At 35.5% G+C, this 144,179-nt stretch overlaps 2 protein-coding genes across 6 annotated transcripts; one reads left to right on the top strand and one right to left on the bottom strand.

The window, feature by feature from the left end:
* Positions 1 to 32,614: 32,614 nt before the first annotated feature.
* PPIP5K2 (diphosphoinositol pentakisphosphate kinase 2) lies at positions 32,615 to 114,134 on the bottom strand. Of its 3 annotated transcripts, XM_060093217.1 has the most exons (31): positions 113,916 to 114,134; positions 105,365 to 105,750; positions 102,406 to 102,601; positions 99,839 to 99,929; positions 98,069 to 98,154; positions 96,888 to 97,042; positions 95,323 to 95,424; positions 94,042 to 94,203; positions 92,268 to 92,389; positions 90,911 to 91,012; positions 82,270 to 82,356; positions 81,555 to 81,630; positions 81,362 to 81,471; positions 80,545 to 80,630; positions 78,077 to 78,202; positions 77,716 to 77,837; positions 77,262 to 77,444; positions 72,061 to 72,202; positions 71,234 to 71,457; positions 60,618 to 60,745; positions 59,923 to 60,037; positions 56,125 to 56,232; positions 55,919 to 56,035; positions 52,484 to 52,651; positions 49,733 to 49,906; positions 48,361 to 48,433; positions 46,604 to 46,723; positions 45,641 to 45,703; positions 41,883 to 42,023; positions 38,620 to 38,745; positions 32,615 to 34,334 (listed from the first exon to the last, which is right to left on the bottom strand). In XM_060093217.1, the coding sequence occupies exons 2-31, from the start codon at positions 105,476 to 105,478 to the stop codon at positions 34,222 to 34,224; spliced, it is 3,732 nt and encodes a 1,243-aa protein (XP_059949200.1). In that variant the 5' UTR covers positions 105,479 to 105,750; positions 113,916 to 114,134; the 3' UTR covers positions 32,615 to 34,221. The 3 variants fall into 3 exon arrangements, with proteins under 3 accessions (XP_059949200.1, XP_059949201.1, XP_059949202.1); XM_060093218.1 differs by lacking the exons at positions 45,641 to 45,703; positions 113,916 to 114,134 and having other exon boundaries at positions 105,365 to 105,499; XM_060093219.1 differs by lacking the exons at positions 45,641 to 45,703; positions 46,604 to 46,723; positions 49,733 to 49,906; positions 113,916 to 114,134 and having other exon boundaries at positions 105,365 to 105,499.
* Positions 114,135 to 114,273: 139 nt separating this feature from the next.
* GIN1 (gypsy retrotransposon integrase 1) lies at positions 114,274 to 143,417 on the top strand. 3 transcript variants are annotated; one of them, XM_060091830.1, is made up of 8 exons: positions 114,274 to 114,345; positions 123,793 to 123,938; positions 125,576 to 125,769; positions 127,377 to 127,682; positions 134,183 to 134,374; positions 134,467 to 134,643; positions 135,114 to 135,399; positions 142,497 to 143,417. In XM_060091830.1, the coding sequence occupies exons 2-8, from the start codon at positions 123,797 to 123,799 to the stop codon at positions 142,769 to 142,771; spliced, it is 1,572 nt and encodes a 523-aa protein (XP_059947813.1). In that variant the 5' UTR covers positions 114,274 to 114,345; positions 123,793 to 123,796; the 3' UTR covers positions 142,772 to 143,417. The 3 variants fall into 3 exon arrangements, with proteins under 3 accessions (XP_059947813.1, XP_059947814.1, XP_059947815.1); XM_060091831.1 differs by lacking the exon at positions 127,377 to 127,682; XM_060091832.1 differs by lacking the exons at positions 114,274 to 114,345; positions 123,793 to 123,938 and having other exon boundaries at positions 125,679 to 125,765.
* Positions 143,418 to 144,179: the final 762 nt, after the last annotated feature.

Here is a 144,179-nt window from a genome sequence, read left to right as displayed (position 1 = left end):
TGGCGATAGAGTTTTACTAAAAGGAGAGGGGTGCACATTGAAGGTAAAGAAAAAGAAGGCAGGAGAGCAAGACAGACATGGTAAATGGATGTTGCCCAGGGTGTTGGTGGTGTATATGCCTAGTTACCTAGCAAAATAGTTCCCTCTGTAGGCAAATACTTTGTGATTATATGATGCTAAACATGGATAATAATTGTATCACAGTTTTCTTGGGGATCATTCAAGAATGCACAGCACACAGACTCATCCCTCAACTTCACTCCTCGATCCCTATTCTAATATACATCACCAGAATGATGACATTCAGGGCCATAATTCATCAGCACATGTCTTTCTCCTGATGTATTGTGTTTCATACCATCTCTTTTTTTTTTTTGCGGTATGCGGGCCTCTCACTGTTGTGGCCTCCCCCGTTGCGGAGCACAGGCTCCGGACGCGCAGGCTCCGGACGCGCAGGCTCAGCGGCCATGGCTCACGGGCCCAGCCGCTCTGCGGCATATGGGATCCTCCCAGACCGGGGCACGAACCCGTATCCCCTGCATCGGCAGGCGGACTCTCAACCACTTGCGCCACCAGGGAGGCCCCATACCATCTCTTTGAAAGCGACACAGAATTCCTAGTGAGCAAAAACCCATAAATAATATCACAATTAAAAATAAAAGATTACTTACAAGGTAAAAAAAAAAAAAGACAGACATGGTGTGTGCCCGTAAATGGCCCTTTGTGAGGGGCTGAATTTGTCTTTTTTTATTCTCTTGGACTAGGGAAACAGACATATTTGGGATATAATATTAAAAGGTTTTTAAAATATTATTTCTTTTGTAATTAATTTTCTTTAATTACTCCCAATTCTTCAGGGAAAACTGTTTCACCCATACAGCCTTGACTGCTGGTGCTCTGGGGGAATTAGACTATACAGTAATAAAACAAGGTGTGGGATTTTCACATCACAGCAACATGTAGTGCAGCCCAGAACCCTAGCATGGAGCAGGGAGCTCTAGACAGCAGTAGCCAAAAGTGAAACTGGGAGCGGTGAAGAGGATGTAGTGTGGAGGAGTGGTTGCCAAATTGAGGCCCCAGGGGTGGATGTAAATTGAACCTTCTCCTTTGCAAATCTCATAAAGAGAAAGCAGAGTCTATAAAATGGGAGATTTCCACATAGATCACACTGGGTAGACACAAAATACCCCTACTCACAGCATGAAAATCACCATTGTGACTTCCCTGGTGGTCCAGTGGTTAAGACTTGGCCCTTCCACTGCAGGGGGCTCAGGTTCAGTCCCTGGTCCGAGGAAGTAAGAGCCTGCATGTGGCATGGCACAGCCAAAAAAAAAAATCACCCTTAATAAAAGCAACCTGACTTACTTCACTCTGTATGACAGACTCTAGGTCCATCCACCTCATTACAAATAGCTCGCTGCTTTGTGACCACCTAGAGGGGTGGGATAGGGAGGGTGGGAGGGAGGGAGACGCAAGAGGGAAGAGATATGGGAACATATGTGTATGTATAACTGATTGACTTTGTTATAAAGCAGAAACTAACACACCATTGTAAAGCAAGTATACTCCAATAAAGATGTAAAAAAATAAAAAATAAATAAAAGCAACCTGATTCCCACATTTGCATCCCCCCTTCTTATCTTAGGTGCTTTCTTTCATTACAAGTAAACTTCCAATGCCAGAGAATTGTCAGATGTGTAGCCACCTAACCAAATAAGGCAACAAATCAATCTGAGCCCATTTTAACAGGTTAATTCCTATTAAATTGGTAGAGCAACACTGGTAATATGTTGATCTACATGAGCATCCATGTAATTGAGGATGGCACCGACAGAGCAGTTCCATAAGACATTAAGCTGGTGTACATCAAATCAAACTTATGAATACATAAGTGATATTTCCTTGATATTTCTGGATTTTCATATTGCTTCAATAGGCACATGTGTTATATGTGTTTCTGAAATGCTGAAGGTAAAGAATACATTTTTAAGATGCACCTTTTACCATAAGTTTGCAGTTGCCATTTAGAAGTTTCTACAATAACACGTAACTCTTAACATTCACTACCCAAAGTATTCCGCCCTGGTTGATAACCGGCACGTGTTAAGTTCTTATGTCAAACTATAATTTAGTCAAAAGGACAGTCAAATCACAGAACTTTCCTATACCCATTTCAATAATAGTACAAACATTAATGTTGTTAACGTGTGCCACACAGGTGATTCCCATTTCTTAGACTTCTTTTAACTCTAAGAGATTTTTATATTGAAGTAATCATTCTACCTCACTATTCAGCAGAATTCATGAATAGAAAATTCCCAGAGACAGAATCGTATAGATCTCAATGTTCACTAATCTCAGTGTCACTCTATTACTTATGAAAGAGATTGTCTTATTCCAAGACTGGACTCTCCTCTGTTGTACATGACAAAGGCTTTGAAATGTTGTTGCGAGGTATGTAGTTTTGAAGGATAAACGGGTGCTCTAAAAGTATTGTACAGTTTCTTTTCTCTCAGACTATGCTACTGTTCGTGATTTTCCAACTATCAAGATCAACTCATCCACTTCTTGGAAAAATTCACTACCCAAAGTCATACAAGATGAATTTGGAGTAGAAAGTCCACTTAATCACTTCTGAAGGGAAATATTTCTTCCTGGTAGAGAAAACCAATTTGACATTAGAAGCCTACTTATTTAGGACTTGGGTGAGAACTGCACATACCATAATAGCTTTGGGCAGATTATCAAGGTCCCCTTGTTGGCCCATTTGAACCTCTGTCCTGGGGAACCCTGAAGACAGGAGCCTTAAATTGTTCCCAAGCCTAGATTCCATTTCTTCAAGCTACATTTTCTGTTCTTTGAACATCTAACTACTTACTTGAAAAATACCCCTGGCTGTCTTCCAGAGAGATCCTCTCTGTATTAACCACTTTTACATCTGACAGTTTCTGGTCTTTTTAGGAAGTGGTACATATACCCCCATCAATTTAGTGAGTTTAATCAATGTATTATCATGTTAAGTACCATTAGCAAATGGTTGGATGACTGTGACTCCCTTAGAAGGTGCTGTGATTTTTGTACTATCACTTTATTGATTATTTTTGAAACTGAAACCCATTCCTAGTGACTCATCAGCTAGAAACCATAAATCTGCACTTTGGTTCCTATGTTCCTGAGTAACACAGCCATCTGAGACACTACATTTTTAACCAGATCATAGTTACCAGGCAAATGAAGGCCTTTGTTTCTCAGTGCTAAATCATTAGAGTCAGATAGAAGGAGTTGGTTCTTAAAATCACAGTATATGTGCTTAAGGTTAGTCCTTGAGTCAAACCTCGGGTGTGTTTGTGTATGTGTGTGATATCTGTGAGAGAATGAGAGAGAGAGAGTATATTCCTACATTGCTGGAGGAGTTGCTGATCATCTTTTCTTCCCTAAAACCTAGCTTACTTTTATCATATCTCTGTAGTCACATTTTCCCCCTTGTTTTTCTATTGCTGCATATCCTGGACTAGCAACATTCTTTGTTCCCACATCCAGGGAACATACCAGTGACATATAATCAGTATCTTTGTGGCCCGGAATTTCTGCTTCCTCAAATCCCCTAGCTCCCAGGACATTCAGCATAGGACAGCTGAGCATGGAACAGTTGCTCACCAATCCTTGAGGTCTTGTAAAAGTCAGGGGCCATAGGTTTTTTCTTCTCTTTTATCACCAACATCATTCAATGCTGGTACATAGTGAGTTCTCAGTAAATGTTGAGGAAAGGAAAGAAGGAAGAAAGGAAGGACGGAACATTTTGAAAATGATTTGGCAAAAAACAAACAAACAAAAAACTGGGCACTTATGCTTTAAGGCACGGGATAAGGAGGTTGGTGGCAAGGAAATCCCAATACTTACACAATCAGAAGCAAGCCTTTGCCATTTTATACGTTTGTGGATAAGGAGAGGGCTGGGAATACTAACACCTGTGAGGGTGGTGATGATAAATATGGTGGTGAAGATGATGATGACAATGATGATAATTCTTACTTAAAACACTGATTTTTAGCTGGGGGACCAAAAAATGAGAAGAGAACAAAAATTTCGATTGGCTATAAAATGTTGCTTACAATCATTTACAGGAACTGCTACCTATCTAAGCCAGGTTACTTTGCAGTATGATAATGATGATAAACACTATTAAATGGATATGATTACTTTTATTATAATTTTCTCCCATTAGAATATTATTCTATATATACTTCTTCATAGTTATCACACAGCATAACGATATGTTCATTCAGAATGTTATATGCTTATGACTTTAAAATAATCAAAAAATATGGCATCTATCCAAGGAAAAATATATTTTCCCTGGTCTTGTTGAATAAGTTGTTTCACTCTCATATTAATTATTCATATCCTCAAACCAGGTTGGACTATCTTTATAATCAGCCTTGGTAAACAAGGCTATTTTGTTTCAATTAACAGGCAAATTGATAGCTTAGAAAAATAATGTCTTATGAACAATATATCACCTTCATATTGCTTAACTTTTCTATTTTCTATATCATTATCTTTTCCTATTTCCTTCTGGGAGAGTGCCTCAATCAAATTTTCCAATCTATTCATCAATTCCTCAGCTGTATCAATTCTACATTTTACCTCATCTATTGTGTTCTGTATTTCAACTACTGCATTTTTTACACATATTTCCACTTTTAAAAAAAATTTCCTTATGTTTCATATTGCTCATGTCTTTCCTTATCACTAACCATTTGAGAAATGTAAATCAAAACTACAATCAGGTATCATCTCACACCGGTCAGAATGGCCATCATCAAAAAAACTACAAACAATAAATGCTGGAGAGGGTGTGGAGAAAAGGGAACCCTCTTGCACTATTGGTGGGAATATAAATTGATACAGCCACTATGGAGAACAGTATGGAGGTTTCTTAAAAAACTACAAATAGAACTATCATACGACCCAGCAATCCCACTATTGGGCATACACCCTGAGAAAACCATAATTCAAAAAGAGCCATGCACCACAATGTTATAAAACTTATTTTTTTTGATGGACTCTGCCATCTACTTTGCTGTTTTCTTTTGAAAGAGCTGTGCTCCCCAGCTATCCTCTTATTTTGTCAGTTAATATTCCTCTTGGGATATTCATTGCTCTGTCTATATATGGGGGAAAGCTAAAAGTCAAACTTCAATCTGTCTCAGACCTAATGTTTGTGGGGTAGAATGGAGGTGTGAGCCTGAAGGTGGAGCAGCTTGGGTACCAGAAAACCATCCTAGTGTGTATCACCCATCCTGGAGGTTTGGGTGAGGGGGCGGGGAAGAGACATGACTATCCAAGGCTTACCAATCATCAAAAGTTTTTGATGCTCCTAATCAGAATTTGTGCTGCCAAGATTTTATGCCTGAGGGCAGTTGCATTTACGTTGATTCTGGCACCATTGATAGCCCCAAGGCAAAGTAGAGAAAAATGATATCAAGAGCAAAATGCCCTAGGCTAGGACCATCATCCCCTCACACAACAGCCCTCCATTTTCCCAGGAATTCCTGAGAGTTTCATGTCTCTCTTGATTGTTTCTGTTTTGGCTGGAGTTGATCTTGGGGGAGTGACTTTGTGGTACTTAATAATACAATGTCTAGACTGGAAGAGGTGATTAAAGCCTACCTTACTCAAACTCTGTAGAAAAACATTTTTTTAGTGCTCCAGGTACTTCATGAAAATTGTTAACATTTTGTATAGCCCACAGGGGTAAGATGCCTACTGCAACTTGCTGATAATTGCAATGTGAAACTTTTAGGTATGTAAATTGTGTTCCATGATTAAATATATTAAGGATGTGAGATTAGACATGGTAAATCAACACATACCACCAAAAAATGTTGCTATGTGTTTGTTTTATCTCTTCTATCTGAGCCACGTGATTATGTTGTTTTTCCAATTTACATGGAGAAAACACTTTAAGATAGCATCATAGGGCTTCCCTGGTGGCGCAGTGGTTGAGAGTCCGTCTGCCGATGCAGGGGACACGGGTTCATGCCCCGGTCCAGGAGGATCCCACATGCCGCGGAGTGGCTGGGCCCGTGAGCCATGGCCGCTGAGCCTGCGCGTCTGGAGCCTGTGCTCCACAATGGGAGAGGCCACAACAGTGAGAGGCCCGCATAACGCAAAAAAAAAAAAAAATAGCATCATACCTGTTTGTAAGCCATCACCACCAATGGGGTGGACATTTCACCACCCCAACACTTGGCAGGGAAAGAGAGCGAAAGGACATCTTCTATCTGTTCTTCCTGTGCCTTGGCATGGACACCAGCCACTGCTGCTCAAAGCTCATGGTTACATGTAATCGAATTTCCATGTCTGCCTACAAGGGGGCTGGAAAATGTTTTCTACATTCCTGGAAGGAGAGCAGAACGGGATAAAAGTGACCACCAGTAAAGTCTCTCACATGTCCTAAATGCCATGTCAATTATATTAATAATATAAGCTCGATTTCCAAGATGACATGCTGCTCAGATTCTCCTCTTATCTTTCTTAATCTCTCTTTTTCCACTGGATTTACTTCTTCCATATACCTTATAAATGTGTTTACCAGGGTTTGGCTACCTTTCTTATATGTGCTATCTTTCTTGTAGATTTAAGAATCATGCATCATGGTGTCTCTCATAGTTCTTAACTGTAGAATTTTAATAAATTTTGAATTATCAATGAACTAAATGAAACATCAGCTCAAGGCTAAACAGTGATTTTACAAATTACATGTTTGGCATGCATGTTTAGTAATCTTTCACACCAAATAGTAGAAATCTTCAGCCTTCCACCTCCTCTTTCTCATATTTCTTCCCTCTCCAACTTTTTTCACCTTAACACCTTAACTTTAGTAGTTTTTAAAAAAGTATTAACTCTACAATGAGCTCTGTCCTTTGATAAACCAGAGTTTGTAAGTAATAACAGCATGAGGATATTCAAATTATGAAAAACTAGATAAGAAAAGATAGTATTACTTTTTTTTTAATGTCTTTATTGGAGTATAATTGCTCTACAATGGTGTGTTCGTTTCTGCTTTATAACAAAGTGAATCAGCCATACATATACATATATCCCCATATCTCCTCCCTCTTGTGTCTCCCTCCCACCCTCCCTATCCCACCCCTCTAGGTGGTCACAAAGCACCGAGCTGATCTCCCTGTGCTATGTGGCTGTTTCCCACTAGCTATCAATTTTACATTTGGTAGTGTATATATGTCCATGACACTCTCTTACTTTGTCACAGCTTACCCTTCCCCCTCCCGGAGTCCTCAGGTCCATTCTCTACGTCTGCATCTTTATTCCTGTCCTGCCCCTAGGTTCTTCAGAACGATTTTCTTTTTTTGATTCCATACATATGTGTTAGAGTACGGTATTTGATTTTCTCTTTCTGACTTAACTTCACTCTGTATGACAGACTCTAGGTCCATCCATCTCACTACAAATAACTCAATTTCATTTCTTCTTATGGCTGAGTAATATTCCATTGTATATATGTGCCACATCTTCTTTATCCATTCATATGTCGATGGACACTTAGGTTGCTTCCATGTCCTGGCTATTGTAAATAGAGCTGCAATGAACATTGTGGTACATGACTCTTTTTGAATTACAGTTTTCTCAGGGTGTATGCCCAGTAGTGGGATTGCTGGGTCATATGGTAGTTCTATTTGTAGTTTTTTAAGGAACCTCCATACTGTCCTCCATAGTGGCTGTATCAATTTATATTCCCACCAATAGTGCAAGAGGGTTCCCTTTTCTCCACACCCTCTCCAGCATTTATTGTTTGTAGTTTTTTTGATGATGGCCATTCTGACCGGCGTGAGATGATACCTCACTGTAGTTTTGATTTGCATTTCTCAAATGATTAGTGATGTTGAGCATCCTTTCATGTGTTTGTTGGTTATCTGTATATCTTCTTTGGAGAAATGTCTATTTAGGTCTTCTGCCCATTGTTGGATTGGGTTGTTTGTTTTTTTGATATTGAGCTGCATGAGCTGCTTGCAAATTTTGGAGATTAATCCTTTGTCAGTTGCTTCATTTGCAAATATTTTCTCCCATTCTGAGTGTTGTCTTTTCATCTTGTTTATGGTTTCCTTTGCTGTGCAAAAGCTTTTAAGTTTCATTAGGTCCCATTTGTTTATTTTTGCTTTTATTTCAATTTCTCTAGGAGGTGGGTCAAAAAGGATCTTGCTGTGATTTATATCACAGAGCGTTCTGCCTATGTTTTCCTCTAAGAGTTTTATAGTGTCTGGCCTTACATTTAGGTCTTTAATCCATTTTGAGTTTATTTTTGTGTATGGTGTTAGGGAGTATTCTAATTTCATTCTTTTACATGTAGCTGTCCAGTTTTCCCAGCACCACTTATTGAAGAGGCTGTCTTTTCTCCATTGTATATCCTTGCCTCCTTTATCAAAAATAAGGTGACTATATGTGCATGAGTTTATCTCTGGGCTTTCTATATAGTATTACTTTTTATTTCCTGATATTAAACCACTGAATGACTATTTTCATTTTTAGTTGTTTCCAATTAGTGTTGCACAAATAATGCTAACTTCAATGCCAAACAATTTTGGAAACAGCATTTATTTTATTGAGCATCTTGAACTAGGAGCTATTTAAGACTGGTGTTTTTCATAAATAGTAGCAACTCTTAGGGCTATAGGACCAAAACAAAGTTACTTTTTAAATATTGGAAGACATTTTCACTAAAAGTCTTCTACATGAATATGAAAGTAATTTGAGAAACAAGATTGCTCATTGATTCATTTGTTTTCATTGATTCATTTTTAAAAAATCTTTATTGAACACCAACTGTGTTTTAGACATCTTATTAATAAATTGACTTTGTGATCTCTGACATCCAGATACCAATGAATAGTTTCCAAAGAATCTATTTAATCCCTAGATGGATTTAAATTTTTATATCTCTGTATGTTATACATCTGTGTGAATATATACATACATGTATGTATACATATGTGCATATGTGTCTATATATATTTTTAGAGACTAAGGCAGATGACTGTGGCTCTCTTCTTGCTGTTTTGTCATTGGGTTTCACCAGCCAGAAAATTTTTATTCTTGCTCTTATGTTTGTTTTTTGTTTAGTCTAAATATGTATCAAAGGGAAACTGTTTCTATATGAAATTAGAGATAACATTTTTACTCTATGCCAAACATTTTCATAGAAAAAATTTACATAAATCAGATTCATTTTCAAGTAACATATATTGAGTGCCTACTATAGTGCTAAATGCTTTTATATCTTTTATGTTTTATAAAGAGCCAGAAAACAGTACCTGATATACAACAAATACTTTATGTCTGCTATTATATATTTTTACAGATTTACTTAAGTATAATTAAAATACAAACTGCACTTATTTAAAAAGTACAATTTGATAAGTATTAATACATGTACACACTTGTGAAGGCATCCCAAGAATCAGGATAATGAAGATATCCATCAGCTCCAAAAGTTGCCTTGTGCCTCTGTCCTTTTCTCCCACACCTCTCTGCACTACCGCCCGACCCCCCATCCAGGCAACCAGTGATCTGCTTTCTGTCATTAGATTTGTTTTTATATCCTATAATGCTATGCACATGAAATGAAAGTATGCTTTTTGGGGGGGCTTGCTTTCTTACCCTCATAATTAACATAATCATGTGGAGATTCGTTCATACAGCTGCATGTATCTACAGTTGGTTGTACTTTAATGCTGAATTGTATTCCATGGTATGTATATATCATAATTTATCTATTCACCTATTTATAGACTTTACAAATAAAGCTGCTATGAACATTCATGTTCAAGTATTTGTTGCATATGCTTTCATTTACCTTGAGTGGATATCGAGGAGTGAAATGACCAGGTCATATGATAGACATATGTTTAATTTTTAAGGAAGTTGTCAAACTCTTTTCCCAAAGTGGTCATACCATTTTACATTTCCACCAGCAGTGTATGAGGGTTCCAGTTGTTTTGCTTCCTTGACAACACTTAGTATAATCAGTACTTTTAATTTTACTCATTCTAACAAAGGTGTCGTGGTATCTCATTGTGGGTTTAGTTTACAATTCCCTAGTGATTAATGATGTTATATATTTTTCACATGCTTATTTAATATCTATATATCTCTGGTGAAGTATATATTAAATATATTGAAATATTTTGCAAATCGTGGTGGAGATTAAAGGAGTGTTCTTTATACTACTTTTTGTTTTGCAATATTTTAAAAGTCTGAAATTATGTCTGAATAAAAAGGTAAAAAAGAAAAAAATTACAAATATGGTCACAATAATTATTACAAATGTTAACAAATCATTTATATATGTATATATTTAAAATATTAAGTAATATTTTAAACCCCAAAATGATGTATGAAGAAATAGAAACACAGAAAACTTCTCATCCATATAAGTGGGCTGAGTCAAAAAAGTGCAATTTCAATCTTGACTTGCATAATTAGAGTCCTATTTGTTCAATGCAAGTACAAACAAGAAGTGAAAACCATACAAATCACTGTAGAAGACAAAAGCCAAAGAACCATATTCCTTATATTAAAAGACAAAGAACACAGAACATGGCACCAAAACAAAAATAAACAACTTAAAACAAGATAACAGACAGAACAACACTACAGTAATACAAAGATTTTCTTGAGACATGGGAAAATATCCACAACATAATGTTAAGTAAAATGTGTAAGATGTAAAATGTATTCAGACTTTGTGTTAAACACACACATATATATTCAATAGAGAAAAAAAAAAGGAATAGAAGTAAACACATCAAAGTAATTGTTTTTGGGTGGTAGAATTATGCATAATTTTCATTTTCTTAATTATAATTTATGTTTTTCCAAAATTGTCTGTAGTGAGCATGAATTACTTTTATACCAAAATATGTTTTTTTTTTTTTTTTTGCGGTATGCGGGCCTCTCACTGTTGTGGCCTCCCCCGTCGCGGAGCACAGGCTCCGGACGCGCAGGCTCCGGACGCGCAGGCTCAGCGGCCATGGCTCACGGGCCCAGCCGCTCCGCGGCATATGGGATCCTCCCAGACCGGGGCACGAACCCGTATCCCCTGCATCGGCAGGCGGACTCTCAACCACTTGCGCCACCAGGGAGGCCCTGTGTTGTATTTTTAAAAAAGAAAAATATAGCTTTGCAAATCCCCCTGTCTCCTGAGCTAAATCTGATTAAATGGTGCATGAAATGACATCAAGACCTTCTGCCTAACATTTTTCATGAAAAATGTTAAGTCCGCCCCTCGGGCAACATTGCTGAGGTAACAAGTTTTATCACTTAAGTTGTTTTACCTGGAACGCTATCCCTCACATCAATTTTAGTTTCATCTTGGGTATACAAAAAGTCATATCAAGACGTTATAGGAATAAACATTAATGTCAGTCAGTTTTGATTAAAGTGGAGAACTTTCTCCCATTCCAGAGAACCTAGAAGAGGGGGAGTTTTTCCTTAGTATTTGCAATTGTTGTTTGTACTATTAAATGGCTTGGGATCACCTCCAGCAGCATCCCGTTCTATTTCATGTATTCACAAAGGCCACACAAGCACAGATTAAGAGCATGGACCATGGAGACATGATCTGGACTTGAGTACTGGCCCTTGAACAAGTTAAATATCTTTGTGTCCTAGTTCCCTCATCTTTGAAATGGGGGTGAAAGTAATAGTACCTACCTTACAGTTTTGTTGAGAATTTAATGAAGTAATATTTGTAATCTGCTCTGAATAGTGCCTGGTACACAGTGAGTGCTATAGAAGTCTTAATTAAATAGATAACATTTACTGTAACTAAATTATAGGCTGTGGCACTTTGATCTTCTTCCAGTCTTTGTTCCCTACAGCAACATGAAATAGTATTTCTGAACCTTGTCACATACAGAATTGTGAAATACACTGCATTTCACCATTGGGCTGCTGCTCCCTTTGACCTCTTAATCTTCCAGATACAGTAATCTCCAATCCTTTCTTGATCCTGCATCATCTCATCAAAAACTACCTCTCCCGATGGATCCTGCTTCCTGGCAGCCTTGCTCTCTACTTTCCAGAATCTAGGCTGGGGAGAATCTCTACGCTAACTTATTTACACGTTGTTCCTTTGTGCAGGGCCTTTCTGGAGATGATGCCTTAGTCCTATGTAACCAGAATGGTGTGACACAGAACACCTGTCAGAGGGATGTTAGCAAGTGTGCTGAGAGATAAGATGTTCTGAGCTCCTATAAGGTCAGTAAACACACTGAGTTTAGCAAAATTAACCTATGCAATTTTGAAGACTCTATAATATGCTAATATGTATGTCCTAGTAGTGAGGACAATGTGTGCAGAATTTCCCAAACATTTGTCCTGATAGAAACTTTTACTTTCTCTCTGTATCCCTGGCAGAGTTGGCAGAACACCATGGAAGAATGCTGCCTTTGCTGAAAGGAGGGATGCTCTGTGTGAAAACACCCGTCTTGTGGGAGAGAAATGTTTCTGAAGGCAACACTCAAATGACACCATTTTACTTTGGTGGCCAGAATTGCTTCATCCCCAAAATCCCAGAAGTAATTCAATCCCCCTCATCCTGCCCCAGGCCGTCATGCAAGTACTCAATCTACAAATGCTTGGGGAGGGCCCACTCACACCAGGAGCTGTTCTGGATGAGCACTCCTGCCTTTGTTTCCTTGCCCGTGACTACACATCTTACCCAACAGCTCACAAGGACTCTGTGCTGAAGATTGGAAAATATGAATCAGACTTTCAGGAGAGAGACTTGCCCCCTCCTTTGGGACCCTAAAGAGCAGAGTCAGCCTCTGGGTGTGGATGATGTTGAGGGAACTAAGGAGTAATGTGAGTTCTGCTTGGTCCACTCTTCACTGTGTGCTATTTTGGCATCCTTGGCAACCTTCTTTTAATCTTTAGTATAAGAGCTGTACAACTGGGAGTCCAATAAGCTACAAGGGCTGATCATAAGAACAATGATGAAAATAGAAAATATTTACCATATTAAGCCCTTCATATATGTTAAATCTATTTTTACTCTACCTGGAGGGCTAAGTATTTTCTTGTCCCTGGTTGAAATCTCAGGCAGGTGCCATAATAATTTTTAGAATTTTAATAATAACATGAATCCTCTAATCCCTTCTAGGCACAAGAATGTTCTCATTTTAATAATTAAAATGTTCAGTGCAATTATTAATGTTCTCAACTTTCTTCTGAGGTAGTGTTCCTTCCCTGTCCTAGTGGGGGCAACTCCTCATGCCCTCACTTCATAGTTGGAATGAGGATGGGAGAAGTAAGGGATGGAAAAGCTCTACTTGGCTGGCACAGACATAACCTCTGGGGCTCTTCTGTGTTTGTGGATCCCCAGTGCTGATTCTTTCCCTAGTGGAGCTCCTCAAAGGCACTGCTACTGGGGCCTTCACACTGTGATGCTGACAATGTCTGGCCCCAGCTGGTCAGTACAACTCCTTTGTGGTGTTAAAGTAATTAAATAAGGATGCCATTACACCAGGTGGCTCTAATGCCTTGGTAGTCTACAAACCGAAACCTAAGCCAGAGTCAATTCTGTAAATGCACTTGTGTGTAGAAAACAAAATTTAAGAATAACCAATCACAAACAACCAACTAGGTTCTCCCAAATAAGGCAACCACTTAAGCTATAGCCAATAAAATAATTTCCTTGCTTTACTTCCTTCCATGTCTGCTCTATAAAAGCCTTCCCCCTGGCTCCTGTCAGAAGAGGCTCCTCACCACTTTGTTGACCTGAAACAAATTTACTGCCAAGTATTTCTCCAGCAAAGATGAGTTCATTGGGGATCAGCAGAGAACTGCAATTGGGGTCTACAACCATGACACGCCACATGCAAGTCCCCACTTGGCAAGGGAAGGAGAACTCTTCTATAGAGAGGAAAGGGAAGACGGGAGGGCTATAGTAAACACGAGTCCATGGCTTTTCATTGGCTGTGTCCTTGACAGGAGAGAAGAGGAGCTTTCTTTTTCCTGTTGGGCTCTGTTACTATCACAGGGCATGAGAGCTCCCCTTTCTGGTCTCCCAGCTCTATTTAATTGAGGTTTCTGTTTATTAACTTTTTACAACTTCCAGTTTGGCACTGCCTGATTCCAACTGTTTGCTCATCTAAAGCCTTGAAAATTTTAATGTGCCTCACTTTATAACAGAGGATATCACATTGTCCTTCCAGATAGGGATTCCTCAGAGTGCACATCTGGTCCATGAGACACGCCTGTGCTTTTATGCCAGTCGGCTACAGCAGTGTACCTTGCTTCCAGTGCAGCTCTCTTCTCTCAGCTCTGTCACCTCAGGCTTGAGCAGCCACAGCCTCTCACCCAGTTTTTATGTGCCTCAACTCCAGGGGACTCATGTCAGCCCTGCCAGTGATTCTCTTGAAGATCCCTTTCTCATTTAGGTGAGAAAGAATGTTTCCCACTCTTCACTATGGTGATGTGATGGATATGTGCAGTCCTCCAACAACTTTCTCCAAATAACTTATCTTTAAAAACAATTCTTTCTTTCAACCTATCCAAGCTTTCTTATATGCTTGAGGTAGGTGCTAAGCTGAGCTTTGCAGTTGCTGACATCACCTTTCCAGGTTCTTCATCAATGGTCTATTGAATACCTTGCCATAAAATGTCGAGCTACTTTAAACCCATTGTTTTGTTCTGCACTTTTGGGAATTCAGTGAACACTGAGGTAGAATGTCACTTTAACATCCTGGTACACAATCAGTCTGATTTTAAATGTTAACAGTTCTTTGGTTATTCACTAGAGTCTAGTGACTAGAGTATAGACCTCATGAAGGCAAGGTATCTGTTCTTTTTTTTAAAATGTTATATCCCCAGAGTCTGGAACAATGCCTGACATTAGAAGCTCAACAACATTTTGTTAAATGCATATGTTATTTTACAGATAAGAAAACTGAGTCTTAGAAAAGGTAAGTAACTTGTCCAAGCTTATTCAACTAGAAAACCATGGAGCTATGATTTGAATAACTAGTGATGGAAGCAACTAATGACAATCAGGTGCATTTTACTTAAGCTTCTCCTTTAAAAAAAAAGCTTTTGTGTATATTTCTGTGACCTTAGATAGGATTATTTGCACAGAAGTTTTAAATTTGTCTTAGTTTCATAGAAATCTTCTGGAACTGTTACCTTGTGTTTCAGATACGCGTGTTGGCTCATCAACCTGATTACATGGCAACCTAACCTTGGATGGCCACACTGCCATCTGGTGTTGGATATATGAATTGCAAGTTCAATGTCTGTATTGTACATCTTTACATCCATTAACTCATTTAATTTTCACAACGACCCTACAAAATAGGTACTATTTTATGGATGACTTATACAGTGGCAGGACCAGGACTTGATCCCAGGCTAGCTCCAAACATTACTTGATCCCAGGTTAGCTCCAAACATTACTCCTTATTATAGTCTACTGTTTCTCTAATACAGGAATATTCAAGACTTTCAGATTTAGGAACCCACCACTGAGTAAGCCACATAAACTTTTATTAGATAACAATGGCATGTAAGAGGGCAGATTTGATTAAAACATGAATCACGTACAAGCCTACAGAAAGAGTTATCAATATCTATTTTCTTTTGTCCTTCCAAGATTACGGTATTGGCAGGTTTGGCTTCCTCTAACTCCTCTGTCCTTGGCTTATAGATGGCCATCTTCTCACTGTGTCCACAGAGGGTTTCCCCTAGGTTTATGTCTTAATCTCCTCTTCCTATAAGGACCTCTGTCATATTGGATTAGGGCCCACCCATAAGACCTCATTCTACCTTACCTCTTTGAAGACCCTGTCTCCAAATATACTCACATTCTTAGGCACTGAGGGTTAGGACTTCAACATATGAATTTGAGGGGGACACAATTCAGCCCATAACAACTATATTCCATTTTAAGGGAATACTATCAACCAACTCACTCTATTTCAGTAATGCTAAATGTCTTAGGACCTCTGCTTCCTTGCTTTTCTACAACCTGCTTATTGTCATTTTATGAAGTTATCAATATCTCCACCGGCCTTCCAGGTGATAAACACTAGGAGGATGAAACTCCAAATCATTTTATTATTTACTCACATAAATTTTCTTCCTCATTTCTAAGTATTTTGATGCTAATCCAAGTGAGAAAAATTTTAGTCTGGTATTTCACCAACTATATGAAGCCTACTCTTTAACATTTATTATCTCTAGTTCAATAAGCACTATACAAGAATTCACATGTGATAGTGTGATAGAATAATGAACCACATGGAAACCTTTGCCTCATTACTTTATGGTTATTTCCCCTAAAGTTAATACTTTACTATCTGAATGGCTTGGAAGAGAACAACTCTCCTTTGCTGAATCAGGGAATCTGATGATTACATATTATTAATCTAATGTCAAAGCACATTCTTAAAAAATGAGGTCAATAATTCTTAGTGAGATCAACTTTTAATGCTGTAACCATAATTTTCATAATGCTTATATCTTTAAAATGCCTTGAAATTTACAGAACATTTTTGCACAGTTTTTTTTTAATCCTCATAATTATGATTTGAAGTATTCTCATTTTCATTTACAGATGAGGAAACTGAGGTTCAGAAAAGTTTTTGTGACACGTCTAGGGACATAGTTAATAAATAGCTGAGCTCAGACTATAACTCTGATTCTAGTCCAGAGTTAGCCTGTTTTAAAGGCTTTCCTAATATTTATACTAATGTCAATTTCTAAATGATCTCTCTTTCCCAAAAGATGCCTTCATGAGAAAAGGATTTCATGGCCAAATACATTTGGGGAACACTGTCTATTAAATTCCCCATTGGAAGAACCACAGACTTGTTATTTTTAAAGGCTCCGAGGACTCCTGTAATAATGAAGTCCATTTAAATTTGTTTAATCTAAGCTTATTCCCAGATTTAATTAATCGTTGAACTTTTTTCCCCAAGTAATTGCTACTAACATCCAGAGGACCTGCATTAATAACTGTTCTAAATGAAATGCTTTTCATCAACCACTCAAAAAGGCCTGGGTGCTACCAATACTATTACATGTGAACAGGCGGTATTTTGGATGAGAGTTTAGTAAAATTAGAGGAAGAAAGTGGCCAGAAAGAACAAAAGGAAGTGTTTGCTTTTGTTTTTTGGTTCTTAATCCAAAGAATTTGCTACACTATAAATGCCATGAAACGAAGAACCATTTCTAAACTTTTTTTGTGAGACATATAGTGCAATCCACTATCAAAAACATGTGTTTAAAGGAGGAAAATTGCATTAATTTCTCAATTCAGTTTTACTAACAATAAACAATTGTTAATCAGAAAATAGAACAAATTTAGCTTATTTTTCTACTTATTCAAGTGGCATAGCACTGAGGTATTCTGATGGAGAAAGATCATTTGAAAAACTGCTATATGTTTAAGGGGCTTTAAGGGTCTTGTCATCATCACCACTCAATGATGTGGTCAATGCCTCATACAAAATTTTCTTAAAGGGCCACATTGTTGCCAATGATATACTAGAGGTTCTTAAAATACATTAGAAAATAAATTATCTTGCAATTGGAGAGAGGAACAATTATTTTCTATGGTACTTTTTTGACTTAAAAAATCAATCTCTTTCCTTTTTTACCCCCTTTTCTATTCACTCTCGTTCACCTAACTTAATCGATCCAAATTCCTTATTTCAGAACTCTACATTAAAGAATTTAAAAAGTCAGGCAGAGTGGGTAGAAATTGATAGGGTTATATATATCCTCTTCAGTACATCAAAAGTGCTGGGACCTTTGAACAATCACAAATACAATCCACCGCACAGATACATATTAATTGGCAGATCCTGCTCACCTCTCCCTCTACCAGAGTGGAACCGAAAGCCTAAATCTAAAACTTCTCAGTCAGTTCTCTCAGATGAGTATTCCATGCTGGGCACTAGACTCTATTCTTAGCTCCATTAATCTTCCATGAATGATAACTCTGCTTGTGATAAAAGGTCAAAAACAATTTTGAACAATTCAGTTTTTCTCTAAACATTTAGTTCTTGCCTGCATGAGTGCCTAAATGTACACACACACACACACACACACACACACAGAGAGAGAGAGAGAGAGAGACACAGAATTTATTAAATTATTTCTTTCAAAAAATGGTGTTCTCATTGGTAAGAGAATTTGAAAACCCAGCAGCCAGAGAGAAAAATCTGAAAACAACTGGTAGACTACCAAATTATAGTGAACTTGGACTTAATCCTTGAGCTTGCTCCCTATTACTCTCATATATAAAGACTAGGAATTTCACCTTGCTCTGATGTTAAGCACCCTTAAATTGCTGTCATAGTGGAGATTTTTACTAAAGGTCAACTTGTATCATTCAAGCAAATGAATCCTAACAACAGTTCAGGCTGAAATTTCTTAAATGGCCTTTTACTTTCTTCCTTATATTAGCCTAAGGGGTATCTCTTCACCTGTTCTGTGGTACTGAGGAAATAATACTATCTTACCTAGATGGTGTGCTTTACAATTTACCAAGCAAGTATCATCTTATTGTTGCTCATCACAAAAAGCCTAGTAAAGCAGGAAAAGTAGACGTTATTCTCAGTTTTACCTATGATGCCACCAAGGCTAGAGGAGGGTAACCAATTTGCCCAGAGTCACGTACCAGCAGAGGACAGGGCTAAGACAGACGTGCTGCCCAGATCGTCATCCAGTTCTCTTCCCATAACCACACTACAAAGAGTTGAAATGGAGGCTAAATAAAAGACAAAACTGAGTTATGTTTCTTGAACGAGGACTTCTAGAACCAAGTCTAGCTACCAGAATTTCTGTGCACTAAAATACTTCTTTTAATTTAGAAAATTCATTTTTAATAGTTGCATCATGAATTACAAAAACCAAATGATATTCCCCAAGAACTATGGCCACTGAGCAAGGTTAGAAAGTTAAAGTAATAAGCACTGAGAGAGATAATTACTGAGAGCTGATTCTGTGAGACAAAAATGCACAGGAGTTGTGGCACTGCAATTCATTTTCTGACTCACTGTTTCCTCTGGCGAACTCTCTGGACGTCAGCTTCCTTATCTGTCAAGTAAGAATACATGCTCTGCTAACCTCCTAGGGCTCTTTGAAGAACTCAGCAAACTAATATATGATGAAGTTGAAAAGAGAGTCTCTCTACAAATGAAAGTCCTGTGGTTGAATTGCCCGACTAGAACTTCAGCTCTTTAAGCCATGGGAATAATACATAGGCTTAGCATTTTTAATTGCGTATTTTATTTATGGTAAAATGCACGGTCAGAAAAATGTAATTAATTTTATGTTTCTTTCTGATGTTCTAATGACTACTCCCATTTACTCTGTTTTTGCTTGTACTTTTCTTTTTTAAAAAAGTGCCATTGAAGGTGAGATGTATACTCAAGGAAATATTTAATGGTTCATCTGTGGTTTGAGGAGAGTGAAGCAAGAATAAAAAATTGGGCAGGTTTCGATTCAAACAGATTTTGTAGTAAACTAGTCTCTTTAAAATGAAAGCAGAAACAGAAAAGCTGGGAATCTGTTCTGTGCAGTTTTGGCAATCAACTTTTTGGTAATATAAGTAGGACGATGAGGCAAGAAAACCATTTTCCCATTCATACTAGTTTAATGTCATTACCTAAAAGCTGGCAAGACTCTGGAAAGGTACAATAACTTTGCATGCGTACTACAAAAGACAGTGAGAGAACTTGTTTTTATTATAATACCACTTGCTAAGCTTTAATTAGGTACAAAAATCACTGTTCAACCTTCAGATGCCTACCCTAGAAAGCCTTGAGGGCGTGGACACATCAATAAAACTTAGAATTGATTCGATACATTGAAAGTTTCAAAATGAGAGACATTTTAAGGATGGAAAATGGTAAATAATGGAATTAAACTTATTAAGGAGGTTATGGAACAGGATATTAACACCAAGGGGTCTACTTTTTATTTTTTTAAGCCACATTTATACTTAAAATTTTACTTATTTACTTTTATTTTACTTTATTTACTTTGCAGAGTATTTTGATTTTTGGAATAAATATTATTCCTTAATCTGAATTTGGGTACTGGGACTCAGGTAGATTAAAAAATAAATTGCTTATCACACTGATGGCAATAAATAGAATTAACAGTTGAACTGTACCAAAGCCCACACCCTTTCTACTACCCCACATTTTATCCTTTTATAACTTTTGTCCCCATAATTCCACCTCTTGTAATCTACTGCAAGGAAATAATTCACCAGAAAACAAGCAGAGAGGAAAGAAAAAGAAGAAATTTAAGTGCTCTACAATAGGGACTTTAAACAAATTATGGTAGCTCAGCTAGTAGACTGTTAATACATACTGTAAAAATGATGGGAGTTCCCAATAATGAAAGTTGAACTCACGCAGTTTAACTACAACTCCTTCCCAAACCACTCTAAAATGACAAGAAAGGAAGAATAAATAAACCATAAATCACAAAGAGAGTATGAATGAAAAGAACATCAGATGAGAGGTGTCAACAGATTTTTGGAAAGTAGAAAGCACACAATTCACGTTACTGGATTTAGAGAACAGAGGCAACTGCAACCGAAGGCACCGCAGATGGAAACACCAAAGAAAAGCAAACCAGCTGCTCCAAGAAACTAATAAACCCTGAGGGCTTGGGGCATACGGTATATGGGAGGCAAGGATGGGATGGGGCTTGGGGGAAAGGCAGCAGACACCAATGGTTTTCTACTCAACATCTATTTCTCATCCAGCCCCTGACATGCTTACCCTTCCTCCTTCCTGGAAGAATGCTGAGTCCTTCTCTTAGTGTGACGGTGTGGCCATGGGACTCAGAGGAAGACATGGGCACAGAATCTGAAAAACATGGAGCTAACACAGGAAAGTAGTGGAAGCAGGCTTAGAGAGTAATCAGTCCAGACTGGAACAGAAGGACAGCAGACTTTGTTAATGTGAGAGTTCTATAATGCCCTCAAGGGCAGCCTGGGGGCACAAAAAATTATTCAGAGAGCACTTCGATTTTTAAAATGTTCCATTTAGTAAAGTTACAAATTCAAAATTCCTAAGCACTTAAGTTGACTTTAACATATTATTCTATTTGTAAATCTAGCCAATTTTAATTACTTCTGTAAGGATCCTTTTATTAATATTCAGTCCCATTTACTAGCTTGGTCCATAACACCTGTTTAAGTATTTTAAATATTTAAATGTCTGACAAATGTTCCAAGGTGCTCACAGAATTCTTATAAATCTAATAAATTAAGTTTGATTTCAGCTTAAAATCAAATTAAATCAATTACACATCTTAAAATTGGAATTGCAAGCTGATCTAACTCCAATTGACCAAGTTTTCTTAAATATTATACTTACATAAAATACAAAAATGCAGAGATTCTCTTAACAAAAAAAAAATTGTTACTTTAAGTTTGAGTCCCTTAAATATTCCTCTACTTAATTTTAAATCTTCCCAAAGTTAAAAGATAAATGACTCTTTGTCACTACGAAAAAAACTGTTACCCACCACCAAAATCTTAAAGTTACCATCCCATGTCATTTTTGTGGCCACCCTTTCAGCTTGTTCATAGTTTATGTTAAAACAAAACAAAACAACCCCAAAGTTTCTTTAGGTTCAGAGAAGACTTTGGCCTGGGCCAGGACTGGATTCTTCCCTTCAACACTGATGGGATTTACTGAGTATCATTTTATAGTTGCTGTGTTAAGCACTCTGTGCCTAAAGAAGCAGGTTTTTAAGTAGTCTGCCATCTCTTAGACTGGAAATGTACATGCCTTTCTGTCTACTCATAGACGTCTTTAAGTCTGTCACCTCCATCTAACTGACCATATGACTTGACTGGATTTTGTATTTCTCTGGCTCTTCTTAAAAGTATAAATATCTCCCTGCCTAGCTTTAAAACCTGAATTTTATTAATCATTCATTCATTTCAAGTTTTTCCTGACTGGTAGGACCACACAACTCTTAGGAATAGTATGATAACATTGGATTAATTTCTGCATATCTGCCATTGCTTTTTCTAACTTGGTGGGCCCAACTTCTAAAGTTATTCTACTGACAAGATACAGGAAAGATATATTCAGGGGAAGAAAATGGAACTAACTGGTTTTCTATTATGTTGAAAATAACATTAAAATCTGCTCTACATATCCACTGGAGAAACTGAAGAACTAGCAATATAGTAGCTGAATGAAAACCAATGAAGCAATTAATTCCAAGAAGAAACCAAAATTGTACAAGACAGGAAACAATCATAGTATACTACTTGGCTCAGCAATAAGCAATATTTACATAGCCACGAACACTGTAAACACTGATTAATGATTTTAAAATATTATAATTTTCGAGGGTAGGAAGGAAAAGTAGAGTTTAGAAAGTTAAATTCTTACCGTAACAAGAAGTCAATAGATAATATCTAAAATTGGTAAATCAAAACACAGATGTATACGATTATTACATAGAAATACGGAGGCAAATATATGAAGAAAAAGCTAGAAAACTTGTAGGGAGAAAGTGAGACTTTAAGAAATGAGAGCAGGGATTAGGGTGGATAAAGGTCAAGGAAAAGAAGAGGCAGGGAACTGAAGCTCTTTTGTTACATTTTAGTAACATTTGACCTAACATGCTATATTATTTAATAAATATATTTTTTAAAATTTTAAATAAAATACCAGAGTTTATTTCCTAGGAATAAAGAACCTGGGAAAAACAAAATTGTATGTTTATGGCACAATGATTAAAACTATGTAAAGATGCAACAACTGGAAGAGACAAAGGAAAAATGAAAAGTTTTATTAGGGTAATGGGATAATAAATGACTTTAAAGTATTTTAACTTCATGTTATATTAGCTTAACATCACTTTACTTTGAAAAGCTTTTACAACTTGCAGAATAACATTTTAGAGTATACACTTTATTTGGGATCCTATTAGGATGACAACCATCCCTGTGTCTCCAGTAGTTTATACTCCAGTGTTTTGAAATTCTTGAAGCCTCCTAAATTAAAGCCTCCCGACCAAGACCAGCCCAGGAATATTTATGAAGTCATCATTGTCTGCCTCTCCTAGCTTCCCCTCTAAATGCCTCTTCCTACTCCAACCTTATTTTGTTCCTTATATGCCACAATCACACACCACCAGCTAGTTCCTCAGATAAGAAGTCTCCTCTCCTAGGTTGCCAACTGTCTCTTGCAGTTTGCTCAGGGGATTTTTGAGTTGTTGTTTAACTGCGGGATTCCCTTGAGTGTGATTTTCTATTGTGGGAGTGCCCTGTGTGTGCTCTGGATTGTGAAAGTGTCCCCACTGTATGTTTTGGTATTTGCTTCTTTTTATGGTCCCACAGGGCTTATCAAGATAATGAGCAGGCATGAGATTCTAACAGTTCTGATTACCAACAGTGAAGAGTGTTTCCTGCTCTCTCCTTTATGAATGGAGCTCAGCTCCAATAACTTGCCATGCATATAGTTTGCAACCACAATCCCTACTATATCTTCTCAAGAGTACCCTTAGCTATAGCTCATGTTGACTAAATAAATTATTCCTGAAAAATCAGAGATAGAGGTACCCTTTGAATCCGTTGGATAAAAAGACTTCAAGCTTGATTTAGCTGTTGATTGTTTTTATATTTTGGATACCCTCTGATTTTAATTTGTTTTTGAACTGTTGCATTTATTTTCAAAATATTTTATCCAGAAGTTTTAAGTGTTTGGAATGGAAGAGCTAATTACTCAGTCATTTTGCCATGGATTCTGATTACTTTAGACCACTTGGTCCTCAGTGGACAGTAAATTCCTTAAAGAATGAAAACAGAACTTTTCACCTTTGTTATCACCAGGGCTTAGCACAGTAATTGGTTTATAATAGGCATTCAACACACACTTGGTGAAGAAATGACTATTCTCAGATGACTGAGAAAACCATTTGATTAATTATGGGGTTAATGGCTAGCTTAATGAGGTAAACCTTCCAAGGGTATTTGCATTTTAAAAGGGGCTATCTATGTGTTCACAGGGGAGTTCACTGAGCTTTCTTAATGATTTTTTCCCTCAAACGATCTCCAGTGTTTACACTTCAGACACTAAATCTAGCAAGTAGGTGAGATATTTTGAGCAGATAAATTCCTTCCAAATTCTCACACCTTACTCAGCAACCAAATTTTCTGCTTATGTAGTAGCCTCTTGGCCCAACCCAGTAATACGAGGTCACCTGATTCCTATGGAGTCACTCTAGTTTTTTAGGGATAATGTGTGTGTGTGTGAAAATGAGTTATAGCCATTTATAACCAAGTGTTATGATGAAATGATACCATGTACTTATTTGTGATTGCAGGATTGGTCAGAATATAGAAGACAGAAGATAACAAGGGAAAGAACTTCCTTAGAATCACTGCATCATAGACTGTGAGAGGTCGGAACCCACATGATCATTTTACAGATTAATTTTACAGATGTTGGTTTAAACAACCAGTTGGACAAGGGTAATAATGCATGTGTAGTAGGAATATGGAACATATTCTATACACTCAAAGACTTCCCCTTACAGTCATTTGCTTTTACACAGCCCATAGAACTACATCACCCATAAGGATACTGTGTATAAATATTTTTTTTCTTGCTACAAAAACATTTCCATAACTGTATTTCATTTTATTAAGGCTAATATGAAGAAGAGTTTGCATTTACAATACCAACCAATATCCAGAACTAAATGCATTCTGGGTAATAAAGGGAAGCTATTAAGTAAATATTCTCATGTTGATAATTCTCAAAGTTATTATTATTAATATTGTAGCATTAACTCTATTAACAGTAAATTCCTCAAAAGAACATCTGAGGAACAAGAGGGAGTAGTAATGTGAATTAGTACCACTAACTGTTTTTTGAGTTATGCTATCTACCTAAATAAGTGTTCAAAAAAACACTTGTTGACTATGATAGAAGAAGAGGGAGCTAGTGATATTAGAGAGAATGGTTAAGGTTCTAGAATTCTGTGGAAGGGAAGATAAAGCAAGTTCATATAAGGTTTTAGAAAAAGGGCCTCAGGCAAACCCTCTGGATGCAGAGATAAGGGATCTGGGAACCAAAGAAGTATGGAGCATCACAGTCTCCCAGACAGCCAGTAGCAGACCCGGGAGGCAAAACCAGGTCTCCTTTCTCCTAGTCCCGTATTCTACCTTTCATAGCAATGACTTTGCTCTTTCTTCCTGAAGAGGCTTTGAAAAAGTGTGGAAAAAAGCATTATAGCCAGGCAGTTCAACATGCATTTTTTTTTTCTTTCTTTTTGCGGTACACGGGCCTCTCACTGTTGTGGCCTCTCCCGTTGCGGAGCACAGGCTCCGGACGTGCAGGCTCAGAGGCCATGGCTCATGGGCCCAGCCGCTCCGCGGCACGTGGGATCTTCCCGGACCGGGGCACAAACCCGTGTCCCCTGCATCAGCAGGCGGACTCTCTACCACTGCGCCTCCAGGGAAGCCCAACATGCATGTTTTTACATACACAAACTTCATTGCTAAAAATAGAATTAAAGCATCTATCTATTCAGTGCTCTATCCTCTTGCCCAGCCTGTGGAATGATCACATGAGGGCATTTCAGTCACATAATTCCAATCTGGACATTTAATATTTCATACAGGATTTCTGAAATGACTCCGTGCTTTCTTTGAGCTATTGATTCTTTCAATTTTCACATTTTTAAAGTGATTGCATTTCTCACAGTTGGAGCAGACACAGTTCTTTTTCAATATGGGTACTATTGTGTGGCTTATTCTCTCTTTGTGGCTTTTCCATCTATTTCACTGGGATGTAGGTATGGTATATGGGACTTTCAAAAAGGTTTCTACCTGACTAATGAAGAATCAGTAATAAAAAATTGTGATGAGTTATAACATTTGAGACTCGCGCGTCTCATTTTATTGTCATGAATCTTGTGCCAGACATTATAGGACAAATTAGCATTTCTATGTGTAATGAAAGAGAGTCTTTAATTATTTGGTTTCTAATTTCTTCACATCAGCAATGATGCTTTTTGATAACAGTAGAGCCTGGGTTCTTTTATTCTCTGCCTCACCTCTCCCTTTCTCTCTTTTCTCCTCATTTTTCCATCCATCCATCTACCTTTATCACTGAGCTTTCTATTCAGCAATGACTAGTTTGAGAAAAATCTATGGGTTTTAAAAGCAGCAAAACCCTTTCAGAAGGCACATTGGGTTTCTTTTTTCTTTTAAAAATCATCCTTCCATGTGTCAAGCACTCCTGAAGCACCTTACATAGAATGATAAAGAAGTAGCTCACTTTCCTCAACAAGATACATGCTTGTAAGTGCTTGAAAATAGGTATCTAAACTGTACAACCATTATCCCACCAGGGTCATACAACTGTTGTCATTCACACCACACACAATATGAGATGGATGGGTGGGAGGGCAGGCCTGATTAAATACTGTGTTGCTTTTTTTTTTAACCCACTTTAAGAAGGACTGTATTGCCTTATTTTAAATATTTTATTTTTAAAAAGGGAAAGGTGTTAGAATAACCTTGATTTGGGGGTGGGGGGTAGGTTTTGTTAGATTGTTACTAGGCAGGCTGTTCCCATGGTAACAAGAGCAACCATAAAGGAGTATTAGGAGCTGTCCAGAACATCCTTGACTGAAAAATGCTGAAACACCATTGAAAACAGGCCTGGTCGACATTTGGACTATATACAACTCTATTACAACAAAAGAATGCAAACAATGCTTCGATTTTGTTCTTCCCTTTATGGTTTACCAAATTAACATTTCATTTGATCCTGCCAACATTGTACTGCAGGTAGGACTGGCATTATTAACTTCATTAATAAAATATAACTGTGATGAGAAGACATGGGCTTCTCCTTTTCTCCTTCCTACTCCTCCTCCTCTTCCTTCTTGTTAAAGGACAGTAACAAAAAAAGAAGTGATTCCCAGTTTGAAAATAAAGGAGGAATTATTTCTCAATAAAAAAATTATCCCCAAATATAAAACAGAAATATAAACTGTCTTCAACACAACTAGAAGACACCTGTAACCTCAAACACAATATATGAGAAAGGGATGACATATGTAGTCAAGGTCAAACAGGATGATGCCTGGAAAGGATGCTCACACTGTAGATCTCAAAGTCACTAGACCAAAAGACTCCAAAATAGATGGCATAATCGGTGGGGCAAAGCCAATTCCTTGTCTGAAAACATGGAAATGGGCTGAGTGCCAGCAGGAGGGAATTTTCTGAATACTACCCGGTACCACAGAGTAGCAGGAGAGGCAAAGCCAAAGAAGGAAATATAGACATGCCACATACAAGAAGCAATCTGTGGATGAGTCAGAAGGGATGAAAGAGATTCCAAAGGTGAGTAGCTCTGCAGTTGCCAACCCTTGTTAGCAGGAGAGAAAAGGCTCAAAAAGCTCTCTCAGACCCACAGTCCTGCCATAAGTAGCTTCACTGTAACCCAGGAAGAACTATTAATCCAAAATGGTGCCCTAGGGACTTCCCTGGTGGCGCAGTGGTTGGGAATCACCTACCAATGTAGGAGACACGGGTTTGAGCCCTGGTCTGGGAAGATCTCACATGCTGCAGAGCAACGAAGCCCGTGTGCCACAGCTACTGAAGCCCACACGCCTAGAGCCCGTGCTCCGCAGCAGGAGAGGCCACCGCAATGAGAAGCCCGTGCACCGCAACGAAGAGTAGCCCCCGCTCACCACAACTAGAGAGGGCCCGCATGCAGCAGCGAAGACCAACGCAGCCAAATAAATAAATAAATAAAACAAAATGGTGCCCTATCCACCATATGATTTTATATCAAATAGGTGAGCCAGAAAGAAACTTACCTCATTTAAAGAAGAGCAATAAATGAGAATGACCTCACACAGTGCTAACATAAACATGCTCCAAGAAAAGGAGGAAAGGAACAGGACAAACAGCAGATAAAACCATTCAACAGAGAAAATGAATTCGCTGAGCATACAAAATATGTGACCAAACATACCATCAAAATTCAAAAAATTTAAGGAAGTGAAAAGTTCATCCAGATATACACGTGATCAGAAACCACCTGGCAAAACAACCAAAGGCAATGCAATATGAGCTAACAAAGTTCAGGAAAGAAAGAGAAAAAATAAAGACATCCCAGAAATAAGGTCACACCAGAAAGAATACAGAGGAAATAAGTGAAACTAAGAGAAGGCAAAGAAGAGATAAGGTGAAATGATTTCTTCATCTTGATTAACCAGGCGTTCAAAATACAACATTTAAATTGATAAGCATGTAATAGGCATAAAAATATTTATAAAAGTTAAACACAGGAAGAACTAAGGAAATCAACCAAAATTGTGAAGTAGAGAAAAGGTAGAAGGAAGTATACTAATCGGACATTGCTCATAGCAGGGAGTGAGTAGCACCTAAAAAATTAAATGTATAATTCAAAATTATAGTTAAAAAGAAAACTATTAGGGCTTCCCTGGTGGCGCAGTGGTTGGGAGTCCGCCTGCCGATGCAGGGGACGCGGGTTCATGCCCCGGTCCGGGAGGATCCCACATGCCGCGGAGCGGCTGGGCCTGTGGGCCATGGCCGCTGGGCCTGCGCGTCCGGAGCCTGTGCTCCGCAACGGGAGAGGCCGCAGCGGTGAGAGGCCCGCGTACCGCAAAAAAAAAAAAAAAAGAAAAAAAAAAGAAAACTATTAGTGGAACCAAAGAAACTATAGCAAACATGGATAATATAATTGATAGTGTACAGTTTATATTGATTACTTATTCGTTATCCATCCCCCTACCTCTCCCTCCTATCAGAACCCTAATTTGTGTCATATATCCATCCTTTCTTCATACTGTCATGGGCTCTAGGGCACTGTTTCTTAACTGAAGGTGATTCTGCCCCTCCAGGGGACATCTGATCGTGTCTGGATATGTTGACTCTAACAATTTCGGGGAGGATGCTACTGACATTTAGGGTGGAGGCCAGGATGACGTGACTGGCTCCAGGCCAAAATCCTGTATGTGACATTTCAGACCTTATCATACGCAATTACAGAGGCTTTGCCTGACAGGATTCATGGGGAAAAGCTGCCCTTCCCACATATAGTCTTCCAAGGGAGTTATAATCAATAACCTCTGTGCCTGCATGCTCATGTGCATATCTGCATTCCTAGCCCAGGCACCTCCATTCACAGGCCTCCTTATCAGGAGACCTTGGCTGAGACACATTTTAGATCTCTCCACTGAGACCTCCTTATGGGGCGGGCCTTGACCAAGACACTTTTCTCCACTATGACTCAGTTTTTTCACTCATAGCCTTTCCTCTAGTCCCCTTGGTTCATAAAATGGCAGGAACCTTTTATTCCAGGCTCCTCAGCAGTAAGACAATTTCCTCCACCTGTACTACCTGTCATTTGATTGACCCTTGCTCAGTGCCATTCTATGGGGAGTGGGGGTTTGGAACAGTGAGGAGTGGGCACTGTTTTCCTACTTTCCTTTTTGCCTCTTGCTTATCACAGTAAGTAAATAAAGACTTGATTGTTACTTTCATTTTGGCTCACTGTCTTAAAACCCTTCCAGCTCGGTGCAGGGATACTGCTAAACATCCTACAACGCACATAACAGCCTCCCACAATGAATTAACTGGTCCAAAATACAAACACTGCTGAGGCTTTTGGGGAAATCTGACCCCATCACCAGCTCTAGGGCCAATAAGTTCATAGAATTCTCTGGGTGAATGTTATTCATCCAGAAAGTGGATAAATAACCAAATAAGTTAGCCCAATCACACTGAAGAAGATGACTTACTATTCCATGGTTGAAGGAGAATTTCCCTCAATTTCTGTTGTGTTGGACATGAACAAGGCAACATGAAGCCACTGGCAACCATCTTGTGAACATGACGGAAAACAACTTTGGGATAAAGTTTATTCTATGCTAGAGAAAACAGGAAGAGAACCTGGGCCCTTGATGACATGACTGATAGAACTGTGGCTGAAGCTCACCATCTTTGGACCTTCAGAAATGTTTAACAGTGAATTTCCTTATGATTTTAAGTTAATTTCAACTGGAGTTTTTCCTACTTGCAATGAAAGGTATTCTTTTACAAAAAGATAAACTAAATATGCAATAAAAACAAAACATAAGTAAAAGCAAAGATATATTACATATAAATAAATATGATTAGACTATACTAATAAATGAAATAAGATACTAAAATAAAATCACAAAGCAAAACCCACTATATAGTAAATTAAAATAAAATACCTAAATAAATTGACACTATAAAAAATAAAAGGATGAATAAGGGTATATCAGGCAAATGCAAGCCAAAGTAAACAGGTCATAATCTTAATATCTGACATTTCAAAAGCATCCAATGAGGAAAAAAATATTGTTATAATGGTAAAGGTAAAACCCACAATGGAAATTTAACAGTTGTGAATTCATTTGCAACAGAAAACAGCCACGTACTGTACAGAAAAAAGTAAAGTAAAAACCACAGATAATAAGAGGAGAACTTAACAGTAATCTGTAAGTGGAGAGTTTAACTTACCTCTCTCTCAAGTCATGACTAAGCATGTGGACCAAAGGAAAAGGCTATAGAAAATCTAAATAGGGCCTCCCTGGTGGCGCAGTGGTTAAGAGTCCACCTGCCGATGCAGGGGATACGGGTTCGTGCCCCGGTCTGGGAGGATCCCATATGCCGCGGAGCGGCTGGGCCCGTGAGCCATGGCCGCTGGGCCTGCGCATCCGGAGCCTGTGCTCCGCAACGGGAGAGGCCACAACAGTGAGAGGCCCACATACCGCAAAAAAAAAAAAAAAGAAAATCTAAATAATATCTTTAATCAGGATATAGTATATATATAGTATAAAACAATAAAGAGGTTTTGTATAGTCCTCCCTTCTCTGAAAATAGAGACTAGATCTTCCACAAAAATTGACCCATGTAAAGAAAACTTCACATGCCAATAGTTTGGTACCCAGGATTCCATACAAAGGGACAGCTGTTTCTACTTGGACTCCTTATCACAAGGGACTCCTTCAGAAGGAATGTAAAAATTGTTCCCACGGGCAAGAATGCTGCTATTTGTGGTAGCACCACAAATACAGAGAAAGAGAATTAGAGAGAGGCTAGAGAGGGAACTGCTGGGCCATCACAGAAGTGATCCCAACCTGATCAAGAATAGTATGGCTGCCTACACTGTCCAGATAATAAGGCAAGGGTAGGGCTTCCCTGGTGGCGCAGTGGTTGAGAGTCCGCCTGCTGATGCAGGGGACACGGGTTCGTGCCCCGGTCTGGGAGGATCCCACATGCCGCGGAGCGGCTGGGCCCGTGAGCCATGGCCGCTGGGCCTGTGCGTCCGGAGCTTGTGCTCCGCAATGGGAGGGGCCACAACAGTGAGAGGCCCACATACCGCAAAAAAAATAAAATAAAATAAGGCAAGAGTAAACTGACAGAAAACTAATGAATGCTCTACGTAAGGCAAACTTTGATAAGCACACAAGTAAAGATTGAGAACTTTTTACCAAAGTATGAACACAAGACAAAAAGTAAAATCTTAGTTCAAACTGGCATGGAAATAAATAATAGTGGAAGTGCAGGGTAGATCAGAGTCAACAGAACCTGGAGAAAAATCTAGGTGACCTTGATCAAAAAACCCTTCCTTTGTCTAAAGAGTTTTAACAAGAGAGTTCTTGAAGAAGAACTATCATTTAACTTTTCTCTCATAATTGCCATCTATCACCCTCTTGCTCTAGGTATGTATATATTAAGCATACTGCCACATGTTCTCTGTTCATTTACTGTCTAATTTCTGCATCCATTTCCTACTCAAAGGAAACATGATATAAAGTGTTCAGCATACTTTTCTCCATAACCCAAGACTGTACAACACCCCCAAAACATTTTCTAGTAGTTAAGAATGGACTACAAAAACTCATTAGAACCAGAGCAGCAGAGCCTGCTGGCACTGGACTTCAAGGGCAAAAATTAGGTTTGAGTTCATATGCAGGGTTTTTAAGGGGAAAAGATTGAATAATGCACTATGAAGACTAACATGCCAGGATAACTGAACAGTACCTCAAGCTGGGCTTTCTCATCTCTTTGCTGGATGGAGGATTAGCTATGAGAAGAAATATCTTCTAGTATTTAAAACAAACAAAAAACACACTTTACGGGGATAGAATCAAGTGAGAAACAGATGCTTCAGTCAAACTTCCGTTGAATGGTGATAACTATAATTTCTTTTTGTTTGTTTTGGAAAATGAATCTAAGGTTCTTGCAAATAAAACTGTCCTGTCTACACAGCAGTTATTACCAAGTTTGGCAACTACAGTGAAATCATAGTTCTTGTATATCAATGTAAAAATGTGACTTGTACTGAACTTTCTAGTTAGTTTCTATTGTGATAGCTATGGCCAATACTAAGAAATTTTATCTAATATCTAAGATGAGCATTGTTTAATATTAAAATGCATTTCCTCATTCTACTTTGAAAGTTAAAAGTAAAGGGTCAAAGAAAAGAATAAAAAATAACTTGCCATTTAAGCCATCCTCTGATTCTAGAAATAAAATCTTTTAATTCAGTTCCACTTAAAAAATAAAAGTAGTTTCTTTACTCTGACAATGAGCACATTAACCACATTTTCACATACAGAAAGCTTAGGTACATTCAACTGTTTACAAGACATGTCTCCATGTAATACATTTACATTCATGTGAAATATATGAACTTATAGAATTGTATATATTTGTGACTTTTGCATCTGGTACCTTTTAAAATGAACACGTACTATGCTTATTTTCTAAAGTCAATTCATATATGATAATTGAAGGTTAGGAGAGTCTCTACTGAAGGATTTTGATAGCTGCATTCATACGAGAATTCAATAATTTTTCTAAACATAAGCCTCAAACTAAAGCTTTAGCAATTTAAGTTACCTAACTGGCAATGAATGCAATTCTTATCAGGATGTACTGTTTGGTTTACAGTTTAAGTCATTTCAAGTGGTTTATACAATAATTATTTGTGCATCAGGGGAAAGTAAGCACCAAGGATAATAAATATTTTTTCACATCATAGATGAAATCACAATGCAATAATCTCAATTTCCCTTCAAAATCTAATCATTTGAAATGACCATGTATTTCAAATGCTCAATCTTTAAGTTATCTTAGTGAGATCAACTGATATTCTAGAGATAAGAATGGAAATGGTAAAAATAGGTGCTATACATAATATCTACTAACAATGGAATTCAGATACTCTTCTTACATTGATTACCTCCATTCTGGAACTCAGTTTTTTAGATCTAAAAAGAACTCTGAAAATAACTAACATTTATAAATTTGTCAACTATATCTTAAAAAGAAACTCTAAAGATGTCTTTCTTGCCAATATACAAAGAAAAATTGTCCTGACGAACAAAAGCACCTTATGGTAAGGAAATATATAAAGAAAATATTTTCTACAAATTAATATACAAATTTATGTGCAAAAAGGTATAGTTATCCCAGCTGCATATGTAATATTTTAAATAATACACAATAAAAATTCAAAGCATAGATTGAAAAAATAACCCATATGCCAATACTCCAGTTATTAAATATTGCAGCATATATGTAATCATAACAATTGGGGAAAAAAAGGTTTCTAATCTATATGGTCAATGAAATCTCTTTGGAAATATGCTTTTTAAAAGTCCCCAGTATGGCCATCAAATTTCAAGCTATAGGTTTTTGCAGCCCAGATGTGACCCTGTGAAAGTGAAAACGTGTACAGAGGCCACCTCATAGGTTCTTCAGCGAACAGCATTACTGTGTGACATTGGCACAGGCCGTCTGGGCTTTCCCATTCCTCTTCTTTACCATAGGCACATGGTAAACATCACATTCAGAACAAAAGACCTTTATCACCATAAGTTTTGCTACACATAAAATGCTATAAACATTGTTTTAAACATTTCCAGATCATGGCAAAGGCCTTACCTGAATATATACAAAGAATTCTCTAGATGTCATATATCTTTAAATTAATATAGAGATGTATAAGGAGACACAAATTACTTGCTTTGATACTTTTCAGTCAAGGTTTATTCTGTGTCTCTTTCTACTGAACACGTGATTTTTTATAAGTATAATGAGTTCCAGCTTCTGCTAAGAAGATTTCATTTTTTTTTCGCAGTGTTTTTTTTGTGTTCATGCATTTCTGTTTTGCTACTCACACCCTTTTTCCGAGATGAGGTATTGGGAACAACCATACTAGAAGGTCCGCTGGGAGCTATACATAAAAAGAAAAACTACTGTTTAGATTTTCACAAGCAATCCAAGTTCAGGTAATACAAAACAATCAACAGAAGTTCAAATAACATAAAACAAACTTCTCTTTTTCCCTGCATTCTTCCTGGAAAACTAATTTATTGCATCATTTTAAATTAACATCTAATGTCCTAACGACCTTCAAATTTATACTTCTGGCCCAGGCCTTTTCCCTTACCTCAAGATCTGTATATCCTGTACATCCTACTACAAACCTCTATATAGATAGTTGACAGGAAATATAAACTTACCATGTTTAAAACTGAACTCATCATTTTCCCTATAAACATCTATTTTCTTCAGTATCTCCTATATTACCACTATCTAAAAAGCTGAAAGATTAGAGAACTAGAAACATTCTTGACTTGGGAATCATCCTTTTATATCCAAACCAACATCAAGCCCCAATGAGTTATCAAAAAGTTAGATCTAAGCCAGGTTACACTTTTGTATGGATGGGTAAGTTCCTGCCAGACCAATCCTCCTCCTGCAGGTAACAAGTATAAGCGCAGGATAAAATATGAAAAAAACAACTACCTGAAGACATTGAAGAGTGAACAAAAGCAGGCATATACTAGAAAAGAATCAATATTTGGAAGAAGGGAACAACATGGAGTTAGTCCCCCGTGCCCTTTTTAAAAAAGCTTTAGGCTTAAGGACAGGATCCAGTCTGCCCCATGTGGAATGGCTAAAACTACAACATAAAACTCAGTCCTACTAGCATGAAGAACCAGAAGAAAAGTATTGGGGCAAAAATCGCTGCTTGGAAGTCCAGTGGGGAATCCCAAATCTTTGTGTAAACCCTGATCAAGTGTGTGACTTGAGCAGAGTAAGCTCCTAAGAAGTCTGGCTCAGGCTAAAAGAAGTGAAGTGAAATTTGACCTGTCAGTCACATCAGAATACATAGGTTTGCAATCTGAGTTCAGCCAAGGTTAACTCTTTGCTTTAAAAACAACCCAATACTCTTTGGAGGAACGTAAGAGAAACAACAGAGTCCAGCATTTGTCTAGGATACAATCCAAAATTACTTAGTATATGAAAAACAGGAAATAAACCTTCCTTCTTGGGAATGAGAAAATTTATGAGACCAATCCTGAGATCAGCCAGATTAATAGATAAGAATTTTAAAGCAACTATTTTAACTATGCTCAAGAACAAAGGAAAATATGCTTATAATGAATAAAAATATAGGAAATCTCTGAAGGAAAAAATACTACAAAGAATCATCAAAACAAGTGTCTAAAACTAAAGAAGAAATATATGAAATAAAATTTCACTGGATGGGTTTAACAGCAGAATAGAGATGACAGGTTAAAGTGACTATCAACCAGGATTTTATTACCAAAAAAAAAAAAAAAGTCCTAAGCATGCCGTAGTCAGACTTCTGAGAACCAAAGATAAAGGGAAAACACTGAAAGCAGGCAGAGAAAAATAATCCATTAACCCATTGCATACATAGGAACAACCAATTCAAATTAACAAAGACTTCTCATCAGAAACAAGGGGAATGACAAGATAGTGGAACAACATCCTTAAAATGCTGAAAGAAAAAACTTTCTTCCCAAATTCTCTGTCTAGCAAAACTACCTTTCAAGAATGAAGGTAAAATAAAGATTTTTTTTCAGATATAGTAACAGATCTGAAGTATAAGAAATGGTAAATAGATTCAGGTTGAAGGGAAATGAAACCAGATGGAAACAAACACTTAAAAGAAGAAATAAAGAACATTAAAAGTAGCAAATATGTGGATAATTAAAGACTTCTTTCTCTTTTAAATTTCTTTAAAATACATATGACTCTTTAAATCAAATAACATAACAGTGTACTGTAGCCTTTATAATACATGTGGAAGTAACACATATGGGAAACTGTGTATAAAAGATGGGAAGAAGGGAGGGTAAACACACCTATACAGTTGGAAGGTTTCTACATTTTATGTTAAGTGGCACAAAATTGACTCGAAGTAGACCATGAAAAGCCAGAAATGTGTATTTACTGCTACCAATAAGAGAATAATGCAAAAAGATATAGCTAAAAAAGCCAACAGATAAGTTAAAATGAAATTCTAAAAAATATTGAATTAATAAAAAAACAGGAAGGAAAGAATAAGGGAATAATAATCAGAAGGAATAAACAGAAAATGTAATAAAAGAGTAGACCTAACTCAACCATATCAATAATTACATTAAATGTTAATGGACTATAAACACTAACTATAAGGCACATACTGTTAGAATGGCCTTTTTAAAAAGCCAAATATATGCTGTCTAAAAAAGATCCCCTCAAATATGAAGACAGTTTGGTTAAAAAAAATATACACATTCATGAAGACCTAAATAGTCATTTCTTCAAAGAAGACATACAGATGACCAATAGGCAAATGAAAAGATGCTCATCATTGCTCATTATTAGAGAAATGCAAATCAAAACTACAATGAAGTACCACCTCACACCGGTCAGAATGGCCATCATTAAAAAGTCTACAAATAACAAGTGCTAGCGAGGGTGTGGAGGAAAGGGAACCCTCCTACACTGTTGGTGGGAATGTAACTGGCGCAGCCACTATGGAAAACAGTTTGGAGGTTCCTCAAAAAACTAAAAATAGAGTTATCGTATAATCCAGCAATCCTGTTCCTGGGCATATATCTGGAAAAAACTATAATTCAAAAAGATACATGCACCCCTATGTTCACAGCAGCACTATTTACAATAGCCAAGACATAGAAACAACCTAAATGTCCATCGACAGATGAATGGATAAAGAAGATATGGTATATATATACAATGGAATACTACTCAGCCACAAAAAGAATGAAATAATGCCATTTGCAGCAACATGGATGGACCTAGAGATTATCACACTAAGTGAAGTAAGTCAGAAAGACAAATACCATATGATATCACTTATATGTGGAATCTAAAATATGACATAAGTGAACTTATCTATGAAACAGAAACAGACTCACAGATATAGAGAACAGACCTGTGATTGCCAAGGGGGAGGGTGGGTGGGGGAGGGATGGATTGGGAGTTTGGGATTAGCAGATGTAAACTATTATATATAGAATGGATAAACAACAAGGTCCTACTTTAAATTAAAGCACAGGGAACTATATTCAATATCCTGTAATAAACCATAATGGAAAAGAATATGAAAAAATATATATATATATAAAACTGAATCACTTTGCTGTACAGCAGATATTAACACAACATTGTAAATCAACTATACTTCAATAAAATAAATTAAATATATATATATACTATGCATACAGTAGTCATAAGAAAGCTGAAGTAGCTAAATTCACAATAGATAAAATAAACGTTAAGACAAAGCATTACTAGAAATAAAAGAGGGAAATTTCATGATGATATTGGGGCAATACATCAGGAAGTCATAACAATCAAATGTATATGCACCTAATAACAGGGTTTCAAAATTCACAAAGTAAAAACTGACCAAATTAAAGAGGGAAGCAGACAATTTCACAATTGTGAGTAGAAACTGCTCTCTAAGCAACTGCTAGAACAATCAGAACCTCCTCTCCCTTGTACGTGTTGCCATCCCCCAAAATGGTAAATACGCAGAAGATCTGAGTAACATTATCAACAATCTTGACCTAATGGATACTTATAGAACACTGCCTCAATAAACTATGGAATAATTCCTTTTTAGTGTACTTGGTACATTTATTATGCATCTAAAACATGGAGAACAATGTACCATGATTCAAAGAGTATTCAAGTCTTAAGTCTACTGACTACTAGCTACATGAACAGGGACAAGTCACAACCTCTCTGCAACTTTCTTCATCTGTAATGGGCAACAACACAATCAAATATGCCAAGTAAAAACAGAAAAAAGCTGATAAAAGATAGTTGAATTTGGTAGTTACAGCACCAGACTGAGAATGGAGAGATTAAAATACTCTAGGGGAAGAGAAAAAAAAATGTTTCAAACAAAATGACTAAAGTGATGCCTTGGCTCAAGAGAAAAGCAGAAGACAAGACAGTCCATAAATCCGTTTAGAAAAGTATGAGTATGAAATATATTTTATTAATATATGTGAGGGAAAGGGGGGATGATTAACAGAGAAAAAAACCCCAAATATGTCAATAGGCTACAATAACAGAGTTCCTAGAGTCTAATGATCCTAGTTAAAAACAGATCTTTACATCTACAAAGCAAGCTATTATTACTCCTCTAATTGCTATATTGAATCCACAAATTCACACACACTCCTAACCTGGTTTGCTGCTTGCTTTAGTACTCTTTATGGTAGCTGCTGGCATTGGGAGGATCTTTGCAGGTGTATATGTATTTAAAGATACTTTTCTTCTTATTATTGGACTGGAACGTGAAGCTGAAGAGGCTGGAAAAAACAAACAAACAAACCCAACATGGTAATTCAATAATTTTCTGACAATTCTATCAAATCTAAACTAACTAGATTACAAATAATTAAATCAGATTGTCTTCCTATATCACCCAGATGAGATTTATCTTCAAGCAAAAGAAATTTAAAGATTTTTTTTTCTTTCTAATTAAGGTGGGGAGATTGAGAGGTGTGAAAAGGACAAGTAGGTACAATTCTTAAGTATGAAGTCCTCTGGGAAAGGATAGGCTGGAGTGGGGGAGCTATTGTTATGACCTTTTGGGTTCCTAAACAAAGGGAGTTAAGGAGATAACAAAAGACCAATTTGCCTATTATTGCAATTTTGGAAGAGGACCTGATAGTAATAAACACTGTGTCTCTGAAAAATCAATATGTGGGCCAATTATGGCAAATGTGCCTTTGGTGGTTGATACCTACAGTGAATGAACATAAATTTCACTGGCAGAAGATCAAAGTAGCCACTAATAAAATAATACACAAGTGATTAAAAAGTGCCTAAAACATCCTATAAAGCACCACATCATTACTTAGCTCTTTTCTGCTTGCATTTTTTATCTTATTATAACTTCCACCTCTAACTTATCCAATTAGTATTCTCACACCTTTTCCACCAACCTGATACTGTCAGTGCCTCATTGTAAGCTATCTACTAGTTACCACAAAATTAATTTTGTCCTAGGTGAGAAAAAAATCTGTGAATGACAGATATTAACAGTGTCTTCTCCCTTGTTACGAATGCCACAAATTCAGTATAGTTCTATATTATGATGTTACTTCCTTGACAATCCAGGGAATTAAGTATAAATTACATAAATATATTGTGATTACTAAATATTTATTCTGCAGTTACACTATAAAATACAGGATTCAGATACTTCCATCATAATTGGAACCCTATTTTCTTTAATCAAAAAGAATGGAAAAAACATACACTTTAGGAGACCTGGGTTTTAGTCTTGCTTGAGCACTAACTGGTTAATTTCCTCAGTGGTGTCTCTAAGTTTTTCTCTTAAAACAGTAAGCTTTTCTCAAATGAAATCTTAAATAAAACAGATCAAAGCAGAGACTCTGATTGAAGCAACCACAGAAGACACAGGCCTAATCACTCAGCATCCTTCTCTTCCTCACGGAACTTCCTAAAGCTCTTGGGAATATAGTTTGAAGACCAATGAATTAGATTAACTCTAAGGTTTATCCAACTCTATGAACGGCATTAACTATGTTTACTTTCTCATCTAGTTCCCTTAGTAAGTAATGGAATGAAATTTTAAGAGAACTAGAGGGGTTGTGGTACAACTTGTGTCCATAATATAGAGAAGAGTTAATGAGAACTAGAAAAGGAATATAATATCCTTCATTTCATTAATATGCCTCAATAATATACTCTGAGGAACTGAATTCACTAACCACAGAAATGAAGCCATCATAAGATAGCAATGCCACAGCATAAACATTCAAATATTATCTTTTTGTACACATTCCACCAAAATTCTCTTTCCAAAACAGATGTCATTACTGCTACTTTTCCTTTAAGTCATTTACTGAAGATCTTCTAAATTCAAAGCAGCATTAATGCCTACCCTAAATTCTTATTTACTAATTACAGTCTTTCTTTAATCTCTATTTTAAGATTATAAATCCCTGACCCAGGGAAGCACTGAAATGTCAAGTATAAAGAAGGGTAAAAGAGAAAATGAGAATTTATTTATTCAGGTTCTCTACTGCGTTCTGAGGAGCAGCACTGTCCATTCTATCAGCTAATAGAGAATATAAAAGGAAGAACATCCTTCAGTTTCCTGACTTTGACTTTATAGCTTGCAGGTTATTTCATCTGGAGTATTATCAATTCTCAGAATCAGACACATTCATATGTACATTTAAAACTGAAACCTACTTCCCCAAACCATTCCTAAAGTGAAATATTTTAGAACATTCACACCAAGATACCTCTCCATTACCCTTAATGGTTAAAAGCTGACCTCTACCACCAGATGTGAGAGAGAAAGGCAAAAATGCAGGGGGCGCTGTTTGGACAGAATACACTGAATAGAACTCTGTAGAATAATACATTGTGGTTCCCCAGGAAGGGGAAGAGAGTACAGCAACACACGAAAGTGGCTTTCATCCCAAGACCTCCAATTTCATTCTTGGGAAAAACATATTTACAGCATTCTCCTTACAAAAAGGAGCTGGTATACATAGAAAGTTTGTACCTTTGCTAAGATATGACTAGGACTAGCAAGACTCTTAACTCTAAGCAGAGCATTCTCTTCCAGAATGAATGCTTCCTAAACTGGAAATTCCAATGTGTCAAAGGATCCTACAGAGCTGAAAATGACAACAGCCAGCTGACTTCTCACATCTAAAAAGGTAGCCCTGAACATTTCCCAAACTGAAATCCCTCAGAATAGTTCTACATGATGTTTAAATACATTACCAAAAAAAAGTGTTTTCTCAGCAAGTAAGTTCTGGAAAATGTGGGTATATAGTTTTCTTTATAGAAAGAAGAACCTTAGCTGTTTATATGCTGATGAAACTACACCTCTTTAAAGGGAGGTGGGATATAATAAAGTTTCCAAAACTTAGCCACAAACCCCTCCCCCCCCCTTTTTTTTTTACACAGAGGAATTAACCTCTTCAGAATATTATCTGCAGAACACAATTTAAAAAATTGTTGTCCTAATTTGCTCTCTTTACTTAAGGGCTCTGAGTCTATATGACTGCTTATCAAAAGTGGTGAAGGGATGGGCATGTGGCATGTGTAGGTTAATATAGACTGATGTTTTGTCATTTTTAAAAAGCTTATTATAAAATGACATACAATAGGAATGTGAAAATAAGACCATGACTCTATATTACATGTTGCTGATTTTATTGCTGGGTCTTAGATTTTTCCCCCCTTTCTGGAAAAAAAAAAAAAAAGTCTTTGAGGAAGAGTCAAGACAACAGCCTGGTACACTACATATTATACCAAAGAATTCTAGATAATGTTCTTCTCTTTCTCTCCTAAAATTCTATTTACTATCACTATTGAATTTATGTTTTTATAATTATTTTTATATTCAGATAATCTTTATTGCCTAAAAATCAAATAATAATAATAATTTTCCTACAAATTTCAGGGGTCTTCTGTGGAACTTCACTTGATGGAGAAGCAATGGAAGCAAGAAATTCATCCACCTGCTTTAAAGACAGGGCATTGTGAAGAGTTTCTAGAGGACAAATAGATGGCACCATCGAATACAATTCAAAGCCTGAGGGGAAAAAAAACAAAAGCAAAAACAAGAGTTGGATATCTTAAAAATCATTAATTAAAAAGGAAGAAGACCATTGCTTAGAACTAGACAGTTTAGGTCTTTTCAATCTATCACATGCAAACACATGAGATCTCTGAAGTCATGACACCAGATGCTATGCAGTATGGGGTTGGATCAAGATGTGACAAAGATTTCATTTTAAATGTAACCACATAGTACAGCATGCACACAATTTCATTCTGTATTTTGGTAAAATCTAAGAATAATACTTAAAGAAAAAAACCTGGGGGAATAATAAATAGAAAAAAATATAGATTTTTCAGTTTTTACTTTTTAGAATCAGGTCTATTTGATAGGTGAATAAGCTGATGCCATAATGTCTCCCTGATGCCAGAATGCTAAAGGTAACTTCTTGTTGAAAAACGATTAAGCGATTACTTGTGAAGAGTGATTTTAAATACTTTTCTAGTCATAACAAGGCCAATAATACTTTCTAGTGTGACCCCAAAATAACATCCATTCATTTACGCTGAAATTAAAATTCCAAAACATATTTCACCTACCTTTATTGAATTAACACAATAATTCTATTGTTGGAAATTGCTAGCTGAGTGAAGTCAGGCCAAGTAAAAAGCAATACAAAATACAAATATGTTTGCATTCAACAATGGCACAGGAATACAAAAATTTCATGAAACAAACCATGCAGATACGTATTAATACCATCACTGAAACAAAAGCACTTAAATATACAGTTTTTTTAAACAAATAGGACGTAGGTTATTCAGTTTTTATAAATATTGCCTATTTATTTAAACTTTATTCAACTGAATGGCTTTTAAAATTGCTTTTATATACAACTAAAATAACAAGTCTTTCTGCATGTACTTTCTCAAAAATTTAAACTAGTTTTCCTCCAAAAGAAATACTTTTAATGTTTAGTTTCTACATAAAGTCTAATATTCTTAACTTAAAAGTAAAAACTAAACTCAAATAGACTGGAAAACTCTCTGCTTCAATAGGCATGTGCTCATTTTAACACTGACTGATATTTATTTAATTTTGGGAGAAAATACTGACCCAAGAACTGTCTAATTCTTAGTTGCAATAGGGAAACTCTGGTTAAAAGAGAATCTATCTTTCAATGAAAACAACAAATCCTTTGATTAACAAAACTGGTATGTTTGATTTTCAGGTGCAAACCAAAGCATGACAGAACATTACATATACTTAAAACAAAACAAAACTATAACACCATAATAGCAGCTAAAGCACCTAAGTTAAGCACTAAAGAAATTAGGCTTCCACAAGTACTACATTTCTTTAAAAGTACAAGATTCATGCAAATAAGCGCAAACCCTTTCCATGCATTACGCTAAACTTAATACTGTGGCTTTTTTATCCTTTCGTCAGAATGTTTATAAGTCTTTTGTAACAACTATTTTCTTGCACTTGCCTGTTAGATTTCATAACAGGCAAATGACAATATAATCAAGTCCCTTTGGACTATATCTTTTTCCATCTATCCTTAGTAAACTTTTTCTTTAATGCACAGTGAAAGGGTTAGCGCAGCAGTTTAAAAAGCCACCCTGCTGTCATGTTTAGAAGCTATAAAAACATACCACTGGAGCCTAGAAATTCCACAGAGGAAACGGACCAGCACCTATAGAGGTGTAGGTGTTCTGCACAGAGGCCCAGAAAATAAGGTAAAGCACTGTCAGAAGATACTTGTTTCACCATGTTCTTTGAACTAAAGATGAAGGGGAGGGGTAAGTCCATAATATGTGTTAAGATGGAAAAAACATGGAAGTTAAGGAAAATAAAAATAAAAAGAAAGAGTCAAATGACAACTCATAGGACAGATAAGACAACACAGCATAAAAAAGTAAGTTTGAAACCCAAAAGAAATATTTATAGAATTGAAAGGAATGCATTTTATATGCATCAAGTCACACAATGTGTGGAAAATCCACATTTTTTAAAAAGTCTAAACCAAAAGAATATAAAATTACTCTATTTTCTGTTAAACTTAACAAAAGCTTTTTTTTTTTAAGCTACAGTAAACAAAGATTTCTCCTATATAAAACTTGCAATACTGGCTATAAACACATAAGCATTTTGTACAAAAACTATAGTCAGTCTTAAATCTTCAATGTCTCTTCTTCAGAATTTTGGGACTTCGGTTTTCCTTGTGACTTCGGTTTTTCTTGTGACTTTGGTTTTTCTTCTAAGAAGTTCTTATGCATGTGGGTTCTTTAGAAGCTGCAGCTGTATCAAATAAGGATCTTTTTCTTCAAAAAGTAGCATTTAAACAGCTACAATGGAGGGAAAGCTTATTTAGCTTTAAGGCTAAATTTTCACTTGTTGAGGATTAGATCTTCTTACTCCACCTTCAAGAAGTATTAGTGTACTGTTAACTTAGGTGTGCTGTTAAAGGATCCAGAAGGAGAAGAATGACTATAAACTTGTGTTCAATCCCTGAGCTTCATAATAGTTTCTGAAAGACCTGACTTGAGTTTTTGAAAAACTTACTTACAATTAAAAAGAAAAAGAAAAAAAAATTGCATGGATAAAAACAACTTCATTCCGAATAAAAGCAAAAACGTGTATGTTTTCTTTTAAATTCTTTGATTCTGAGTTATTTAAAAATGATTAGTGAATATTCCCTCTTGTCCCACATGAAAAAAGCTCTATGTAAGAAAGCTGTAATAGTGCAAAATTCAGCTTATAAATAATGGCCACAAAACCTTCCTGTTCAGCCTCAAAAACTGAATTTAATTGAACTGGTTGTCTAGATTTTTAGCCTAGTCTTCTTCCTATCAGGAGCCCTCCAAATTCTAACAAAAAGCAATAGTACCCCCCCAAAATTGGTTGCTCGACAGCAGCAAACCATATTGCCACATGAGGACAAAGTGAATGCTGAATGAAGTTTTCAGAGTGCTCCAGACCAAGTTGGGTTTTGCTTTAGACAGCCAGGGATAAATAATGTTACACAGTGAAACCTGCATCCCCTGGTTCCCAAGAAGTTTTCAAAGACACATCTCATTTGGCTATTTGACAAGTGTGGTTCTGTATTTTTGTTAAATAGCTCAATGAAACAACCATGTGATCATGGTTGGGAGAATTGGAAGATTGGGATTGACCTATATATACTAATATGTATAAAATAGATAACTAATAAGAACCTGCTATATAAAAAATAAAATAAAATTCAAAAATTCAAAAAAAAGAAAATAAACTAGAAAGAAAAACACATTAAAATTATTAAGAATTAAAAAGAAAATAAATAATACTAATTGTATTTTTTAAATTACGTAGATTGATCACTTGAGAAATCAGAAGGAATTTTTAGGTGCTAATTAAGTATTAAAACTCATCATCATTGTGGTCATTTAAGTTTGAGGAGTAGTGCTAAATTATTGTGTAAATTACAGATGAAACAGGGAGCTAGACAGTATCAATATTTGGGGTGAATAATAAGTTAGAATTGTATGCCAATTGAAATTAAGGACTGAGAAATGAATGATACTGTATACCCCACATATTTTGAAACAGAAGAAAAATAAAAAAGGATGAAGCAGGGGATTATCTTTTAAAATAAAAGCAAAACGTACCATTGGTTGGGTGTCGAGCAAATGAGATAGAAAACCTTTTAACAGCAGAACCGCGTGTGGCGTCTGAGAAAGAGAAAAACAGGTACCTGAAATTCATAACAGCTACCAAAAGAAGGACACTTAAAAAAAGAGGAGGAAAAACAAATATATAAGGAGGTTAGAATTAGGTGACATGCAGAAGGGACAATGAGAGAGGGAAATAAGCCAAAAACTGGTTAAAAGAAGTAAATGGCTTGATGATAGAGGCAAAGTGTTTAACAGAATATACAAAAGAAAGAAAAGCAGGATGAGCTGGCAATTCTGGGAAAGCCATGTTTTACTGAGTAAAATAAATTTGTGGATACATGAGAAAAAGTTTCAAATAAAGCTAATTCAGAAAGGGCTAATAAACACTCCTATTAACAAAAGGGGCAAGCTTCTGTGAGCCTCAAGAGGTGTTCTGAATACTATAATTTAAGGTGTATTAACAGTAATGAGAGGATTTCCTTCTACTAGGGGTCCTAAAATATTCTCATCTTATGTTTATTCTTATAAAAATATTGCCAATATGATATTTTCTTCTACTTATAAACATTCCATTCACTTTATTTATTTAGATCAATACTAGTAAATAAAATAAGGTTTAATAATGAACAAACGTTTAAAAGATCAAAGAAAGATTTACTCTTTATAATATGGCTTATCAACTATTTAAAAGAAGAATACACATGATGTAGTCCTAAATTTCATATTTCAGTGAAACACTCACTGAACAAGTACTGTAAGTCTAACTACAATTAACTGTTTGAGGAAACATGGACCCAAGTAGTGAATAACAGAGCACTGACAGTCACTTAGGCAAAGGGTGCTAGGATTCCACTTGCATCAGTCAGTGGCCTTAGGCTTGCCTTTGAGAAATATCGTATGCTCATGGGTGTGTGCATGGGTGTAGGTATGAATCTGTGTGTGCATGTGTGCACATACCATCTATGCAGCCAGAAGAGGTCAGCTTTTTACGATGAGTACGAGCATAATCCTGTAGGTTAGGTGCGCTTGAAGAACCCCCGAGCACCGAGGTGCTAAACAGGCCCGCACAGTGAGACCCTGATGGGAGTTAGAGAAAATACATACAACAACGGGTGTTCTTCTATTCACATTGGGAATTCATGCAGCATGCAATAACATGGCTCTTACCACACATATCTGGCAGTGCCCTGAACAGGCTCACAATTCACTTTTAATGTCAACTTAATACAATCACCACCACCATTTATCATATGTACAAATGGAGGCATTTTACACTGGAGAAAATGTTCTTTTTTTATTTTTATTTATTTTTATTTTTTTGGAGAAAATGTTCTTTGAGGAAAATAATATGCCCACACAATAATTAGACATATACATATTAAAAAAAACACTATCATAAAAATTAATTTAGGATGATAAGGAATTCTGTCAATCAATTTGCATGAGCAGGCCATATAAAAAAACTTCTCCTAGCATAAATTAAATCATACTAAATCAATATTTTTGAAGGTATATCTGTAAATGAAGAAGCTTTCCTGATGCCCTTGAATTTGAGTTATCAATATCTATTATGAAATTTGTGAGAAGACCAGGTGAAATAATTCCTTTTAAGTGGTCATTCAGGCCTAAATCACTCTAAATTCCTAATACTTAAATGATTTAAGATCTTAATTAATAAGACCCCAATCCGATGCTTAACTTGTAGTAAAAGTCTTTATACCCAAGTAAAACTTTTACCACTGGGTAAGGATTAAGTAAATTTTTATCAGATACATTATGATACATAAAGAAATGAGTAATGTATATATATATATATATATATACACATATACACACACACACATATATATATATACACACACACACACGTGTGTGTGTGTGTATCTGGCAAGACACTGTGGGAATATCAAAAGGTATCAAATTAACATGTATGTAATTAAAGAGAGATTTTTCAAGTATGTAGGCATCAATGGACAGTTCATAAACTTAGTATAGAGATCATAGTACATACATAGTTGAAACATAATGAAATTTATTTATGCTGTTATTAAACTGATTTAGACAACTATTTACAGAAAATAATATGTCATTATCTCATGTAGTTTATCTATCATGAGCTTAAAACTAAAATAAGTTTAGAAAGGTTTTTTTCAATGTTGCTTTGCTTGAGTGTTAGCAAAGAAACAATTATGTTCTATAGGTCAATAAAGAATTAACATTGTCACTGTAAATTAGTTTTGCTTTGGCTTTCCTTAAGAGATGAACAAAACCAAAAGGATAATTAATATACCCAGATAGGGTTTGAAACACTCCCCACTTAAAAAATTTTTTAATCAGAATAGTAGATTCTTTTTGTATGTGATAGCGTATTTTCATCTTTATCAGCTGGGAAAAATGAAGTTTCCTTCCTAAATTAAAACATGTTGGGATTTTAACTTATAGAATACAAGATTAAAAATGAGCTCTGGCAATTAGACTAAGTAGTTTACATTATGGGCATTCAAAAGGGTTATGAAACAAAATTAATGTTATTTCATATTTATTTCATCAAAACTTTATATTTTGAGCTTTATGACTCAACATTTCTGAATTAGTGTATGTTAAATAAAAACTGAAGCATAGCATTTGGTCATGCTTTCACCTCTGAAGAGTTTTACATGTGTGCAAAATAGTGAGTTTAAGGTTTGGAATACAACTTCCTTTAGACCACATACCTACAGTAGGGTTCTGCTTCTGTTCTACAAGAGTTCTTGGTGTTCGCAAGTAATTAGCATTTTCAGATACAACCTGCACAAGGAAAGCAAAATAAATGAACTAAAACAGTAAAATAAATTAAAAAGTCCATACTTCATTTGCAGCCTGTTCCAGACAGACAAAGGTTAATAAGCTTATGATAAATATTAGTAGAAATACACAAATTATGAAAGATCATGCAAGATCCCCTTCTGAAGGGAGTCCATTTCATATGAGGTCCTTGCAATGAAGTGGTGCGAAGCAGGCATTCAGAATTAAATATCATGTATGAAACAAGACAGATGAAAAGAAACAATTAATAGACAATTAATAATTTCACTCTCTCTTAAAAGAAGCCAAATGCCCACTCTTAAACGGCTCCTGTATTTGAAGGGGGAAAAAACAATCACAAACAAAAGAAAGGACAGACAGACTGTTGAGATCATCATACAATTACTGATCCATGCACAGGCTTTATCAGAGTAACCTTTAAATATTCACAGCCTTAATGGATACCATAATCCCTTTTCCTATAATCAATGCATTATATTTCCAAAAGGAAATTGCTGAAATTCTCGGAAAAGTCATCTGTATGAGCAGACCTTCCATTGTGAAAAAACCAAAAACAAAAAAACCCATAGTATTTTAAGTTTCCAAATGTCATCACAAAAAGTCCTTCTGAAGTAATTTTATTTTGACCCCTTTTGTTGGGGCATATTGTTGATGGGCACATATACATTGTCCCCTTTTATCTTAAAGAGAGCATTAAGATATTATACAACTAAAAAAAACCCATACTGTATGAAATTATTAAATACTTCCAGATAATAGAAAGTGAGGGAGAGAACCATCAGTATTAGATGTATCCTGCTAATTAACACAGGGCCACATAAATTTTGATATTTAAAAAAATGTTCACATTCTCAGCAAATTCCAAATGGAATCTATTTTTCAATTATGGGGGAAAAGGTTATTAAATTTTCTTATCATCAAATTATGTAATTTCATTTCTGAATGTTTTAAAGAACATATAAGTCAAAAAAAGATTTCTTTACATTTAAAAAATTTTAATTAACAAGCTAAAGTTCCAGGAGTATAAAATTTATTGACTAATTTTAAAATCCTGGATATTTACCCCCCCCCCAAGTAAAAATGCTAAACACATGCAATGTAAGTGGTTTCTTTCCCTCAAATATTGTGAGACATTACAAGCATTTTTAAGTGAATTCAAAATTTAAAAACAGAAGGATTTACTCTGATGTAAAATATAAGGGATTAGATGTCCTCAAAGACAGCTGTTTGTTGCTCTGAATGCGGGGAGGAAAAATGTTTAATGAAGTAAAGTTTAAAAACCTGTTGCCATGAGCCAAAAATACTGGATGTGAAAGCCAATGATTTGGGGGAGACAGGGGAAGAAGTGATTTGTTCCCCTGATCTGCGTCTTCGACGCCCAGTACCCACACCACTGGTGTAATGCAGCCAGGTACCAGTACCCTCTGGGCTAGACACACTCAGGGGGCTCTCTTCCTGGAAGTGAGAAAGGGGCAAAAAAAAAAAAAAAAAAAAAAAAGCAGAGCATGCAAAGTTAGATACAACAGAGCCAAATGATCAGAAAGAAAAAAAAATACAGTTTGTTTGCATTTGTTTATCAATTTTTAAAAAACTATTAAACAGTAATTTGGGAGCCAAATATTTTAATATTTGAGAAATTGATAGGAGTGAGTTATAAATCTAATTGTAAGTAATAATGATTATGAGAATTATATTACTATCTTAAATATACAAAATATTTATACTGCTTAATAGTTGTCACTTCCCTCTTAGAACTGGAAAGATTTTAACAATTTTTTTATCTTAGCAATGTTAAAAATATGATATTCAAGAGGTTTTATGCTATATTGGGCAAACTTTTCAACCCAAAGCACTAAAGAATCCTGCAAAGGGTTAAAGAGACTTCATTGTATATATGTATGAAAGGAAATCTGTCTGCCAGACAAAAAAAATTAGAGATCATAAGATGGAGGATTCAAACTGCACTTGTTTACACTTTCAAGCTATCTATCTATTTACCCCCTCCAAAGATCATTTATAGAGTTCAGTAGGCAAAACATGCAGCAAACATTTTCATTTTACATGTTTGCATGTTCAGGTTTCAGACAGTGAGGACAGAGTAAAATCTACTTGCACAAAATGAAGAGAATAGTCTTTTTCTCTGTATGTCTTTTGGAAGTACAAACTTCTGATATCCATGGAGATGATGGACGCTGGAAAAAGTCTTCAAGGTTTTACTTGAATAATTTACCTTATGGAAGTAAAAGTTTAGCATGGCATAGAAATAATCTCTTGAAAGCAACTATTTAAGTATTTATGAGAAAAAGGTTTATAAATGTGTTCTGAGTTTTAAGAGTTAACAAAGAGCAGTGATTTTGTTGAAGATTTCACAAATACAGATGAGGTGTAAAATGAAGACTCAGAATACGTTTGACTGTATCAGTGTTACAGACTTCTTCTGGAGTTCAGAAAAAAGGTTTAATGGTGAAATTCTGAACAGTCTGATGAATTGCAGATTGCTTTGTTCAACAACACCAAAATCACTGCCCTCACACAAATGGTATTTTAGGTTACATTAATAAATGTCATTTCCCAATTTTCTGAAATTAAAGATAACTGAACATAACCCCAGGTTTCTCATTCTTAAATTAAGCTATAATAGAACAAATAATCCCAAATTCTACAATTGTTAATCATCCTCTTTTATATTGGGTTGGCCGAAAGAACGCAGGAAAACCCCGAACGAACTTTTTGGCCAACCCATAATTAACTGAAAATATCCCATTCACGGGAACCCTAACTAGTATACATTTTCCACTGTAAAATTACAACAATCTATTTTATTGAGATGTTTTTCCTATACATAATTGTCAAAATGGGACACATACATTTGAAATTTGAGAATCAAAAAGCACATATGTTTGTATAATATGGGGCAATAGAAATGAGCATAATTCTCATTTGTTGTTGTTTATGTTCTTACTCACCAACTGCTAGATGTTATACCTAACTCTCAAGATTTGGCATATTTAATCATCAACAAAAAATTTTTTTCTAACTTAAAAGTTGATGGTTCTTCCTATCTTATACTTTTACTTGAGCATTTAGAAAAATTTATAAGCACTGATCTCAAATCAGTGCTGGGGGAATCATCCTATAGAGAATATAAATAACCCAAAAAGAAGGTATCCAGAGTATAAAAATGTATACAGATGTTAAAGATTTACTTAAACTTTATTCCAACTGCTCAACTTTCCTTTTTTTTTTTTTTTGCGGTATACGGGTCTCTCCCTGCTACGGCCTCTCCCGCTGCGGAACACAGGCTCTGGACGCGCAGGCCCAGCGGCCATGGCTCACGGGCCCAGCCCCTCCGCGGCACGTGGGATCCTCCCAGACCGGGGCACGAACCCGCGTCCCCTGCATCGGCAGGCGGACTCGCAACCACTGCGCCACCAGGGAAGCCCTCAACTTTCCTTTTAAATGTTATTTTAGTAGTTATTTAAATGTTATTTTGTTAGTGAGCATAAGAATTAGCCTAAGTTATTTAATTACAGACCTTAATACAAAGGTAAATTTTTCAACCATAGCATCAAATTTTCAAATTCCTATACTGACTTCTGCAATCAGGTTAACAATTCAGAATTTCACATCTTAATCTACAGTGTCATTGGAATCAGTCGTTGCTGAAGCATCTCTGGCAATTCCTCACTACTTTTAACCAAAAATTATTCCTGAGCCATTAAATCGGACTTTTAAAAAAGTTCTTTATTAGAATAACCTAAAGTGACAAGAAAATAATGGATCAAGTCTTTGAAAGGCCTTATTTTACTACTTCTATTCAACTTTGCTATGAAAACTATAAAGCTCCAAATTCTAAAATTAATCTTTGTATTTTCTGTCTCTATATTTTAAAAAATTTATTTGAAAAATAAAGTTGACAATTAAAAATCTGTTAGGTTCCCAAGCTTGATAATTAAAGCTGTATTTTCTTTTCTGTTTTATTAAAATATAGTTAGTTTACTTCATAAAAAACATGCTCTGATATATACTTACTTCATTTGCAGCCATCTTCCTAGATCTTGGAAGTGGAGACTTCCTGTGTATATGAATTGGCTCTGATACCATAGGTTTAAACAATATCACAGCTCGATCAACCTCATCTTTTTTAGAAGTATGTGGCTCATCATCACTATCAATGTTAAAAGATCTCCTGCCTTCATTCTGTGCAGAAAGAATATAACATAATAAAATTCAGATAAAACAAATCAATCTCTTCAGATGAACAAATTCAACCACCAACTGGTGTAGCCACTTGCAGTACATATACAAGTTTGTTTATTCAAGTGAATTAATAATTGAATTCTTATGAAAGCCTAGTATTATTCTGGATATTGTAAGACAGATGACAGAGTTCCTGACTTCAAGAAATACATACTCTTTGGATAAATTAAACCATAACACAACAATAGAGAGCCATATAAAACAAAGTACTTAATTAAATTTCATCCAATGCCCAAATAAATAAGCAAAAATAATAAATGACAGTAAGAGAAAAGAGATCAGTTTTGTTACCAGTAATGCCATCAACTCAACCACAGACTGAAACAGTAGCTGAAGTTATAAATTTTAGAAAATTCAAACTCTATGCCAAATATTTCCAACAAATGTGATGACTGCATAGTTAAATAACAACCATTTGATGACTCACTGAATATTTTGTGAGTATGTACCATGTGCCAAGACATAGATGAATAAGATACTGTCCCAAATTATAAGAATCTCACAGTATAGTACAAAAAACAGATACGTTTAAAAAAGTTACACTAAATATCCATCTAAGTAGAATGGGTAGGGCTTCCCTGGTGGCTCAGTGGTTGAGAGTCCACCTGCCGATGCAGGGGACATGGGTTCGTGCCCCGGTCTGGGAAGATTCCCACATGCCGCGGAGCAGCTACGCCCGTGAGCCATGGCCACTGAGGCTGCGTGTCCGGAGCCTGTGCTCCGCAACAGGAGAGGCCACAACAGTGAGAGGCCCGCGTACCGCAAAAAAAAAAAAAGAATCTGCCTGCCAACGCAGGGGACACAGGTTTGAGCCCTGGTCCAGGAAGATACCACATGCCGCGGAGCAACTAAGCCCGTGTGCCACAACTACTGAAGCCCACACGTCTAGAGCCCATGCTCCACAACAAGAGAAGCCACCGCAATGAGAAGCCCACACACCGCAACGAAGAGTCACCCCCGCTCGCCACAACTAGGGAAAGCCCGCGCACAGCAACGAAGACCCAACGCAGCCAAAAATAAATAAATAAAATAAATAAATTTTAATATAAATAAACAGGATGGATAAATTGGGTAAATTACACTAAAACACATATTTTAAAGCACTAAGAATGGGCAAACTAAAACTAATTACATCAATGAATCTTACGAACGTACGTTAGCTAAAAGAAGCCAAGCAGAAGTACATAAAAATCTTCATCAAACTAAGGGGTATAGAAAATAAAGATAAACTTCTTCAACCAGGTAAGGGATATCTAAAAACTTGAAACAGGGCCTCCCTGGTGGCGCAAGTGGTTAAGAGTCCGCCTGCCGATGCAGGGGATACGGGTTCGTGCCCCGGTCTGGGAGGATCCCGTATGCCGCGGAGCGGCTGGGCCCGTGAGCCATGGCCGCTGGGCCTGCGCATCCGGAGCCTGTGCTCCGCAACGGGAGAGGCCACAACAGTGAGAGGCCCACATACCGCAAAAAGAAAAAAAAAAAAAAAAAAAAAAAAAACTTGAAACAATCATCACAATTAATAAATCACTGAAAGACAAGAGTGCTCACCATCACTAAATCTATTCAACATTTTGCTGGACATTTGTCATCATTCAGATATGATCATATACATAGGAAATTCAAATGACTCTATGGATAAATTATTAGAATGAATAAACAGCATGCAGTAAGGTTGTTAATTATAAAATCTCTATATAAAAATGAGTTAAAATTCAATATGAAAATAGCAAACAGAAAATGAAATTTAAATAAGCCATTTATGATAACATAAAGAATTTAGGAATCACTCTGACAAAGAAAATACAAGACATTAAAAAAAAGTCTTAATTTTATCAAGAACATATAAAGAATAGCTCACTAAATTCAGAGCTGTATACCAAGTCCTTGGACTAGAAGATTCAATTCTGTAAAAGTGTTATTTCTCTCAACACTGATCTGCACAGTTTATGTAATTTCAATCAAAATTCCAAAAAGTTCACTTTGAAACATGACCTTTTGCTTTAGTTTGGGAATGAACAAGGATGATACTAAGGATGCTTAGTATCAACACCTCTACTCAACACCATAATAGTCCTAGCCAGTAGCACTTCACAAAAAGCATATTCAAATAACCAATGAATATAAGAAAAGGTACTAATCCTTATTGGTCGTGAGGGTAATGTAAATTTAAGCCACAACAAGATATTACTACATAGTCCCCAAAATAGCTATATTAAAAACACTAATCATACCAAGTGCTGATAAAGATATGGTAGTATCTTTGGAAAGTTATTTGACTGTATTTTAAAAAGTTGAACATATGCATACCCTATAACCCAGCAATTTTACACCTACATATATATCCAAAAGAAATGTGTACATATGTTCAGAAAAAGACCTGAACAAGAATCTTCATAAAAGCATCCATCTTCAAACCTTGAACTGGAAACAAATCAAATGATCATCATAGTGAAATGGATTAATAAACTGCACCATATTTATTTAATGTAATCCTACATGGCAACAAAAATGAAGAACAGATGAATCTCAAACACATAATGAAAAAAGCCAAACCCACTCTCCACCCCAAAAAAGCACGTATTTTGTGATTTCATTTGTGATCATAAAGTCCAAAAATAGACACAATTAATCTATGGTGCCAGAAGTCATTATAGTAGATAACTTTGGGGCGAAGGCAGGGAGGTTGTGAGACAGAGGGGGCACAACTGGTTCTTCTAGAATGATATTCTATCTATAACCTGGCTAGTTGTTTTACAATTGTGTTCATTTTGTGATATATCATTTAAACTACACACTTACGATTTAGGTATGTTTATGAATATGTATTATAGTTTAGTAAGAAAAAGTTTATAGCTGAGTACATATTTAATTTTTGTAAGGTTAAGAATTAAAATGCAGTAATTCATAACAAGTGCTTAGCACAGTAAAGAATGGATTAGTCCTCAAGTAGGACTTGAGGACAAAAACAAAAATTATAGTTATCCATTCTAAGTACTGATCTTAAAAATCCAAAAAATCTAGAGAAAAGATAAAATATAAAATTCTAATATGCATAAAAATGTTGTCTACCCAAATCATACTTCAAGAAATTTAAACCATCTTGCTACTTAGTTGAGATAAGAATTATAGTACATAATAGAAAATTCTTAAAGAAACCTCATGTATATTTAGAACTGTAGGACTAAGCAATGAAAATTTCATCTTCATTACCTCCCTTGAAGCTGGTCTATATCCATAGCCAGATGGTAAATTTTTGTCTTCTTCGCATCCTTTGGCTCCTGGACTAAAATGTAATTCAACATGAAAGCGTTCCTCAGATGAAAGATCCTAAAAAATATTACAGAACACTTTCAAAATGAGAAACTTCGAAGTATTTATTTACCTCTGGTAACACATGCAAATCAAGACTCTGTTACCTTGTTAGGATCCTCGTAAAGCATGATAACAATCTGAGTCATGTAGTTGAGTTCATTGACAACATTTAAATAATCCATAGCTCGTTTCCACTGTTCATCCTTTGATTCCTGAACAAAAGGTAAATGGTAAGCATTTTCTCATATTATGTTACTTTAAAACCACTTTATTTTCATTATGGTAATTTGTTTAATCCTGATTGATACCACACAAATGAGGTGAATACTTAATACTCAACAAGCTTTGTTCTACTGCCACCACCCTAAGTCTAAACTACATCACCTTTCTTTAGATCACTGTGATAGCTCCCTAAATGGTTTCCTCATATCTACTTCTACCTATCTATTGTCTACACAGCAACCAAAGCCATTCACTTCCCTGCTTAAAACCTTTTAATGGCTTCCCAATCCTCTTAGAATCCTCAAGGCATGGCTCTCCAAACTTATCTGTTACAATTTTATCCATCACTCACTATTATGCTCCAATTATAGGCTTTCTCTCCATTCTTACATCTTCTATGTTCTTTCTACCTTATAAAATAAGTGCAAGAAAGTTAAAAGGTGACCACATAAGAGATGTATCTCTCTTCCCCTAAAACAATTCCATCATTACTAATGGATACATAAGCTCTTGCCTTGCTAATTAAGGGTCATTTTTTTCTCTATTTCTTTTATTAAAGCTCCACTAATCCTCATATGTATGCAAGGGATGCCACTTTGCTATTCTATTAAGGAATAAAAAAGAAATAAAAACAAGAACATATGAATTGGAAAATTTGATGGGAAAAGAACACTTACATAGTCTTAGGGTAACTCTGATAATAACTATTCATCAAGGCCCAATGATAAGAGAAATTAAGAATCAGGAGACATATACCAAATCTTCATACATTTCACTGACTGCCCTTTATTTTAAAAAGTACAAAAGAAAACAAAGTTGAATTCATTTTCATTTTCTTTTAAAGATGATTTTCTTATAGATGTGCCTAAATGTATATGCCAATATATACGTAGAAAAAGTTTTTTAATTCTTATTTTTTGCCAGTTTGGAGATGGCTGAAAAGATATTTTTGATATATAATAGAAGTGACATTGTATTCTAGATAATCTGTGGTTTGAGTGTACTGAGAAAGAAAGGGGATATTAAAATTTCTAAGTCTGTGTGGTTATCACTTCCACTGCCAATCTCTAAAACAAAATATCACTTCCACTGCCAATCTCTAAAACAAATGCAAACAAATGTTTGCATTTGTTTTAGAATGCAAAAACAGATGTTTTATTTTTTCACATATAAATTTCCTGGGAATCTTATTAATAGCCACTGCTTCAGCCATCATTAATATGTTGGCTTCCCAACTCTGTACCTTTAACCCAAACCTCTAGCCTTACATATAAACATATTACTGGTTATCTTCACTTGACTAGCCTACTAGTGCCTCAAATTCAAGCTATCTAACCTCATGACTTTCCTTCTAATGCCTGATACTCCCCCAAGTGTTACTTATCAGTGAATGATGGGTAATTTTGTAGATGATCCTGTTAGAAATATGGGAACCTTTCTTGACTCTCTTTTCTTTCTTACCTTCCACACCTGTAAGCAAAGAAAGGGCCTCAAGGAGAGTGTTGGTGAAAGTTAAAATGACTCAAAAAGAGAGTGTTAGTGAAAGCCTGAAAGGGCACTGAGGAGGTTGTTGGTGAGGGACTATAGGAAGGTTAAAAAAAAATGATACTGGAAACTACAGGAAAAAGAACCCTTGCTAGGTAGTGGCATAAAGTGTAGAAACACTGTAGCCTGCAGACAGTGGAACTCAATGAGCTAGCTACCAAAAATTCCAGGAAAAATTCTCAAAAGGCCACCAAGATTCTTCTCACTGCCTGTGATGAACTATGAGAGGAGGGAGATAAACCACAGGGAAATGGTTAATTAAGGGAGCCAAGACTTGCAGAGTTCAGAAATAAAACTGTTTCTCATTCCTAGCCTCTCTAGAGAACAAAAAATGCTATAGTTAAAAGGTGGCTTCCAGGAAGAACAGAAACACAGGAATCTGTCATGAAAACATGGGTGTGACTGTAAAAACACTTGCTAAGACTTCAGAAAGATTTAAGGCTCACAGACCTTTCAAAGACGCAAAGACTTTCTCAGGATTATACTAGCATGTCTCTCAGATACTCACTATTAAGCAATAAGGACTGCTGAGTACTATCCCTCAGTAGACACAGAGGGAGCCCAATGTAGAAATGGGCTTATTCTTAAGATTTGTGGGTGTGAACTGTTTAATAAAGTAGATTATAAATTACTCCTCTTTGTTTTGTTTTTTAAATTATACCATCTTGAACTAAAAATAAACAGACCTTTGGATCCCCAAACTTCCTTGGACAGGAAGCAGGTTAAAGAAAACAACTTAGCTGCAAATGTAAGCTACTTTTTATGGAAAAGAAAGGATGACCTAGATGAAGCAATCAAGAACCCAAAGTATGAAGCCATGAACCATTATAAACAACTCCCTGGCAGTATGACAGAGCCCTAATTAAGGAATGAGCAGTAAGTACCTAGGCAGATTTCAAAATTGCTATGGACCAGTGACCATGGTGTACCTTCTGTTTTCCCCTCTTTTGAAAAAGTTATCTACAGCAGTTATTCTATGCTTATCCCACCACTGTATGTTGAATGTATGAAGGACAGACAATTGGTATCTTCAGTTCATAGGTCTTTGAAATGAGATTGAGTTCTCTTGAGCACTCAAGGAGCTCTGCCCAAGGAGTCCCATCCACACTTGGACCTGATTTAGATAATGAGATCCTGGATGTCAAGTTTATGCTATAATAGATAAGCCTGAGGGAATACTGGAGGAGAGATTAAGTGAATTTTGCATGAGGGAGAAATATGGATTGTGTGGGTAACGGACATACTGTGATAAGACTCTGTTTTCCAAATATGGCCACCAAAATACATCCAATCCCAAGTATTCATCTTACAATGAGTAAGTGACAGTGATACTCCACTCATCTAGTAATATGGGTCTATTCCCCACCCCTTGAACCTGGATGGGCCTCTGTGACTGCCTCCACCAAAAAAGCTCAGCAGAAGTGATACTACATAACTTCGTAAGTTAGGTCATAAAAATGCTTTGTGCTTGCTCCTTGCTCTTTTAGGAAGTTCACTTTTGGAACTCAGCTGCTATGTTCTGAGGAAGCAGGTCACAGGAAGAGGCCATTGTAGGTATTCTTGTCAACAACCCCAGCCAAGGTCCCACGTGACAGCCAGCGCATCAAGCACCAGACATGAGAAGAAAGTTGTGAGATGACTTGAGCCCGAGCCACTGTCTGACTGCAACCTCACAAGAGGCCCAATGCACAACTGCCTGATCACAGTCAGCCTTTAAACCATGAGAGAAAAAAATAAAATGACTGTGGTTGTCTTAAGGCAGTAACCTTTGGTATGATTTATTACATAACAGTAAATAAGACTCACAACGTCCAACCAAACACCAAGTACTACTGATTCTAACCCCTAAACAATGCAAATTCATCAGCTTCTCTTTATCTCACTGCCACTGGCCTGTAACATCACCTACAATATTTTGTATTATTGTTTGCTTAAATGGATCTTCTCCAAAGGGAAGAGAACATGTCATTATCTCCAACATCTAGCAGAGTGTGTGGTATACAGTAGACCCTTGACAAATGATGGTAAATAATGCGTTATTAAAAACTGCACAGTAAAAAATGGTGTTAGTGATTTGATTACAAATTCAATAACACATATTTGTTAAATAGATTTATATAACTTATTCTACTTACATCACATAAGGCACCATAGCGAAGAATAGACAGTAAAGAATGCACATGACTTTCACTGGTGAAATATAATCTGGTACGGACATGACGTTCAGGTGACAGAACACCTCTGGAATACCTAAAGTAAGGAGCAGACGGTGTTAAAACGTAACCATGCAGTTAAAACTTAATGAAATTATTTTGTAAAATGGAATTTAATCTTACTAGAAACAAAAGAACACAGTAAGCAAATCTATCACTCTTCCAATCACAACTGAGGTGTTATCTTAGCAGGTATTCCTCTAACATGAAGATAACTGGAAATAACTGGGACCACGGAGATTAGTCAAAGAAGCATTAATATTAGTCAAGTTCACTGTAAATAGGTCATTTAAGCACCTTTATTAACAATGAAAGAGGTCATAGCACTAAAGAAGCTCACAGATGTTAATGCTGCTGAATGAGAATGATCACTGATGATCACATGTGAATGATAACACACATCTTCTTTCCCTGTTTGCCTCAGCTTTTTCTCCAATTTGGAGCCAAAAAGAACCTTGGTTGGAAGTTAACTATTAGAAATACCTAGGTAATATTTATGTCCACAGTGTGCCAAGTGATACACTCCTGATTTAGCCATAGGAACATTAAAAAGTCATTAGATTTGAAGAATGCAAAAACAGATGCCTATAGACTTAAATACCAGTACAGTCTCTTACACAGGATGGAGTTTATTTACAGTGTCATCATCTTGTGTCCTTTGAAGATCTGAGCGAATTTTTCTAACTAGAGGAGTACAGTAGCCTTTGGCAATCTCCAGTTTTTCAGCTTTAGTTATACCATATTCCTGAGCAGAAAATACACAACATTAGAAAAAGGGTATAATAATAAAGAACTCCAATAAAGGTACTACTAAATTTAAGAATTTTAGTGAGCAACAAGTATTTTTATTAAGCCTCTTTTGAACATTATACAATGTTCCTAGTTTACATTTCTGCAACTTCAAGTACACTATTCCCCAAAGTATTGAGTGTAATTAGAAGAATTTTTTTTTTGGTGGAAATGAAAAAGAAAGTAATTTCTAAAGAGAATAGGATGAATGGATGAATGTAATCTTTATGAACAGTATTCAACTCAATCAGGTTTTAAATGTAGAAACAACCCTAAAAGAAAGATGGATTAAGGGCACAAACACTAAAGCACAGAACAAATAGTCAATAAATGTACAGAAATATAAATTGAAACCATGAAATTTTTGTCTATTTGAATGTCAAAGATTAAAAAGGTTAACAAATTATTTAAAAGCCTTTGGCCAATACTGTAAAAGTTTTAACTAGTGGTTAGCCAAAAATGCCATGAAATTATCAAAGTTAATGAGCTCTATAACCATTATAAGTTAATTAAATGAGGAATTACAATCCAAAGTGTTAAGAAAACATAGTAATTATAAGAAATATAATAAAAATTACAGTTCAAAGGGGTACATGAGAAAATGACCTGATATAAGAAAAAAATCTGTGATGTGTGTGTAGATGGGAAGAGAGGGTATAAGAGGAAGAGGGCAGAAAGTGGGGTGGGGACGGAGGGAGGTAGGGACAGAGAGGGAAAGAAAGAAGAGTAGAGAAGAGGGAAGAAATAGGCACACTCTCTCCCTCCAAGTTCCTTCTGGGATACCTGTATTTAAAGGCTACTTCCTGTTACCAGGTACTTCCCAGATGGCAAAACTTTAGTATGCATAATAAATCTCAAAACTGCCTAATGAAGAAAAGGCTGATTGATTAGATGGAAGACGTATGAAAATGGAACCTCTTGGGTCATTTACCTTAAACACAAAAGCTTGGTTGGTTAAATAATCTCACCAACATAGATGACTGTGAAATTGGTATGAAAAAAAGAAATATGTATGCAATTGTGTATGTATGTGTAAACAAAAGGAAAATGTTGAAATTAAAATCATCAAAGGAAATTTTTCTGTTGTTATTAGCAAGGTGTAATGAAACAGGCACTCTCATACACTGCTGGTCTGTAACAAAACTGGTAAAAGAGTTCTGGAAATCTTCTTGATTGTATGTAGAAGACATATGCATAAGGAGAGTGAAAGAAAGTAAAAGAATCCACATTTCCAAATGTCAAAAATTGGTTAAATAGTTATTATTACATCACATCATTCAGCCATTAGGAAAAATGAAGTATATTTAGCTTTACTGATTTGGAAAAAATTTCTTGATGCCAAGAAAAAAAATCAGGTTATAAAATAGTATGCATTTCCTGGTTTCATTTTTGCAAAGAATACATTTGTTATATATACGAATTTATGAAAAAAATTTTATCCATGAATTTATGGGAAAAGGCCTTTTAGAATTTTCCAAAACAGTGAAATGTTTTTCTCTAGTTGGTAATGGCATACTGATTTTTTTTGGCTATATCTATATTTTCTAATTTTACAACAAAGATATATTACTTTCATAATAAAAAAACCTTTCCCTTCAAAACAGTGACTTATTTTGTAGAGCTGAAAAAGCAAGCTGCCACAACCAACTAGGACCAAATAATTAATTGTTAGATACCCAAGTTCTCTTATAATATTTCTGCCATAAAAAGAACTGATTAAAATAACAGATGAAGATATGTGAAAGCTTATTATGTGGTGATATTTAATGAGTATCATTGGACTTTATATTGCAAATGTTATTATAAAGAATCCTCTGCATTTCATAACACAATCACCAAAGAAATGATCTTCAAACTTCAATAAATGTGTGCCATCTCAATTAAGACTCTTAATAACAAATATAATCTTTAGATGTTCTTATCTTCCATCATACCATTGAGGCTCTTTTACTATTTACTTAATTTACTGAGGTAACATTGGTTTATAACATGTCTCATGCGAACATTGTATTTTGACTTCTGTATAAACTACGGTATGCTCAACACCAGAAGTTGTTTCTACCCATCACCATACAGTTTATCCCCTTTACTCAATTCACCCCCTTTCCCTTCTGGTAATTGTTCATTTATTTTAAAAAAATTTTAATATTTCACACTTGAGTGAAATCATATAGTATTAGTTTTTCTTTGAATGACTTATTTATCATAACACCCTCAAGGTCCATCCATGTTGCCACAAATGGCAAGACTGTATCTTTTTTTTTTTTTTTTTTTTTTTTTTTTTTTTCGGTACGCGGGCCTCTCACTGTTGTGGCCTCTCCCGTTGTGGAGCACAGGCTCCGGATGCACAGGCTCAGCGGCCATGGCTCACGGGCCTAGCCGCTCCACGGCATGTGGGACCCTCCCGGACCGGGGCACGAACCCGTGTCCCCTGCATCGGCAGGCGGACTCTCAACCACTGCACCACCAGGGAAGCCCAAGACTGTATCTTTTTTATGTATTCCATTGTATTATATATACTACTTCTTCATCCATCCATTCATCAATGGGCACTTCCCGTATCTTGGTTATTGTAAATAACGCCACAATGAACACAGGGTGCATGTATCTATTCGAATTAGAGTCTTAATATTCTTCAGATACATACCCAGAAGTGGAATACCTGAATCATAGGGTAGTTCTAGTCTTAATTTTTTGAGGAATCTCCATACTGTTTTCCATAGTGGCTGCACCAATTTACATTCCCACTGACAGTGTACCACACTTTTTTCTACATCCTGTCCGGTACTAGTTATTTCTTGCCTTTTTGATAACAGCCATTCTAACAGGCCTGAGGTGATCTCTCACTGTGGTTTCGATTTGCATTTCTCTAATAATTAGTGATGCTGAATATCTTTTCATGAGCTTCCTGGCAATCTGTATGTCTTCTTTGGAAAAATATTTAGCTCCTCTACCCATTGTTTAATCAGGCTGTTTTTTTGTTGTTGTTGAGTTGTATGAGTTCTTCATATATTTTGGATATTACCTCCAAATTGAATATGATTTGTAAATATCTTCTCCCATTTGGTAGGCTGTCTTTTCGTTTAGTTGATGATTTACTTTACTGTACAGAGCTTTTTAGTTTGATGTAGTCCTATTTGTTTATTTTTGCTTCTGTTTCCCTGCCCAAGGAAACATATCCAAAAAGATATTGCTAAGACCAACTTCAAGGAGCATACTATGTTTTCTTTTAGTTTTATGGTTTCAGGTCTTACACTCTAGTCTTTAATCCATTTTGAGTTTTGTGTATGGTGTGATATAGTGGTCTAGTTTCATTCTTTGGCATATGGCTGTCCAGTTTTCCCAATACTATATTGAAGAGACTATGCTTTTTCCATTGTATGTTCCTGGCTCCTTTATCATAAACTAATTGTCCATATATGTGTGGGTTTGTTTCCGGGCTCTCAATTCTGTTCCATTCATCTACATGTCTGCTTTTCTGTCAATATCATACTGTTTTGATTACTACAGCTTTGTAGTATAATTTGAAATCAGGGAGTGTGATAACTCCAGCTTTGTTCTTTTTTTCTTAGGACCTCTTTGGCTATTTGGGGTCTTTTGTTCCATATAAATTTTAGAATTTTTTGTTCTATTTCTGTGAAAAATGTCACTAGGAGTTTGACAGGAATTGCATTAAATCTATAGACTGCTTTAGGTAATACGGTCACATTAACAATGTTAATTCTTCCAATCCACGAGCATGGGGTATCTTTCCATTTCTTTGTGTCTTCAAATTCTTTCAACAATGTCTTACAGTTTTTAGGGCACAGGTCTCTTATTACCTTGCTTAAATTTATTCCTAGGTACTTTATTCTTTTTGTTGAGATTGCAAATGGGGTTTTCTTAATTTCGTTTTCTGTTAGTTTGTTGTTAGTGTATAGACACGCAGCAAATTTTTGTATGTTGATTTTATGCCCTGCAACTTTTCTGTATTCGTTTATTACTTCTAACAGTTTTTTTGAGGAGTCTTCAGGGTTTTCTAAACATAAAATCATATCATTGCCAATAGTCACAGTTTAACTTCTTCCTTTTCAATTTGGATCCCTTTTATTTCTTTTTCTTGCCTAATTATTCTGGCTAGGACTTCCAATACTATATTGAATAAGAATGGTGAGAATGGGCATCTTTGTGTTGCTCCTGATCTTAGAGGGATAGGTTACAGTTTTTTCACCATTTAAGGATTTAGGAATTCTTTCAGCTTCATGAACTTGTATATCCAGTTCCATACCCAGATTTGGGAAGTTCTCAGTTATTATTTCTTTAAATAAACTTTCTGTTCCCTTCTCCCTCTCTTCTCCTTCTGGGACAGCCAGCATCCTGATGTTGCCTTCCAAATAGAATCAGACAGTTCTCAAAGAATTCCCTCATTTTTTTAGATCTTAATTCTCTCTCCTCTCCTACCTGTAGCACTTCTATAATTTTATCTTCAAGCTCACTAATTCTCTCTTCCATATAGTCTGCTCTATTTCCAATACTTTCTAATGCATTCTCCATCTCATTTCTTGAATTCTTCAGATCCAAAATTTTTTTTTAAGTATCTTTTTTGGAGTATAATTGCTTTACAATGGTATGTTAGGTTCTGCTTTATAACAAAGTGAATCAGCTATACATATTTTTAAGAGTTTTTTTGGTCTCTTTGGTAAAGTATTTCTTCTATTCACTCATTTTATTCCTGAGCTCACTGGACTACCTTTCTGAGTTTTCTTGAAGCTCGTTGAGTTTCTTCATGATAGCTTTTTTATTTTTTATTTTTTTTTTAATGATAGCCATTTTGAATTCTGTACCAGTTAGTTTGCAATATTCCATGACTTTAAGTTTGGTTTCTGGGGAACTGACATTTTCTCTTTGTGATACTGTGTTACCGTGGTTCTTCATGGTGTTTTATGTTCCTCTGCTGGCACATTTGAAGTGTGAAGAGTTTTCTTCTTTAAGTAAAGTGTTTTTTTAAACTTGGTTCTCACAATTCAACAGATTAGTATTTAGAGGCCTTTTTTCTCTTTTCCAGTAGGTTGCACTATAGCACAAGCTTTTGGTTTTTCTTACACGAGCTGCCTTTGGTCATATTTGAGAAATAGACACTTCTGACACTCCACCACACCTGCTAAGAGTTGTTACCCAGTGTGCTCATTGTCGCTATTGTGCCTCCAGGGTCATTGGTGCCTTGTTGCTGCTGGTGGTGCTGGTGTCATTGCCTAGGGCACCAGAAGAGGAGGCGCCTCCACAGTGCTCAGGGTCTCAAAGGTTTTAGGCTCCGCCATGACAAGGGGACCAATAAGGTGGGGGAGGGAGCCAGGGTCACAGGTACCCCTGCCGTGTCCAGGATTGTAGCGTTCAAGGGCATTGCCACTACGGGCAGTTGCAGGGGGTAATGAGAGCTACGGAGACCTCCCTGGCTGGGGTTGCAGGCCCCACTGTCACTAATGCCCGGTTCCCTGTGGCCATGGGTGCCACTGAAGCTGAGAGGCTGGAATCGTGTGCGCCACTGCTCCTGGGTTCTCTGAGGCTGCAGGATCAGCCAACTGTGGCTAGGAGTCTGGGGTCACAGGTACCACCTATACTGTTCCCCTGGTTCCACCTCCTCTATATGTTCCAGTCCAGCCACTTTCAGGTATACAGATGTATGGAATTTTGTGGCATCCTGGTGTGTTGAGCAGAGGCACCTTTGTTGAGTTATGCATGTTTTACTGTTGTAGATTGAAGGGGAGAGACATAGGGAGCATGTCACACCACCATGATGCTGATGTCACATTCCACTGTGATTATTTTTAAGTACCATTTTTTTTTTTTTTGGCCACGCCGTGCAGCTTGCAAGATCTTAGTTCCCCGACCAGTGATTGAACCCAGGCCCTTGGCAGTGAAAGCACAGAGTCCAAACCACTGGACCGCCAGGGGATTCCCAATTTTTAAGTATCATTTGTAAATCAGGGCTATTTTCTGAGCACTGAGGCTAAAAAGTTGATTTCATCACAGCAAAAATACCAACCATAATTAAAACTATTAATTCTCAAAGTAACTAAAAAATCATGTTGATCATACTTAAGCTTACATATGATTAGAATTACATAATTCACACAGCATAGCTATAAGAATTAATGCAATGTAAGAATGAAAATTGATTTTTTGGAGACATAGCAGAACACATATACATTTTTCCTGCAAAGATAGCAATACTCTCTTAATCTAGTCAAAATATTACATTATTTGACTAAGTCATCAAGTCTCTAAGCTTGAAATATTCTTTGTCAAGTAAACGTGCAAATTTCTCATTTTTTCCATTACAAATTAGCTTTATTACAATTACTATAAATATGTTTACAATTTTAGTTATCTGTTCAGTGACTGAAAATACCTAAATCTTGTCCATGGAGACTAAAGTAACAAAGCAGAATATTTACTTAACTGAATTCAACAGTTCTTTAAAAAGGAAGCCCCAAGTTTCTGCCACAATAAGGAAAGTCAAACCAAAAAGTTAGGGAGGTAAACCCCAAGTTGTCCTCTCCTCAGTTTATAATCTTGGAACTCGAGGAAAGCATAATAAAAAGACCTTTGTTTTTAAAGTTATAAAATTACCAAAATTTAATTATGAATTGAACAAAACTAAGACTGATTCCTGGAAGCTTGGGCATAATATTGTCCAAAGAGCCCTAAGACTTCAAAGATAATTTATCCAAGATAAATAATTGGAGATGTCTTCAAATAAGTTCTCAGACTGTTGAGAAAATCTAACCTAATTGCATCATAAGACAATTACTATAAGTGAGACTGAGAATAGCTGAGTATGACAGATAAGTTGAGTGATACAAATGATGTCTCAAATCTTTCCTAACCATCTCTAATCTTTAGTGTTTCTTCTAATTATAATGCTTTAAGAAAATTCATTATAAAAATTTAAGTTACAAGGAGATGGTGGAAACTTTCTTCAGCTATGTAAGTAATGTACCTAAAGTACAGACACTATGTAAGTAGGAAAAATTATCATCTAAAACTCATTAACACTTAAGTTTTCTTTTGAGCCCAACTCTTAGAAACAAACTTTTCATTCCCAATTCTAGAATGTTTAGTATACATAACTGAGAAAGAAGAGGCTTGATATTAAATAAGCCATGTAACAAAACAGACATGATTATGCTAATAATCATTAGTGTATTTATTTAGCCACTGAGTAGGTGAAACATTCAGATATACTGAAAACATACCTTGAAAAATGCATATAGCTACAATAAATATTTTAAAGGGTCACATATTTACAGCCTATCTGTTAAAAGTATACTTTGAAATAATCTTCATTGTAAGAATAAGTACAACTAAGATGCACTGAGCCTGGAATAATGTCAAAGCAATCCAAAATGATGAAAAAAAAATCAGTCTTATGTATGCTTCCAATGCAAACTAATTACATGCCTACCAGAATTAAGAGTAACCATTCTTTCTCAGATTTATTAGTAAGTAAAATTTGAATGAATTCTCTATCTTGAATTTCATAACAAAGATGGATGTTGATTTAGTAACTTTACCAAATGAGTTATAATGAAATCAGTGTTAGTTCTATAATATCTATACCATGTAGCTAAAATCGAGTTCTGCCGAATTTAGTGTGCTCATTTTGATGTTAGTCTTAAAATATCTTATCTGTTATAAAAATACAACTTTTTATTGTGTAAAATAAAACCTCTTTTGCAAATAAAACTACTATTTAGCAAATGAAAGATGTTGTCAGAGACGAAGTCCTTGTTTTCTAAGTCTATGTTTCTTATAGTGAGGCCCAAAGACATATTCTTGCAGTATGAGATATTTTTATCCTCTTTTAAGGAGAATTTATTTGCAAATCACTGATTTATACAATATACTTAAACCTGTCTACATCACATACACTGACCAAACAAATAAATAGTTATTCTTTCATGCTGAAAGAATAAGCTAAACTTTAACATGTACACAAATACTTATAGGTAAGTTGTGCAGCCTGAATTCCCAGTTTTTCAAAGTCTCCAGTTTTTCCTGGATATTCTGTGAATATTAGGAAAAGGACACTGAAGTATATATATATATATTTTGCTGCGTTAGGTCTTCATTGCAGTGCATGCATTTCTCATTATGGTGGCTTCCCTTGTTGCAGAGCACAGGCTCTAGGCGTGTGGGCTTCAGTAGTTGCAGAACGCAGGCTCAGTAGTTGTGGCTTGTGGGCCCCAGAGCATGCGGGCTTCAGTAGTTGCAGCACATGGGCTCTAGAGCACAGGCTCAGTATTTGTGGCACATGAGCTTAGTTGTTCCTCAGCATGTAGGATCTTCCCGGACCAGGGATCAAACTCATGCCCCCTGCATTGGCAGGTGGATTCTTAACCACTGTGCCACTAGGGAAGTCCTGAAGTATAGTTTTAATTGTAGTAGATTTACAGTATTGTGCTGGTTTCAATTGTATAGCAAAGTGATTCAGTTATATATTGGGTTGGCCAAAAGGTTCGTTCGGGTTTTTCTGTGACATAAAAACCCGAACGAACATTTTGGCCAATCCACTATTTTTTCAGATAATTTTCCATTATAGGTTATTACAAGATATTGAATATAGTTCCCTGTGCTATACAGTAAATCCTTGTTGCTTATCTATTTTATGTATAGCGGTGTGTATCCCATACTCTTTATCATTCCCCCTCTCCCTTTCCCCTTTGGTAACCGTAAGTTTGTTTTCTATGTCTATGAGTCTGTTTCCACTTTTTAATATAGATTCATTTGTATTATTTTTTAGATTCCACATACAAGTGATATCATATGATATTTGTCTTCCTCTGACTTAATTCACTTAGTATGGTGCTCTCTAGGTCCATCCATGTTGCTGCAAATGGCAATATTTTGTTTTTATGGCTGAGTAATATTCCATGGTGTGTGTGTATGTATATGTGGTGTGTGTATGTATATATATGTATATGTGTGTAGAGATATATATACATACACACACCACATCTTCTTAAACCAATCATCCATTGATGGGCACTTCAGTTGTTTCCATGTCTTGGCTATTGTAAACGGTGTTGCTATGAACACTGGGATGCATGTATCTTTCTGAATTAAGAGTTTTTATCTTTTCTGGATATATGGGAGTGGGATTGCTGGATCATAAAATAGCTTTATTTTCAGTTATTAAGGAACCACCCCACTGTTTTCTATATATGAGTATCTTTAAGTGAGGCTACTTTTATATACAATCTTTACACTTTTCATGTACAGTGACCCTTGAACAACTAGAGGTTAGGAGCACCAACACTGCACACCATTGAAAACTCGAGAATAACTTATTTGTGGTTCTGCATCCCCGGCAGATTCAACTGTGGATATGTGGATCATGCAGTACTGTAGTATTTACTATTGTAAAAAATCTGCGTATAAGTGGACCCACTACAGTTCAAACCCACATTGGTCAAAAATCAACTGTATTTCATTTTTCCTGCTTTTTAACTTTGGTTCACAGTTGGAATGTGTGATTTACTCCAATCTCCCTTTTATAATGTCCAAATGATCTTTTAGTAATTGAGTTGAAAGAAGTTCTCCAAAGGGCATCTGCAACTGTTTTCTTCTAACACATCTCTTATTTCAACTTGTCACCTGTCTCTTTATTATCATCTGATTCTCTGTTTAATTACATTTCAGTTATCTGAATTTTGGTTACACCTCTATTTTTACTCTCCTATAATGAAAAGGCCCTCCCTTCCACCTCTACCACACCCCACAAATAACTACTTACATCCCGGCCTCTAAATACTACTTTCAAAATACTTCCACATAAAGTAAAAAAACTTCCAATATTTATATAGGGACACAACTACCTTTTTCTCCCACTTTGCACACATTCCCATAGCACAGAGTTGGTAGGTGCACAATAAATGCCCAATAAATACTTAAGTGATTTATCCCATCCTATTTTCAGTTGTCTTGTTTGTTGTTAGCATATTATTATTAAGAGTATCAATTCTTAAATTTTAAAAAGTCACTACAGACTATTAAAAAAATCAAACAGGGCCTCCCTGGTGGCGCAGTGGTTGAGGGTCCGCCTGCCGATGCAGGGGATACGGGTTCGTGCCCCGGTCTGGGAGGATCCCATATGCCGCGGAGCGGCTGGGCCCGTGAGCCATGGCCGCTGGGCCTGCGCATCCGGAGCCTGTGCTCCGCAACGGGAGAGGCCACAGCAGTGAGAGGCCCGCGTACAGCAAAAAAAAAAAAAAAAAAAAAAAAAAATCAAACAATGATTTAATATAACAAAAATTTTTAAATATAAATTCATAATTAGTTACTTTCCTTTTTAAAATTATAGGTTTACTGGGACACAAAAACCAACTATCTTTTATCCACCGATAGACATTTTAAAAGTATCTATATAACAGTACAAGAAAATTGATATGTAGGAATTACTTACCTGAGGAATAACAATATCAGCTAATGCCTTTGAAAGCCTATATAATTCCATTGTGTTTTCTAATTTCAAGGAGCCATTATGCTGGACATCATATTTTATACAGTCATATATGTCAGGGATTTTACTAATATCATATCTTCCATTCTTTGTTTTAAAGTCTTTCTCCAACTTGGACCATCTACGTAGCATGAGCTCTAAGGTCTCACTATGATAAAGCTGAATATCTAAAACAACATAACAGTTTTAGTATATTAAACTTAAAAATCAGATAAAGAATATATATTAAAAATTGGTAGTTAGAAACTTCTTAAATATCAAAGGTAAAATTGTTAACAAGCTAGGAAATGTTCTCATAGGCATATACTATTAGCAACCATATATTTTGTAGACTTGAATAAAGGTATAAATACATGGGTTAGGAACTGGTTTTATAGAAGACCTTCCATATGTTACATACGTTAGTTGCCCAGGTTATTAACCAAGCTAGTCTCAGAGCCAGAGCACTGATCACATTCCTGTTGCTTGCTCCTTCTTATTATGCTGCCTATTTGCTGCTGAACTGCACAGTAATGCTACATAATTAACCAAATAAAAATGTTTTGTTATCCCTTTCATGCTACCACAGATAAAAGCAATTATAACTTCACTATTATTCTTTTGCTGGATATATACTAACTCAAATTATACCTAGACATACCTATCTAATGCTAGATATAGCATTAAAGGCTTGAATATTTTATGATTGGTGCATCTTATTTAAAAATGTTTATAGCAACTGGATAGTGCTTTTTATTTGTTTTCTAATCTAAGGAAAACAAAATATTTACCTGATGATTTGGGATCTTCCATTCGATGTCTGATTTGGGAAGTCAAACTTTGTATCAAGAAATACACTTTGTCACAGGTCTTCACAGGATTTTTAATTAAATGCATTGATTTGATAAGAGAAATGCTTCCAGATGGAGTAAGCTACAAATGAATAGAGTATATATTTTTACATCTGGTTATGCTCAATTGGCCAAGAGAACAATATACACAATTTTCCAGTAGCTGGAGAATAACTTCAAACTACAAATTAAGATGACCCCCAAAGTACAGAAATAAGATAAAGGAGGAAATAAAACCCTCAAAATTTCATGTTAAAAAAATCCTAAACCTTAGCTAATATTAGATTATCCATAGGGAAAATCTACTAGAAGTACTCTAACTTACAAGGAGATTTTATTCTAACATTTTGCAGACATTTTGCTGATTCACTTGGTATTTGCAAATATGGTTTAACCATTTGACATATATTGACATGTAATAACCTCGAGACTATTATTTTCATCACTTTTTCCAGATGAGGTACTTAACAGAGGTTAAAGCACCTTCCCTAAAATCAAACCACTAGTATGCAAAGAGTGCGATTAAAAAAGCAGGTAATCTGGCTAAAGAGCTGTGCTCTTAACCACCATGTAAATGCCTTTGTGATGAGATTTTTTGCAAGTCAACAAAAGCCATTAATGACAAATAGTTTCAATTTTCACTGCTGAAACTTTGCTTGGCAAGTAATTTAACCCCATCAAATAAGTTTGTATAAATATAAAAAATGTAAAGTGGAATTCCACTTCCTGTTATGGCAAACTAGGTAGTTTAGGCCAATCTAACCACTGAAGATTAGTAAAAATCCTGGGAAAAGAACTTCTATACTTCTGCTTTAAGGTATCTGAGAGATAAGATATTAAGAATTATGGAAACCAAACTCATAGGTCAGAGATCCAGAGAGTGATACTGGCTTTTAAGGCTATTTTTGCATTGGAGACATCTGTTGATTCTGAATAGACAGCAGAGAAGAAGAATAGAGCTTTAATATCCTTTTAGGTTAAGGGGACAAAACTGAAGTCCAGGATTTTCAAAGGTGAAACTCTGGTAAACTCTGCATTTAGGGTTCAAAAAAGGGATAAACTGGAGTCTGCATTTTTAACAAGACCCCAGATGATTCTTAGTCAAGTAAGTTTGAAAAACACTTTAGTTCTACAGTCCTTGCTTTGTCCAGGAAGAGGATAAAAGCATGATGTAAACATTCAATTTGCAGATGTCATAGAAGCCTATTGTTACCTCTTGGGTAGTGACAAAACAAATAGTAAAATCAAATATAATTTTCAAACTACCAGGGAAATAAATAAATAAAAAGTACCAATTCTAATGAAGCAAGAAAGGAGAGAAAAATAAAAATAGGCAGTATAAATATAAAGCACTTAAAAGGATAATAGATTCATATACAAATTTCAGTAATTTATAATATAAATGAAATAATTGTCCTAAACAAAGATTTTCATGACAAATTAAAAAAAATCTATATGCAGATTTTAAGAGATACATCTAAAAGTATAGTTTCAGAAAGACTGAAAGTTAAAAGATAAAAAAGATACTGTACAAACACCAAGTAAAAGAAAAAACAACTGTTGTAGCTATATTAATCTCAGACAAAGTAAATTTTGAGGCAAAAATACTGATTGAAATATACCAATTCTTAATTTGTATGCATTTAATAGCATGACATCAAAACATGTAAAGCAAGGCTTAAGAGATTACAAAGACAAGAAAAATCCACAATTATAGTGGGAAATTTTAACACACAACAGTAAAGAAAGAAAAAACAGACCAAAAAAAAATCAGCAAGAATTTTTGTTTTTACCAAAATGATATAAAGTTAGAAATAACAAAAATAGGGCTTCCCTGGTGGCGCAGTGGTTGAGAGTCCCCCTGCCGATGCAGGGGACACGGGTTTGTGCCCCGGTCTGGGAAGATCTCACATGCCGTGGAGTGGCTGGGCCCGTGAGCCATGGCCGCTGGCTCCGCAACGGGAGAGGCCACAACAGTGAGAGGCCCGCGTATCTCTCTCTCTCACACACACACACACACACACACACACACACACACACACACACACACACACACACACACACACACACACACACACACACACACACACACACTATATATATATATATATATGTAACTTAAAAATGCATAGGTTTGGAAATTTTAAAAGTACACTTCTAAATAACGTATGATCAAAGAAATCACTAAGGAAATTAGAAAACGTCCCAGATAGCATAAACCTCAATTTATGAATACAGTCAAAACAGTGCATAAAGGGAAATTTATGTTCTAGAGTGTGTATTTTACAAAAGATTGAACATTCATGAGTTAACAAGCATCTATCTAGTGACATTAGTTTTTAAGAATTAGAAAAAGAGCAAAATAAAACTACAGAAGTAGAAGGAATAAAATATTAAACAATAAAAATTAATAAAATAGAAAACAAGTGCATAATTTAGTGAACCAACAAATCTGAAAGACAGTTCTTTTAAAGGACTAATAAAGCTGATCAACTATGGCAAAACTGATCAAGGAAAAAAAGGGGGAGAAGTCTGTACAATGTTACAAAACAAAAAGGAATATCTCTACTGATCTTGCAGACATTACAAACAACTTAAGAGGACTGTATACACAAATTTCTAGAAGAATGTAACTTAATACAGACACAAGACATAATAAATGGAAACTACTAAATTACTCCGGAAACCACAATTACAAGCTTTCCCATAAAGAAAATGCCCATGGGATTTACCAATAAATTTTACCAAACATTTACTGAAACATATATACATGAATTATTCCCCCCAAACAGGACTCTCTAATTTTATGAGAACAGCATAATCTTGATATTGAAAGCAGACAAAGACAACAAGAATAAAAAAGTAAATGTCAGTATGACTCATGAACACAGATGTAAAACTCCTAACCAAAAATATTAGTAAACCCAAACCAGTGATATATATACTTTTTAAATGAGCTTATTCTAGGAACCAAGGTAGCCTCTCCCTCAAATCATATGATGTTTAACAGATAAGAAAATATAAAATTTTAAAACTTGTCATGATAAAACCTCTTAAGAAAACAGGAGTAGAATGGATTTTCCTTATTTTGAAAAAGAGTAGCTTTAAAAAAATCTAGAGACCATACTTAATGGACAATGTTAAAAAGATTTCCCTTTGAGAATATGAACAAAAACAGAAAAGCCACTTCTATTTACTATCACTTTGATGGTACTAGCTACTAAAGTAAAGCAAGAAAAAGAATTAAAAACATAAAAACTGGAAAGGAAGACAAAAACCTGGGGATATGCTTTGAAAAGATTTTTTTTAATCTACAGATAAATTACTAAGTTAATGAATAAGTTCAATAAAGTTGACACATATAAAGTCAATATTAAAAAAACTATTTGTACATAGCAGCAACAGACAGTAACCTTTTTAGAAGGAGCGTTTACAAGTACACAAAATTTTTTTTTAAAGATGTAAGTTTTCACAAACTATAGATCTAATGCAATCTAAATCAATATTCCAACAGGATTTTGGGCCAGGTTATTTTAAAATTTATATGGAAATACAAGAAAAGCCAAGAAGAACTTGAAGAAGGACCCATGTAGGATTTGGGAGATCTTATTCAATGGCCCAAGAGTCAACAAAAGAATACGTTCTAGAAACAGAGAACACACATATGATAAAGCTGGCACTACAGAGTAGTGGGGAAAGGATGGTCTTTTCAGTATGTGGTGTTGAGACACCTGGATGTACATATGGTTGGGGGGAAAACATCAATTTTGACATCCTTATCTAATAGCACACACAAAAGTCAATTTTAGCTAGATTGTAGATAAATGTGCAGGAAAAACAGTAAAGTTTATAGAAGATTGCATATGGAAATACCTTATGACCCCACATTAGAAAAAGGTATTATAAATAATCCATTAAAATGCACTGAACATAAAGGAAAAAATTGACCTTGAAATACATGGAAAAAAAAGAAATACATGGAAAATAAGAATTTCTGCTTATCAAAGGAAATCATTAAGGCTCAGAGTAGATGGTAGTATTTAGAACACATAACAAAGAGCTCATATCCAAAATATACAAAGAAATTCTACTATTCAATAAGAAAAACACAGGCAACTAGTAGAAAAAAAGGAAAAGACTTGAAGAGCAGGCCTTATGAAAGAAGATACCTAAATGGTCAACGAATATTAAAACCACAGTGAGGTACTACTATACATCCACCTTCAGAAGAGGCAAAATTGAATGGTCTGAAAATACCAAGAATAGAGACTATGTAGAGCAATAACAATTTCCATGGACTTCTGGTGGGAGTATAAATTGCTTCAATGACTTTGGAAAACAGTTTGACATCTACTAATATCGAAATATTAGCACACCGTGGGGCACAACACTTCCACTCCTAGAATACGCCAAAGAGAAACATATGCTCATATACACTAGGAGGCATATATTGATATTCACGGCAGTATTAGCATAACAACCCCAAACTATAACAATATTAGAAAGCATATATAAATTGCCATATACTCATAAAATAGAATATGGATCAACAAACTAGGCCAAACATGACCTGTGATAGCCTGTGAGCTAATAAATGGTTTTTACATTTTTAAAAGGTGGTTTAAAAAAGAAAAGAATATGCAACAAGCAACTATATGGGATCTACAAAGCCTGAAATATTTACTATCTGGTCTTTTACAGAAAAAGTTTGCCAACCTCTGAAAACAATACTACACAGAAATGAAAATTAATTCTGAAAATTCTCAAAACTATGGATGAATTTCACAAACATAATATTGAGAAAAAGAGCCAGACATAAAAGAAAACATTCTATTACATGAAGCTTAAAAAATACCCCAAACTGAGACTAAGGGAGCTACAGATACATACTTAGCCAAATAAGCATTCTGGGTATAAGACTATAAAAAGTTAGGATAGTGATTATTTCTAGCAGATAGGGAAGGGGCTGCAACTGGGAAGGGACACACAAAGGCTAGAGTTGTTCCAACATTCTGTATCTCTATAGTGATTATACAACTCTTTGCTTTATAATATGATAAGCTCTAAGTTTACATTTTATGCACTTTTCTATGTGTATGTGCATGTAATATTTGACAATGTAAGAGTTTGGTAAGACCCACCTTTTCATAATCTTCAGCAGTAAAATCTCTGTCTTTCTGAAGTATTTCATGAAGTCTTGCTTTCACACGTTGCTGACAACTGCTCAAAGAGTCACTATCACTATCCAAAAGGCCATTCATGTTTGCACTTTTCACCATCTGAACAAGAATGGGTGTAAGTTCTCCTTCTAGAGCTAATAGCCCCTAAATACATAAAATAAAGCCAAAACAGATTAAGAATTAGTATGCAAAATAGAAGGTATCTTAATAATTATCTTGTTACATGATGAATTTCACAAGGTGTAAGCTTACTATTTACAATAAACTTTATTAATAATGCAACTTGTCATTGCCATTTCAGGGCTTTAGTTAGAAGTTTCAAATTTAGAATATTAAAATAATACCTTAGTAAAAATCTTTTAAAATGCTATATTAGATGAAAATTCTAATAATTCTAAAAAACATTTATTTATACCTTTGCAAAAGCAGCTGCAGTCATCTGGACTCGTCCTTCATCAGAGGCGTATATTTTAAGGTCATGTCGGTAGGTACTATGTAATCTAAGTAAACCACAACCAGGAAATCCTGCATAATCTCCTGAAAATAAATCCTCAAATCACTTAAGCTATATTTTTATTTCACTGTATCTCTATAAATATTTAATAACATCTCAAAATTAGAATTTGAAAATATGATGTATGAATTTAACTGAATTAAAGAAACTCCAAGATTTACCTTGACCTCCAGAATACATACACCTCAAAGCTCTTCCAAGTTCTTCAGCCTGGACCCAGCCTGTATGAATTTAACTGAATTAAAGAAACTCTAAGATTTACCTTGACCTCCAGGATACATACACCTGAAAGCTCTTCCAAGTTCTTCAGCCTGGACCCTGCCTGCAGGGGTTAGTTCTCCTCCCCATTTTAGAACCAGAAGTAAGGATGGCTCTTCTCTTCGGCTGTCTAAGATACATGTGAATGAATAAAGCAAATGTCAAGGTTTTTTCTTCTAAATAGACATATTTCAAGATTAATTTTTTCTGTGTGTCTCTTCTGCAGTGGAATATGGCCCTTATGTAAATTATTTTGTTCCCTAAACATACCTTTCTTGTAGGCTGTTGCTTCTGCTAGGAATATCCCTTGCTCCACCTGTTAAAATCTTACTAAAATTTCAAAATCTCTCCCACATTCTAGAAAGAAGGCTCTTTCCCATTTCTCTACCTTCCCTGCTCTCAGTGGTATGAGAGCAATGGTAATTGCCCAATGTATTTAGTTGTACTACATATACTAGATTAAGAGCTCCTTGATGACAGGATTCAGATCTTGGCTTTATATTAAAAGCCTCCTGCAGTGCTGTCACATAAAAGTTAATGTTACCTGAAGTGAAGAAGATATACACATTTTTATGATTAGTAATCAGTGATTTGAATAACTTTCAAGAAGATGTGAGATGACAGAGCTTAATATTTATTATAATTTAAACTTATGGGTGAGATATACAATAAAATATAGCCAAGAACAGCTTTTTAAATTTGGAGTTGTAGAATCTGTATCTTCCAGACCAAAGTATTTTCTCAGATATAGGGGAGGTCTGAGTTTCTATATTTAATCTTGGCTTGCTCTTTATCACGTCCTAAAATCTGTGTTGGATTACAGAAACAAGGGTCATTTAAAAATTAGCACTATAAGCACTAAAGAATTTGATAATTCATTAAAAGTGATAGAAAATCACCCTTTCCCCTGGGGCTAGTTAGTAGCTGTATGTGCTTTACCATGCAAGCCAACATTCATTTATAGAAAGGTAATTAATTGACTTGTTAATTATAGTTGTTTATGGATTTTTTTGATATAAACATCAAAATATAGAAAATTAATCTGTGTTGCTATTAATCACAAGGTGTGACAACAGCAATATTTCAAATTTTAGAATATATAAAGATCAACATAATCAAATTTGTTTGCATTTAAAATAATCATTACTTCAATTTTTGCTACTATAAATAATGTCACTGTGAATATACCTATAGAACAACCTTTCCCTCAATACCTGATTACCCCCTTGGGATAGATTCTTATAAGTAGAATTAAGGTCAAAGCATATGAAAAATTTCTGAAGTGTTTTTTTTTTTCCCCAGCCACACTGCGTAACATGCTGGATCTTAGTTCCCCGACCAGGGCTCGAAACCGTGTCCCCTGCAGTGGAAGAGTGGAGGCTTAACCACTGGACTGCCAGGGAAGTCCCCTGAAATGTTGATATATATTGCCAAATTACTTTTCAAAGAATGATGTCAAAGCTTCCCTGGTGGCACAGTGGTTAAGAATCTGCCTGCCAATGCAGAGGACAGGGGTTGGAGCCCTGGTCTGGGAAGATCCCACATGCCACAGAGCAACCAAGCCCGTGCGCCACAACTACAGAGCCTGAGCTCTAGAGCCCACGAGCCACAACTACTGAAGCCCGCACACCTAGAGCCCGTGCTCCGCAACAAAAGAAGCCACCGCAATAAGAAGCTGGCGCACCACAACGAAGAGTAGCCCGCACTCGCCACATCTAGAGAAAGCCCGCGCACAGCAACGAAGACCCAATGCAGCCAAAAATAAAATAAATAAAAGTAAAAAAAAAAAAAAAAAAAAGTTATGTCAATTTACAATCCTACCAGTAAACTGAAATCCTGTCACATTGTACTCTCATCAGCATTCTTTATTATCATTTGAAAAAGAACAAAATAAGAAAACACTTTGCCAGTGTGATAGGCAAGACTGATTATTACTATTATCATTATTGTATTGGGCATCTCCACTTCCCTGTAAAATGGCTTCCCAACCCCTGCCCATTTTTCTTTTGAAAAGTAAATGAACTTTTGTGCTCACTGCTCTTAGGAGACTAATTTTAAATGCTTATTCTGATTTATTGGGTGGAGAAAAATATCTATTTTGGAAACATGGTGATTACATATTTTTTTAAACAATCTTTTCATACTTCTTAAGTTTTCTTCCTGTATACCCTGTATGGGATAGGGACCCATTAAGTAACATTTAGTTATAAATAAATAAGCTTTCAGAAGAGTAAAAGAGAAGTCCTAGGCAGTTTTCAAAATAATAAAAGGTATCCTTTACCTAAAGGATAAAAAGTAAAACATCTTTTATTTAAAGGATAGAAGCCACAGTTAACACAACTCCATGTTATTTTTCCTCTGTTCAGCATGCCAACCCCTAAACTATTAGACAGAAGATTACAAAGGTAATCAACAACGAGTAGTAAGTCCCTACATATAAATAAAACACAATAGGCATTAATAGCGACATACCTTCTTCTTCACTAGATGTCTTAGGACAACCATGAGGGAGATAGGTTAACTGGACCTTACGATTTATTCCAGAAAAATGGCCATACCTGAAAAATAAAATGGCAAACAGAACAGACAATATTCATTAAGCATGCAATGCAACCTCCTAAAGAAAAACAAAAATCCACCTAGACAAAAACTAAATCTTACATATTAATGCTTCCTATTTGTAATTACCTTGCTGAATTCTTCAAAATATCCTAGCACAAAATCTGTATCCTAGGTAATTATTCTAACCATGTTAAAAATAAAAATACAATAAAGTTTCTCTAGAAAAGTTGGAGAATTTTGAATAGATGCCAAAGTATATAAACATACAAAAACATAAATGTATGTGTCTTTAAAACAATAAAAGAAAAAACGATTTTAAGTGGTCAAAGAAATAAAGTTTATAAGAGGAATATTGGTGGTACCAATTTCACTTGATTAAAACATAGTTCAAAATTATTTTTCACTTAAACAGCACTGAATCTGTGGTTAACTTAACAATGTGGCTTTCATCCTAAGTAGTACTTCATACAAGATCTAAATGTGATGCCCTCTTTTGATCTTCTCATCAAAATTAAAACTAAAACAGAACCTTCAATACAACAATCCCTTTTCTCACTGGTGAAAATAAAATTCTTGTTAGATTTCCACTAATTTCTCCTCAGCTACAGTGATAAAGAGAAAAAAGATAAAACTGTGAAGGAAATTAACATGAAAAGTCACACATATTAAAAAAAAAAAAAGCACTAAAAGTAGTTACCAAAATTATGGGTTTCAAAAAGATACTTACATCTCTAACACGGTCTTAAGTTGTTCAAGTTTTGACTTGTTTTCTTCAATTTCAGAATCATTATTTTGTCCCAACTCTATAAGAAGTTGTCGTGCAATATCCAGCACTTCCTGTAAAATAAATAAAGAATTGAATTTTTATGTAACTTCGCGATTAGCAATTTAAAACCCAACAAGAAATCAGATGCACTTGCCTGTAATTGTTTTGGTTTTTTGAGCTTTAATTTCCCAGATTTATATCCATCACACTTTTCAAAAAGATCAAAGAATCTTATAAGAAAGACAGAGCACTGTTAGGCATTTGCAACAATATTACCTCTATAAACTAAAACAAATAATTACAATAAATGATAGATATGGGACTAAAACAATAATTAATAATAGATATGGGACTTGGGGTCTCTGGACTTCAAACACTCTGTGTCCTCTTTCACTATACGATGTTGCTCCTCTACTTTGATTGATAAAACTTAGTATTTTCCTAAACCATATCAAACTAATAATCACTAGATTCACTGAACAGAAGTAACAAACTTTCATTCTACTAATTTTCATCTAGAAGGTTGAGAAGTTAATAATTCTCAGAAAGCAATGTAAGAGAATAATAACACAAGACTGAATATTTACAACAATAAATAAAAGCTAGGTCAGGATGATGACCATATATGGATATTGCCACAGTAATTTTCAGATGCTAAAATACACAATTTAAAATGGATTTTGTTGGATTTTATTTTTTTCCAGGGGTTTAAATATTAATGGCCAAGAAGTAGTGGTAAACACTTCTTGTGGTAAACACTATAGAAAGTAAAAATACTTTCTATATGAAGTATTAATCAAAATAACTAAGCACCTATCAGAAATCTTAAATTATCTCCTAAGAGCTACATTATTCCCCTTTAAACATACTTTTGATGCCTCACTTCCATTTTCATTTTTTGTTTTGGTGTTCGGTCCCCATGACGTATGACAGCTATGACACATCTAAGTTCCATCCTAAAATTAAAAACGTAACGTTCAATTTTCTGACAAAGATTTGTGTTATATAATTCAGATTAATATATCTAATTATATTATAGAACCATCTTTTACCACTTTACGATATTTTCCATGAAGCATAGTGCTTGTAACAACTAGTCTTAAGTTTATCAAATCAAATCCTAAAAAGAATTTAAGACGCTGGAGGGGGAGTAATATTAAGCTACACAATACCTGCTTCTTCTCTTGAGATGACTATGCTAACTCTGGGATAAAAGTAAATGGAGGGGAGACCTTCAAGATGGTGGAAGAGTATGACATGGAGATGACCTTCCTCCCCACAAATACATCAGAAATACATCTATATGTGGAACAACTCCTACAGAACACCTACGGAACGCTGGCAGAAGACCTCAGACCTCCCGAAAGGCAAGAAACTCCCCACGTACCTGGGCAGGGCAAAAGAAAAAAGAAAAAACAGAGACAAAAGAATAGGGACGGGACCTGCACCAGTGGGAGGGAGCTGTGAAGGAGGAAAGGTTTCCACACACTAGGAAGCCCCTTCACAGGCGGAGACTGCGGGTGGCAGAGGGGTGAAGCTTTGGAGCCTCAGAGGAGAGCTCAGCAACAGGGGTGCAGAGGGCAAAGCAGAGAGATTCCCGCACAGAGGATCGGTGCTGACCAGCACTCACCAGCCCGAGAGGCTTGTCTGCTCACCCGCCGGGGCAGGCGGGGGCTGGGAGCTGAGGCTCGGGCTTCAGGAGGTCAGATCCCAGGGAGCGGGCTGGGGTTGGCTGCATGAACACAGCCTGAAGGGGGCTAGTGCGCCACAGCTAGCTGGGAGGGAGTCAGGGAAAAAGCCTGGACCTGCCTAAGAGGCAACAGACTTTTTCTTGCCTCTTTGTTTCACAGTGTGCGAGGAGAGGGGATTCAGAGCACCGCCTAAACGAGCTCTAGAGATGAGCGCGAGCCACAGCTATGAGCACGGACACCAGAGACGGGCATGAAATGCTAAGGCTGCTGCTGCAGCCACCAAAAAGTCTGTGTGCAAGCACAGGTCACTATCCACACCTCCCCTCCTGGAGCCTGTGCAGCCCATCACTGCCAGGGCCCCGTGATCCAGGGACAACTTCCCCGGGAGAACACAAGGCATTTCTCAGGCCGCTGCAACATTACGCTGGCCTCTGCCGCACCAGGCTCACCCTGCATTCCGTACGCTTCACTCCCCCCAGCCTGAGTGAGCCAGAGCCCCCTAATCAGCTGCTCCTTTAACTCATCCTGTCAGAGCAAAGGACAGACGCCCTGAGGCGATGCAGAGGAGGGGCCAAATGCAAAGCTGAACCCCAGGAGCTGTGCGAACAAAGAAGAGAAAGGGAAATCTCTCTCAGCAGCCTCAGGAGCAGCATATTAAATCTCCACAATCAACTTGATATAGGCTGCATCTCTGGAATACCTGAATAGACAACGCTGCATATCTGGAATACCTGAATAGACAACAAATCATCCCAAATTGAGGCAGTGGACTTTGGGAGCAACAATATATATATATACATATATATATATATATATATATATATATATATATATACTTCCTTTTTCTCTTTTGTGAGTGTGTATGTGTATGCTTCTGTGTGTAATTTTGTCTGTATAGCTTTGTTTTTACCATTTGTCCTAGGATTCTGTCTGCCCATTTTTTTTTTAGTATAGTTTTTAGCACTTCTTATCATTGGTGGATTTGTTTTTAGGTTTCCTTGCTCTCTTCTTTCTTTCTTTTATTTATTACCTAATTTTTTAAATAATTATTTTTTATTTTAATAACTTTATTTTATTTTATTTATTTATTTTTTTCTCCCTTTCATTCTGAGCTGTGTGGATGACAGAATCTTGATGCTCCAGCCGCGTGTCAGGCCTGTGCCTCTGAGGTGGGAGAGCGGAGTTCAGGACACTGGTCCACCAGAAACCTCCCAGCTCCACGTAATGTCAAACAGCAAGAATCTCCCAGAGATCTCCATCTCAACACCAAGACCCAGCTCCACTCAATGACCACAAACTACAGTGCTGGACACCCTATGCCAAACAACTAGCAAAACAGGAACACAACCCCACCCACTAGCAGAAAGGCTGCCTAAACTCATAATAGCTCACAGACACCCAAAAACACACCACTGGATGTGGACCTGCCCACCAGAAAGACAAGATCCAGCCTCATCCACCACAACACAGGCACTAGTCCCCTCCACCAGGAAGCCTACACAACCCACTGAACAAACCTTAGCCACTGGGGGCAGACACCAAAAAAAACGGGAACTACGAATCTGCAGCCTGAGAAAAGGAGACCCCAAGTGCAGTAACTGAAGCAAAATGAGAAGACAGAGAAACACACAGCAGATGAAGCAGCAAGGTGAAAACCCACCAGACGAAACAAATGAAGAGGAAACAGAAAGTATACCTAAAAAAGAATTCAGAGTAAGCATAGTAAAGATGGCCCAAAATCTTGGATACACAATGGAGAAAACACAAGAAATGTTTAACAGGGACCTAGAAGACCTAAAAAGCAAACAAACAATGATGAAAAACACAATAAATGAAATTAAAAATTCCCTAGAAGGAATCAATAGCAGAATAACTGTGGCAGAAAAACGGGTAAGTGACCTGGAAGATAAAATAGTGGAAACAACTACTGCAGAGCAGAATAAGGGAAAAAGAATGAAAAGAATTGAGGACAGTCTCAGAGACCTCTAGGACAACATTAAGTGCACCAACATTCGAATTAGAGGGGTCCCAGAAGAAGAAGGGAGAAAGAAAGGGACTGAGAAAATATGTGAAGAGATTATAGTTGAAAACTTCCCTTATATGGGAAAGGAAATAGTTAATCAAGTCCAGGAAGTGCAGAGTCCCATACAGGATAAATCCAAGGAGAAACATGCCAAGACACATATTAATCAAACTATCAGGGCTTCCCTGGTGGCGCAGTGGTTGAGAGTCCGCCTGCCGATGCAGGGGACGCGGGTTCGTGCCCCGATCCCGGAGGATCCCACATGCCGCGGAGCGGCTGGGCCCGCGAGCCATGGCCGCGGAGCCTGTGTGTCCGGAGCCTGTGCTCCGCAACGGGAGAGGCCACAGCAGTGAGAGGCCCGCGTACAGCAAAAAAAAAAAAAAAAAAAAACTATCAAAAATTAAATATGAAGAAAAAATATTAAAAGCAGCAAGGGAAAAGCAACAAATAACATACAAGGGAATCCCCATAAGGTTACAGCTGATCTTTCAGCAGAAACTCTGCAAGCCAGAAGGAGGTGGCAGGACATATTTAAAGTGATGAAAGGAGAAAACCTACAACCAATATTACTCTACCCAGCAAGGATCTCATTCAGATTTGATGGAGAAATTAAAACCTTTACAGACAAACAAAAGCTAAAAGAATTCAGCATCACGTAACCAGCTCTACAACAAATGCTAAAGGAACTTCTTTATGCAGGAAACACAAAAGAAGGAAAAGACCTACAATAACAAAACCCAAACAATTAAGAAAATGTTAATAGGAACATGCATATCGATAATTACCTTAAATGTAAATGGATTAAATACTCCAACCAAAAGACATAGACTGGCTGAATGGATACAAAAATAAGACCTGTACATATGCTGTCTACAAGAGACCCACTTCAGACCTAGGGACACAGAGACTGAAAGTGAGGGGATGGAAAAAGGTATTCCATGAAAATGGAAATCAAAAGAAAGCTGGAGTACCAATGCTCATATGAGACAAAATAGACTTTAAAATAAAGACTATTACAAGAGACAAAGAAGGACACCAAATAATGATCAAGGGATCAATCCAAAAAGAAGATATAACAATTGTAAACATTTATGCACCCAACATAGGAGCACCACAGTACATAAGGCAATTACTAACAGCCATAAAAGGGGAAATCGACAGTAACACATTCATAGTAGGGGAATTTAACACCCCACTCTCACCAATGGACAGATCATCCAAAATGAAAATAAATAAGGAAACACAAGCTTGAAATGACACATTAAACAAGATGGACTTAATTGATATTTATAGGACATTCCATTCAAAAACAACAGAATACACTTTCTTCTCAAGTGCTCATGGAACATTCTCCAGGATAGATCATATCTTGGGTCACAGATCAAGCCTTGGTAAATTTAAGAAAATTGAAATTGTATCAAGTATCTTTTCCAACCACAATGCTATGAGACTAGATATCAATTAGAGGGAAAAAATCTGTAAAAATACAAACACATGGAGGCTAAACAATACACTACTTAATAACCAAGAGATTACTGAAGAAATCAAAGAGGAAATGAAAAAATACCTAGAAACAAATGACAATGAAAACAAGACGACCCAATACCTATGGAATGCAGCAAAAGCAGTTCTAACAGGGAAGTTTATAGCAATACAATCCTACCTTAAGAAACGAGAAACATCTCAAATAAACAACCTAACCTTACACCTAAAGCAATTAGAGAAAGAAGAACAAAAAAACCCCAAATTTAGCAGAAGGAAAGAAATCATAAAGATCAGATCAGAAATAAATGAAAAAGAAATGAAGGAAACAATAGCAAAGATCAATAAAACTACAAGCTCGTTCTTTGAGAAGATAAACAAAATTGATAAACCATTAGCCAGACTTATCAAGAAAAAAGGGAGAAGACTCAAATCAACAGAATTAGAAATGAAAAAGAAGAACAACTGACACTTCAGAAATACAAAGGATCATGAGAGATTACTACAAGCACCTATATGCCAATAAAATGGACAACTAAAAAGAAACGGACAAATTCTTAGAAAAGCACAGCCTTCCGAGACTGAACAGAAAGAAACAGAAAATATAAACAGACCAGTCAGAAGCACTGAAATTGAGACTGTGATTAAAAGTCTTCCAAAAAACAAAAGCCCAGGACCAGATGGCTTCACAGGCAAATTTTATCAAACATTTAGAGGAGAGCTAACACCTACCCTTCTCAAACTCTTCCAAAATATAGCAGAGGGAGTAACACTCCCAAACTCATTCTACAAGGCCACCGTCACCCTGATACCAAAACCAAAGGTGTCAGATAGAAAGAAATCTACAGGCCAATATCACTGATGAATACACATGCAGAAATCCTCAACAAAATACTAGCAAACAGAATCCAACAGCACATTAAAAGGATCGTACACTATGATCAAGTGGGGTTTATCTCAGGAATGCAAGGACTCTTCAATATATGCAAATCAATCAAAGTGATACACCATATTAACAAATGGAAGAATAAAAACCATATGATCATCTCAATAGATGCAGAAAAAGCTTTCGACAGAATTCAACACCCATTTATGATAAAAAAAAAAACCTCCAGAAAGTAGGCATGGAGGGAACTTACCTCAACATAATAAAGGCCATATATGACAAACCCACAGCCAACATCATCCTCAATGGTGAAAAATTGAAACCATTTCCACTAAGATCAGGAACAACCCAAGGTTGCCCACTCTTACCACTATTATTCAACACTGTTCTGGAAGTTTTAACCACAGCAATCAGAGAAGAAAAAGAAATAAAAGGAATCCCAATCGGAAAAGAAGTAAAGCTGTCACTGTTTGCAGATGACATACTATACATAGAGAATCCTAAAGATGCTACCAGAAAACTTCTAGAGCTAATCAATGAATTTGGTAGAGTAGCAGGACACAAAATTAATGCACAGAAATCTCTTGCATTCCTATACACTAATGATAAAATATCTGAAAGAGAAATTAATGAAACACTCCCATTTACCATTGTAACAAAAAGAATAAAATACCTAGGAATAAACCTACTTAAGGAGACAGAAGACCTGTATGCAGAAAATTATAAGACACTGATGAAAGAATTAAAGATGATACAAACAGATGGAGAGATATACCATGATCTTGGATTGGAAGAATCAACAGTGTGAAAATGACTATACTACCCAAAGCAAGCTACAGATTCAATGCAATCCCTATCAAATTACCAATGGCATTTTTCACAGAACTAGAACCAAAAATTTCACAATTTGTATGGAAACTCAAAAGACCCCAAATAGCCAAAGCAATCTTGAGAAAGAAAAATGGAGCTGGTGGAATCAGGCTCCCTGACTTCAGACAATACTACAAAGCTACAGTAATCAACACAGTATGGTACTGGCACAAAAACAGAAATATAGATCAATGGAACAGGACAGAAAGCCCAGAGATAAACCCATGCACATATGGTCACCTTATATTTGATAAAGGAGGCAACAATATACAACGGAGAAAAGATAACCTCTTCAATAAGTGGTGATGGGAAAACTGGACAGCTACATGTAGAAGAATGAAATTAGAATACTCCCTAACACCATACACAAAAAAAACCTCAAAATGGATTAACGACCTAAATGTAAGGCCAGACACTATAAAACTCTTAGAGGAAAACATAGGCAGGACACTCTATGAGATAAATCACAGCAAGATCCTTTTTGACCCACCTTCTACAGAAATGGAAATAAAAACAAAAATAAACAAATGGAACCTAATGAAACTGAAAAGCTTTTGCACAGCAAAGGAAACCGTAAACAAGATGAAAAGGCAACCCTCAGAATGGGAGAAAATATTTGCAAAGGAAGCAACTGACAAAGGATTAATCTCCAAAATTTGTAAGCAGCTCATGCAGGTCAATATCAAAAAAACAAACAACCCAATCCAAAAATGGGCAGAAGACCTAAATAGACATTTCTCCACAGAAGATATACAGACTGCCAACAAACACATGAAAGGATGCTCAACATCTTTACTCATTAGAGAAATGCAAATCAAAACTACAATGAGATATCATCTCACACCAGTCAGAATGGCCATCATCAAAAAATCTACAAACAATAAATGCTGCAGACAGTGTGGAGAAAAGTGAACCCTCTTGCACTGTTGGTTGGAATGTAAATTGATACACCCACTATAGAGAACAGTATGGAAGTTCCTTAAGAAACAAAAAATATAACTACCATACGACCCAGGAATCCCACTACTGGGCATATACCCTGAGAAAACCATAATTCAAAAAGGGTCATGTACCACAATGTTCATTGCAGCTCTATTTACAATAGCCAGGACATGGAAGCAACCTATGTGTCCATCGACAGATGAATGGATAAAGAAGATGTAGCTCAAGTATACAATGGAATGTTACTCCCGCATAAAAGGCAACGAAATTGAGTTATTTGTAGTGAGGTGGATGGACCTAGAGTCTGTCATACAGAGTCAAGCAAGTCAGATACAGAAAAACAAATACCATCTGCTAACATATATACATGGAATCTAAGAAAAAAAAGTGGTTATGAAGAACCTAGGGGCAGGATGGGAATAAAAACACAGACCTACTAAAGAATGGACTTGAAGACACGGGGAGGGGGAAGGGTAAGCTGGGACAAAGTGAGAAAGTGGCATGGACATATATACACTACCCAATGTAAAATCGATAGCTAGTGGGAAGCAGCCGCATAGCACAGGGAGATCAGCTCGGTGCTTTGTGACCACCTAGAGGGGTGGGATAGGGAGGGTGGGAGGGAGGGAGACACAAGAGGGAAGAGATATGGGGATATATGTATATGTATAGCTGATTCACTTTGTTATAAAGCAGAAACTAACACACCATTGTAAAGCAATTATACTCCAATAAAGATGTTAAAATAAATAAATAAATATTTTTTAAAAAAGTAAATGGACTGTAATCTCCTAACTTCCTTAATCATCTGCCCTGTAGCATAGATCACTACAGACTGAGATTTCATTAAATCAAACAAAATAAAGCTGCTATATTTATTTTGCCCATGTAAGAAGAAAAATATTTCAAACTCAAGTTACTGGAAGATAAAACTGTTTTAGCAAGAATGGTAGGGTACAATTTAACATTTGCCAAACTGTGAGACATAGAACACAACTCTATAGAATAAGTTAGCCAAAAACATGCTTTGTGTTAAATAAGTTTGGAAATATTGGTTTAAATCAAAATTAAGTATTTTTGCCCTCCTCTCTGCCCCAATCAGGACTCCTAAGAATATTTAATATGCTAACATAAAGATCTAAGCTGTGAATATGAAGCATTTGGTCAACCCACCTGAGTGATAGGTGAATTTCAAGCAGTAACTTTCACTAGAATTTATGAAACACTTTGGCAATGTTGGTCTAATTAATTTACTTCAAGATATAACTGTATATTTTTCCTTTACATGCTGAGAGCAACAAAGTTGTATGACCACTGAACACGAACCTTTAGGGAACACATCTGTTGGCACCTCCTTTATTCTTATGGCTTAATTCAATAGTTCTATAATTATCTAAGCATTTTTCAGGATTTTATTTGTAACAACAGAAAAGATCTTTAGTCTAAATAGCACCATGTAAAAGCATATAATCTATTTCTCCACCTGCAAAGTCAATCATATGAAAACATACACAGTAGAGTGTCTAATAATTATTCAGAAATGTAATCTTCACTGTAATAGCACTAACCAATGGGGAAAACGCAAGGAGTTTCTAAATGAAAATATTTAAACTTACATAGTTCCAGATGTAGTTGGTACAATCGGGATATCTTCAGCTTCTAAGGGTATCGACCAGGGGATATGAAACTGTGGAGCAAGCTCTCGCATTACAATATTCCTTCAAGACAAAAAGAAAAGAAAAATTAAACTAGTTCATTTTAAGACAAACCTGGGTATTTAATGACAAATAACTAAGTATTATAGGAGTTAAAGTCAAACTATCTAGTGATTATGTGAATACAGCACATAAAATGTAACCTAAAAAATCAACCCTGATCAAGAAAAATTAGATCAGTAGTGCTAAACTGTTGTATAGAACACACTAACAGGATGTCATGAATTTGGCTGTACTTATTTACTCATTTTAAAAATATAAATTACACAGGATTCAAGTAAATCACTGTAACTGCGTATCTACTTACAAAGATTCTGAAATCCAAGATTATCTCTTCTGTGTGGCCACTGATCATTTCTTTCAGTTTTTATTTATCACCTGCAAAGCTATTTTAAACACTATTGCTCATGTTTAACAAATTTCTTATTACTCTTTGCTAATAAGGTTAATAATGAAAACATGTTTAAGTAATTATAAGACATTTTTTGTTTTGTTTAAACTTAGCATTTACTCATGCTAAAATTTAGTAAGCTCCCCCAAATTTCACTTTAAGGGTAAGTTCACAAACCTTTGAAATATACTATAACAGCTGACCCCAATTATTAAAATACATTTTAATGTGTAAGTTTTTATGGCTTTGTCAAATATACTTTGAAATGGTTTAAAAATAGTTCTTGTCTTTCAAGTCGTCTAAATCAGGATATAAGAAAATAAGTCAAAGAATATAAAAATGGCATTTCTATATGCAATAATTTCTTTTATATTCACTTCATAATCTCATGAGATTATTTTAAAGTAACGTGTGTAGAAAGCAGAATCATTCAAAAGAATTCTAAATTCCAAATATTTCTATTTTATTCTGGTTACTTACCCTGGTTAATTTTGTACCATTAAGTACTATAATTACATATCAAAAACTTGAGAAACAAAATAATCAAATAAATTAGCCATTTTGATGAATAACCACTGTAATAATCACTAAAAATCACTGTTACAGCATTTCTAAATCTATGAAGTTAAATACCTTTAAGCCTTTATCTATACTGGTCATATATTGATTTGTCTTTCATAACCCAAAGTGTAATTCAGGATTTGGCATGGTCTTTGGGCGTGTCATTTTATGAACACTGATTTTTACTCTGCAGTGTTTACAAAACCCTGATCACTTGATGTTTACCGTTATTTGGTTTCTGAATAACTAGTATGCATTAGCTGTAACAAAAGTAAAGAGGAAGAAATATAAAGAAGAAAATCTTACCCAAGTATTTTTGCACAATCATCATAATACTTCATGGAATTTTTCACAAAACTGAAGCCATTGACATCACAGACATAGGACTGTCCATTGGCCCGTAACAAATCAAAGCCACAAACTGTTTGCTATTTAAAATAAATTATAAACTTTAAAGTTCCATTTGAATTATGACTTACAGTTTTCCAGTCTTATTAGAACACATCAAATTTTATAACTGCCTAAAAGTATATTACTGCTTATCAGTTTTACTTCATAGCAAGTAAAAACAAAGAAACTACTTATCTGTAACTTGAATACTCTGAAAATATACATGTCATATGATTATTTAAGTTCTTCCTATGAAGTAGATATAGAACAATAATGCTTACGGGACTAGAGAGGCCAAGAAATCAAGAAGTTCTTCAATTAACATTTTATTAAAAAACAGAAGTAAAAATTTTTAAAGCCTTCAATAAATTCTGTGCTAGTAGAAATTATATCATTTATTCCAAAAAAAAAAAAAACCTAAACAGGAGAAAGTTTTGAAGACATATCCCAGAGGAAATGTCCCATTATCCCTATGAATCTTTTAAACCCTGATAACCACATACTTGTGAGCACCTGAAATAAATTTACTTTATTTGGGAGAAAACAGTTGAAGGGTATGAATTTCTTGCTCAGGCTCCAGGAATTTTCTGATCTTCTACATTTTATATTCATATATCACATACTAGTATAATGTGATTTTAAGTCAAGGCTTTTGGAATCCTGGTATTACAAAATTAAAACAATTCATATAAAGCTATTAAAACATATTTCAGGCTAAGATTCCTTCCATGAGAGACTTCAAATTATTAAAACACAAAGAACTTATTTATTATTTGATAACCAGTAATATACACTAGTCTTTAAGTTACATATCCAAGGCAAGGCTTCAACAAGATAAAGTTTATCCTTTATTAGATGCAAGTTGAACTATATTTAAACCTTTACTGTACAGTACAGGCAAAGCCTAATAATACAGATTGAGAGAACTAGTCAAATGTCATAAGTAAAAAGTTTTCTTTAAGAAGTGTATTAGTATAGCCTTCATGAACATATTTTACTATATATAATAGGCTAAAGGGGGCTTCCCTGGTGGCGCAGTGGTTGAGAGTCCGCCTGCCAATGCAGGGGTTCGTACCCCGGTCCGGGAGGATCCCACATGCCACGGAGCGGCTGGGCCCGTGAGCCATGGCCGCTGAGCCTGCGCGTCCGGAGCCTGTGCTCCACAACAGGCGAGGCCACAGCAGTGAGAGGCCCGCGTACAGCAAAAAACAAAAAACAACACAAAAAAAACCTCTAAAATAAAAAAAAATTAAAAAATAATAATAGGCTAAAGGATCAATTGCAAAGGCTAGAAGACTGATGACATTTTTTATTTAAAAAATCATTTATCAACTCTGAATAGATACTTGTAATCAGTTTTGGTTATAGGGGTATGTTAAATAATACTCCTGTAATTCTACTGTTCCAGTTAAGTTTTCCTCTGTAATTGTAATTTCTGAATAAATTGACAAGGTTTCCTTCTATATAATACAGAAAGAATAAACAGAAACAAAGGTCTTCATTTATTATATATATTTTAATATTAATGGCACTACAAGAATCCCTTGAAAAGTACATAAACCATTCAGATATACCACTTTATTTTCTCTGCTTATCTCTCCTGTTATAAGACCAAATAACATCTCATTTACTCAAAAAACAAAAAATTAGAATTTTTACAAGAGTCTATATGGCCTGCATAACATCTTACCTTAAATGCAAGGCAGACTTTCCAAGCAATTAATTTCTCTCGTGCATTGAGAATAACAGGGTATCTTACTTCTTTTCCTTCACTATCTCGTTCCACCTTGCCATCAAGTGCAGGAGATTTTCGAGCTTCAGCATGGGCATAATCTGGACCTACTGTATAAACCTTTCAGAAATATTAAAATACATATTTTACTTAAAAAAATATATAAATAAAAACAGCAGACAACAAATTCAAATAAAAAATAATAAATAAAAAATACCTCAGTGTCCAGACTATTTTTTTCACACATCTTTCTATTTTACATGTGAAAATTTTCAATACACTGGAAGAGGTTATAAATAATTAATTATACAGCAAAAATTGGTAAAGTGAGGTTCTGTTCTCTATTAAAAATAATTATACTGAACATTATGAGGGAATACTAGAATGCATATGATGTGATCCTTCTCAAATTTTTTAGTTTAACAAAGTAGAGGTACAAATAAATAAAAAAATTACAGAAGGAAGTAACTTTCAAAATAAAGATTTAAAAGGGGGTGGGGGATGAGGGACAGCATGAATTCAAAAGCAGACAAGAGAGGGAAATGCACTCTAAGCAGAGGTAATAAACACAGACAAAGGGCAGAGAAACAAAACAGCATGATGTATTCAGGTAACAGTATGTTATTTGGTATGGTTTATAATGTAAGAAATAAGGTTTGTAGGACAGAGGGCAGACTGTAAAGTATCTATGCCAGCCTTATAAATCTGAGTATTACCCTGTGGTCAATGAGGATCCACAAGAGAATTTTTAAAAAGAAGTTCATGATCAGGTTTACACCTAAGAAAGAACTCTCTAGACACAGACTGGCTGAAGGTAAAGCAGTTAAGACCTTATATGTCACCAACAGAAATCACACCTATTTTTTTTTTAATCACATTATAGTTGTCAAAGTTCTCAAAATATCATTTACACTGATCAATGCCTGGAAACATCGTGGTGGCTATTAGACCCTCACCCACTATATTTTGGGTTGGTTTTTAAATATTCAATAAAATTTGTCTCCTTGGTAATCCTGTGTGGTTTATTTTAAGCATTTAAGAATATTATCCTCTATAAAGGGTCCATAGGCTTCAGACTGCCAATGGCATTCATAATACAAAACAGATTAAGAATCCCTAGTTAAAAAGAAAGAGATCTAGAATAGAGGTTAGATATAGCTAACTAAAGGGTAATCTCTTTTTCTGAGATCACTGGTAAACTCAAAATACAAAATAAAAATATACTTTAATCAATCCTACCTTAACATCAGTACCATCTGTGGGCATAAACTCTTCATATATATATGAGCCTGTTTTTCGTACATTGCTTTCTGGGGAATAAACACTACTTCTACTGCCAATCTGAAAATAAAAGAAGTCTATCAATGTAAAAACTAAATTATTCTCCTCATTTTTATAAAATAACCCTTTTTACCATCTATTTCCATCACTGATATTTCCAAAAATTTTTTTAATCTACAAATATTTAACAACACATTACATAGCTGACACTATATTATTTTCTGCTGTAATTGTAACTTGAATAGCGTAAAAATACAATGAACACTAAGAACAGTGTTTCTAAGATTCAACCATATTGCTGCATGTAACTACTTTCTTAATACTATAGAATTTTCCTCTGTATAAATAGCCCATAATTCATTCATTTGCCTATCAATATATATTTAGGTTGTTTTCTAAGCTTTAGCTAGTAGAGCAACCTTGCTTCGAACTTTCTTTTAAATATCCCCGTGGCACATGCGTGCAGGAGTGTTTCTAAGACATATACTAGAAGTGGAATCACTAGGTGATAGAATATGCTCACATTCAACTTACAAAATAATGCCAAAATCTTTTAAAAACTGTTTTAATAATTTCCAGTCCCTCCAGCAATGTATAAGAGTTTCTACTGATCTACAATTACCTATATTTGGTATTGTCAGACTTCCTAATATTTGCCACTCTAATGAATATAAAACAAGTACCTCATTGTGTTCTTACTTTGCATTTCCATGATTGTTTATGAGTGAACGTGCACTTTTTTTTTTTTTTTTTTTTTTTTTCTTTTTGCGGTATGTGGGCCTCTCACTGTTGTGGCCTCTCCCGTTGCGGAGCACAGGCTCCGGATGCGCAGGCCCAGCGGCCATGGCTCACGGGCCCAGCCGCTCCGCGGCATATGGGATCCTCCCAGACCGGGGCACGAACCCGTATCCCCTGCATCGGCAGGCGGACTCTTAACCACTGCGCCACCAGGGAGGCCCATGAACGTGCACTTTTAATCCTGATATATTGCTAAGTTATATTGCTAAGTAGAAATGTTGCTAACAACGTTTGGGCTTGTACTTGTTTTCCAACTACCTCAATCTTTTTGATCTTGTTAATTCAAAAAGTAATTCAATGTCATTATATTTTAGACTTGATTTACATTTATTTTATTATGGGTGTAAAATTTTGAGCATACTTTCATGTATTTAAGAGTTCATTGGCATTACTTTTTCTATGAACTATCCATTTGGGAGGCCATTTTTCTTAAAAAAATGCTGATCTTTACCGAATTTCCCACATGACAGATAAATAAATGGAAGGTAGAAAGAAGATCAAATAACTTTCTTGGTATTCAGTAGGTAAGCTTTTGCATAAACAACATTAATAACTAAAATGATGCCTTGCTTTTCTAACAAAATATTGATATGATATCAGTTTTATTAATTTATCTCTAAATGATACATTGTTAATCTTAGTTTTACTAAATACTTGATTACTTTTAGTAAAATTTATACAACAATGTATTTAGAATAGTATTCACTAGGGTAACAAAGGTTTACCTTTCGAAAAAGTCTTTGACTTCCACCACCAGCAGATGTTGGATAATAAATGTAAACATTGTGGTCTTCTGCACTGACTGGCTTTTCTACAAATGGCTTTTGGAAAACTTCCCCATTTACTTCTACATGATCTTCCCCTTCAATCAGATTACATTCTATAAATTAATAGCAAGAAAAATTATATATTGTATATTACCTAGATATAATATTATTATCAAGGACTTTTTTTTTTACTATAATAGAGATTACAAAGAAAAGTAACCTTGGATAATGTACTGATTTGATTTTAATTAAAAATATTTATGCAAACATATGACCTGTGACATTAGGAACTATATTCTTCAAAAATCTAATGGACCTGCCATTTTACCCTGTCACCCCATAGAATTCAAAGTTAGATATGAAATGATACACAAGAAAGATTGAGAAATAACTCCATAATGCTATCATCTTCTGAAAAATGTATGGAATCATTATACCAGATACCATAAAACATGAAATTATTTAAGCTAGAAAATTAACCAATATACAGAGTAAGCAAGCAATCCAATCAGCAAGTTGTACCTCTAGACAAATGAGAAAAGTTCTCTGTTACAGATGGTACTATATCTGGTTTTTAATAAAAGTTCCTCTAATGTACATTAGTCATCAAAATTCCCCAAAATAGTTATCAGAATATTAATACATATAAACATTTATCTTGCCTTTTTAGACTAAGTGTAACTTACATGCTATGTTTTAGATAACCAGGAAAATGAAGCAAAGGGTACTTTAAAATATTAATAAATAGTAGTATTTCAAAATTCCTACTCATCAGAAGTTTAGTTGTGGCATACTAACATGAAGTTTCTAATACTTAATTCAATAGTCATAGATGAATCACTCATTTACCCCAATCAATACAAATTTATTAAGCATGTAATTTAAAAATTCTTCTTTATGATTCTGATATGTCAAATGTAGACCAAAGAAATGTAGGATATACAACTCCTGATTATTAGTTAGCCTTGTAGTTCACAGTGTCACATTTTAATTGAAATTTAATTGCCTATTTGGATCATTTTTTTAAAAATTGAATAGAATACCATAATTTAAATTCTTTCCATTTAATTATAGAAGAGAGTGGCTCAAAAGTATGTTAAGTGATAAAAGATAGCTTGTTTAAAATCTCTTACTCTTACCTTTGGGATTATTTGGGTCACGATTCAAAATTGCATAACGAGGAAGTAAAATACCTTCAGCTTGAAGAATACTATATACTTCTCTCCTGAAGAAAAAAGAAAATATCCTTATTGTTTTATTGCTCTGTTTCACAATGAGTATATTACTCTACTGTTCATAAAGTACATTATTACTGTTCTATCACTAAAAAAGTCATGCAGGGCTTCCGTGGTGGCGCAGTGGTTGAGAGTCCGCCTGCCGATGCAGGGGACACGGGTTCGTGCCCTGGTCCAGGAAGATCCCACATGCCGCGAAGCGGCTGGGCCCGTGAGCCATGGCCGCTAAGCCTGCGCGTCCGGAGCCTGTGCTCCGCAATGGGGGAGGCCACAACAGTGAGAGGCCCGCGTAGCGCAAAAAAAAAAAAAAAAAAAGTCATGCATATAAAGTCTTTTTTTAAGTAAACAAATATGTCATTTAGAACATTGAAAAACTGTATTCTAAGTAAATATTCAGCAATATTAGAACAAAAGTGTATGCACAATACTTTTTGTGGCATATTAAAATACTAATTTTTAAAATTGGGAATGTAAATGTATAAAAAGAAATGGTTAAAGTTACTACATCACAATGACAGAATATTACCTAAGTATTAAAAACCTTATACAGTACTCAAAGAATATTTAACAATGTGGGAAAATGTTTATAGTCTTTTAATAGAAATGTGATCCTAATTTTGTAAAATGTAAGTGCATATATGTATTGCTTTCTATAGTAAAAAAATATGGTAAACGTAGTGGCAGGGTTAAATGCCTTTTTTTTTTTTTTTTTTTTTTGCGGTACGCGGGCCTCTCACTGTTGTGGCCTCTCCCATTGCGGAGCACAGGCTCCGGACATGCAGGCTCAGCGGCCATGGCTCACGGGCCCAGCCACTCCGCGGCATGTGGGATCTTCCCGGACCGGGGCACGAACCCGTGTCCCCTGCATCAGCAGGCGGACTCTCAACCACTGCACCACCAGGGAAGACCCAATGCCTTTCTTCATGATTTTATTTTCTAAATTTCTTAAAATGAATATGCATTTATATATATATACATATATATATTTATAATATATAAACATGTAAACCTAGGTAAAATGTTATAAAAATTGAGATATTAATAACATTACTATCTGGAAAAGGAAAAACAAAAATAGAAAAACAAAAAACTATAGGGCCTTACACTTCTTACAGCATTTTCATATGTATAACCTCATATTGTAATGCTAAGACAGAATAGAATGCCGGTGAAATTATAAGGGTAGCCAGTAGAATGAAACACCAATTAAATGAAATATATAAATGCATTTGTATTTTACAATTTCTTTTAAATATCTATGCTTTTGACCTGTTAAATGAATTGCTAAGATATACAGTAAAATATTTCTCAAAATGGTTCCACTTTACCATTAAAAACCTAGTTATAATGGGTAAAGCCCAGCATCAGTCACATGACAGAAAAACTGTTCATAATTTTCAATGGTTTAGTAGGGTCTGGAAATTAAACAGACCTGGTTTAAGTCCTTGTCCCACTACCTGAGAAACTACTTGTGACTCTTGGCAAACTAAATGATCTTCCTGATTCTCAAGTTTTGTCACCTGTAAAATTGGGTATAAATACCTATTTCTAAGTATTATTTCAAGGATACCACAAATCTATATATGTATAAAAACACCTGTACCATGTCAGCTTAAGTAGATACTAAATAAATGTTAATTTTCTTTCCTTAATTTAGCCAATTTAACCACTCACCTATCTTGTATGAGATACTGCATATTCAAGTCATTGATTACAAATGGATTCCTGAGTTTTGCATAGGCAACTGCTTTGTCCAGTGGAAATCCTAAGAACACATATTATTAACATATTCTGTAGAATCTCAAGATAAGTTGACATCTATAACTTAATCAACTTGAATTTATGCCACTTCCTATAAAAGACTAATTTCAATATGCATGTAACTGCTTTCTTTATAAGACAGAATAATAAATACACAAAACTTGATTTATCTTGTACTAGTAAATAAATCTTATTTTTTCTTAGTGAATTTGATAGATAAGGCACAGCAAGCCAGTGGTTACATAACCCAATTTAGAGCACTGACATGTTAGTTGATGCCTGATTATTCAAAGTCACCTGACAGAAGGTAAGACTACCTCATACACAGATAGAAATCTATATATAAATAAGTGTATCACAATCACCTGGAGATTTTTTTAAAATTTATATAACTCCTCTTCTTCTCACTAATGATATTTTGATGCGTATACATATAAATTAGCTGATAATTCAAAGAACTTAAGCATCTTCAAAAACAGCAAAAGAAAGATTAATTTACATTCAACAGATATGCTCAAAATATAAAATATATGAACAGAATCATGCTTGCTGTTAACTAGGTCAATGTTAACACAGCAGAAATTAAGTCCTTAAAATTTCTAGACTTTGGTAAAATTACTAATTACAATGAAAACAAATCAAATGGCAGATATAGTAAGAGACCTAAAAAAATCTAAATAATTTTAATGATTATACTTCACTCTGTATTAACACTAAAAGGCTCCAATTTTATCCATCAATGTATAGTATATGATTAAGAATGGCAGTATACCATAGATGTTAAAAGCATAAACCAAGGTTCAAATCCTAACTCCATCTTTCATTAGCTATGTGACCGTGGGCAAATTTATTTAATATCTCCAAGTCTCTGATTCCCAGTTGTAAAGGGGTATATTAACTAAAAGGGTTTTTGGGAAATTAAATATAATAGTGTATATAAAACACTTATTACAATACCTGGCATAATAAGTGCTCAATAAATGTTAACTATTATTATTCCCTAAATAACAATATTTTAATAAATAAGCAAAAGGGTAACAATCATCAGGCATACATAGCTTTAGCATTTAACTATAGTATGCTACAGTGTATCTGTGAAGACACTGTATTTTGTTTCATTATCAGAATAGTTAGTAGAGGAAGGAAGTGTTAAAGCCTACTGAAGTTAAAAAAACAAAAACAAAACAAAGAGCTATGGTCAGTTAAAAAAAAGATTTATTCCTAAATTCCTCTTAGCTTTTAACATTTAATTATAAGTACTCTATACCAAGAATCAATGGGCCACAAATCACAAACCCATCTAGTTTTATAGACTCTAAGAATTCATCACTTACTGTAAAGATGTCTCAATGTCTATGGTTTGGAGCCTTCTAACACAATTCAGGAAATAAGAAACGCCTATATAGTCATTACCCTGCTTTTGTTGCTGTTAAAGAGGCAGCATGTGGGATATGACCTTAGGTAGTATCTAGTTTTTACAAGCAAATAACTAGCTTTAACTTAATAAATAGGAAGAACCATGTGATAGTAAGGGAAGAACATCTTACCATCAAGGATAAGCAAATTTTAAGATTCTCTAAAATGAATGACTTCAGTCTGTAAAGAAGACCAGGGACTTGACTTCTCTATGAAATAACGAAAATCAATATAGTGTATGGAGCACAAAAAGTCTTAACCTGCTCCATCCCCTTCTTGCTGAACACCTAACTAAAGTGAGACTTTAACACACCTGGAGGCTACATTAGTTTGGTAACAAAACGATTTAATATGAATACATTTATAACTGAGTGCATGTCTTTTAAATTAGAGCTCTTAATGAAAATTAACTTAATTCACAGATTCTTAGGTTATAAATTTTCAGACATACACTTAGTAACTTTTGATTAGTGGACTTTACTTTGAAGAAATACTTAAGCTTAATTGATATTTCAGTTTGATTTATAAAAGATAGCAAGACAAATATAAAATTCAAATATTAAGTTCTTAAGAAATAAAGCATGAATATGTATTGAGGAATGATAGACCATCTTCTGTATGGCAAAACATATGGGCTTATAATATTTAAAAAATCAAGAATTTGTCCTAAGCAACTTACAGTTGTAAACAAAGACATACATTCAAAAAGTTCACCACAACCTTATTTTTAATAGTAAAAATTGGAAACCATCTAACTTTTAGGATATTGGTTAAGTATGATATATACTATGACACCATTAAAAATCAGGTTTTTGACAAATGATATAGAAGGGGAAAACCTCTTGATGTAATTAGGTTAAAAATTAAATATAAAATTACATATACACTATAACACTAAATGTGTTTTTAAAAAATACACACAGAAAAAAAGATTGGAAAGAAATATATCAAAATGTTAATATCACTTATCTGTGAGACTAGATGAGTTTAATTTTATTTTTCTATTTTATCTATTAGTTTTATAGTTAGAAAGGATAAAGAGGTTTCCCTCTCTGTTTTACTACCTTTAGAATGAAAAGAAATAAGACAATCACACAAAGGCCAGTTTTCTACTGGTTCATTCAAAATAACATCTTCTTCAAATACTACTACTGTGATATATTTAAATAAGGAGACCCGTTCAAGAATTTCCTTCATTGGTTTGGATTTGGATTTCTTTGCCATGGAACATATTCCAACCATAATCTGCCTTTCCGGTGGCTAAAACAGAAAGAAAACAAAAAATCAGGTTGACTTGATAACAACTCCAAAGTACAGCTATCTTAAATCTCTGTCAGAAGTACATAAAGCATGTGATGAATCAATAAAAGTGACACATTACCCAAACAGGCATTTTTCAAGATTATATTGTTATAATATTTAATAATAATAGTTTTCTACAAAGGTCTGGAAAAATTTTTTTAACGCTTCAGAACACTGTTACTACTTTCATTCAGATTTCAAACTTAAATACTTCCTTAACTGTCTCTAGCGTTTATTTGCTAAATAACAATTTAGCAAATTGTTAAATTGCTAAAGGAGCAAATAAGGCCTAAAGGGCCAATAGGAGTGAGATAAAGAATTCTCTTGCCTAAAATAAGATATTTTCACTACAAAGCTATGCAGTGTTAAAATATTTTTGTAGATTGAATTTAAATATGAGTTGGTCACCAATGACAACTTAGAAGGAAATTTTGGAGAAAGCCACACTGCTAAACAGAGGTGTCTATGCTCTTTGACACCCCAATCTTCGTACTCAACATTCCTAGTTTACGGTGTTACTCATCTCTGGCACCCTTGCTACAGCTCAAAGGCCAAGATTCAGCCTGAAATTTAAAACGCAGAATATAGAAACAACTTATGAGTAGCTCATGGGTTTATAAAATTACTCAAGATTCATTCTGAGGTCTTTGCTTTCAGGTACTTTGAGAGTTTTATCAAATATAAAGCTGTGTCCAGTTTTCCATTTCAGTTCTTCTCTCTTCTATATTTATTTATTTCATACGACATTATAATCTGGGCCCAAAAGTGTTTTACTAGACTTTCTCTTATTATAAATCTAAAAATAAAACAGGGCAACATCTGAATTCTTCTTCTTCTTTATGCTTAGCATTATTCCTCTCACTCATATGAAATTTAGAGTTCAAATTGGTATTGGATTTGATGTTACCATCAAAGATTGTAAATCCTAACCTCCCTGGGATCTGCTGTCTTTCACCCTCTGATCATCTACTTTTATGTTCCCTTATTCAATTCTCTCCTGATCAAAAGCCTCGGCATAGCTCATTATGATGTTCCTTAAGTAGATTTCCCTAGACAACAAGAGTACTCAACCTAACGTCTTTGATACCTTAACAGAACGATCTGGAACAAATCATTTTATCAATCTACAGGTCAAATGAACCAAATCAAGCTCCTCAAAATGTGAACTCAATTTAATTAGTACCAATATTCCAAGAACTATGCTAGGCACTGAAGAGTTACATATACAGAAACTACCTGTCATCAAGCATTCTGAATCTAACAGGAAACACAGTAATCATACAGTACATAGTGATACACAGAATAGAAGTATATAGTCAAGGTACAGAAATGGTATTTAGGAAAAAATGTTCAAGTTTCTCATGGGGAAAAGAGTAAGGAGAGGGGGAAGACTGAACAACATGAAATCTGAGGTTTTGAAGAATGAAAAATGATTCACAAATTATCCAAAAAGGAGGGGCATTTCACAGAGATAACAGCAAAGAGGCATGGTACAAGATAGAATATGTGGGAAATAAAAATCTGACATTGCTAAAACATAAAAGGTAAAAGAGAAGAGAGACAAGTACAGTTCTAGACATAGGAGAGAGATAAAAATCCTTATATGGAAGAAGACTGGACTTGATTTATCAGTGGTGTTCTCATGTGCTCAGAAGAACTCTAAAGAAAAGGGGTAAGCGTAGCAGAGGCAGAATCAAAAGTACTTTCTAGTCTAAGTCAGTTAGAGAAGCTCTGCTTTTATGTTTTAGTTACTGGACTTCTACATAAGACTTTAGATGAAGAAAAGTTTGGGCTGGTATGAGAAGTTTGAAAACCATCATTTTTTTCTAGGGGTGAGGTGGGGGTGGTGGGATAGATTTTAAATGGGTGACAGTCTGATTTTGCATTTCAGATGTATAACTGCACTGTGAAAGGTGTTGTTAAATAACAGTGAAAAAGAATTTGAAGAGTCATCTAATAGCTATTTTTGGTTCATTTTTACTACTTACATCAAGTATAACAGGTCTTTGTTTTAAAACAAAATTCTCTTTTCAATTGGAAATATAAGAAACACATATTTTGTTTGTATTTTAAATAGGTTCTCAAAGTAAAGCAATCTCTAATTGTAAAGGGACAAAAATGATGAGTAATAAAAATGTTGAGCTAACATAACCATAGCAAAATAAACATAATAAATGTGTTACTCCTAAAGATCCAGTATGGTTTACACACATACATACACACACACACCCGTAGATACTTGAGGTAGTTTCTCCTAGCCACGCAGTTTAGACTTCTGAATAGTTAATAAAAGGGATATCTTCAGGTCAGCCACTACTTGTGTTGACAACATGACAAACTTAATGAAGCTGGTTAAGCAGTTCTGCTTTAATACCTTTAAAATTATTTATCTTGATGTATTTGTTGTAGCACTTCTACATACAAGGAACCCCTTTGATTTATGGCCCTGATTACTCTTTCTCCTTGTCACTTTTTCTACCTAACCCTGTGTTATACTAGGCATATCAATGAAAGACACTAAATTAGTCATTATTAAACAACTTAGAAATCTGACCTCCAATTGTCTTTCTTGAAGCACTATAGATTCAGTAATGTTACTAATGACACACAGTATGCTTTTTCAGTTTAAAAATTTCCGACAAATTTCTATGTGAAAAAAATGTCTTAATAACTTAAGACAATGGTATCAATTTCCCTTCACTAAACAAACAAACAACTTACAGATTCATCCTCCTCCTCATCATCTTCATCTGCATGGTGGAAGAAGTGTCGATAATTTCCAGGGTTTATTTCTGTATCCTCAGGTCCAACAAAGAATCTGGGGGCTTCACTCATTTTTATTTCATTTGATATAAATATAACTTAAATGTAATATACTAAAACTGTTTCTAAATAAACAGCATCTGAAAAAAGCATTCTCTCTGTAAGAGCTGACACATGGGTCTGTTGCAGCTTGTTCCTGCTTATACAATCACTTGAAATTGTGACGACAGTTAGTTGGCAAATGTTCATTTGTTCTCAGATATTATTGCTTCATTGTTGATGCAGTTTAAAAAACAAGACAGTGACGCTATTGCTTCAGTGAGTTGATATGGCAATCTTTTTACCTAAAATGCAATTAAAAAATTAATTTTGGAGACTGTACTTCAAAATCACTCATGTAAAAATAACTTTAAATGACACTTGTAAAATCATTACCAATAACTTGATGTATACCTTCAAATGAAAAGAGATTTTTTCCATAAATTTAAGAAATTTAGACTCTCATCTTCAATAATATATATCTTGGCAATTTGACAAACTGATACAAATAACAAAAAAGAGTACACTAAATTCCTCAAGTCTAAAAATATCTAACGAATTAGGAGAAAATCATTCAAATTATAACAAAATTACACTAAAAGCTAAATCCCTCGGGCTTCCCTGGTGGCACAGTGGTTGAGTGTCCGCCTGCCGATGCAGGGGACACGGGTTCGTGCCCCGGTCCGGGAAGATCCCACATGCCGCGGAGCGGCTGGGCCCATGAGCCATGGCCGCTGAGCCTGCGCGTCCGGAGCCTGTGCTCCGCAACGGGAGAGGCCACAACCGTGAGAGGCCCGCGTACCGCAAAAAAAAAAAAAAGCTAAATCCCTTTGCACATAGTTCAGTAATATCTGAATAGAATGGAAAAGGATAAAATATAATGTGGATTTAAAAATCATTAACAACTATACACCAATCTGAAATTACATTAAATCAATTTTTAAAAGGCTTCAATTGTAAAAGTTAAATTTGCAAACTGGTTTTTTGGGGTACATAACCATTCTGCATTTTGGTCTCACATATAAATCAACAAAACAAGATTAGAATGAAAACAAGATTTCATTATAACAGCAGCTCAAAGTTTTAGAGTCACAAACTCTTTTGCAATATTTTATAATAACCATAAATGGAGTATAACCTTTAAAAATTGTGAATCACTGTATTGTACACCTGTAACTTACATATTATATGTCAACTATACCTCAATTAAAAAAAATAAAGATAAAGCCTAAAAAAACCTGTGGCAAATCTACTAAAATCTATGGAACTTCTCAGAAAAAATGCACATGTACACTAAATTCTGCAAGCAATTTTATGTGACTGACAGACATCCAAACTTTTCCACAAAAACAGATGCCCATGAACATCAGTTTAAAAACTATCATACAACAGTGATATAACCTCAGAATATTCCTTAGCAAAGCTGTTTACATGTACTTGGTTCCTTGGTCATATTAAAACTAATCACCTACCAAGATGAAACTACATATCAAATACTTTATTTGATTCCTGGTAATACAAGAAATTACTTGATTAAATATTCTTAAGAGCTGGATGATAAGCTAGCTAGAACTTCAAAGCATAATGCCAAAAGTCCTATCCCTAAAGATCTAATTCCAGTTTAATTGGTGGCTCCCTATGAAACATTAAAACTAGTTTACCTTGGGCTTCCCTGGTGGCGCAGTGGTCCATTTCTAGTTTGGTTTCTTATAAGCAATATGACATTGGTCAAGACAAAACTACTAGGTATAAAATAAATAAGTTACAAGGATGTAATATGCAGCACAGGGAATATATATAGTCAATATTTTATAACTGTATGGACTACATTCTATAAAAATATCAAATTACTATGTTGTACACCTGAAAGTAATATAATGTTGTAAGTCAACTATATTTCAATTTTAAAAAATCCCAGGACTTCCCTGGTGGTCCGGTGGTAAAGAATCCACCTTCCAACGCAGGGGACGCAGGTTCGACCTCTGGTTGGGGAACTAAGATCCCACATGATGCGGGGCAACGAAGCCCGCACACCACAGCTACCATGCAAGCGCACCTCCATGAGAGAGCCCACGTGCCACAAACTACAGAGCCCGTGCGCCACCACTAGAGAGAGAAAACCTACATGCCACAACTAGAGAGAAGGCTGAGCGCTGCAACGAAGAGACTGCGCACCATAACGAAAGCTCCCACATACCTCAATGAAGATCCCATGTGCTGCAACTAAGACCTGACGCAGCCAAAAAAATAAGGAAAATAAATAAATAAAAAAATTTAAAATGCCATCTGAGTCAATCTAAATAAATATCATCTATAAAACCAAAAAAAAAAAAAAAAAAAAAAAAAAGAACCTGCCTGCCAATCCAAGGGACATGGGTTCGAGCCCTGGCCTGGGAAGATCCCACATGCTGCGGAGCAACTAAGCCCGTGCGCTACAACTACTGAGCCTGAGCTCTAGAGCCCACAAGCCACAACTACTGAGCCCACATGCCACAACTACTGAAGCCTGCGCGCCTAGAGCCCATGCTCCACAATGAGAAGCCACGACAATGAGAAGCCCGCGCGCCGCAACAAAGAGTAGCCCCCACTCACCACAACTAAAGAAAGCTTGTACACAGCAACGAAGCCCCAACACAGCCAAAAGTAAATAAATAAATAAATAAATTTATATTAAAAAAAAAAACTAGTTTACCTAGCCAGGCAACTACATTGTTATGAAATTTAAAACTTTATCATTAAAGAATAAAAGCAGAAATAATTCATTTTATGTATCAGTGCTTTTTATTCCTATTTCCCTCGCACTGTTTCATATATAAAAGATGTTTGCTGAAAAAAAAAAAAGAGAAAATTTCCAATTATTGTAAAACTTGATGGTAGTGAATAAGATGATCTCAGTTCTTGTTTTGTATCAAAAGGCAAACCTCTTTGGTTTCTTTTTAGTTTTCAACCCCTCCCATCCACCTAAAACCAGCCCTAACATTGAATATTTAGTAGCAGAAAGGGCATGTGTTTTACAGTCAGATATACCTATTTAAATCTGTCATTACATAACAAGCAACTTATGCTAGTTTCTCTAAATATCTTCATCTATAAAAAAGGGGGTATCATAGTACCCTGTAACTTTGTGAAGAGTAAGTAAATGTTTGGCATATACTAAACATTCAATAAACCTTAGTTTCTATAGGCACTCTATAAACCAAGCTCCCTACTAACATAACATAAAATCTACCAAAATGAATATTGCTCATGAGTTGTTGACCTAAATCACAAATAACTTTTAACCTATTACAGAAGGCCCAGTATTAGGTGCTGGCAATATAAAGTCAAAGTAAACATGAACCTTTTTCTTAAGCAGCTTAAGGTCTAGAAAGAAGACAGCCAAGTAAATTAACATTTTCTGGGCTTCCCTGGTGGCGCAGTGGTTGAGAGTCCGCCTGCCGATGCAGGGGACACGAGTTCGTGCCCCGGTCCGGGAAGATCCCACATGCCGCGGAGCAACTAGGCCCGTGAGCCACAACAACTGAGCCTGTGCGTCTGGAGCCTGTGCTCCACAAGAGAGGCCATGACAGTGAGAGGCCCGCGCACTGCGATGAAGAGTGGCCCCCGCTTGCCACAACTAGAGAAAGCCCTTGCACGGAAACGAAGACCCAACACAGCCATAAATAAATAAATAAATAAATAAATAATCAATCACATTACAGAAGAGTATTTTTAAAAAAAGACAACCTACTTAAAAAAATTAACATTTTCTGTATTAGTGTGATAAGCACACCAACAAAACTGACAATAGAAATATGCAATAATGTCTCACTTTTCAGAACGGCAACAGTGGGAGATGTATTTCAGTGCATATAAAGATATATGTTTACTTATATATATATGCATGTAAGTATGTATATGTGTACACTTTATGGCATGATTTTAAAATTGTACTTTCTTCTAATTTAGGTGCTTTAATGAAAGTGATAATAATCCTGTTTTACAGAGCTGAAAATTAATTTTCAAAAACTCTGTAATTTTAGAGTGTTCATCGTGAAAAGTCTAGAATGCATAAAAATGAAATTTTAAAAGTCAATTAATAATACCATGACCGAGTGGCAGAACTACTGGTTGTAGTTCTTAGTTGGAATGATTGGGTTGTATTTCCTACTAGTCCCTTTACTATATATTTTCCCAAATTTTTGAGCTACTTTATATGTGTATTATGTGTGAGTAGAAATCAGCTTTTGGAAAAAATTGTGTATCCTGCACATGTTTTTCCAAGAGTATAAATGCATGACTGATCTGTCCCCTTCTCTTCACTTAGTCAAATTCTGTTTCAGTCCTCAATGCTGCTTCAAATACATATGTCTTCAAATACATATATGTATGTCCCCCATCTGATTATGGGTTTAGGTCTGAAACCATGTCTCATTCACTCATTTGGAGAGAGACAATAGACAAATCGACAAATAAATATATGTTAGGAAGACCTCCCTAATATGGTGACATTTGAGTAGAAATCTGAATTAATGAGGAAACCAGCCATGGGGTTATATGACAAGAGCATTCCAGACAAGAAACAAACTCTAAAGGCCCTAAAACATAAATATTTGGCATATTTCACATGATCAAGGAAAAGTAAGGAGAACATATGCAGCTGGAGCAGAGCAAGCAAGTAAAGGAAAAATGGTAGAAAATAAAGTCGGAGAAGTAGCTAAGATACATACAGAGGACTGAGAAGCCACGGTAAGAATTTTCAATTTTATTAAATGTGATTGGATTGCCTTTAAGAGAACGGGAGAAGAAGTAGAGACAAGCTATACTGACAATTCTTTCGACGGGCTTTGTTATAAAGGTAGGCAAAGGCTTTCTTTTTTGTTTTCTCTTCTGATATATGAACGATACTTACAAATACTAGAAATAGACTGAACAGGCTAGTGGTTAATAGTATGGATTCTGGAGCCCAAAACACTTGGTGTTAAATCTTAACTCCAGTAGCTGTGTGACCTTGAGCAAGTTAATTAACCTCTAAGAGCCTCAGTAAATTGTACCTATCTTTCAAGTTGTTTTACAGATTAAATTATATTTAGAAAGTTCTTATATCCCACCGCTCAGGCAATACTCCATACCAATTTTATCAAAATATTTGGGAGAAAGGCCCAGGTATTTTTAAGGCTTCTCAGATTCTAATGTGCACCCAAGTTTGAGAACCGCTGTACAACTCAAAAAAAGGAGGGGAGTGTAGAACAATGGAAGTACATGGCAAGCAAAACCTGTGTTTGCCATTGTTAGGAGGGCATGCTATTATTACAGGAGATCTGATCTGATAAAAAAGGAGACAAAGCTGACGAAGCAGAGTCTTTGTCTTCTTGATGCCTGGCACATCTCAAGTACCCCAAAAATATTCCCTCACAAACCTTTCCTTAACAATTTTCAAGATTTCTTCTATGAATCATTCATTTTGCCCTTTGGTCACCTCTAACCTTGGCATTATTTAGCTGTTTTGGTTGTGTACATCCCTTCAAAACACGATAAGCTTCAAGAGAATGAACATTTATTCATCATTGCTACCTGGTATGTACTTAATTTGTTAACCCAGAGCTTCCCAACACATTGCCTCACCACGAATGAATACTTTAAGTATGTCAAGTATGGCAGCTGGAACCCCCTGGCCAGTTGCCTCCAACCACTCTCTTCAGTTTCTCCTGGAAACACTGTACAAATACTATCACTTTCTATGAACACTCTAATATGAAAAAAGTTGGGAAGCGGTTATGACTTTGTGATTTAACAATTATTCTCAGCAATCCTGGGATTAGAGATATTTTCCTCGTTTTACAAATGCTTGCAGTACATAGATAAATGTCCATCATTTGATTATAAGTGAGGACTTGAAGCTCAGAAAGTTCAAGAAATTTGACTGTAACCACACACCCAATAAGACTTGTAAAAAGAAATCAAATCCAGGTCTGCTTAAACCAAAGGCCATCATGATCACTTAAGGGCAAAATCAGGACTCCACAGTCCTTACCACAGCATTATACATATTAAATAAATACTTATAAAACTACAAGTATGAAATAAATGTATTTTTGTTTCCCCTACCCAAGTGATATGTATACTGTAGTACAAGATGAAATTTTATGGGCATGATAGGAAATCCAGGATATACTAAATGAATTGCTATTTCACCTGAACCCCTGACAAACCAAATATACCTTATGCATTTCCACATTATTTAGCATTTCGACCAACCTACATCCTCCATCATGAATTCCAAAACATATGACTGGCCTTAAAGATATTACATTATTCAAGTATCAAAGTTGAGCCTTTCTTATCTTTAAGATTCTTTCTATAGCAGTAGTCCCATAATAGACTGGCTACATCAGAATTATCTGGGACATCTGTAAAAACTCAAGTTAATAGACCTCCCACAAATTTTCTACAACAGCATTTCTTAACCAGATAATCTATATTTTAACAAATCAAAGTGTAGCCAGGTTTGGTAATGTTTAAATTTGTGCAAAAGACAAATACCTATCAAGGCTGATTTCTAAATTTGAAATTAGTATCATGCTACTAAAGTACCCACACTCAAAGCACTGGTTCTCAAACTCCAGAATGCACTCAAATCACCTGGAGGGCTTGTTAAACTACTAAACTAAAAAGCCTGGAAGTCACGCCTTTGCTACCCCCAAATACACATCAGCACCCTCTCCCATCCTCTATGTTCCACAGCATTTTGGATCTATCTTTACAAATATGTTTCCACTACAGTTACGGTTTTCCTCCACAACTTTTTATTGTGAAAAATTTCAAATATTCACAGAAATTGAAAGAACAGTTCACTGTAAACACCCATATACCCACCACTGGACTCAACAATTGCTCTATCATTTGAAAGTAAGTTGTAGACATCAATATGTGTCATCTCTAAATACTTTACTATGCATCTCCTAAAAATAAGGATATGCTCTTACATAACCACAGTATCATTTCCACATAAGAACATTAATAGTTCCACAATACTATCCATATGTAGTTGCATGGGAGCTTTTAGAGAACGAGGATGTCATCTATATATTCCCAGTACTTAACTGGTGCATAGCACTTATTTGAGTGATGAATAAGCATTCAACCAATTCTTAAGTTTAATACCCTCACAACAACTACCCTGCAAGTCGTGGGTTTAAAACTTAAACAGCAAGCTTTGATTGTACAACCTGCACCTTCTGCCCACCAGTTTAATCACCTGCTTTAAACAAACCCATGCAAGTTTAAGTATTTTGGTTTCTGAATTATTTAATTCTGCATCAATACTGAGGCTCCATGAAGACAGACGTCACATCTGTCTGCCTTCAGACACCTAAATAGGCATACCAAATATTTTTCTAATGAATACTTTGAGCTACTGAAAATGTTAATGAAGAAGTTGGAAGCAATGAAGCACAACGGTAGGACAATGGTAATGTAATAGTCAAGAATACAGATTTTGAAGTATGAAAAACCTGCTTTCTAGTACAGGTTTGTTCAAACGTTTACTAGTAGCAAAAATTTACTAGAGCAAGTTAAGTGAGGCTTAGAGATAAGACTCAGTTCCTACCTCTGTAAAATGACAATAATAATCCAATACACCTCATGGAATTGTTGAGAGAAGTATATGAGAAACTATGTAAAGTACTTGGCACACATAAGAACTCAGCGAATGGCAGCTATCATTATTTTTTTATTTGCTTGAAACAAAACCTTTATTTTTCATGAAGAATTTTCAGTAGCAAAGCAAAACCCTATCCCACCGTAGAGCAAGGATGCTAGGTGCCTAAGTCAGCAAGGAGGCTTCCTACTTCCACAACTAAGCTTTTCAATACGTTAAAGCCAAGGTAAGTATCATCCACGGGACTCCAAAGGTCGCAAACTCCCAGGAAGTCCTAGTAAATGATATCCAGTGGTCACCTCCCTCGCCCCTTCTCCCTCGAAGCGCGCGAGGATGCAACACTCCAACCGATTAGGGGCGGCACTGACCTGCAGCCTCCTTCCCTACTCTGGAAAGCTGCAACGGAAGGGGCTTTTGGTCTCTTGTAGTGGAGTGGAGAAGGCGAGGAGCAGAAGGATAAAGACTGAGGAATGAAAATGAAAATAGCCATCTCTACCCACAGCAGTCCCCAAACTCGAGACTGCCTACTTCGGTGGAACGAGACCGCAGCCTTCCCTTCGAGCTAAGATGAAACCTCCGGTTATCTCAAACCCAAGAAACGGAAAAGGGAAGTAATGGAGGAGGAGGAGAAATTAAGACACGGAAGGACCCTCAAGGCTGTACTGTCACTCCTCCACACCCACGCTGCCTCTCTGGCACATGCCCCTAGGAGGAGCGCGTGTCTAGGCTCCCCCAGAGCGCAGCAGGAGACAAAACAACTGCCCAGCAGCGGCCGCAAACCTCGGGGGACCAGGTTCCGCATCTTGATTCCTTCGGTCACGAGGCCCGCACCTGCCACGGCTGCGGTCCTCACGCGAACTGCAGGAAATGACCGCGCCCATTCAGGCCTCGGTTTCCCCTTTAATCCCCGGGACAGAACTGAGGTGTTCATCAAAGAGACTCCAGCTGTTAGCTTGAACCTGGGTCTTCTCTCTTCAATAGCAGCTGGAAGGCCACAGAGAGATTCTGTAGGCAACACTACACCTCGCCGAACCCTGGTCACGCCTCTTCCCCTCCCGCCTCGGGTCTCACACAGAAACCTCACCGGGCGGAACGATTTCCGGCAAGAACCAAACGATCCGCCCTAACCTTTTCTGACCGAAGCTCCGAGGCCCCCGTAAACACTCCTCTCTTAACCACACGGGTAGTTCCGCTTCCGGCAGCACCACATAAATCGCGAGAGGAAGCTTAAATCTTGACGCTTGCGTTTAGGACCACTTCGGTGAGTGGTCGTTTTGGTGTGTTCACACCTGATGATTTTTTAAAATTAGGCGTGAGCTGACAGTAATTTCAAAACCATTCGCGTCAACTAGTTTAAAGAAGGGCTTAATTGACTTTGTGGAGATTGCGCAGGCGCCCTTGGAGCGGGAGGGCCTTGCTTGGGCGTTGCGATGCCCGCGACAGTTGAGCAGAAAAGGGACGAGTTCCGTTGTTTGGCCTAGGGAGGTGCCTTCTGCGTGTGACCGAGTTTTACTTATTGGTCATTTTCTTGCCTACACTAAATTTAGCTGGACCTTGCCCTTAAGAATTAGTTAACGAGTAACCCAGACTCTGGAAATGCTCCCTCAGAGTAGCAAATTCAGAAGTTGAGTGCTGCCTTTGGCTGACAGTAAAGAATTCTCCTCCTTACTTTATCATAGTTGTCCTTTAATCTTTTGCCCCAGATTAAAATCTCCTGTGGAGGGGAGAAATGCGAGTTTAAGGGAGAATCTTGCCCTGTTGTTTTAAAGGAAAATTACTATTTCTGTGGATGTTCTTTAAATGAGCATTTCTGAACCAAAGTAGAGAAATAATTTTTAAATTTTAAATTCATTTATCACACGTGGCTTCATGTGTATGCATATGGAGATGAAGGCGTTTTTGTTAAATGAATTTGCACGTTGAAGTGAAGCAGATTATAGGGAAGTGTAGATTTCCCAGTCGTTTTCGTTACCTAAAATTGTGCACTTCCAATTTTTCAGAGATTATAATAGAATAATTCGGAAGTAAAATTAATGATCCCAAGTAAATATGTTTATCGAAATATTACAGATTTTAAGTTTTAAAGTTGGCACATATGCGTATTATAACCTTTAGAAGCTTAAATTGGGTTTTGCCCTTGGTGAAACACAGTTAAATCCTAATTTTATTTAAAGTGGTACCTAACTGCCTTTATTGCACACACAAGATAAAATTATTAAAGGAATCAAGTAATAACTATTTACACCTACAATAAGTATTCATTGATTTCATTTAATGTTGTACCAGGGGCATAGTGTAAAAAGCTCAACCAAATTTGATCCTGACAGTTCCTCAATTAGGATTTGTAATAAGACACCTTTACTGCCTTTTCTCATCCCTACATATTTTAATACACGAGTAATTATTTTTTTTAAGAATTTTTGAAAACATGAGCATATCCAAAAAAGGTGTAATGTAATCTTCGTGTTTATAACTCAAACCACTTAATTCTCCCTTGTAAATGATACCTTTGTTTAATAATATTTGGGAACAGGAAGATATTTATCTTTGTTCTGAGTATTATAGCCTAAAGCCATTTGCTCATATTAACTATTCCATTGGATAGTTTCTAGGGACCAAACAGTTCTTTTGAAAAGGAAAAAACTATTAGTTCTTTAAGTTATACCTATATATAAATAGCAAACATTAGCAGGAAACTTTTAACCTTCCACTTAGAGGACTATACTTTTTGTGAACTGATTTTTCTTTCTTATTCGTTTTCTATTTCTCCTTGTCATCTGTCTTTACTGCCAGAACCATAAGCTTGTGAACCCAATTAGACTATAAACTCATTATAAAGTATACAACTCTTGATTCTTCTAGGTTTCGTGTTTAGCAGTAAAACGTAAATAAACATTGCTATGAAACATTAATCTCGTTCCATTAATGAAAGGAACGAGATTTTAAAATCTATTTTTCCTTGAAGATAAAGGTTTTGAGACAAGTTCTCTGCTACTTTGAACAGTTTTATATGGATGATAATAATACTTAAAACATTTTAACAATAATTATATATTGCTTTGCCATTTGCAAAGGACTTTTGAAATTCATAATTTTCTCATTGATCTTCATAACTGTGAAGAAGGAAAGGTAAGTATTATTTCCTTTTTGTCAAACATGGATACTGAGACAGGTACCTGTCACATGCTAGAAATTCTGACTCCTAAAAGCCATACCTTCTTAGACAGGCCCTACTTGTAGTACCATATATCAATACATGCAAGTGAAGTAATATTTTCTGAAGTGAAATAATAGTCACCTTTGGAACGTGTGCTCTTTTTCAATTCAGTGCTACCTCTCCTGTCAGGAAATGCAAGTAATACTTACTCATTTACCAATAGTTGAATGTCCACTGTGTCCTGAATACTATGTGAAACAATGTAATCATTAAAACTAACAAGACCTTCTCATTCCTCATTTATAACCTAAATTATTTATTACAAAAATCACTTTATAACTTTTCTAGCAGAGGCCTGAACCAAATATTATGAAAGCTGAGGATGACAAATAATTAGATTAGTGTGTGTCGGGGGACGGACCACGAAATTTGAAGCAACAGAGACCAGCGTTTAAATTTAAGTCAATGGCTGCATTCACTAACTGTGTTGCCTGGAGTAAAGTGGATAATCTCTCTGAACCTCCATTTTCTTATCTCTAAAACAGATGTAAAACTAGTACCTGCTCCATAGCATGTTGTGAGGATCATCACAGTAAAGTGCTGTATACGTTTGCTATTATTTTTAAAATCTGCTTTTGTAGTTATTTTTCAAAAATTAGTTCAAAAAATTGTTTCCTCTCTTTATAGTTTTGGCTTTTCCAGATGTCATAAAAAGACTGGCATATAGTATGTATGTAGCCTTTTGTGTCTGCTTTCACTTAACACAATGATTTTGAGATTCCTCCCTATTGTTAAATGTATTTGTAGTTCCTTTTTGCTGAGTGGTATTCCACTGTGTGGATCTACCACAGTTTGTTTATCCATTCACCTGTTGATGAACTTGTGGATTGTATTCAGGTTTTGGCTGTTATGAATAAAGCTTCTAGAAACATTCACATACAGATTTTTGTGTGAACATATACTTTCATTTCTCTTGGGTTAAAACTGTTTTCCAACATGTTTACACCATTTTTTATTCTTACCAGCAATGCTTTTCATGCTTGGTAGTACTTAGTATTGCCAGGTTTTGTTTTGTTTTTGTTGTTTTTTGCCATTTTGGTGGATTTGTAGAGGTATTTGTTGTGGTTTTTTGCGTTTTTCATTGTCTAATGGTGTTGAACGTCTTTCCATGTTTTTATTTGCTAACCATATCTTCTTTGATGAAGTGTCTGTTCACACCTTTTGCCCATTTTAAAAATTGGATTGTTTGTTTTCTTATTATTGAGCTTTGAGAATTCTTTATAAATTCTGGACCCAGGTTTTTCATTATATACGTGTACTGCAAATACCTTCTCCAGACTGTGATTTCTCTATTTTCTTAAATTAAAACAGAAGTTTTAATTTTTTTCTTTTATGGGTGGTTCTTTCTGTTTGTTATCTGGGAGTCATTGCCTAACCTAAGCTCACAAAAATTTTCTTTTTTGTTGTCTTCTAGAAGTTCTGTAACTTTAGGTGTTACATTTAGGTCTGTGACCATCGTGAATAATTTTAATTTATTCATATGGTGCAAGGTATGAGTTGAGATTCATGTTTTTTCACATGGATGTTTAGTTAGTTGCTCCAGCATTATTTGTTATAAATATTATCCTTTCTCTATTGAATTACCTTGGCACCTATGTCAAAAATCAGTAAACACCATTTCTGTGTGGCTATATGTCTGGACACTCTATTCTGTTCTGTAGACCGATGGCTGTCATTTTGCCAGTACCACACAGTTTTGATTACTATAACATTAAAGTAAGTCTTGAAACCAGGTAATGTAAAATTTTTCAACTATATTCTTGTTTTTCAAACTTGTTTTAGCTATTCTGAGTCCTTTGGTTTTCCATATCAATTTTAGAATCAGCTTGTCAGTTCCTACAAAAGAGCTTGTTGGGTATCTGATTGCATTGCATTGATTCTATAGATCAGTTTGTGGAGAATTGACATCTTAGTGAGCTTATCCAGTTCTTTTCTCATTGTTAGGGTAGGAGTGACTTTTTTCCAGCTTTATGCATTCTAGGCAGAAGCCTATATGGGAATTTTTAAATGCTGTTTCAGAAAGGAATAATTTACCTCCATTGTTGAGTATTATAATTTACCAGTCAATTTCAATCTGAATTAACCACTTGAAGTCTTTTTTCTTATCTGGAAAATGGGATATTGAATCACAGTCGCTGGGCTTCCTTTTGGTGCTATATTAATGTGTTCTTTAGTCAAGATCTAATTTTTCAGTGTGTGATGTGGTATATTTAATTTTTTAAAAATCTGTTCATCTTTCCCTACTTCTTGAAGATTAAATGTATTTTAATATCCTTTGCTATATTATAATTGTGTGAAAGATGCAAAAGAATAGAAATAATGAAATAAAGTAACTCTCCTGTTAATAATGATTGGTCTTTCAAATTAGAAAGCCTTATTTCCTGAACTTTTTGCAAGTTAGAAGTACACATCATCAAGAATGATGTGTATGTTTTAAGAAGTGTAAAAATTAATTTTACAAAGAGAAAATGAAATAAGAAACCTTTTTCTTCTGTGAAATTACCTCTTGCCTTTTGTCTTTATTTAAGAAGTGCTTAGAAAAGAGATACATGGAATTGACCTGATAGGTGCTTTTTGCTATACACTTAGAGAACTTAGTATTCGCATTGCCATCTGCCAGGTTTTTTTGATTCCAGTTAAAGGAATGTCGAAAACTTTTAGTCTGTACCTCTGAGCGACCTATAATTTATAACTATCAGTGTTGTCAGTCTACAACCTTTTAACATCCAAAAATTTAACTTAATAAATCCAATTTGTATTCACTTGTTAAATGCCTTAACTCAGAATTGTCAAGCTGTGTGCCAAGGCTTCCTAGGGCATCATAGTGAATTCACAGGGTGCCATGAAACATTTTAAACTTTCAAAGGAAACACAGGTGTATCCAACATCTATTATATCCCTTGTGGACCACTAGTTCACAGTTTCAACATTAGGTCACACTACATTCCTTTTTTTTATATCTTTGCAAAACTGGTTTTTGGATGTTTGCTGTGGTAATAATGCAGATACTGTACGAAAATCAGTATGGAAGAAGAAATGAGGGTGGCAGTGTCTAATCTAATTCCAAGGTTTGAGGAGTTGTACACTGACCAGAGGTGCAGGCATGCCATTAGTAAGTAACTATAGTTACCTCAATGCTATAGACAATGTTTGTGTCCCCCCAAAATTCATGTGTTGAAATTCTAACCCCTAATGTGATGGTATCAGTAGGTGGCATCTTTGGTAGATGATTAGATCCTGAGGGTAGAACTCTCAAGAATGGGTTAAGTGTCTTTATAAGAGAGAGCTCAGAGAGTTCCTGAACCCCTTCTACCATGTGAGGACATAGCAAAGATGCCATTTATGAACCAAGAAGCAAACTGTAACCAGACACCGAATCCACCAGATTGTTCTTGAACTTCCCAGCCTCTAGAATTATCAGAAACAAATGTTTGTTATTATTAAGCCACCTAGTCTATAATAAATTACTATAGCAGCCCAAATGGACTAAGATACCCAGGAGAAGGGAAATGGGAGGGGTATGGTGGGAACTTAGAACAGAGAGGTTTTTAAATATAAGGGCGAGATATAGACATCACTGTGCTTTATGCAGACATTCATGTTTTCCAATGGCCAATTTTTTTCTACCAGTTACAATTACTCACATCCCTCTGTGTTTTAGTATGGTGTATCACATTGATTGATTTGCATATATTGAAGAATCCTTGTATCCCCTGGGATAAACCTCTGTGTTTTAGGACCTGTACTTCCTTTGAGGTGTGAGAGTTTGGTCTTTTGCTCCTGCGGGCTTTTCAGAGGCCTGAAAAGGCTTCTCCCCTTTTCTTTTTAATGTCCTTCAGGAAATTTTGCAACGTTTACTGGTCTCTGAAATGGAGGTAACAAAGGATTTTACCTTTTTTAAATAAATTTCATCCTCCTACAGGTACCGTGCTCCCAGTGGCTAGGCTGGGGTGTTTTAACGTTTTCTTTTAGGTGATTTAGAACATTGGTGGTCCCAAAAGCCATTAAGGGAAAACAAGAATTTGGGGTCATTTATAGTATATTATAAATTTTACAGCATGTAAATCATAATGATTTCATGTAAACTAAGAAAGGACGGGGCCTCCCTGGTGGCGCAAGTGGTTGAGAGTCCGCCTGCCGATGCAGGGGATATGGGTTCGTGCCCCGGTCTGGGAGGATCCCATATGCCGCGGAGCGGCTTGGCCCGTGAGCCATGGCCGCTGAGCCTGCGCGTCCGGAGCCTGCGCGTCCGGAGCCTGTGCTCCGCAACGGGGGAGGCCACAACAGTGAGAGGCCCGCATACCGAAAAAAAAAAAAAAAAAACAAGAAAGGACGGGTCTTGCTGTCTCTTGGACTTGGAAGAGCTTGTGTCAGTGTATCCTAGAGATGAAAATAAGACAGAGAAAAATGATTTTTGCCTATTTTCTGGTTGATTTTCTAAGAGTTAAGGAGAATTATTAATAATACAGAGCTAGAATGACAGGCAGGCAAATGGATAGGTAGACTGACAGTCTATATTCCATACTTAAAACCACACAAGTCTTCCTAAATTGAAAATGGATGAAGGGTGGAAGTTTGCCACAGAATCTTTTGGCAGAGGAAAGGCTGTAGATAGGATGACATGAAAATAAAGGCATCAAGGGGTCTATTGTCACAGATTTCACAGTTTGAAAAGCACTGAGATTTAGAGCAACACGGAACTGGAAAACAACAAAAGTGTCTATAGGGCAAGGACTGAGTATACACAGGGTAAAACCTCTTGATGCCTTTATATTTCCGGTTAGGGGTATTATGACTATAAAACGTCTATGAAAATTTTTATACACGTCTTCTGATACTCATATACTCATTTCACTAGGATATAAACTTAAAAATAGAATTGCCAAGTCCTTAGGGTAAACATGTTTAGCTTTAGAAGAAACTGTCCATTTTCCAAGGTAGCTGTACCATTTTACACTTCCACAAACAGTGTATGAGAGTTTCAGTTACCTGTCCTCACAACCCCTGGTGTTGTCTCTGTTTTTAAATTTAGCCCTTTTAATAGTGTGTAGTTGTAAATCATTTTAGCTTTAATTTGCATTGCCCTAGGGGTAATGATGTTGAGCACATTTTCACTTGCTTATTAACCATTTGGATATTCACTTCTTTGAAATGTCATGTAAGATTTTTCCCCCATTTTTTTGTATTGAGTTTTATCCTTTTCTTCTTGATTTTGTAGTAGTTAATTATATATGCAGGGTATGAGTCTTTCGTGAGATATATGTATATATTAAAGATATCTTCTCCCAATCTGTGGATTACCCTTTGCCTTCTTAATGGTCTTTTGATGAATAGGTTTTGATTTTAATGTAATCCAACGTGTTATAATTTTTTTCTTTTACGAATAGTGCTTTTTGTGTCCTGTTTAAGAAATCTTTGCTTATCCCAAGGTTTTGAAGATCTTCTGTGTTTTCTTCCAGAAGTTTTATAGTTTACTTTTCACTTTTAGGTTTATGATTTATCTGGAATTACTTTTGTTGATGTAGGTAGGTGGTCAATATTAATTTTTTTTCTGATACAGATATCCAATTACTTCAGCATCATTTATCAAAAAGACCGTCTCTTCCCCCATTGTATTGATGCCTTTGTTTTAAATTAATTGACTGTATACATGTGGATTTAATTCTGGACTCCCTATTCTGTTTCAGTGACCTGTTTGTCTATCCATAAGTATTGGCTTATGCCAATACTTCACTGTCTTATTTACTGTAGTTTTATAGATGGTCTTAAAATCTGATCCATTCATTTTTGAGATGTTTTAGAAACTGTGATAAGGTACATTTGTTTGATTTAGGGGTACAATCATTTATTATAAAATAAAAAATGTTATGTATTTAATTGAAAGTGAATTAAACTTAGAATAAGCTAATTGTTTTATAGAGATAATTGACCTGTTTTTTAGGTTATGATAGGAGAGAATTAGCTTTGCAGAACCTTTGCTTTTAAAATGGCTTACACTTTATGCTAACCTAAGGTTAAGGGATATTAGAAACGTACTGATATCCCAAAGTTATGAAAAGATCAGAAAGATGGTTATTAAATGTGCAAAGTGCTGTATCATTGGGAAAGAGACTTAATAAGCTTTTTAAGCCATAGTTTATAAGCATGGTCTATTCTGCTTTGTTCTAACATTCTCTCTGCAGTAATATTTTCTTGTAGCCTTATCCCTGCATCTTCTAGTGGTCAGTAAACATCTATATTGTTTTTGGAAATTCAGAATTTTAAGCATTTGTATCAATTATAGTTCTATCAGGAAACAGAAGATATACTCTGCTAGAATTTTAAAGAAAACTTAATGAAGTTCCTGTTTATAAACATATGATGGAAAGGGTCAAAGAAACCAACATGGCACCTGGAGACTAGCAACAGCAGAAAATAGCAACCACCTCTAGGGCTGAAGCAGCAAGAAGAAATGTTGTTACAGACTTCCAGTGAGAACTAGAGACACAGAAGATGGGCTTCCTGACAGGAGCTATGATTGTAGAGGGTTGCAGCTTAAACCAAGGAAGGAGCCGGGAAATAAATATCCTGACCTCTTTCTTCTGCCATCTGATATGCCTGCTCGTACCTCCCATTGGACAAGTCCAACCAGAAAACTATAAATGCAGTCTGTAAGGGTCAGTCTTTTAGGGTACAGCAGCATGGAGAGAAAGGCCAAACATGTATCTGGATCAGCGGGGATGGTGGCAAACAGAATAACCAGCACAGAATAGTTCGTTTTGACTGAAAATATGAAAGAAAAGGTTTTTTCTTTTGAATGTAGTAATGGTTTCCATATGGCTTAGGGTCTAAAATAGAGAAGTTTTGTTTTGGCCAGTCCAGCCAGATTTTTCTTTATAACATAGGGAAAGTACACACAGAACAAAAATCATTTCTGTTCAAGAAAAATTAGCTTACAATGTACTTCAGAAGAGTGTATGAGATCTAGTGTAGCTAAATATCTTCTTTGCCATTTATCATTTGAACATTTCTAAAATGTATCTTTCTCATAAATGATGAGAATTTTTTGCATTTTGCAATGACCATGAATATGTTTAGAAGTAATATAAAATTATATTTTCCCTCTTATAAGCTGTCATTTGTTTACATGTCACATAACAGAACCATCCTATGTAAGTAACATTTCAGTTGATAGTAATAGAGACTTTAAGCAAAACTTTTTGAAGTGTGCTTGTTCATTTCCTTTTTTCCCAGTATGTGGAAATTTTTCAGTATTTCTTTTCACATGGAAAGAGACAAGATAATGTGTCATGTTGTGTCTCAAAAATAGCATTTGAATATTTTAGTTCATTTACATCACACACTTTTCTGTACTACAATTATCTCTGACACAGATAATATTCCGGGAATGTTCAGGTCACGTGTAAGCAGAAATATGACAGAAGGCTAAACTGAAATAGCAACTGAATTAGTTTATCATTTAAATTATATCTTTAAATACCTTTTACCTAGGTTCATGATGGTTCGTAGTGGAAAAAATGGTGACCTTCATCTGAAACAGATTGCATATTATAAACGAATTGGTGAATATCATCCAACTACACTGCCTAGTGAGAGAAGTGGCATAAGAAGAGCAGCAAAAAAATTTGCCTTCAAAGGTAAAATTAATGCCCCCAATTTTTAGTATAGAGTTTATATAGATGTTTCTCCATATGTAATTCCTTGTGGAATCCTGAGAATTTCTGTAGTAATTGGTCGTTGCTTAACAATTACCATTTAAATTGATAATGCCATTCAGTCAAAAGCAAAATAAAAATCACATTGAAGCTAACTGAAGGCCAGTAAGCGTGAAAAGGGCATTTTAAATCATAGACAGAAAACGATACCATGAACAAAACAAAACACTTACCTAAATTAATGTCACCTGCTTTTGTCCTCAGTTGATTCCTACTCTAGTGGTACACTTGCAAGCACTCTTGTCACTCTCAATGAAGAACTTATTTGATGCCTAATACGAAAATGTTGACAAAGTTAACTTATTTACTCTACTTATTTCTGTGGTTCCTCCCTCTCAGTGCCGTTAAATAGTCTCAGGATCATATTTATTTTTGAACTCCTAATCCCCCTGAATGAATTAAATATTTGAAAGACAGTAGAGTATTTATCTTGAAAGATTATGATAATTTCCCCCTCTTTCCCCTCCTCCTCCAAAGGGGAAGAGAAGTTTGGGATGAGATAAGCAAAGAAGTACAATCACCAGATGACTAAATGAATGTTGGTACTATTAATGGGAATTTTGCCTGTAGGTACAGAATCAGGCTTTTCTCAAAGCAGGTCAAGAAAATTCTAAGATAATAAATAAATACCTGCTTGTTTCTCCCTGTGTACACCCCTTCCAGTAACTCCCTTAAGCTTAAGAACAGGCATACCTATTACATCTTGGACTAAAGAGGACTCATTCATTCATTTATTTAATCATTTATGCAGCAAATGTTTACTGAGTTCCTACTGTGTGCCAATCACATTTTAGGCCTTGGGAACATGTTGATGCATAAGATAGATAAGTCCTGCCCTTAAGTTGCTTACTTTCTAATTCAAGTAAGGAATGTTCCACTCAGCATGTGCTTAATTAAGCACACTAATAGCTTACTGATGTATTTTGGAGTTTGAATAGCTAGTCATCCACACTGGAGAATTGGCGATTCTCTTCCTGCCCTGATTACTTCCCAGCCATAGACTCCTTCCAGGTGTCTCCAAAGGAAAACAACTGTCCTGAGGATTAAGGTTTGCCCACTTTCTTGGCTTTATGAACCCTATTTCCTACCCAAATCCAGAAAAACTTAAGAGAGGTGGTTGCTTACAAAAATACAGCTATGATGAAATGCTATTTTGGAAAATTCTATTCCAGAAGTTGCTTATCTGTACATAATTTATTTGCTAATTCCTGCCTTTTTTAGGAGGTGCCTGCTGCAAGTATTTTTCTAGTTTGATTACTCCCATAGAAAGATAATTTTATACTCCCATATTTATCATGTGCTTTGGTGAACAAGCTAGCCCTACTTGTGTTGATAGCTACAAAACTATAGCAGCTAGTTCTCCTACATATCTATTAGTAAGTGTAACAGCTGAGGACCTTTCAGATTGTATGGTAGCATCATCACAAATATTCTATATTAGAGGGAAAAAGATTTAACAAAAAAAACCTCACGGTTTGAAGATAAGGCTATGATTATCTTAAAACTATATAGATATCTAAAAATTTCAATTATATCTTTTTGGTATTTTTTTATTTCAGAAAAAAAGCTGTTTTATGTCGGAAAAGACAGAAAACAAAATCGTTTGGTAATTGTTTCAGAAGAAGAAAAAAAGAAAGTCCTAAGAGAATGCCATGAAAATGACACTGGAGCCCATCATGGCATATCCAGAACCCTTACTCTAGTGGAATCCAGCTACTATTGGACTTCTGTGACCAATGATGTCAAACAGTGGGTATGGCTTATGTATTTAAAATATTTTGAATAATGTCTTTGTAGTATATATCCAAATTTCATTTTTGCTCCAGATTAACTCTAGATATCACTTCTCATTAAGTACTTTTTGTCTGGGTAGTTTTTCTGCAAAACATTTAAAGGGAGTTTTATTTCCCTTCAAAAATCTTCTTTAAATCACTGAAATATAATTTGAACTAGAACAAAGCATTATTTAAATATTTGAAAATACTCTGTTTAGATAGATTATCTAGAACCAGATTTTCATCATTGAACTATCTTGTGTAGGCAGAATTTAAGTGGGGCTGAAATTTCTTTGACCAAAAATTAATCATTACCTCTTTGATGGCAGTCATACAATCTTTTCTTGAGAGGAGAATATGTTCATTATAAGTCAGGCCCCATGTGTGTCTCCTCTTTTGTCCCTATATTGTCTTGACATAGAAAATGTCAAATATGGCAGAAACCCCAAACCAACTAATTGCAAAATCAAGTTGTGAAGATAATGAAATTAATCTGAGTTTTGTAACTTTATAACCCATTAGGACCTCAACTTCTTCTAATAGAAAATTCATATAGGAGTTCTGGGATTCTTGCTGCTAGGTCAATTGATCCCTACTCTTTCTAGTGTGCTCCATATGGCAAATGATAGAAATTCCTTAGTATGTATGTGAGAACCCTTTAATAATCATAATAGTGCATTAAAAAGACTGTCATTTCAGGCATAAAGAATTAACCTAACATTTAATTTAACTAAGTATCATTTGTGAGTCTGTGCAGGTATTCCAAAGACCTCAGTTTTTGTATTTGCCTTTAGAACCTGCCACACATTCCTTTACAGACATTCAATAAAATCTTTGTCACATCTTTATCATTTGAAAAATGATTTTTGGAAATAAGGTTATTTGTGATGAGAATTAGTTTAAGTTAGAAAAGCTAGAAAATAAAAATTTTGATCAAAAGTAACTATAATGCAATAAGATTGGTTTAAAAATTTTGTTCAGGACTTGGTTTGAAAGTAGTTTCCAAAGTGTAATTCCAGAAATATGTTGAACAATGGCACCATCCATATGTTGATCAGTTGATCTCATCTCACACAAATGAAAGCTCCATGACAGCACGGGCGTTGTTTTTGTTCATTCTCTTTTTCCAGGACCTAGAGGAATTTCTGGCATCTATAAATATTGTTTGAATAAAGTTATATTTTAATGAATATTATTGCATACATGAATGAACTTAGTAGAGTGATAACTTTAAAAGAAAAAAAATTTTTGCTTATAGAAATTATATACTCACATATTGATTTTAAATTATAGCAAAACATGTTTTAAGATCTATTCATTTAATAAATATTTATTGATTGTAAACCAGAATTATGTTCCATGTGAATAAGACCCCTTAAGGCAGTCACTGAATAGTAGTAGCAAGTAATATTTGCTTATATTCTGAATAGGTTTTATTTTATTATGAGAATAGTCCAAAAGTTTCTCCTTCAAAACACAAAGTACCTATCAACCATTTCAAAGTTCAGATTTATAAGACTGTTTTTATTATATTGAATATATTAACATTTGTATACCTTTTCTTTATTGTATGCCTGTTTTATAGGTATATGCTTGTCAGCATTGCCAAGTGGCAAAAAATACGGTTATTCTAGCACCTAAACAGCACCTTCTCAAAGTGGAGAATCCATGGAGTATAGTTACTGTTGATCTGATGGGCCCATTTCATACAAGCAGCAGAAGTCATGTATATGCTATAATCATGACAGATTTGTTCACAAAATGGGTTGTGATTTTGCCTCTTTGTGATGTTTCAGCATCAGAAATTTCTAAAGCTATTATCAATATATTTTTCTTATATGGACCTCCTCAGAAAATAATAATGGACCAAAGAGATGAGTTCATTCATCAGGTAAGACAAACTACTTAGATCTAGGAGGATATTTTACTCACCTTTCAGTGAGCAGTGAAACTTATATGGTACTTAATAAGTTTAGATAAATTCCTACAGATATAGAGGTTTAATATTGTGTAGTACAAAGGTAGTTGGACTGGAAATTAAGGATTTTAGTACTTACTGTGCCACCAAGTAATTGTAAACCTATCTTTAGTTTTCTTCAAACTAAAAAGAGGAGGTTGGACCAGAGAGTCGTTTTTTGCTTCTAACTTAAAAATTCTATGATTGACATGTAGAGGGAGAATTGACTAAATGGAGAAATACAGTCATGTTCGTGAATGAGACTATTCAATATTGAAAGATACCAATTTTTCCCAAATCAAAATTAATTTATATGTTAATGTATTTCTAATCAGCATTAAAAAGGAGGGAGCATTCTCCCTTGCCCTGGCCTTTATCCAGATTAAAGTTAACCTGAAAGAATAAGCAGACAGGAATACATACAAAAATTCTAAAAAAGGAATATAACTACTGTACTTAAGGCATATTATTAAATTTTTATAATTGACAGGGTACTGGTGTAAGAAAATAACCAGACTGTCTAGGTTCACAGCACCTTTGATATCTCAGTCCAAAAGAAATACCTAAACTGATACTTATCAAATAGATAGAGCTTGTGCCGGGGGTCCCTAAGGTTATCTCCAGGTTTTATAATTCACTAGGAGGACTCAGCAGATGGTCATACTATGGCTAAGATTTATTATAACTAAAGGATACAAAGCAAAATCAGCAGACAAAAGGCTTATGGGGATAAGTCCCAGGGAAACTAGGAACAAGCTTCTAAGACATACTCTCTCAGTGTAATCACACAGGACATGCTCAATTCTCCCAGCAGAGTTATAGCAACCCATGTAAATTGTTGTCTACCAGGGAAGCTCACTAGAGACTCGGTGCCTAGGATTTTTACTGGGAGCTGATCACATAAGCACCAAAAATTCTAGATTCTCAAAAGAAAGAAGGTGTTCAGCATAAGCCACCTTGATTGTATAAACAGTTTAGTCACTGTGAGCCACCCTTAATCAGTTAGGGAGTGGTGGAAACCCGCACGAAATCCAAGGTCCTAGACACCAGCCAAGGGCCAACTTTGTAAGCAGGACTTTCACAGGATAGCAGCCTTAGTTCTGCTAAGTTAACTCTTTTTCTGCACAGGTCCAAACAACTTAGTATTTATATCCTAACCACTTAGCCATTTAAAAAAATAGTAGTCATAAATGGAAAGAAATAATATTTTCATTTCATTTCATTTCATTTCATTTTCATTTCATTTTTATTTCATTCTTAAATAACCACACTTAGTTACTAATGGGATGTGTATACCTGTTTACCACTGCTAAGCTTTTCAAACTTTGGAATCAGTTTGGACACTGCCATCCTCATTTCCTGTTTCGCATTGATTTTTTATACAGTCGTTGCTTTCTATCATAGCACCTGTCAAAAAACAGTTCTGTAAAGATACAGCATCATCAAAAGGAATGTAGTCTGATCTAATGTTGAAACCATAAACTACCTTAAGCTAGTAGTTTTCAAGGTGTCCAACAGATGTTAAGGAGGCCCTTTGGCACAGAGTTTAGTAACCATGTTTAAAATGATAGAGCTGGTATCACAAATGAGTGGAGTTAGAGAAGGATTATTTAATAAATTTAATTTAATTAACAGCATAGATAACAATTTTCTAATTATTTCTAGTTATTTCTATAATATGATTTTAGAATTACTGCATACCAAAATTGTTTTCAGGTAAATTAAAAATTTTGGTTTTTTTAATTGAAACAAAAAAAAGTACTGTTGACTTTTTTTTTTTCAATCTCTAGAGACTGAGTTAACTTTCCAAGCTTAGGGAATAGTGGCATACATTTAAATGGAAAAATCACCAACTTTGGCTGTTTAAAAATTAGAAATTTATATGTGGTAAAATCACGAAAACATACAGGCCAAGAAATAGGCCAACAAAAATAAAGCACATTCATGCAGGAAAGGGCTAATGCCTTTATTATAAAAGATTCAAATAAATTAAAAAATTTAGTCAATGGCAGAAACGTAATTCACAAGAGGGAATAAAAATAATAAATATGGAAAAATGTTCAAACCCAATAGTAATGAGTAATGTAAATTAAGACCATTTTTTGTTTATCTAAATCAAGAAAAATAGTAGTAATACCAAAAATACCAAGTAGACTACAGATAAAATAATATAGCCTTACATTACAGGTAGTATAGCAACTTGAAACTAACTCTTGTAAAGCAGTCTGCCAAAGGTCCAGTAAGAGCTATATATATATATATATATATATATATATATATATATATACACACACACATACATACATCTTCTGGTGAACGATCCTATTTCTAAGAATTCTAAGGCGATTATCCAAAGTATAGAAAAATAGCTCTTTTATGATATTACTTACCACAATGCTATGTATATTAACGAGAAACAGGAAATGACCTAAATATCCAAATAAAGAAAGTGTTTCAGAAAAACGTCAAGTCACATGGTGAAATATTTTGTAGTCATTAAAAATGTTTACAAAGAAAAGGAAATAACATGGACACTGATTAAAACATGTTCAGTTAAAACTCTCGATAAAAGATTTTATTACATATATTATGTATACATATTTTACACAGATAACTGTAAAAATAGATGTAAAGAAACTAAAATAAAAATTTATATGGTTAACCATGAAGTTTTTAAGAGTAATGAGATTATAGGTTTTTTCCCTTAACTTTTCAGTTTATATGTTAGCATTATGTTGCTTTTATAACTATTAGTGATTAAAATATACATAATCATCTGTTGTTTTGTGATATAAATTACTAGTGCTTAGCAATAACTAGTTCTCCTAGCCTTACAAACATAGATGACTGTCCTAGCCTCTTGCAGGTGGGCAAGCCCAAGTAACACATCTGGGCAAAGAAGTTGAATGGATGAATGTGTGCCCCTTTCAGCCTGAGGTACTGAAAACTTCATCCTCGATTCTTCCTTCTCCCAGTCTTATTCTGTCTCTGGAGAATTAACTGCATATTTCAGATATTACCCTAAAGGGTAGTGGATTTTCTCCCATCCAGGATTTCTGAGGCACCTAGGTGCTTTGGAGAGACACCCTGACCTACAGCTGACCTTGTCTGAGCAAGTAGTAAAATTTTTGAGTTAAACCACTGAGCCTTGAATGTGTTTTGTAACTGCAGTATAATATTGCCTACCTTGACTAATATAGCAGTGGTCTGCAAAATGGGGTGTGCAAGACAATCTAGTTTGTAGGATGACAATATTAGAACTTTTGTTTATAATTTTTATCTAATAAGAAATGAAGCTTTTACTCATAATATATAGAGATTGATAATAGCATCCTGAATCAACAAAGCAGATGATTGTGTGTCGCACATGGTACGGGAAGGTATCTTGGGAGAAAAGTGAGAATCTGCAACATGTGGGAGTCCATAGTGGTTCCCTCACTCATTCTTTTGCTTTAGCAACAGTAATTAAATTTATGGATATTGGCCAGTTTTTGCCAAAGTACCCTTCATAGAATAGCTAGGTGGCTTAATTTTCTTGCAGTGAAACAAGATCATACGAATAATAATGCAATCACCTTTCAACCACAGGAAAATGATAGAGCTGACACAAGTAACTTCTAGTACTAGCTCTTTCACAGATGCATTAACAATATAAAAATAAATGTGGACTAATCAGATCTGATAGGAAATTGGCCACCAAAATTCAAAATTATCAAGAAATCTATTTGAAATATTGTCTTACTTTCACCTTTATTAATGAAAAGCCTCATCCTAAATGCATATAGTACTTCAAAATACTAGGTAATGACAATATGAAACCATTATGAATCAGCAGCAGTCTTTCCAGTCATGTTTAAAGTCATATGATATATACATTATTGGTACTATGTATAAAATAGACAACTGATGGGAACATACTGTGTAGCACAGGGAACTCTACCTAATGCACTGTGATAACCTAAACGGGAGGGAAGTCCAATAGAGAGGGGATATCTGTATGTGTATTGCTGATTCATTTTGTTGTGCAGTGGAGGCTAACACAACATTGTAAAGCAACCATACTCCAATAAAAATTAATTTTAAAAATAAAAGAATAGTCATATGATAATCCAAGACTATGAAAATTTTACCAAAAGTAACAATAAATGTTTATAAGCCTCTTTTATGAGGTTTAACAAAAAAACTAAAAATCACACGTGATTAAGAAAATTTGTTCTTTTTGCTGTGATTTAAATGGCTTAAATATTACACAGCAGGCATAATCGTGACAAAATAAAATGGTTTTTTTGTCAGCATATACTGACATAGGAAACACTGCTAAACTATTGAAATAAGATTTAGAACATTATACACAATGTGGGAGGTTTATTATAAAGTTGATGAAAGTACAGATGTTTCTAACATATCTCAGCTTAGAGCATTTGAGTATTTGCTAAATTGTTTCAATAAAATACACAAAGACCTTTTTATAAACCTCTGAAGAAAAGAGAATTAACGTTTGTAAAGGAAAAATTATTTCTTTAATTTTAAAAATGTGTCTTATGGAAAACTAAAATTGTGACCACTAATGGAATGTCTGGTTTGATGGGGAGAAAAAAAGGCTCTTGGGGTAAGGATATCTAGGTAGCATCTCACAAATGGATTCACTGGATCAGTTCTAGGCAACTTCTTCAAACAAGTTGAAGCCTTTTCCAAAAGTCAGTCATTTTTAAAACCATTAATTATGACGTCAGATTGAGGCTGACCCAAATGATACCTATTTTCTGGGATTTCTTTTAGATTACTTTTGATTTAAAAGGAGGTGGCCTAACATATATACAATGGAATATTACTCAGCCATAAAAAGAAACAAAATTGAGTTATTTGTAGTGAGGTGGATGGACCTAGAGTCTGTCATACAGAGTGAAGTCAAAAAGAGAAAAGCATACTGTATGCTAACACGTATATATGGAATCTAAAAAAAAATGGTTATGAAGAACCTAGGGACAGGACAGGAATAATGACACAGATGTAGAGAATGGACTTGAGGACATGGGGAGGGGGAAGGGTAAGCTGGGACGAAGTGAGAGAGTGACACGGACTAATATATACTACCAAATGTGAAATAGATAGCTAGTGGGAAGCAGCCACATAGCCCAGGGAGATCAGCTTGGTGCTTTGTGACCACCTAGAGGGGTGGGATAGGGAGGGTGGGAGGAAGACGCAAGAGGGAGGAGATCTGGGGATATATGTATATGTATAGCTGATTTACTTTGTTATAAAGCAGAAACTAACACACCATTGTAAAGCAATTATACTCCAATAAAGATGTTAAAAAAAAAAGCAGCCTTAATTAGTACATATATTAGGTAGGAATTGTATTCCACTGCGAGTAACAGAGAACCCTTCTCTTCCCTCCAATATATAAACTCCAATAGGAGTTTATTTTATACTTAGGGAAAAGAAAGCCAGGCTCTCCAGGGTTGGAAGGGTAACTCTGAATGTCACTGGGAACCCATGCTTCTAGCATTCTATTCCACCATCTTTGAGATGGGACTCTCAATCTTATGCTTACAATATGGCATGCCACAAATTCTGTATTTCTGGCAGAAAGAAGGGGGAGGTTAATGGGCAAAAAAAAGCTAGAACTAACTGAGTCTGCCCAACAACTTTCACTTAAATCTGTTTGGCCAGAACTATATCACTACCCCACTACTATATCACTACTATCTGACTACCCCAACTAAAAATAATAAGAAAAAATAGTTTGAGGTGTAAATAAGGTAGGAAAAATAAGTTAACAGGCTTATTCTTAGAAGTTTTCTAAACTCATTTTGACTTATTAGGCCCTGCCCATAATAAATATAACAACAAAAATAATAGTAACATTAAGAGTTATAAAGTGCTTACTACTTGCCAAGCACTGTTTTAAGTACCTTATAAACATTTATTCATTTAATCCTCAAGAGAGTCATGGTTAGGATTTTCCTCATTTTACAGATGAAGAAACTGAGTACACAGAGGTTTGGTGATGTGGCCAAGGTCATGTAGCTGTCAAGTGGATTATGTTAACTGTGTTTGAGAAACTGTCTACTGAATTAAAATGTTATCTGAACTCAGAGTTAGTGTTAAATTCTGTTCTTCCATTTCCTTGCTGTATGTGTGTGTCTGGCAAGGCACTTAACCTCCCAGAGCTTCAGCTTCTTATCTTTAAAATAGGGTTAATAATATCTCATAAGATTTTTGTCAGGTATAATGACTGTAATGTAAAGCATCAGCACATAGTAAGGACTCAATAAATAGTAGTTACTCTTTTAAACAAAATGTGTATGTTTTCATAAAGACTGGCTATGGTCAAGTAAAAGGTAAGATTCAAATTCTTTTGTAACCTTTCAATCCAGGGAAAAATAACATACAGATTTTAAAATCAGCTTTGTTTTTTATATGTTTTTCAGATCAATGTAGAACTGTGTGAATTGTTTGGTACAAAGCAAATTGTAATTTCTCATGCCTCCCAAACTATTAATCCAACTGTAAGTACATCTAGCACAATCAAAACATTTCTTTCCAAACACTGTGCTGACTACCCAAACAACTGGGATGATCACCTAGCAGCTGTTTCATTTGCCTTCAATGTTACTCACTTGGTATGTACCTTTTTATAATCTGTACTTGTGAATTATGACTATTTCTTGGCTACATAAATGTTTTATTACAAATTGTTTATTTTTCTTAATAGGAACCTACTAAAAATACACCATATTTTCAAATGTTTAATCGAAATCTTTACATGCCTGAGACTTCAGATATTCTCCGTGAAGTGGATGGTAGTAATACAAGTATGTTTGCCAGAATTCTAGGTGCAATTAAAGAAGCTGATAAAATAATGGAGAATAAGACAACTTCAGCGGGCCAGGTGATTCTATCTAATAGAAAAAAACTCTATAATCTAAAAATCTATAGTGATTTTTTTTAATTTCAGCATATACTCACATACATATGATATACCCTAAAACCAAATTTTTTCTATTGAATTCTGTTTTGATTAAACAGTATGTTTATTAGCTATGAAATTCTGAGAGACATTAATAGGAAAACTACGTGTTTTGGAATCAAGGTAGAGCTGAATTCAAATCCCTGGTCTTGCTTTCTAGTTGTTTAACTTGGGCATATTACTTTATCTCATATATTACTTTATTTTCTTTATAAAGTTGAGGTAATAATACTGACTTTGAAACATTGTTTTAAAAAATTAAGTGGGATTCTTGCCTAGCTTTCAGTAGCATCTCAATAAGTAATCTTTTTATTATATTATCTGTATATACCTTCAAGAAACTCTAGTTCTTTCATCCCTTTGTTCTTTTTTGTGTGTTTTTACACTTGCAGATGGAGAACAACAGTTTTGATGAACTAAATAAAAGCAAAATCATTGTTAAAAAGAAACCAAAGCAATTAAATCCATTTCATCTAAAAGTGGGTCATGAAGTTTTAAGACAAAGGAAAAACTGGTGGAAGGATGGTCGTTTCCAATCTGAATGGGTTGGTCCTTGTGTCATAGACTATATTACAGAAAGTGGATGTGCTGTTCTGAGAGACAACACTGGGACAAGACTTAAAAGACCCATCAAAATGTCCCACCTCAAGCCCTATGTAAGAGAATCCAGTGAACAAGGTAAATATCTGTCACTTCTCTACATTTTTACTTTCTTTGAATGAAGAGAGAAGTTAAAAATAGAAGAAATCTCCCCTGCCCCACACCCCTCCTTTGGTTAGTTTTTCTTTTCCCTTCTTATTTTTATAAAATTTTGTACAGTACTGGAGCCCAGGTAGTCTTTTTTTATTAGCATGTGTCTTCTGGAACTGTCAGGTTTGTAAGAGATTTTATTTTGATTTCTAGTGTACTTTTCACACACTTTCCCACAGTTCATGTGGGAGACACTGAACGTGTTTCACAGAAGAATTATATCTTCATTATTTTCATTTTCAGAATATTTTGTCACTTTTAATATGAAGTGATAGTAACTAAGATAAATAATGCCCAAAACAAACATGTATCTGGAATTCTGTTGTGAGATAAATATATTAGTGGACATTTAAAAATGTGATTAATTTTTAATGTTGCATCTTAGTCACAGTCATGGTGGATGCAGGGGAGGGTGAGAGTGGGAGATACTCAGAATGCTATAAAGTGCCATTATAAGAAGAGGTAAATAGCACACTGGACAAGGTAATACTTGCTTCAAAATGTGATTACGAATAGTCACGATATCCTGATCTTCTCTAACCCTTTCTTTCATAGACTGGAGCTAAATGACATGGCTTTCAGATTAAATCCCACTTTATTCAGGCTTTTATTTTGTCCTATTGTATGTGCTCCCTAGAGTTTCTTTGGGGTGGATAACTTAGAGGGAATGAATTGGTACCTTAGCTAGTTAATTTTGTTTTTTCTATAAAGAAAGATAAAGCATCAATATTTGAATCTGAGTAGCAATTAAGGAAGATACAATTTAGTACATTTTTAAACAATATAAACAACTGAGTTATTTAACAGGCTTAAGTAAATAATAATTACAAAAATGATGATAATAGATAACCCTCTTTCTTAGGATATGAAGCCCTTGGGGCTGCTTTGTAATAGCTCAACTCTGTTTCTGATCTGGGTCACAACTCTAATGTTAAAAGCTCTGAGTACCTTCTTTTCTGCTTATGGCAGAACCAGTTGCTCTAGTAGTAAACTTAGCTTGGACTGTTCCAATTCAGAAGGCTCACAGTACCTTCATTCTCGTTGTTAGAAGACAAGCACTTTTATTCCTTGTGCCTCCTCTTAGTTCTAAGCTGCCCTTTATGATTTCTCCCTTCTGTAAGTTAAGTAGGAACAAAAGATTATACAGGTGCATGTTGTCCTTTCTTCTTCTTTTGATTTTCCCCTTAATCTTTGGCGTTCGGGACTTGCTCCCTTCTAATGTGTTAACCTTCCTTAATTAATACAAAATTTCTGCTTAAAATGTTGCTGTATCAGGATCTGTTTCAACATTTTGCAATTTGCTCTTGCCGAAGAATTTCTTAAGGAGACCTAACATTTTGCTACTGCTGAATAGTTCAGAATCCAATTGAATAGAACAATTTCTAAACAGAGGTAGTACAATTTTTGCCTCATGCTTGAATTCTCTGCAGATTATTCTTCCAGTAATACAAAGGAAATTGCAGTATTAGTACTAGTGTATACATATAAGGAACCTGAGATTGATGGGTAAAATAGTTTTTTCTAATTAATCAAACGAAGTACTAATCTAGCTATCCTAGAGTCTGGTTCTTGTTTACTCTTTGGTCCATTTTTGTCTGTTTCTCTTATTTGTAGAAAATTCAAAATAAATGTGATTTCTATCACATATTTTCCTGAAAATCTCCTCAAAAGCTGATTTTAAAGAGTCTTTGAACTGAATTTAAACCAAACAAAATGTCTTTGAATAGTCATCCCATTCTTTTGACATAAATTTGAACAAGGTATAGCCAAAAGAACTATGAATTTGTCTGCATGGTTGCTCTTACCAGCATTGAGATTTCATAGCTGTATTAAAGCTCACTGTACAAAGCAGATATGCTTCCGTTGCGAACTTCTTATCCATTCTTATCTAGAACATAATGTTGAGGGAGCACATTCAGTACTAGGTTGACATTGCTATTTTAAGCAGGCCTATTTGCCTTTTTGTCTAGTTCAGTGCCAGGCACCTTTTCAAGACTAAGTGTTTTAACAAGAAATTTTTTGACATACCATAGTGTCTCTTCATAATCGTAATGTTTCCCTTTGAAAGGAAAAATGTTATTGACCCATTATTCTATCTGACATAGATTTTGAGTAGTTTTGTTTGTTTTGAGTGGGAATTATTGTGATCAGTTTGTGTCTGCCTCCCCTAAAGGCTTTGGTCTGATTGCCCTTCACAGTTTGTGAAATGGTTTTTATTCTTTTATAAGTTTCCTATTGCTGCCATAACAATTTACCACAAATTTAGTGGCTTAGAAAAACACGGGTTTATTATCTTACAGTTCTATACTTAGAAATCCAATGTAGGTCTCATTGGGCTAAAATTGAGGCATTTGCAGGGCTGTGTTCCTTTCTGGAGGCTCAAGAAGATGGTGTTTCTGTGCATTTTCCACCTTCTAGAGGCTGTTCACATTGCTTGGCTGTGGTCCTCTTCCTCTATCTTAAAAGCCAGCAGTGGGGGTAGAGTTCTTCTCACATTACATCACTCCATCCTCCTAGTCTTCCTTCCCCTTCCACATTTAAGGACTCTTATCCTTGGGCCCATCCTGATAATTCAGGATAATCTCCCTGTTTCAAGGTTGGTTGGTTAGCAACCATAATTCTATCACTACCCTAATTCTCCTTTGCCATGTAAGGTAACGCAATCACAAGCTTCATGAATTAGTACATGGCTATCTTTAGGGGTCCATTATTCTGCCTACCACAATTATGGTCTACATTCGCAAAACAAAATAAAGCTTAGTCCCTGTATTAGTATCAAGCCCATGAGCTTGAGTTTATTATTAATACAGTCATCAGTTGGTATCCACAGGGGATCAGTTCCAGGAGCCCTGTGGATACCAAAATCTGCTCGTGCTCAGGCCCCTTACATAAAATGGCATAGTACAGTACCCCCAACCTTTATCCCCTACCCCACCTGCACATCCATGGATCCGAACCCTGGGATATGGAGAGCCAACTGTAGTTTTAGCAGAGCACCTCCCTTTGGCCTCTAATTATGTAATCTCAAAATTAAAAGTCATTCAGTTCTCTGTGTTAGTATTGGTTATCTGTTATGACAATTATGTGGTATGTATCAAATTGTAGTTATTTGTTATTTTATCATGAGAAAAGATGTACTAGTATGGCAACACATTTGTAATAGTTTTAGGATATCAGGCCATGTATAGGATTAGTCAAGACACCACACTTCACAATAAGAAAATTAATTATTCTGAAACCTTGTACTTTTCTTTCTATTTGAAAAAATTAATTAATCCAAATCACTCAGACTTTTCTGAGGCTTTGGTTTTAACTTATTTTTCTCCCTAGGGAAATTTTAATACTCTTAATCTCATTTTTTTCCTCCTTAAAACTAAATAAGAAAAAGTATGTCAAAACTGCTGATAACACTTTCCTGAAATGTCTTGAAAATACCTCTGCTTCTAAGAAACTAAAGACTTAAGTATTCAGTCTAGTCAAAACTGAAATAATGCTTTTATCAAACATGTTACAATAGTAACTAAATCAATAGAATGAGAAAATTAAAATAATTAAATTCTATCGTGTAATGTGACTGAGTAGAAAAGTCCTTTAATATGGTTTTGTTTGTTTTTTTCTCTTTTATCTTGGGTGCAAAAACTTATCTTGTTCTTTTCTATATCCCTAACTCAGGATTGTTCTAGATCAGTACTGTCCAATGGATATATAATGCAAAAACTATGTAATATATAATTTAAAATTTTCTAGTAGCCATGTTTAAAAAGTAGGTGAAAAAATTTTAATAATATATTTTATAGTTACCCAATATATCTAAGATAGCATTATTTCAATATGTATGTAAGGCCTCAAAAATCTCTTTCTGGTAAGTCTTTGGTAATCTTTTTCGAAGTTAAAGAGCATTTCTGTTGGGTCCACTAGATTTAGAACATAATAGGAATTGAAACATATTTGACCTTTATGAATGAATGAGAATTTTGTTTTTTCCTACACAAAGAAGGCTTGAAATCTCCAGAGTAGTTTCCCATTGCATATAGAGTGATTTGTGTAGAATTTGCTGAGTATAATCTTTATTCTCTACAGTTTTATCACACTAAGTTACTTTAAAGTTTATTTAAAAGAAACTGTGTGTGTGTGTATATTCAGATATGTATTGGTTACTTTCATATAGAAGCTGTCCTCTTACAAACAGGTGAGGTTGGTAAAGTCCATTTGTTTCTAAGTCTACTGTAATTAGGAGGTTTTTATGCTCAAGGTCTTTGAATGCATTTGCAGGAAATCAAAGTGATAACTTCTAAGAGCTTTACATCTATCCATAGTTTCCCTGTTGATACATGTTTACTGGACATATTTTACTACAACCTGCTTTCTGTATGGAAAAAAATTTTTGAGACAGAAAACTTCCTTTATCAAAGATCTCTGCAAAGATCCAATTTGGAAATACTTTAAATGCTATATTGTAGCTGCTGTCACTAATACATTGCAGCAGTGTACCCTGAACCTATGAAATTCTTCATGGCTTATTAGAAAAATTTCATCAGCAACATTTTTACCATACCTAACCTTTTTTAAGTTCTCTTTTAAATTACAACCTATCTTGCTCTAGTATTAACAAGCTAATAGCAGACTTTGATGTTGAAGCTCTAGCAACACATTCTAAAAGTGTTTCAATTTCACTGATCATTTTTTCTTCTTTCCCGCTACTCTTGGGCATAGCACTTCTCATGGGTTGCATGATTTTTTTATCTTTCAGAATTGTTCTCTTGTTCAGCAATTCATCCCCTACTAGCATACAAAAATCATTTTCTTATCACCTTCAGTTACCCATCCTTTTATTTCCATCATAAATATGTGTATCTTCTTAACAGCATTATCAATCTAATTACTACTTTTGCATTAATAAGAATTGGTGGGGTTAAACTTAGAAAGCCTCTCAAAACTAAAATACCAACTACAGTTTGCCTAATGAAGCAGTAAATGGGCAAAACTAAATGTCCATACAAGCCCAAGTCTACTTATGCCATCTGCTGGGAGAGAGCGTAGCTTTGTTTGATCTTTTTTTTTTTTATATTCTTTTTTTTTTAAGTTTATTTATTTATTTTGGCTACGTTGGGTCTTCTTTGCTGTGTGGGGGCTTTCTTTTAGTTGTGGCGAGCAGGGGCTACTCTTTGTTGCAGTGCGCAGGCTTCTCATTGCGGTGGCTTCTCTTGTTGTGGAGCACGAGTTCTAGGCACACGTAGTTGTGGCTCACAGGCTCTAGAGTGCAGGCTCAGTAGTTATGGCACACGGGCTTAGTTGCTCCACAGCATGTGGGATGTTCCCGGACCAGGGCTCGAACCCATGTCCCCTGAATTGGCAGGCGGATTCTTAACCACTGCGCCACCAGGGAAGTCCTGTTTGATCTTTTGATGTTTGTAAATTTAAAGTTCATAAATGTGTAACTTATAGGGTTGGAATAGATTCAGTTAGCTTTTCACATATTAGTATGAGGATGGGTAGGGTGGAATCATGTTCTGGGATATATTAGTAAATTTATCTGCTCTGAGAAACTTTCATTGCTCTCTAATCTAAATGGATAATTAATGTTCCTTTTGCTATTTCTTGAACTTAAAATTTGAGGATTCTTTAAGGTATTAAAATCTTTAAGAGAATCTGTTAATGTTTTGGGAGAAAATCCAGAAAGAGAAGGCAGGGGTCCAGGAAGTTAATCAGCTGTGGTGGAATAGTTCCTTGTTGTAATGAATTAAAATATTATGTAGGGAGAAATTCTTTTATATAATTAACCTTTATTTATGAAGATGCTTCTGCTTTGCCATGTGTTTTTCATTTTAAGCATTTTTTTCCTGATAGTGATGATAAATTTGCTCAAAATAGAATGAAATGCTGACAGGCAAGATTCCTTGTCACATTTTAGTATGGATTTTGCTACACCTTAAAAGGTCATGAGCATTTTAATATTAAATTAGACTTAAGTAAGCTAAGCTTTTTAATCTAATTCGTTGTAGCCTGCCTACTTTTACATTCCTATTATATAAGCCTGATTCTAGGAACTTAATCTTCATTTTAGTTTGTCATTTCATATTGTGACAATTTAATATTATTGCCCTAATATGGATTCTATAAAGACCAGAGAATTATCTAAAGTTGTAAATTTAAGGATTTAACAATTCCATTTGTTAATAAAACATCTTTCGAGACCCCGTTAATTCACCCAGAAATGCTTTGCAGAAGTATATTAAGAATATCATCAACATCAAAAATATAGTTTTATAACTTTTGTTTTTAATCTATACCATGATTCTCACCCCCTCACCCACACCTACCACCCCCTCCACCCACACCTACCAAACACAGGTCAAGAGAATACTCTGTAATGGCCAAATGGGAAAAGAATCCAAAAAAGAGTGGATATATGTGTATGTATAACAGATTCACTTTGCTGTACACTTGAAACTAACACAACATTGTAAATCAACTATACCCCATTAAAAATTTTCTTTAATCCTGTAAAAAAAATCCCTTTATATTATTCCTATTTTTTTTTTTTTTCTTTTTGCGGTATGTGGGCCTCTCACTGTTGTGGCCTCCCCCGTTGCGGAGCACAGGCTCCGGACGCGCAGGCTCCGGACGCGCAGGCCCAGCAGCCATGGCTCACGGGCCCAGCCGCTCCGCGGCATATGGGATCCTCCCAGACCGGGGCACGAACCCGTATCCCCTGCATCGGCAGGCGGACTCTTAACCACTGCGCCACCAGGGAGGCCCTATTCCTATTTTTTAATTGGAAAAAAAAAGTTTGGCTCTTTTAAAATCCTTGATCTTTCCTGAATTCTGTATGTATGCACTGTCAAATTCATATATCATTTTATTCATTCTTTGGCATATTTATTTAGGAGATACAAGAACCCACCAGAAATTAATCTTCATAGTTAATTTGTATTACTTGGGATTTTGTTCCTCATTTAACATTATTTAATTTTAAAGTGATTTAATTATAATTCTAAAAGGCAAATTTATCTTTCTTCTTTCAGACAGTCTTTATCTCTTACAAGGTTCAGTAGTGGCAGATCATGACTACATTGGAATGCCTGAAATTTCAGTTGGAGCATACCAAGCAAATATTCTGGTAGAAGATGCAACTATTGGAGTAGTCAACAATGAATTACTGACATCAAGCAAGGATCATGAACTGTTAGAATATAGAAATGCCAAAATCTCTCCCTTGATAGAAGATCATAGTACTCTTGAAAAGCAGACTTTTAGTCTCTTGGACTCTTCAAACCAAGTCCTTGAGTACTTAAGTTAGTGAACACCAAAATTCCTTTAAAATGCTTGTTTAGAAAGTATATCTCCTTGAATCTTGTTATCTTTTCCATTCAAAAAGGTTACTTAGAAAAAGTATCTTGACAAACTCTTTTTTTTTTTTTTGGTGGTACGCGGGCCTCTCACTGTTGTGGCCTCTCCCATTGCGGAGCACAGGCTCCGGACGCGCAGGCTCAGCGGCCATGGCTCACGGGCCCAGCCGCTCCGCGGGATGTGGGATCTTCCCAGACCGGGGCACGAACCCGTGTCCCCTACATCGGCAGGCGGATTCTCAACCACTGCGCCACCAGGGAAGCCCCTTGACAAACTCTTAATGACTAAATCCTGAAGATTTATTTTATAACTATTTATTTATCTAAAATTGTGCCTCATTTGAACGTCAGTGCATATATATATATATATATATATATATATATATATATATATATATATATATAAATAAATAAAAAGGCAAAGGAAGTATATTACATAGATGTCATTTTTTCTTCTAAAAAGAGAACAGGCAAAGCATGCTTGCTTCTTAGGAAGTAAACTAAATTCTAGCTCAAAATTCTCAAAACTTTGTTTGATAATAGTACCATGTTTTCAGTTTTAATTTTTTTTAATATTCCCCCCTTTTAAAAAATAAGTTTGAACTACCTAGAATTGCATTAATAAATATTTATTAAATGTGATAAATGGAACCTCTTTTTTTGTCATTGGAACTTCTAAAAACAATATTGTAGGAAAAAATTTAGAGTTGTTTAATGGGCTCCTACAGCGTATTGGTAAGTTCACCTTGTTAGACAGGCTCAGGATTAGGATCTGAAACTATATATTAGTTTGAAAACATTTGTGCATTTCCATAGTATATTTTAAAGTCAGAAGCATCCATTAATAAGATTTTTTCTGCAGTCTGAAAGAAGTAAATAATAATTATAAAATAACTGATATCAAAGATTTTAAACTATAATTTCTATGATAGTTATAACTTTGCTCAACAAATATTTGTTATAAAGCATTTTGAAGAATACTGTGGGAAAAATAAATGCTATGTGTGCCTTGTCCCCAAGAGAGACGTATAGTCCAGTAGGGAATATAGATCATATAAGCCATGTACAACAGTAGTTACAAGTTATGTGCTAAGTTCCATAAGAAAAGTGCAAATAATACATTTAGGGAGGAAGAAAAGAAAGAGTTTATTTCTGGATAGGAAACTTAGGCTATTAATGGAAGGATCTTTTGAGCTTGACCCTGAAGAATGAATAGGATTTGGTGAGAGGGTCCAAAAAATTAGAGGAAAAGAAATGCACAGAGACAGAAAGTATTGAATTGATTTACAGAAAGGCAGGGCTTTTTGTTGTCTACATTGCCTCCGGTGTAAGGCGAGATGGTAAGGCATGGGGAGATAA

The sequence above is a fragment of the Mesoplodon densirostris genome, chromosome 3 (genome assembly GCF_025265405.1).
Source record: "Mesoplodon densirostris isolate mMesDen1 chromosome 3, mMesDen1 primary haplotype, whole genome shotgun sequence".
Taxonomy (NCBI): domain Eukaryota; kingdom Metazoa; phylum Chordata; class Mammalia; order Artiodactyla; family Ziphiidae; genus Mesoplodon; species Mesoplodon densirostris.
Note: the sequence above shows the minus strand (reverse complement) of the source record. Positions and strands in the feature narration are given on the sequence as shown.

Coding starts and splice junctions, on each gene's coding strand:
- PPIP5K2 (XM_060093217.1), bottom strand. CDS start 105,478: ATGAGTGAAGCCCCCAGATTCTTTGTTGGACCTGAGGATACAGAAATA. Junction 48,434..49,732: donor TTTTTGGCTCATGGCAACAG/GTTTTTAAACTT, acceptor TTCCTTGTGCAG/GTTGTATCTGAAAATGCTAA. Junction 38,746..41,882: donor ACAGAAGACCCCTGAAATTT/GTAGGAAAATTA, acceptor TGTTTTTTCCAG/CCTCTTCAGCTTCACGTTCC.
- GIN1 (XM_060091830.1), top strand. CDS start 123,797: ATGATGGTTCGTAGTGGAAAAAATGGTGACCTTCATCTGAAACAGATT. Junction 127,683..134,182: donor GAGATGAGTTCATTCATCAG/GTAAGACAAACT, acceptor TATGTTTTTCAG/ATCAATGTAGAACTGTGTGA. Junction 134,375..134,466: donor CCTTCAATGTTACTCACTTG/GTATGTACCTTT, acceptor TTTTCTTAATAG/GAACCTACTAAAAATACACC.